Here is a 144179-nt window from a genome sequence, read left to right as displayed (position 1 = left end):
AAGTGTTTTGTCTACCAGGGTATCTAACTTTGAGTAAAATATTTTTGTCCATACAGATTTTATTGAATTACATTAAATTTACTGTGCATTCTCAACCTGAGTTTATTTGTCTATTTCAGTCACACCTAATCAAGAGAATATTGAATTATCACCAGACTGTCTCATTTAAATGGCTGTTGAAGTGCACCAAACATTAATCAGTTAGGAACAAGGACTAATGTTTATTTTCTACTTTTGAATAGTAAAGCAAAAAATAATCTGGATTTACAGATTGCAATAGCAAGGCCAGCAAAGATTAAGACAATTTCAGTGTTTATAGAATTATTAAAAGATAATGTGTTAATATGGGATGTAACAGAAGGAATGGGAACATGGAAAACTTGAAAGAAAGAAGGTGATATTAATCTAAAACATATCTTACGCAACTGACCAAATGTTGCAAGATTCCCCTATACAGAAATGCCATTCAGTTTGCTTAGACTAAGCACCTAAAATGTTTAACACCCACTGGTAGAGTTAGGGCAACTGTTGATCAACATAGAGAAAACTCATTAATTTTCACGTCACTGATTTGCCAAACTGTCACATTGCACTCTTGCAGAGATCTAATGGCAGATGAAGTCAGTAGGGGCATTCATATTCCTAATGCTTCATTATTTAAATCATATTTGTGAACATAATGAAACTATTATCTTTAACACTTAAATGTAGACTACAGATGGACTAAAACCAGTGCATTTTTCTTGCACTATTTCCCTGATTTGTTCTCTCCTCATGTCTGCATCTGGTTTCAAACTGGTTCTACCTATTTATTACACTCAAGCTTAAAGTTTTTCTCTTTAAATTAGATCCATCCTTTCACTCATAGTTGCTTTCCTCTTCTACCCCATAATGCCCATATGGAATTACACCAGTGTGAAATTTGAACTAAACAGCAGTCTTAGAGATGCTATAACTCCTTTACAAGAATGCTGTGTATGGAAAAGTTATACTGCAATTGTGCAGCTGTGGTAATCTGTAGAAGAACTGTATCTCACCAGAGGAAATCTGAACTCTTAATAGTGCATTGTACACCATAGCCAAACAGGTTTTTCGTTCCCAACTCTCCTTCTTTCTCTGCAGTGTTTCATATTCCTTTCTGTTTAAAACCTTCCTGTGATTTAAGCCTATTTTCATGTACTTCACTTAGATAAATCAAAAATTAATTCTTACTGGCTATTAGTTAAAATACTGAGGGAAAGATCCATGGTTTCAGTACTTCTTTTCTTGAATTTTAAACCTTCTAGTGCTAATTCTTATGATATTCAATGGGAATTGTTTTATAATTTTTTTGCTGACAGAGACAATTTATAACGGATAATTTACATAATTACAGGATGAATCAGATCAGGGTGTGCTTTTATTGTGTTAAGCAAAACTATATCAGATACATTATAAGGGAAGAAGAGTGGTTGTGTTACCTAGCTAGATTCAATTTAATATGCATTTTAATAAAAGCTAGTTGTGTTTACTCTTTTCAAAGTGTGGAAGCCACATTAACTCTAAAAAGAAAGCACTGATAGCAAATTGCTGCCAGGAAATCTTTGTAGCAATTCAGCAATTCAGGCCACTAAGGCTGAAGGTGACAGGTGATAACAAACCTGTTTTCTGTGTCATCTTGTACAATCCAATGTAATACTAACACTGCAAAGTAAAAACACCCCACTTTTATACCCAACACACAAAATAAAAATAAAAGTAAAAATAAGCAAATCCCATTCAAATAGAATGAAATTTCAGAGGAATTTTATATATGGCTTGAGAGAAAAAGTTTTTATGACATTTTCTGTCTGGTAACAGTCCTATTCTAACAGAGGGGAATCTTCCTTAAAGATAGGAAGAAAAGGAAGAGACTGACAAATTCACTGAGCATATTGCTGCAAAGGTCCCACTTATTATTTTTGTGGAGAATTATATAAAATATATGTTTTAATGTTTTAAAATATAGATGGATTCAAGAAGTCTACTCTGGACCTGAAGGCAAGGATGCATCATTGAGTTTGTTTGTTTATAGAATGAAACATGAAGCCTTAGAGAGCTTGATGCTGAAACTGTCAATGTACCATGAATCACTGGTGCATAGGATAATGCATTATTTTTATATGCTTCTCCCTGAATAAAAATGACAACAACTAAGGAGAACAACTTAGCAAAATATGGAGGACAAAATCCAAAGCTGAAACATTTCACTTCAATTCCTGAAGTCAGCTACTTTCCAAAATTCAGATTTGAAAGATACTGACTCACAAAAGTGCTGTCTTATGGTAGTGGATTGTTTGAATTTTTTGGCCAGAATTCCTTTGGACTGACACGGTGTGACAGTCTTTTAATTATGTGCTCAATTATTCAATCATAATGCATGAAGAATGCTGTTTCTCAGTCACAAAGAAGCTCAGTGATTTTTTAATCTATATAAACCAGGCTGCTGAAGAGGAACAAAGAGCTAGACTGCTAGCATGCACAACTGGGTAACATATTTCTTCCACTGGAGGATTCTTCTTTGAAATAGTAATAATAAAGATATTGCAGAAAGTAGAGGTATCATATTGCACTTTTCACTTTCCTGTGGGGTTTAGACCATTGCTGTTGCTGTGATGTTCTCTATTTCAACTGTGTAAGTGATAATCTTGAGATATTTATACCTCCCCTCTTATACCTTTGGTGTAACCTTGCAAGTGAGTAACTCATTATATCAAGTCCATTTGAGGTAATCTCTGAGCTGTCTAATTGTACTGTGTTCCATTGTTGGTACTCAGTGCCTCATTTGGTAGTTTTTCTCCATGGATTTGAAATACACAATGCAGAAATTACATGCATTATTTCTAAATATATCTTCTGTTTAGCTATAATCTTCTGAGTTAATATGATTATTAGTATTCTCATGAGTGAAAACAAAATGCTCCCCTAATCCTCATAAATTAAGAAACAGTATTTGTTTCACCATTTATTACAGTGTGTTTTTAGCCTAATAGCAATGTACTGTAGGAGGTACATACAATTTTTAGAGCATTTTGAGTAATTCAAGTAGTGCCCCTGTGACCTGGTGAGTGGCAGTTTCACTGCAGAAGATGCCTTTAGCTCTTTCTAATTTGCTTTTAAGAACAGCTCCCTTTTACAATATTAGCGTGTTTACAAGGCCAAAGCTCTTTAAGTTGTGGTAAATTGAGATACTCGCAGATGAACATAAGGAAAATATGAATTAATGTCAAAATTAGGTATGAGAAATTCCTGCCTCCCAGATTTCTGTCTGATCCATGAGAGCAGGTGTCCCTTTGGAGCACCACAATTCTGAAAAGGATTCAGTAACAGATGTCAGGAGCTTGTTGTTTTTCAGGAGAGCATTATGGAACAAGTGCGATAGACTGAAATGTTATGGTCAATGGTTTAAGCACTGTTATGAAGAACTTTCTGCCCATTATGGCAAAACTGCATAAAGAAGCTGTGACCACCTAAACCCACCCTTCCCTGAATATTCCTCCTGACTGAAACTTTGAACTGTGATCTAATCTGCCTAAGGGATCTTAAGATAAGATAAAGCTGACACTAGAGCCCAATCATCTCAAGTCTAGGGAGAAGTAAACAGGGCTGAGGGAGAAGAACGTATCCACAAGGAAAGCCAAACCCAGCAGCTGTCTTTAAAATCACTTCTGTCAGGGCTCAGGATGGAAATGAGCCCACAGGCTCATTTGCTGAGGCCAGGTTTGCACACACTGTCCCCCAGCCAAAGGGAAAGAGGAGAGTTTTGGGTGTGCGGTTTAACCTCTGGTCACAGGCAGTGAGCACTCACTCTCTCTCACACAAACTGGCTCAGGTTGAAACCCCCACCATGGCAAGGCCACATCCACAGGACATTCTTGTGGGAGGCAGCTGAGGAGGTGTCACAAAACACCAAAGACCCTCAAACCACCCCTGAGACTGATTCCTCACGCTTTCCACCTGGCTGGGGGTGGCTGCATGTGATGCAAAGGGATGCAGCAGATCCAGTCTGTTGAAAGAGATTGTGTCAAACTTGGCCTCTCAGGGGAGGTACCTGGGCATTCCCACATGCCCCAACATATATTAATCCATTGGACTCTATGCTCTGCAGGACTCTCACCACCAAGAAGAACAGAAACAGGATCAACAGGACACCATGGGGATCCATGGAACGGTGATATTTTCTACGTAATCTGTTTCTCTGTTACTCTCTTTCTCTCCCCACTCCCCCTTATCGTATTTTTTTTATCTCTCTCTCCTCGCATTTTCTGTTAAATAAAAGCCATACCATTTCCACTGACAAATGGTCTCCTTTGCACCTTAATTTGGGCAGAGGTATTGCTCTAATAATTTTAATAACCAGATCATAAGTCCAGTTTTTTTTAAAGGAGTCTACGCAGCAGTGGGGGAAGATGTTGGAAAATCCTTTTAGCTTAGTGCAATAGTGTTTGATCCCTATATCTGTGATAAATATTCTTGTGCCAGGAATTGCTTCCTTATTTACCTACATCAGTGATTAATATGTACTAGCAGATGTCTTAGGTTTGAGAACAAGGATTGTGTGTCAGAGCAAAGAACGATAAGGGAAGTACATTATGACCTGACCGCATATTTGAGACACTCCCATGGAGAAGAGATTTATTAGAAGATTCAGAACCATATCCAAATAAGTCCATAGAAATAATTAGCATAAATGCATGTGTTCAGGAAATGTAATGAATATGTAATACAAATGAGATGAATATGTATTAGTTTCAAGAATATAATTTGTTGTGTTAGGTTGATAAGTATGCATTGCTTTATGAGCAATCCCCATGCTTCCAGCACTGTTAATAAAGTAAAGTTGGCTTTCTAACATAGCAAACTGTTTGGAGATTTATTTCGTACTTTTCAGGGACAAGAGGAGGAAGGAGGCATTGAAATGTTTGAGATATTTGAGAACTAAGTATGAGGCTGGCAAGTGAGTTACATGGTAGTAAAGCAGTACTCAGTGTTATTGCTAGTTGGCTGTGTGGACTGTCTTCATAATCACCGGGTGAATTGCTTTGCTAGAAATTGCTGTCAGTGGGCATCAAAGAGTTTGGGACAACTGGCACTTTTAGACGAGATAGGTAATTGAATAGGCTGAGTAGTGTTATAGGAAAACAATTGGAAAGTTCCTAAAAATTCATGTCCTATTATATTCACATTGTACATTTAAATAAGATCTCTCCTTGCAGCTATGAAGGAGTAAGATTAAAACAAAGACTTTTCTCAGGTAGTATGAATGCATTGAATATTTAGTTCATGCTCACTTGATTTAACTGAGCATTAAAAAAGAAGTCTTTTGGTAATGAGAAGAAGCTGTTACTGCTCACAGTGAGTTGACAAGAAATGATCTGCAGAAGAACATTGTGCTGTTTGTTCATTTGTTATGTAACTAAGAATTTTTTTGAAACTTTGAAAAGGAGATGGCCTATAAGGCTTCAAAAATAATGCATTCAGGAATTGAAAATCTCCATTGATGCATTGGTGGGTATTTGTATCATAACAATCATTGTGACTATAGCAATGAAACTGGTTGTTATAACACATTTTTAGTTTCAAGGCTTTGTAATTTTTGCAGTTATATTGAAAGACAGCCTCAAGACAGCCTTACCCAACATGAGAAAGATTTCAAGTTTGTGTTTAGCCTTTCAAGACTGTGAGAGATTTACTAGAATGTTTAACTTTCAAAGAGAGTGCCCATTAAGAGCATTAGTGGGGGAGTACATTGATTTATCAGCTCAAATCCTAGGCTTAAGTGAACTCAGGGAAAAAAATGAAATAATTCAGATAGCAATCAAAATGTGAATAAGCTACACTTTTATGATTTTAAAGTGTAAAATCATCACTTTTTCATATATGATGACTTTTGTAAATTTAAGAGAACTTAAACATCACTCACTTTGGAGTTGATATCCACAGGATCAATTCATCAGCAGATAAAGAACAGCAGCCAGGAGCATGCTCTGATGATAGCTTTCAAATGAAATTATTGCTCAAATAGACATGGAAAGCAAAAAAGACCTCTCAAAGTTGGAAAATAAATAGGAAAGTTCACAATTATTAAGTAGATTAATCAGCTTTCTTAGTAAAACCGTTGTTTATAAAAATTAACTTCTGAAAGAAGTCATAGGGCAGACTTTTGCTTTTTCCAGCATTAGAAGTTTGATCTAAACATATCCAAAGGAAGCCTGCAATCTTAATTTCCACTTACATGCTGACTGATGAAATTTTTCCCCTTTATTCTATATCACACTTTGCGATTTGTGTTGTTTATGTTTCCCAATTTGTTATAAAACTTATTCCTTCCCCCTTTAACATCTATAATTTAATTTTGCTCATACATATTTCAGTCTCTCCCTTAGCCTAAATCTCATTATATTCCCCTTTCACCAGGGGATGGATGGTCCTACTTGTCCCTTTTCCACCCATGAAAGGTTTTACATTGAAAAATGTACTTTAGTCCATCCTTGTGACCGCATCCTTCCCTCTCCACTTTCCAGTAGGGGTTCACCATCTGTGGTTTCACCAAATTCAGTGCTGCTGCACTCTGCTATTCTGTTGTGATGACACTACCTGCCTTCAGTTCAACACCTGTATTTCCACCTAACTGTTTTTGTTTAGTAAATTCCTACAAAATATTTCCTTCTTCTCCTTATTTTCTGTAATGACGCTAAAGATTTATTTGACATGGACTGTTTCTAGTAACATGCATGCACAGTGCCCAGTTGAATAAGGTTCTTATTGCTGTGAGACCCTCTCTGCTTTATGCATGTGAGCCTGAATAACGTTTTGTAGAGGCACACTGGACAATCAAGCAAAACTACATAAAAGTATGGAGTGGCCAGCACCTGTGTTACTGACTTCCCCAAATACTGGAAATTTCAGTTGTATACTATTGAAATTCCATTGTGTATTATTATACAGATAAGCAGGTAGGCTATCATGGCTGAGCTGCCTGCTGGTGGTAATTGGCAGGACACCAGAGCAAGGCTTGAGCTCACTGCTGGATCTACTGCAAAGTTTCTTTTCAGCTCAGCTGACACCACTATCCATAAAGATGCTGTAAAACAAGTAAAAAATAACATATGCAATAATTAATTCTTCCTGGAATGAAACTGTATTATCTGTATAAGGATAATTCCTGGATTGATACTGTTGTGTAAATTGAACTTCACTCCACTTGCTGGCTGATGCAGAAAGGAGTCACCCCCAGACAAGGTCTTTCTATAAGTTTTGAGTTTCTGTCACTATGAAGACATCCTTTCTCCCTAAGTCTAGTGAGGGGAAGGGAAAGCACCTGAATACTCCTGCTGCTTTAGGAATGAAAGAAAGCAAAATAAGGAGAACTTTTTTATGCTTTTTGGCCCTACTTTGCAGCTGAGTTTATATGCATTTGAACTTGATATTTTGCTTTTCCCTACTGGGTGTGACAGCACCTCTTCCACAAATGTCCTAGAAGAGAAAGACAAAAAAATTCCCTATATCTGAATACTTATCTTAAGGAAAATTCTCAAGGTGTTGCTAAGGAAATGGATATGAAGATAAGTATCTCAGGCTATTTCTGCTCAGAGATGGTATTCACAGGTTCCTGCAACCATTTCCTCTCCACTCACTTGTGTTTTAAGAGATCTCCTTAATTCTTTTGAATTTAATGCATTTTTAAATCTTGGTAAAATAAAGCTAAAAATGGAATTTGTTAGCTAATAAAAGTACCTTAACTACTGTTAGTATCTTGGCACTCTCTTTAGGTTGTGAATCTGTTGGGACTAACTTACTGAAGCCCTATTATCGAGGAATTAATTATATCAGACTTCCAGCCATGTCTGTCAATTGCTCAAAATAAGTGTAACATTATCCTTTTTCACATACAATGTCTCCAACTTTCCAACTGTCAGATAAGAAAAGAAAAAATGATGTAGGACTCCTTTGGAATTCAAATGTAATACCACACTCATTCCCAATCTAGTACATTTAAGACATTGTGAGACTAATTCTCTGTGGGAGTATATTAATGCAGCTTCATTTATAGCAACAGCAGGCTCTGCTGATTGGCATCAGCTGAGAAACTCTGCAAGGTACACATGAGTAACAAGCACAAACCTCCAGAAAAGTGGGACCCTTTCACCTCTTTGTCTTCATTTGCAAGCTCGAGGTTAGGGGTCCTTGCTACTCCAACACTGACTCTTTTTTCAATGAGAATTTAACACCTTTCCTAGCCTAGGAGATTCTCTCTTTTCCTCCAAGGTGGAAGAAAATTGTACAGAAAACACTTCAGAACAGGAAAATTTCAGCTCTCAAGTCTGCAGATGGTAGGGATACGTTCAAACTAAAACATTTATAATTAAGTCGTTAGTGATCCTCAAACTTAGGAATATGCTAATTGATAAATAGTAATATTGTTTTAACTGGCAAAAGATTTTCCTCTCATTGACTCTTTCATTACTGGTGTTATCTGTGCCACAATATTTATTTCGCCATCTGTCATTTACACAAACTCTGACAAAGGACCACAACCCTTTTAACAAATAAATAAATTACTTTACCTACTAGCTTTACTTTCCCACAGATCACACTCATCTCTAATTCCCATGGTTTCTTTTTCCACTTTAGTCCACCCACATTCAACACAGCACTGACCTCGTGATATCTAACCCCTTAGGCTGTTCTGTCTGCTTATTTTGTTTATGAGGGTACAAAAGCCTGGAGTAGAATCTCCAGGCTTGCATGCTGTTGGTGCTGTTTGTGCAAGCTTGCTATTATGTGGTATATTCCTGGCCTCACACATTAAATTCTCAGGTACTAGAATGGGGCAATGCTCAGAACTTTTTCTCTTCATCAGACTGAGATCAAAACCCCTTTTTTTTTCTTCTGGGGAAAACTTGTCTCTTCCTCTGCTACCTTTGTTTCACCACAAGGCACAAAATTGATCTGTACATTTTAGTTCTTGAGACTTTACCTCAGCTCAGATTATTACATGCCAAGATGTTTTGCAACATGAGGTTGCTCTACTTCTACACTGTTAAAACTCATTTTTCTCACTAGTTATACAAAAGATAACATTTTTGTTTAAAGGTTTCTGCTAGAAGAAACCGACATTTTTAGTTCTGAAATTACCCTGGTGCCTTAGGTTTTGTCAGTGTCTGAAAAGGCCCCATCTTTCTGAGCCAAATACGTCAGCAGCAGCTACTTAGCTGGGATCCACACTTTTGACAGGTCTTTCTAGCAGGCAGACAGCTCCTCTCTGGGTCATCAGTACCCATCATCACATGTTACCACTATCCATGATTATATGGCAAAAGAGCATTCCTTTGTTACGCTTTTCCTGGCTATTCAGGGCCACAAATCACATTTGTATAGTGCTGCTCACCAAAAAGATTCTGTATCTGTGAAGCAGCTGTGCCTACGCACTGCATGCTGGTGAGGAACTCTGCATCACTCTGCAGGTGCAAATACAGAGAAAATAGTGCATTAGTGTAGACCCACTTGGCTTGTCCTTTCTGCAGACAGGAAGAGGAAAGAGAGTTCATATCAATACACATAAATGCTCAGCAAGACCCATCATCACATAAGTCCCAATTATATAGGCTGGACTTCCACTGCTATAAACCATTATACACTGCAGTTTCCTCATCCATATCCTACAATTACTTCTCCAATAGTCAACCACTCCTTTCTTTCCTCTTCCTCTTTTCATTCAACCAGTCGTTTTTCCACTTTTTTTCACCCTCCTGGCTCCCCTCCAACTTGTGCTAAGTCCTGTGGTACAGGGACTCTCATTTTTTGGGGCCAGGTTCATCACAGAGAATTGTTTTTTTCATCCTAAAAATAGTGTTCATCTTTTGTGTTACAGCTTTCTCCCAAGTCTTCCTTGTCTGACTACAGCATTCTGCTCTTCCTCCTTAGGGAACTGACAATGCTGCCATCCCAAAAACTTCAACAAGATGAAGATGCTCATCATTTTTGCAGAGACAATTCATAAAACCATGGATTAAGAAAATGCAGATGCTGCTGGTGCATCACACACCACTTGGAAAAGTCACAGAAACAAGATCCTGCTAATGCAGGTTGGTGAAGTCTGTAGGTGCATGAGCAAGTCCTGCTGTGCCAATCAACTGCTTGCTGCTTTCAGTCTGCAGAACTGGGACATAAAACAGGACAGTCCGTGCTGCTGGCCCCTGACCTCATACTTGTCTGAGGATACAGATGCTTTGTTCTGCACTTGAACAGAAGCGTGAACCAACACATTCATTCTGGACCTCTGAGAGGTTTGGGCTTGAGCATGAAAGCAAGGTAACAGGACAGCAGAAGACACTTGAGGAGGGAAATTTCTTACATGGCATATGTGTTGCCATTCTCTTCAGTTAATCTTGATGGGAGTGTTAGTGTAACTAGTCCAACTGTGAAAATGGTAACTACTGGAAATAATGGAAATGGAAATACTGGAAAGAGAAAATGGAAAATACAGGAAATTCAGGCATTTTCCTAAATACTGGAAAATATATCAAATGTCAAGCCAATACAAATGAATTATAGGCTAGGTGAGCTTGATATCCCTTTTCAATCAGAAAATTGTGTAACTGCCAAATGTTGTGTCATGACAACCCTCATTTCTATCTAAAAGCAAAATCATCTCTTAAGCTACGAATTTCTGAAATTTATGAAGTCACTGGAAATGAAAAATATTGACTATATAAACAAAAGCAAAAAAAAAAATCACTTTTTCATATTTTGACTGCCTTTCTTCACATTTCCTAAGTTTCTATTGAATATAGAATTTTGTCTTAGAACATTGTCTTAGAACATTTCCTGTATTAAAATTCTTTTCTTGAGAAACCACAGTAGTCAAAGTAGCATTTGACATCAATGAATAAAATTCATGCATGCTATAAGGGCAGCTTGACTGATAAGAGGGAAAAATATTATTTATTCTATGTTAAGATCTATAAAGTGGTGTTTATTTACTTTTTTGTTTTTCACTTCTACAACTAGCATATGTAGTATATAACTATATAATGTGTACAAATGGATTGGTGGTTTGTTAGTAATCCTCAATGGATACAATATGCATGCAGTGCTTCTGAAAGACCTCCACTGAAACCATCTCATTAAAATTTTTCTCTTCCATTTGCCTAGTTTTTATTAAACATACAAAAATACCTCTGTCATTCTCAATGCTCCTAGCTTTTAATCTAAATAGCTGAGTACATTGTTCATTTTTTCTGTTTCCTTTATACCTGCTAATCTGATTTTTACAAATCCCGCATGTTTTAATTAACGAAATATGTGCATATATGCAAGGGAAGATAATAATAACTGCATTACAGTAGAAACTTCTTAATTTGCATTAATGATAGGGAGAGCTATGGTGAATTACAGAATTTTGCAAATTAGCATCAAAGTGAATAAATAATGAAAACCAGAGGGTAGTTAATCCACAAAAGTTTCATTAATTCCTTTTATGGGTTGTAATTTGGCTATAATTATCTGCATTTTTGTTTTTCTTTTATTAAGAGCTAGTGGAATATCTAATGTGTTATGATGCTAAAAATTATTTCTGCTCCACAAAGTTTATGGTCAAGGGGACACCTGCAGAAAAACAAGTGACCATTCTGGAAAATAGCACAGGTCAGCATGACCTGTTCTTCCTCATCATCATCCATATCTATTGCTGAGGTGTTCCAGCAATGAGTATGTTTGTGTTTGTATGTATACTGGAACACAATCTATAGAAAGAAAGTCTTTAAAGTAGACACTGGAAGAAATTGAAGGGAATTTTGGGCTCTTTATACAGAATTGGAATGCAGACTAGTGAGGTTTTACCGTATGATGCAATTAAAGTGAAACTTATCAAAGTATAATTTCCTTTAAATTTAAAGTAATTCAAAGGTGAGTATGAAGATCCACATTTTCCTTAGTATTCCTTTTGTTATTATTTTAAATTATATTGAAATTTAATTATATTTAAATTAATTTTAAAAGTTCTTCTTGTTGTTCTTGACATCCTTAACATTATTTAATTCCAAATGGTTCTCATCCTTTCTCGTTTCATTTCTGTATACTCTGATAACTTTCCTATATTCATCCCAGGCATCCTGTCCCCTACACCTCATGTATCTCCTGCTTATGTGTGAATTTTCATAGGAGTTCCTTGTTCATCCATGCAGGTCTCACACCTCTTTTGCTAATTTCTCATTCATTCTGTAGGGCACATTCCTATATGAATATTCCAAGAAGATCCCTGAAGAGGGCTAAGTTAGCTGTGTAACCTTGTCTGGCTCCTTGCAGAATACCAAACTCCTTGATCTCGTGGTTGTTGTAGTCAAGGCGTCCCCCAGTTCTCACATCTTCAGACTTTCCTGGTTTGCTACCATAAGGTCCAGCAGCACACCTTTCTGCACTGGCTCCTCCATTACCTGTTATTGTCTTTTAAATTACAAGAATTGTGGAGCAAAGAAAGTGACAAGATTTATTTTGTTTTTACCAGAATGTAAAAATTAGGGCAGTAACACTGTAACAAATTCCATCTTATACTGCTTGTTACATTGGCAGTGGGCATTCAGTCCACTTGATTGTGTCTGCCCCAGAAATTATGGGTGCACAGTTGTCTGTGTGATGTGTCTGAATTAGAAGTGATTGTGGAGTTTTTTCACTTTTGGTGTAAATTTTGACCCAGATACTGTGCTGGGGCACAGCAGGTCACAGTAGTACAGATGGTGTTGGCCACACTGTCAGACAAATGGCTTTGTAATCCACCCTACCTTGCTTTCAGCTTGCCAAGCACTCAGGCTACCTCCAGCTTCCAACTGCCAACAGTTTCCTCAAACCTTATTCTGCCTGACTGTGGATTGTCAGGACAGAACCTAACTGAAAAAGAAGCATGGAGAATGTGAGGAAGGCACAGATATTTCTTCAGGTGAACCCCTGTTCTGCTAAACAATCTAGTTCTGGATTTGTTCCCAGGCAATCCCAGGTCATCTACTTTGCATATATGTTAGATATGACACAAGCTCTCCTGAACAACCTATGTTCTTCTGAGAAAAAAAAAAATTAAAAAAAAAACAAACCATGGAATAGTTCAAGGGATAGTTTGCTTGGGATTTCTGTTCCACTATGTAGGATGGACAGAAGCATTGGTAACCTTGTTTCTATGGAAACACTTTACCTAGTTACTGCACATCTATGAAGTATTAGTAACATCTGTAATTGATGAGGGCTGTTCCAGAAAAACATGGCACATGTTTGTGATTAAAGTCCTCAAGGTGTTCACATCTGCATTATCTAAATGCTAGCTACTATTTCAGCCAGCTTGGTCACATTTGAATAAACTGCACTGCTTACTGAAGCAGAAACTTTTACCACAGTGCTGTTGGGTACTTCACTGGTTGGCATCACACTGGTTACTTCATGCAGCTATGAAAATCCACTCTGATAACTTTTGAGTGATGATTATAGCACATTTCATTTGGATTTGGATATGTCTGTCCTAATCTGGGAGGTAGATGAACTTCTCCAGCAATTCTGTGACCACATTCTCCCACAAGTACAGGTTCTGTTGAAGCAATTTGCAGTTTGGATGGCAGTGTGCTTTTTCTTAAGTGCCATAAGTAGTGTGCACCCGAACTGCCAGTTGATGAAGGATGAATTTGTGAGACTGTGTGTGCTCTTGCAGCTTCTTCTCTGCCCTCTGCTACACAGAATGGTTCCACCCTGATCACCCCAATGCATGAATTCATGCAAGCAAGGGTGCACTGTGGAGCTGGAAAACAGACTATTAAAAAAACAGTTTCTAATATATTAATTTATTAACATAATTAATATTTTATTTATAATATATTAATATATTTATTAATTAATATAACAGTTTCTGCAATATTAATTTCAGACAGTATGGGCAGATAGTATATCTGACTTTGCAGTATGCTAGAACATTCTGGATAATCCAAGTCTATAGTCAAGATTATCCAAGTCTGCAGCAGCTGTTGAGAAAAGGCACCTGTGAAGAATTGGTACCTGCACTAATATTAGATTTATCTGAAAATGGATCACTTGAACAGCACAGATCAGGGAAATGAAATAGCGCAAAACTAAGTTCTTGGGAAGATGGGAAATAGGTGCAGTGCAGGAACAGATATTAGTTATACAAAGGGCCATTCAGGGTCCAGGTGTAGAGGAATGAAGGCAAAGCGTGATTGGATTTATTATAGTTAGATTTAGTTCAAGGAGAACACTCTCCAGTAAGATGTTAATTTCACAAAAATTTCATGAATGTCAGTCTCCCATTAAACAAAATAGCAGTCAGAAAATAGAGCAGATGCAGTAAACCATTAAAAATGGAGGCTCATTTGATATGGATTTTTCTTGCTACTTTAGTGTGCCACTTAATAAAAAACCTAATATGGAAAACACTATAAATATGTCACTCATCATAAAGCTGCTTTAAACAATGAGAATGTAGTGACATAGCAGGACGAGTGTAGGCACTAAAATAACATACACAGTAATTCTGCTCTCTCACCCAAGAGCTGAAGAAAATGAAGTGAGACTACAATGGCTGCAATCACTTTTATTTTATTCATGCTCCACTGAAGTTTGATGCACATGCTCCTGCCTGTACTACATATTTGTGTTAGATAACTGGCAGTATTTTAGTAATGGGGATACGTGTGAATGCAGGATTAAAACTTCCTTTCTTCTCTCAATGCTATTTATATTTCAAACCTTCTCGTGTCTACTCATGCCATTGCAAAATGTAGCTCTCATTTTAGTAATTGTGTTTTTCATTGTCATCCTTGCTTTCTCAGTCTACTTCCATAAGTTTTTGTCTTTGATATTTTATTTCAATGTTATTTATCACAACATTTCATCTCAGTTCTTTTCAGTCAAATATCTGACATGCAGCTGTTACCTTTCTTCAAATTTTTCACTTCATTCTTCCCTTTCTACTATTTGTTTATTCTTTACCTTTTTCTTCTTTCCAGTTGTTTTTCAGTCCTCTTTCATTTTTTTCCTTCCACTCAGCTCTTTATCTATACTTCTTTTTCTTACTGAATGCTCTATCTTTTTCCCTCTTGACTCCTCTCCTTTCTTTTCCCATTAGCTGCTCAGCCGGACATTTCATCATTTGTTTTCTTCCTGCACAACCATTTGTTTGAATTTATACCTATAGAAATATCCTCAAATATACCAAAATTGAGGGGAACTCATAAGCAAATGGTGGAGAACTGGATAACTGAGAAAGGGAAGAAGGGCAAACCATGAAATAAGAAAGTATGGCAGTTTACAGGCAAAGGTGGTCCATTTGGTGACTAAATGGCACTGTCCACCACATAACATTGAAATCACTGTAGCTTCCCTTCTGAGAATGAGGTCTGGGTCTAACGTTAGCTCAGTTGGTGGGAATGGGGTGCTAAAGACACCTGGACTGTGGGTTTGATACTCATATGGGCCATTCACTTCAGAGATGGACTTGATCCTTGTGGAACTCTTCCAACTCAGAATATATTGTAAAATCTGTGTGGTGAGGTGGATGGCTTTATCTCAGATGAGGGGCACAAGGTTACTGTGCCATGACAAAGTGGAGACATTTGATTTATTTTTTCCTTCTTAAGCTGCCTGCAATATCTCTGAATTTTCTTCTTAGATGTTTTCCTTCCTGCAGCTCAGTGTTGTGAACAAATGCAATATCTGTTGGTGTTTTGTCAAAATGTCATTCCGGAAACTACTTTGGTGGATAGTAAGTTTCTGTTAAACCTGGTATGTGGGATCATGCACGTTGTTTTATTAATAAACTTTTTTGCAAGATTTTCATAGAGCTGGCATGTAATACCTACTATATAATAATGATGTCATACAGCATGGCATTTCAGGAGCTGGTACAACAGCTGAGTATGCTCCAATTAGTGCAGTAACTGAATAGCAGCAGAAGCAATGTAGAAATCTCTGACGGAATTCCTGTGGGGGTAAGAAAGGGCAAGTAAGCAGGCATAATGTATTGCTATTAATCACTAAACATTTTGATGCTAGTGTAACATCTCCTCAAGTAGCCCTAGTACAACATATGCTGCATTAGTAGCAGATGTCACAAATTCTGAGGCCTTATATAACATGGGCGATATCTATAAAAAAAAACTAAAAATTGTTTCCATGTGAAAAGCATATCCATAGCTTAGTATTTTCTCTGCTCATGTTAGGAAACTTTGAATAGTAGTATTGTATTTTACTGGGGAGGCAGCCAAGAGTACTGGTCAAAAACACAGTATAAGTTTAAGGTTGAAAACAGATCCAATATGTTACATTGTGGAGGAAATACCTTTCTTCATGTATTAGTTTTACATTGTAAAGCAATGTATTTGGGTGGGAGCAAGAGGCACTATAGACAGGAGAGGACACTGTAGGGAGATGGAGGTTGCAATGACGGTGAGCAATATCTAATATAACATTCTTTTCACACTAGATGCTAGAACTGTATTTCTCTGGAAAAATACTGTTATTAAGATTGTGTCTGAAAAGAGTTTGCTTAGCATATGTAAATGAAATCTGGATAATGTCATCAAAGTCAGGTTTCTTTTGCTCTATGGCTTATTCAATGTCTAAGAAAAAAATTAATGAAAAGACATCAGTGTTTACATTGTGACTATTTAGTTGTTTGAAGTTGTATGCTTAAATTTTTTTTTTTAATTTTTTTTTGTTTGTTTTGGGTTGATTTCATATTAAGATCCTGATGATGTAATCAGCTGTAGATACTTACAATGTTCACATACTTTGTGACTATTTTTTAAAAATTATGTTCTAAATAAGGAGGGTAGCATGTGAAGATTTATTTATCTCAGAGAAATAAAAATCCACTGGATCATATTAGATAAAACTGGTATGAGGATATTATTTCTTTATATAGAACATTACTGAGATATGTACTGGAATGTACATGTTCAAGGCAAATATTTAGATTTTGAAAATATGTTTGGAAAAAAATTGAAGGAGAATTACAAGCATGAAATGAGCCGGGAAGCCTCCCACCCTTTCCATTCTGTAGTGAATTTTAGAGTTTAGAAGCTTAATGTATTCAGTAAAATTAAGGTGATAAGCACATGAAGTTGCTTCTTAATTTCTTCCCTGAAAGACAATAAATTTTTCTTTGTCTGACTGTAGGATAAAACTGTCAAGATGAATAGTTGCCATGCAAAAGTCTGTCCATAGCCTGAGCAAAACATAAAAAAGAGTCTGATCATAATTTATAAACATGCTCATGGCCAGTAAATTTCTGACACCAGAGAACTTTTGAGTCTGGTTTAGGAATGCAAAATGTAGAATTTTGTCCAAGTGAAAGAAATCCAGACAGAAAGTTAGCTTTAAAGGTTAAAATAATTTAATCATGTTCTCTTCCTAGGGAACAAAGATCACTTCTAACTGACTTTACTACCCTACATTGCAGTTATGTTTACCAATAGTTCTGTCTACTGAGATTTATGCATTTATCTGGAAATAGGTTTGAATAAGAAATTGGTGGTTATCTCTATGCTTATAGTAAAGCCATGGGTACTCTGAAGAATCTAAGGTTGTATGAGAGAGATCTTAAATTCATTAGTAGAATCATTTGAGCTGGGAGTGAAAGCAGAGGCTGAGTTGTAGCAGACAGAAGAGTTCAGACAGAGATGCCTGGACCTGCGCAAGGGTTCCATTTTCCTTCAGGATCTCCAGTGGAGAACTGAGCATTCTGTGTGGTGGGCAACAGATAGATCAGCAGCAGAAAACTGCTTCTGACTATCTGGAATGCTTACTGGATGAGAATCAGAGCAGTGAATGAAAACTTCAAGCCATTATCTGACTAGACAGCTCTTATTTGTAATTTCTTTAGAAAATTGCTATTCATATCAAGAGACATTTTCTCTTTATTTTTTTTTTTCTTTTTATTTAGGCAAAAATATATTTGGTGCTCACCGGACAGTGAATGATTTGACACAGACTTTCTGAATGTTGCTGAAGAAGAAAGAAGTTTTAGGAGGTATGATAATAATCTGAAGGAGGTATGTGATAATGGTCTGACCACAGTTATACTTATTTGCAAAAATTTGACTCTTTAACTAAAGAATTATATATAAATAATTATCCCAATTCTTCTTGCTATCAACATTAAGCAGATACTGCTGAAAAGATAAAGATTCAGCCATAACTCTTGAGAAATTTAAACATATGCCCCAAATTGAAATATTTCTTAAATGGAGGTGGAGGGGAGGGAAGTACATCAGAAATGTTTAAAAGTTCTTTTTAAAAAAAAAAGCCTTAAAAAAGTTTTTTAACGACCCCCCTGGGTCACTGTTTTCTACCCTTTCACTAGTTTTAGAATAAAAGAACATGTTGAGAAGATTAAAAAAATATTTTTTCCATATTGATAGGGGGAAAAATGCAAGATGAAACTACCAACAGGTCAGTGTCTCTGACATCACACCTGGATAGAGTATCTTATCGGGTTGTGCAGAATCCCCTTACCTAAATACAAAAAAGAGCTACAATGATCAATTAAATCTGGTCAAGTATTTATTGAATAATTGAACTTAAAACGAAAACTGACCAAAAAAGAAATTTCATTGGTAAAATATTTTCTTGAGAAATATGTGGCTCTGGAACAATATGATTCATGGTTAAAAATAAGGCTATACGAAATCAATGTAGTATGTACTTAATAAACTAAAGACAGGCTAAGTTACATGTGTCAAAGACTATGTCTAATGGAAAACCTTCTGAGCCAAATGAAAATTTTCTTCCTTATGGGCTAATGCATAATGGTTAATTTGATAATTAATTTGATAATAAATTTGTTAATTAATGGGTTAATTTGTCCTGGCACACTGCTACTCATTCTCCTTATCAGTGTTCTAGAGAAAAAGTGGAATATTTAAAACTGTCAAATCTTCCAACTGTGAGTTTTGAAAACAAAAATGCTCAAGGGTAGTTGCTGTAGAAAGCTTTGTACATTCAAACAATGTATATTTTAACACACTCAAATTCAAAGTCTTTGATCTTAATCCAAAGAAAACTCACTGTTGTAAAGCATACTGCTTTTCTTGCATGATTTTGTAAATATTCTGGAAAATTTGAGAATTTTCAAACACTCTAGAAAGATAAAATGAGTATATTCTTGCTCTGCACTCATCTCCCCTACCTTATTAAGTCATGAAAAGCATGTGGATTTCAAGCAGTATCTTTTGTTGACTGAGGTGAGGACAAGAAGAGTCTTTAGAGAAAGCTAGTAAGAAGCAAACACAAGCCTTATGGATCAGGAGGGATTTTGTCATACTCATTAATCTTGATTTTCCCATCTAATTGTGCATGTCCTTTTTGCCCTTTTCTCCTAAAATGCAAGAATTCTTTGTGTCTGAAGTGGACCAGTTTCTATCTAAATAAGTGTTTGAAAATCAACTTCCACAAATCCTTCACCTTCAAAGGAAATGTTACAATTAAATTATAAAGTGCTGAAATCGTGTTCTTCCCTGTGATAGAGACAGAAAAGAACAAGGTCCTGCCACCTGCATTGTACAGTCAAGAAACTGAATCCAACAATTCATTCGGCGCCTTCTGTGAGGTTTTGAACTTCCAGCTGTCAAAGGCTTCCATTAGTTATTTCACAGCATCCTGAAGTGAAGAGAACTTTAGGGGTGAAAACATTGTTTGTAATATATTTAGCTAAAGAACATAGGATGAATTTTATTAGGTAGTTTCTTTCTGCTTAAGGAATCAGTCAGTGTCTTCCCATATGATTCTGTAGAATTGAGATCCAATTAATAAAATATTCCACTTCATTGTAGAATATGATGTTTATTAAATGCACATTAAAAAAAGAAATACTGGATGCATGCAGAGCCTGAAGTGTTATTAAGTAGGACTGGATTAATCTGCCTGATTCTACTAGAGTTTATTTGTAAAACATATTATGCTGTTGTAAAATATGCTATTCTGATACTGCATCCCATGATTTTATTGTGATGGTTACAGCTTTCAGTAGTCAAGCAACTCTGTAAAAGTACTCTGAAATTACATTTTTGGAATTCCATCTCTACCTACAACTATAAACTCTGAAGAACTGAAATTTTAATAAAATAACTCAGGAGTATTTAATTTTCCTCTCCTCTGGATCTGCTACCTTATTACACCTATTCTGTAAGCTATTAAATGTTCATTCCTGTAATGCCTGCACTTGATCTTCAGAAAGTGCAGAGATGCCAAGGTATGACTGAAGAAAGCATGGAAAACCAGAGGTGTAAAATGCTATTGACTTTGTTGTGTTAGTTACAACTCCAAATGAGAATGCACAAACCTACTCTCTCTGTATCCACAGTAACAGGAGGGAGAGATGAAGGAATAGAGCTGATTTAATTGTGCAGACATAAATAAAATTTTCGGGCCAGCAAAAACGAAGCCATGGCATAAACACTAGACCATTTTCTAGTACATCCAGCCACCTAGAGAAGGAGCTCATCATTGCATTCTGACATAAAATCAATATCTTGAAAAAGTCAGAAATAAGATCATGAAAGAGCAATATGTTGTATCTACAAAGGTTGCATATATCCAGCTTGGTATTTAGAATATCAGAGCTAGCAAAGGGAAAAAAAAGGCAAAAATCTTTCTTATTCAGAAGTGTGCAACAATGTGAGACAAAACAGGCATTTAGCTGGCCTCTGTTTATGTTTTTATCGAGATGAATTTGGATTGAAGATCTCTACTTTCTGCAATAATCACTCTAATGATTTATTTGGTGCATTGGCTGGGAAACTCAAATTGGTGAATCTAAACCACTACAATGAAGTACTTAGAAAATCATGTTTTAGCAATATTTTTGTTATGAGAGTAATTGGTAAAAAAAAGCAAAACTGAAGAATGCATACAGATATTGATGGAGCAATATTTATTACATTTCAACATTTTCTAGGGTGCTACTTTCACAACCCTGACCCTGTTAAAGGAGAGAGGATGATGAGCTCCATTATACTAGGGAAAAAATCCTAATGATTATTTGTTTGTAGTAACTTTTGGAAGATTGATATCATTGTAAATTAAACTGGTAAACAAATATTGTTGGAACAGGAAAATTACTGCATTATTCCCTGGGACTGACATAATAAAACCCTCATTAGATCAAGTAATTGTACAGCATAGTGAATCCCTTTTCATACAGATTTTTATTGCATATGTCAAGCCTTTACTTAATGATATTAATGTAACCTATCTGCATTCAATTCATCTGCACTGGAGTATCTCAAGGTGAAATTTGACCACGCAGGACAGGTTGACATGGGAATTAGTTAATTTTTTAGCACTGAGTTTTGCAAACTGACTCAATTCCATTCTTCCAAATGGAACCTACTTCAGTGGTCATTCCACCCATGAGGCACTGCCATGGAATCACAGAATCTTCTGAGTTGGAAGACACCCACAAGGATAAATGAGTCCAACTCTTCAGTGGTGTGTACATGGATTGAACCCATGGTGCTGGCATTATTAGCACCATGGTTGACCAAGTGAGCTTATCATCCCACCCCTGAATTTCTGACTAACCACCTGACATAACATAACAATGTAAAAAATTAGCTCTTCCTTCCTTTTTTATTCCTCTTAAAACCTGCATTTTCATAGTTAAAGTGAAATCAGAACTTTTAAAAAGCAGAGAACTGTACCTGACTAACAGTTTCAAGGAGACTCATTTGGACCCTAGTCCAAGCTGATGGACCAAAGATTTGAACATGCTCCAAATGAGCATCATCATCACTGAAATATTGGCTATTCAGAGAGTGAGTGCAGAGCTTTGGTTCTCACTCTGGTTTGAACAATTCCTTCCTGAGCCTAAGAAACCTTTACTGTCAAAATTCCTTCTCTACAGGCGTTAGTATTTAGTATGAAAATTTCCTGATAAGTGCAAGTACATAGACAAAGGTATGCAGGATTACCTCAGTTCCAAATCTAGGAGCTACTGTATTATTTTCCTACTGTATTATTATTATTATTATTATTATTATTAATAATAATAATAATAATAATAATAATAATAATAATATTTATACTTCAGGATTACTTTAATAATTACTCTGTGTTGATTTGGACCATTAACTCTGAATTTAGCTTTACAATGAAAATGGGAGAAAAGATGCCTTCTTTAACATATTGATTTATAGTGGAAAATGTACATGGTATGCCTGTCTAATGCAATAAAGTTAACCACAAGGCAGAGTGCATGGTTACCTAAATATCTTATTTGTAACAAGAGAATTGTGATAGTGATTTCAAGCAAATGAAAATGTTTGTATGAAAGACACAGTAAGAAAAGGTGAAACTATGGCTTTTAATGAAACTGCTACCAAATATGTCATCTAAGATTTAAAACAAAAGGAAAAAGGAAAACAGAAGACAAAAAAAAAAAAAAAAAGAAGAAAGCACATTGCAGGAACAAATTTGGAGGCATCCACTTTGAATCACAATCTGTTGTTGTTGTTGTAAGTGTTGTAATTCAGCTGCTAGTCATCAACTGAGAATTCCCCTGGGAGAGAATGTCTCCTGTTGCTCCACTCAGTCTCAGCAGAAAACAGGTGTGTGTGTGTGTGTGTGTACTGAAAACACTGCTGCAATATACATATTTCCATCCAGTCTGGGATCTATTCAGAGATATGGCTGAACCAGATCTAAAATAAACACACAAGCTGCAGTGTGAATTTGTGCATGTCATATGATGCTGAAGAGTTATGTATAAGCAAAACAGTTGGAGGGGACAAAGAGTAGATAAAATTCCTATATCTCCATGGGGTACACAGACTTCTTCTTACAACACTCCAATACATTTTTATTAAAGTAATTTAAATCTATGTTGATGTCTGTCCTCCCAGCAACACATATTTCACTGAATGTTTCTGTCCAACTCAATTCTTTCTATTAACTTCCTTTTCACTACTCATATCACTAAGGATTTCAAAATCAGTGCCTGAAAATTGGGATCCAACTTATAAGATGAAAATAAGATGAGATGAAAAAAGTGATAATCGAGATAGGAAGCTGTCACCCTGAAAATTAAGCCTTGGTTTTCAAAGTTGCAGCTACTTTCTAAGGAAAGTAACTGTAAACATAGATGTTTATGCATTCCTTCTAAGAAACCTCTTTGGATGGACGTTTCACATAACCAGTGTGCTTGGGAAGGTGGTAATTTAATTATCCAATCCCTGGTCATTGTCAAGAATCTATAAATAGTGGAGTTAAGAAATAAAGTCACAGGTTTTTGTTCTAACACTGAAAGTAGTAGTGTGAATCATGTCCTCTAGTGACAGGAAGCTATAAAGCCAGAAAGCCTTTCTAAGATGAAGTTAAACTTTCTGTTACCAGACTGGTGATCTGGCAGTGGTGGACAATAGTGATCTCATAACAGCACTGCAATTGAAGCTGGGTGCAGCAGCAGTTCAGCCCTGCTGTACTGCACTGCACCCACAAATGCCTCTGCTCTGCTCACCACTCCACTGTGCCCCTGCCTGCCTCACACATTACCCACCACAGTTTCAATGAAAAGCTGTCCTGGGGCTGCTTAGGTTTTGGAACAGAGGTGATGTGGCTTTGACAGAAGCTATATATAATTTATTCCTAATTTGTTCTTGGTCTTGGGGTTTAAAGTTTTTTTCATTTAAATCTTGACTTGTAGATTTTATAATTGCCTCTGAATTGCTATATGATAATGAAAGGCTTGCAGAAGGAGCCCCTAATACCAGTAATGAGAGACCTACAAAATGTTTACCCAAGCTGAAACTGTCCTTTGCTGAAAAGGCTGGTAAAAGACTCACCTCCTTCACGCTTCCTGCACTTGGATGATGCCAGTGACAGATGAGTGCTTCTGCTGAAAGATGCTATTCCCAGGTGCATGACAGACAGTTCTCTTCATCTCAAATCTGTTATGCATAAGGTAGGGGAGAAAGGGAAAGTACAATCTGCATAGTTCTCCTGGAACAAAATCTAGAAATCTGCAAATCTGTGGCTTCCAATGTTTGGCAGAAGGGAGGTAGCACATTATTTTTTTTCCTCTTGCATAATATTAAAATCTGTAAGTATAATATGCCTTGCCTTTCCTTTAACATTTTTGCTTATTTTATAGGTGTGACCACTGAATGTGAATTACAGTTTGAAATTCATTAGTCTTTTATCTTAATTTTAAAGAAAAGTATCACAAGGAAACTAAAACCCCACAATGGAGAGCAGAAGACAGTCACAAGACATCCACAATTTTGTGAGAATGGCATCATGATAGTGAGAGCATATAATTTTATGTCTCCCTCATGTGGAGTCTTACCTAGTGCCAGTAACAGTATAATATTGGATTAGACAGATATCATCTCTGATCCTGAATAGTTGTACTTTTTTTGTCCTTACTTTATTAGTGATATGTTCTTGAAAAGTCGGTTATTGATGTTTGCCACTGAAAGCTCTGATTTCAGGATGTCTCCTCAGACTGTGACAGCAGGTAAGGATTAAGGATGTCAGAGTTCTGGATGACAGAAATCTCTCCCGACTTTCCAATTTAACTGTTTCTCACATCCCTCAGGCCCTCAAATGTATAAAATGTATAATGTATGTATAAAATATATAAAATACACAAAATATGTAATGTATATATAAAATAAAATGTGCACAGCTCTAAACAAGTGCTTGTAGTGAGGAGCATTTAACCTTTATGAAAAAAACAAAATGTCTAGGCCTATACACAACACTGCAATAATGTCTTCACACATCTCACCACTAGGATATATATGAATTATCCACTCAGAGATCAGCTTGTGTTTCTGACAATATGAAAGTGAAATACACAGCTGAAATAACCAGAACCATATTTGTTAAGTGATTACATGTTATTTTTGAAAAAAAAAATCAGTCAGGAGACAAGAGATTTGATAATATTCATACACATATATGCATTAATTTAATGTATATATATATATATATATATATATAAACAAACAAAAACACACACAGAGAGTATTTGTGAACTCTGAAATAAATGTTCTGAAATCAGGTAGACAGCTCCAGTATATCTGTCAGGTGTTTGAAGGAACCACAGTTGAAGTGTAGGGCACCTGACTACTGATACTTGCAAACAAACTTAATTCAACTGTTGTAATTTTGTACAAGTTCCAAGGGAGTTTGAGAGGTTGATTTTTATTATTAGTGTGTTTTAATTAATTCAACTGCTCTAAATAGATTATTTAAATGCAGATACTACTACAAGTAACACATAAGAAAATAAGATACAACCCAAATAAGTGTAAATCCACCTTCATAAAACTAATACAACTTTCTATCATTCTCGCTATAAAAAACAGTGTGGTTAATCATGTGAAAATATTGGTGCTTTCTCCTAGGAAATGTGACAAGAACCTTGATTGCATAGAAATTGGATAGGAAAAAATGCCATTTCTTCAGTGTCAGACTAACTGCTGCTGCAAGAAATATTGGATGTAGAATATGGTTTTTAGTTTGCTGTAAGGATGCTTTTCCCATAGTTCACTTCACTTTTCTAAAAATTGAGGAAGAGATTTAACTATGTAAACATTAAACATAATTTTCAGTCTGTCTTTATCTCTTTGATTCCTCTGTGTTGCCTTCCATCCTAATAACTATGCAGGACTGATTTTTGGAAAATACAACTGACAGTGAATTTAAGACAGACTATGGTTTCAACTTATATTTATCATGACTCTGTGTAGCCCTCATTTAAAGGTTTCCTTGAGATCTACAGTAGAGGCCAAGCTCAGTTCAAAACACTGTAGTTTTGAGTGTTTATAGCAGAAAACTTACTGTAGTCTGCCCAGTCTAAGACCTCCAGGTCTGCAAATGACTCTTCTGATATGCAGACAGAATTGTTTGAAAATACTTGCATTTAGTATCAGGAACTGGTAGCAGAACACAACACATTAGGGCTTTATGGGCTACTTCTTGAGCCAGAGGACCAGAGGAATACGGGGAATGACTGGTCAGAGAAAGGCAGTTGCAGGATGTTTCATCCCTTTTCTGTCTGAAGGAGTGGAAACCAAAAAAGGCAAAATGAATGTTGAGAGAATCTGGGTTGGAATCAGATACCCAGAGAGAGACAGATGACTATTGAGGTGAGTGCTGGACTATAGGAAGACCAGGACTGGCTAGATTATAGGAGAAAGAACTCATGAAAAGGTATAAGAAAATAAAGATGTGTGGCATGTAAAATTGGTGAAGAGCTAAAGTATGTGGAGAAGCAAAGTAGCCAGAGAAACGGACTGAGCCAAGGAACTGGGAAAGAAAGGTGAGAAGAACTCTGGATTGGGAGTGACACTAATTTCAAAGTGGGACTAACTTCAGCAGAAGCAAAGCAAAGGAATGTAGAATGTAAGATTGGCTGAAATGATTGACAAAAGACTGAATAAAAAGCTGATTGCAAGTGAGATGATTGGAGGGACTGTCAGAGATGAGGGAAAGGCAGGCTGGGACTGGAATTGGAGGCTTAACCAGAAAAAGATAGAATTTTCTGGGAAAATGTGCTTGATTTGTCACGAATAGGCTGTGAGAGCATGCTCATAGAACAGTAAAGTGAGCTGGCAGACCTTGGGGGGAAATAAAAGAGAATCAGAACTAAGAAATGTGTCAGGAGGACCCAACATGGCACCAAACCAAAGTGGAGTCCATGGCTTGGAGTGATTCAGTTCTCTGTCTATCAGCTACTCTTTGTGAAATCTGCCCATCATGTGTCCCATAGCTGATCAATATAGGACTTTACAGAGGTTAATAACCTACCCCTTTACTTATTCTATTAGAACAGGTGTCAAAAATGGGCATGGGTGAGCTATATTTCAATTTAAAATTGCAAATAGAATATACAGATGAGAAGGAAATGAATTTTAATTTTGTAAATAATATATTGCAAAGGTCTTTTTATTGTTAGATATAAGTTAATTTAAATTTAGGTTCAAAAAATAGTGAATAAAGCAAACTTTAGCTTGTAAAATTAAAAGAATGTTATAATGCATCACATTGTTAGTCAAGCTCAACCAGATTCCTTTTTTTTTTCCTTTAGTGTATGTATCAGATTCTTTCTCCTTTATATATAAGGTTATCTCTGTAGATGATCTGAGTACAAATGCATTGTTGCCAGGATGGTAAACAGAACATCAATCTCATCTGAAAATTCATATATACAGTGACAAATGTAATAGTGGGAAAGGCATGACAGCCATGGAAAATATTTTCATGGCCCTTGCCTTCCTATTTTACGGGGCAGTCACCTGTCTCTGTATTAGCTGGGTCCACCAACTTAGTTATTATCCTGTTTCCTGTAGTACCTTTCAATTTTTAGTTTGTCTTGTGAGAAGGATATCTGGAATGCTGGGTAGCCAAAAAGATGGTCTCTGTGGAAGGTCAGTAGTCCAGAAAGGTGTCCAGGAAGTGTCGTGGTTTTGAACCAGTAATTAACAAACAAGGGGGAAAAAAGAATTATTATTTTTTTGCTGTGAGATAGGGATTAAAATAAGAGCAAACCAGGCATAAAACTTAAATGGAATAAAGAGAAGTTTATTGACAAACTACAAGAACAAGAACACCAGAATAAACTTTTAGAAAAACCTTTTCATTTCTTACTGCTTACTATTCTTTTGTTTACATGACAACAGAGACAAAAACTTTATAATCTTGATGGTTTAAACAGTTTTAATTTTTTTCTATAGTCTTTTTCTCAGTTTCTGTAGAGAAACAGAAGTTTCTTTCTGTTAATTTATGGAGTTTTTCACAAGAAAACTATTTTGTTATAGCTTCTCGTTCCTCTGATATCAGCTGCTCAGAGCTGTTATTATCAGAGCCCACCCCTCTTATTTCACATCACTCTGAAATGTTATAGGTCATTAGTTTGGGGATAGCATTTTAAGGATAAGTTATTCAAAGGCAAAAAGTATTCTTTATCTGTTTTTGTGAGCTTCACTAGAAAACAGTTTTCTCATTGCCTCTCAAGGCTTCAAATCTCTCAGCACTTCACTATACCATAATTACTCTACTTTTTCTCAAATTTACACTTTGAACACTCTATTCCTCCCCATACTCCATCATGAATTAAAGGAGTTCTTTTCAGGACTTTATTGTCCATCCCCATAGTTTTAACAGAAAGATATTTCAGCTTAATTAAAGCATCTTCTTAATTCTCTACCTTTCTTGAAGTTTCTTTTCTTTCTTGCCACTAGTAGTTTATAAAGTCTCTTTTCATGTTGATCACTCTCCTTTTCTCTCTCTGGATAAAAAGATTAATCCGCAAGTCTCATCTGGATAAGAAAGAGTTAAAATCTTGCCCAAGCTTTTGTAGATGGTTCGGTGATCTCTGCTGAACAGGAGCTGGAGCCGTTTACGATGAAAAGTTCCTCATAGCTGCTTTTGAAGAGCGTGGTCTCCGTCTCTGCTTGCAGCAGGCTCAGAGCTCCTCTCTTTCTTCACTCGGCAGTTTTCTAGTGAATGTAGTTACAGCAAAACCTGCAGCTGAGCCAGAGATCGGGCCGGGCCCGGCCCAGCCCGACCTGGCTCGGGGCAAGCCTCATCTCCCGGCCGGGAGACGAGAGACGCGGCGGGCCTGGCCCGGCCCCCGCCCGGCCGCATGGCCTGGGCAGAGAACCGGAGGCCAGCCGGAGCTCCGCCACCTTTCACAGTCAAGAAAACAAAGAGCCACCACAGACTTCTGGGTGTACACTTTAAGGTGAGGTTCACAAGTTGATTCTACTTTTCAATGGCTAAAACTGCTGCCAATTCTCAGCAATGACCGATAATTGGTCAAGAGAAAAGACTCCCAAGAGCCCCCAGCAACTTTAACTTCCTTAAAGGTAAACTAACCTCATGACAGGAAGTCAAGGCAGCTGGACTATCCAAAGATAACCAGCATGGGGAAATGGGCATTTAACAGCTGGGCAGCCTGGGAAGGACAGGTACCAGGAGACTATCCAAGTAGGAAACAGGGGTGTTCTGCCAAAGTAGGGGCCTGTGAATGTGACAGCTTTGAGGAGTGGATGTGAGGAGGTACGTGATACCATGGCAGACAGCTTGATGATTTGGCTGCCACTCTTGGATTACTAATTTCTAGTGAAAACTGTGACCAGCCTTTGGGATTTGTTTATAATTATGTCATTGGAGGCCTAATAGACAGTCTTATCAGCCTCTCTAACATTTGCCAAAGCTGTGGCAAGATCAGAATGCTTAAGACAATATAGTTTTTGGCAATGTTACAAGTACACTTTCCTTGGCAAGCTAAACCAGAATTTTGTTAGTCAGAAGATACGATTAGCTTGACAGAAAAGTGGAGAAATGAGATAAAGAAAGAAAACAAATCAGGAAGGAAAGGTAATAATGGGAACCTAGTTAAAACAGGTGGTATTATACAAAAATCAGCTAAATCTTATCAAATGTTTTATTTTGCCAGCCTAGTCAACTCAGGATGCCTGATATGATATGGTGAGGAAAGTTCAAATACAGATATGCCCAACCCTAAAATCATAGGAAATGGTGGTCTGGAAAAAGGAGAAATGAAATTGAGCTATCAGCACTCCTTTGATCACTTTCCAATTAACACTGCCTGAAAAGTGACATTCCATTCTCATAAACATCAATAAATCTAATACTTTCTGGAAATATTACAATAAGTGTACCTTCCAGAGATATCTCAGTTTATTCCAGTACTATGTGGTATTCTGACAAGAGGCCTGCAAGTCTGTTTATTGCACTTCTTTAAATTTCAGCAACCTATTTTGCATGTTTGGGTTTTTTTTCCATAACACTCTTTTGCCTATCTGACACAAAATTTTATGTAACAGGCTGAACCAGCCCTGAAATTGTGAGCTGGCATTTGTTACCTTGGACTGCTTAGCACATAGACTTTTGCACATTCTATTTCTAGAAGGAGATGAACTTTTTAAGTGCATCAGCTCTAACAATTGAGATGTGGGCAAGTGATGAAGGGCTGTTACAGTTCACTGAGCATCTTTCATTCCTTCTGCAGATGCATCTAAGTCATCTCCTTCCCTATCACTCCCCCATAATGTCCCAGTCCCACAGATAATTTTATAGACAGGCTGCCCTTTCCAGCACTTGAAAAAAACAAAACATGGCAAACCAAACCTCCAAATCCACATTGGAAGCACTGGGGAGAAGAAATGGCTCATCTGAGATGGTTTTTGTTGTCATAGGTTAATTTCCATACTAGGGAACATCCAGACTGGAAGTTCAAAATGAAGGACATACTGTTTTAAATATTCTGACTAAATATGACTGAATTATTAACGCTGAAAAAAACCACTGTCCAGCACGAAACAGAATAACAAATATGTTTTCTTCCTCCATCTAACCTTTCTAGCTGTGATTTTTGTCTCTTAGCTAAGGTGGTATGTTTCTGAGGCTTGTAGCAGCCTCATTCTGCTCTGTCCATAGCTGTTTCGAAATGTTTTCTGCTCTAATGATTAGATTTTCCATTTCAGTACTATGTGTCTGCTTGTGCACTTGTCCCTTCTGTGCATGCCTTGTCAATGTAATTAAACATTACAAATGCCCATTACAATATACACTGGAGGAGAATACTCCCAGCAACACTGCCAGATGTGATCCTGCAGCTCATATCACTCTAGTTAATGCACAGACCTTTCAGCAACTGGCACAAGTGAATGCATCACTCCTCTCATCCACCATGCTGGATCCAAATGTTTTGTTTCCCTTGGCCAGCTTTAAGGCTCTTTCGTCTCACATGGGTTTTGTTTTTCAATAGCAAGTTCTAACCGGTTCTGTAGCCTTTCTGTCTCACAGAAGATCAGATGACCAGAAACAGTCTTCAGTAAAAGGCAGCTGGTAACTCATGGAAATGAATGAGGTAGACAATACAGACAGCAGGGAGACTGAGACGACAAGAAGGTGGAAAAAAGAAATGGTTACTTGTGTTGGATTAGACAGTAATTTCTCTTTGCTGATTTAAAACCTTGCTTGGATGATTTTCATAGCGTGGGGTAATTTTGTGTTTTCCTTTTGTAAGACTGAAGTAGTTTTAGTAGCTTTTAAGGAGTTCCTATGTATGCCCTAGTCTGCTCGTGAACATTAAAGATCTCCTCCCATGATAGAATAGCTGGCCTGAGCTCTTCATACACAGAGAGAGGAAACAAAAGTACTCTTCATAATCTGCCGGTAGCTGTGATACTTTTGGATTTTGAAATAAGATTGTAATTTGTATATCTGAGAGATGAGCTTACATCTAAACTCAGTGAAAAATTTCTGGGTTTTAATTCTCTTGCCATAAATGCTGCTTATCTGAAACAATCATGTTTAAGTGATGAGTCAGAAAAGAATTAATCAAGTACACCACTCAGTAGAGACATACGGTATTCTGGTCAAAACAACTGTAAAGAGAAAGCAGTGTTTGAAATGAATGCTTTTATGTAGTTAAAAAATAATATTGCTGGCATGAAGAAAAGAGAGAAGCAGAAAATGCAAAAGTTCTCCTGTTACAGTTCTTGTGTCTAATCTTGAGAAATGATAGGACTGGGTATTTTAATCTTTCTAATTTATGATCTATCTGTTCATTTTACTGCATTCAGTTGTCAAAGAGACCGTGCTCTTCTGCTACAAAAGACTGTGAAGTGTTGCTTTGTGAAATTGCTTTGGGTAAGAAGCGTACCCTTCCTGTGAGTAAGGCAGATTCTGACCAGCGTTTAATAGTTAGTGGTTCTCTTCTGATATGAGGAAGTTTTTTTCTGAGATAATTATTTTGAGAAGGGTATTCATTTTCCTAAAAACAGATAAAAAATTCACTGCAGGTGTCAGTTGCTTGTGAAGGATAACTTTACATCTGCAAACACAATGTCATGGGGTAGCTTTACCTTTAAGATAGTTTTGAGAGCTAAGGAAGTTAAAGCTGCTGGTGGCTGATGGGAGTCTTTTCTCCTGACCAATTATCAGTCATTTCTAAGAATTGACAGCAGTTTTGACCATTAAAAAGTTAAGTCAACCTGTGAACACCTCCTTAAGATGTTTTCTTTGTTTCCTGGCTGTGAAAGGTAACAGAGCTCCAGCTGGCCTCCCGTTCCCTGCCCAGGCCATGCGGCCGGGCAGGGGCTGGGCTGGGCCCAGCGGCTCCTGGCCGGGAGATGGGGCCTGTGGGGCTTGCCCCGGGCTCTGGCCGGGCCAGGCCGGTCCCTGGCTCGGCTGCAGTTTTTGCTGTGACTGAATTCACCAGAGACTGCCGAGTAAAGAAAGGAAAAAAGCTCTTGACCTGTGTCAGGCTGAGACAGTGACCACACTCTCCAGAGCAGCCATGAAGAATCTTCTATCGAAGACAGCTCCAGCTACTGCTCCGGCAGAGATCACAGAACCATCTACAAAAGCCTGGGCAAGATTTTAACCTTTTCATTACCCAGATGAGACTTGCAGATTAATCATTTTATCCAGAGAGAAAAAAAGAGAGTAATCAACATGTAAAGAGACTTTATAAACTATCAGAGACGGTAAAGAAAAGCTTCAGAAAAGGTAGAGAATAAGGAGGTGCTTTATAAGCTGAAATATTTTTCTGTTAAAGCTATGGAGATGGACAATAGGGTCTTGAAAAAACTCCTTTAATTCATGACAGAGGATATAGGGAGGAATGGAATGTTCAAAGTTTGGATTTTGAGCAAAAAGTAGAGTAATTGTGATACAGTGAAGTGCTGGAACAGAGTGAGGCGAAGATTTGAGGCAGCTTGAGGCAATGAGAAAACTTTCCAGGGAAGCTCACAGAGACAGATGAAGAAGACTTTTGCCTTTGGATAACATCCTTAAAATGACATCCCTAGACTCATGGCCCATACACACCTCAGAGTGATGGGAAATGGGAGAAGTGAACTGATGACAGGATTTCTGGGCAGCTGGCATCAGGGAAATAGAAAACTATAACAGAAATAGTTCTCTTGTAAGAAACTCCATAGATTAACAGAAGGAGACTTCTGTTTCTCTACAAAGACTGATGAAAAGACTGTGGCAGGAATTGGGACTGTTTTAACCACCAAAGTTCTAAAGTTTTTCTGTCTCTATGTTGTCACATGTACAAAGGAATGGTCAAGTAGTGGGGGATAAAAGAGTATTCTGGAAGTTTATTCTGGTGGGTTTTTTTTATTCTTGTAGTTTTGTTAATAAACTTTCTTTATTCCTTTTAAGTTTTAAGCCTGTTTTGCTCTTGCTCTAATCCATATCTCACAGCAAGAAATAAGTAATTTTTTAGTTACTGTTTTAAAACCACAACAAACACTTAGAAAGGGACTTGCCTAAGTCCAACCCAAAAAAGAGCAATTAAACTCCTTTTGAGTTCAAAAGCTTTACGTGTATAAAACCTTAAATGTATTAAAATAACATAGAGCAAGTAAGGAGGGAAGTAAGGCATATCCTGAATAAGTAAGGGGTCTCTTCTGAAAAGGCCGTCTCTGTCTTTTTGGAGTATGCATCTCAGTCAGTCAGTTAGTCAGTCAGTTACTCCTTAACAGGAATAATTTATGAGTGAGACCTGTAGATAAAAAGGTTTCCCCTCCACCCTAGTCATTCTATCATGTCATACTTTCACCAGGTTTCACCAAATAGCTTCTTCTACCACTACAGACATGGATGGTAAGAGGTAATTCACACTTTTGAATGAATGTTTCTTTGCCTAGGGTCTAAGAATTCATGTGGGCTTCCCTCTCATGCCTATCTGGTCACGGATTCTCCTTTACATTTTTCTTACAAGCTGTGACTCTAAATAATAAATTCAGGTTTGGGATAGACAGAGTCAGATTAGGGATAGTCCCAAGTTCAGGATGGCTCCATGTTTCTGTGAGGAGACCAGAGCTTGATTTTGCTCTATTTGCACCAGCTTGAAAGTTACAGCATCTGTGAGGAGTTGAGAGTGAAATACAATGCCCATGCTTTTGGCATAATATGCTTACCCCTAGGGGGTGAACTAAGTGGTAAGTGGATATACCAAGGCTGTGAGGGCCCTCTACGTTGGACAACATTCAGGGGAAGGTATGGCTCCATGCTGCCCATCTGTGAACCTGGAACATCCTGAAGGCAATGCATGTATAAGTGAAACTGCCCCAGAAAGTGCAATTTTCCAGTCCAACTAAGCTTCAACTTGATTTCTTAAATTTCAGTTTGCTTGTGAATTAGCGAGTTCCAATAAGCTGTTTCTAAACATGATACTTTCCTTGCACCGTTGCATGAAAATCTCCTTCATCCTATGCAGGAGAGTTGCAAAGATCACCAACTAATGAAATAGAAGTAATTAATTTAATCAGTTAAAGAATCTATTTCCCTTTTTTTTTCCCAGAAAGGTCTTGCAAGGATAACGCAGGGGAAAGAGGGCAGGGGAAAGAGAGATTTCCTGATGAGATTTGTATTTACCTCCTGGGGAAAATGTTCTTCTGAAATAACTTAAGGCAGCAAAATAAGCCAGTACATTTAAGCAAACTAGCAAGCCTTTTTTATAAGCAACATTGCATCATGAATCACAGTCTGTGTCACAAGTCAGGAGAGAGCAACATCCTGATGTATATTGTTTGCTGCCCCTCTCTTACCCAGTATTCATGCTACAAAGCTTTATGCTTGGATTTTGTTAAAATGAAATGTTAAGCATACTAAAATGTGTCTGATTAAAATAATTTTTGTAAAAATCTGTAAAAAGAAAATTTTATTTCTATGAAAAATTGGTAATGAATAGAAAGAAAGCAAAGTATATATTGACATAGTTTGAAGGATTTAGAAACCAATTTCTAACAATATTTAGAAGAATCTTATACACTCTGTTTTAAAAAAAAATCTGTCAATATCTAGGACATTGAAACAGTGAATGCTTCTGGCAAAGATATCATTTAAATTCAGATGAGGTTATGTACATGTGCATATTTAAATAGCTATGGTGCAATTTTCAACCAGCTTTGCAGATACCATGAAGGTTTATACTACCCCTCTCTGTTTCTGGCATTTTTAGGTAATTTCTTTCCTGTTTTCTGTAATTTGATTTTTCTCCATTTCTGTTTTCCTCTACACATCCATCTTTTCCTCCAAGCTTATCTTTAATGTCAGCTGAAGACCAGCATGGAACGATATGATTATATTAGAATAAGCTTATCTGATTTTTATTATGACGACAGATGTGAAACTTATTCATCCCTTGGAGATAATAATTAAATGTCTCCTTGCTTTTGCATTGAAGAAAAAAAATCTGAAGTTGAACAGTAATGTTGAATTTTTGCCCATGGGTCTATTTATCTTGACAATTTAAACTCACAACTGCACAAATTATCCGTATATACTAAAAATATTTCCTGTAAACCTTGTTTTTTTACATTTGACTCTATAAACATATGAAATTTAAGACAAAATTGAAACAGTCTTCCTTATTTAATTACAAAGTTGCTTTTTGATATTTCTCTCTGAAGAGATAATTTTTCACATAACTAATTGTTACTGTGGTGCATGACAGATTTCCTTTTGATATTTTCTAACAGCAAATGCATAAAGGCAAAACAAGTACATTTTTTCCAGTTTTCTAACCACAAATAGCACCTACCTCATGATCTCTGAACAGACTTGAAGTATCACCTGTCAGCAGCTAACATGCTGGGATAAATCGAGGAGCAGAGAGTACTAGATAGACACATCTATGCTGTGCCGGTTTAACCTAGAATCCAGGTCTTTTTTTCTTTTCCCAGCAGCTCATGCTAGAGTTCAGTGTTGATAAGGTGATACAAGGTGTTGGTAGGTGCTGTGAAAAAGCGTAGTTAAAGGGATTTTATAATGAAAGCTTCTCATGGCTCCTCAGGCGTGGTGCATGGTCTGAGGGTGCACTTACTCCTGCAGAAGTTCCTGAGCAGACAGCAGAGAAATTTTCCATGCTGTGCAGTCCTGAGAGAAGATAAAAGAGACAAATAATTGTTTTGAATCTTTTGTTAAATATTAAATCATATTTCTAAATTTTCATCCTGTAGCTTATTACTTCAGCAGAATTTGAATAACACCAGATACACATCATACCCTTTTCAGACAGTACTTATATGGGAAATTATATGAAAACTATTGCTTTTCCAGTTAGTCAGCATATTATAGCTCACAGAAGTGACAATCACCATAGCAATAAAACAGAAAGGAAACACAATTTTTCATCACAGATAAAAGATACAGTTCTAGAAATTACTTAAATATTTTATGTTTGTAATATTGAGATCACTAATACTTCTTGGAATTTAGAGACCTGTTATTTTATTGTATTAAATTATTTTTCATCATAGCCTTCTTGAGTTTTACAGGATGCAAGATGTTGTGAGTGATTTCAGTCTTCTATTTGTATTAGGAAGATACTCAGTTCTATCGATATAAACATTGATATTTTATTCAACACAAAAAGTCAGTTTGTTAATATGAAGTCTGAGACAATATGAATCTTGATGTTTTTTGAACATGTAGGTGGTGTATGTTGAATACTCATAGAAAATATTTTAATCCATCTATGATTCATGAATATTTTGAGAGGAAAACAACAAAGTTTTAATTCTGTCAGACTGTCTTCTAGACTTGATGTGCTTCAGAGCTGGGCAGCCTTGGGTGTTTCAGTGACAGAGGGTAACCAGCCTTGGGCAGTTCAGGTCTCTGTGCATCACCAACGTGCTCATTGCCATGATATCTGTTCCATCAGGGGGAAACAACTGGTTAAGAAAATTTGGACTGATGGAAAGTTACCCAAAAGTTCTGAGGATCAAAAAGTAGAAAGGCTGAAATGTAGCCTGTGCAAGTGAAAGCCATGATAGGTGTGTAAGAGGTAATTGACCAAAATAGTAGAGCTGGTACTTTTCATGTTTTTCTACTTGCCTTTATATTATGTTGTGTGTGTATATTTGCATTTAAAACCGGTTGTGGTACGAAATTATCTCTTTATTATTTTTAGTTTACTGCTAGCATAACTACTACATTAAAATTCTTTCCAAGTTATGCTGACAGCAGGTGCTGTGTTGTGGCCAGGTGTGATGACTGTATCTCTGCATTGGCACCGCAGAGGAGTCTTCTCATGCAGACCTTGCACCTGGCTTAAATTCCTGCAATCTACCATTTCTCATGGAAAAGTGTGGAGTTTGTCCTCAATGGGCCATGAGATGCCCCTGGCAGGAGATCTCTGGCTGTTGAGGCAGGTGTTTTGTAGTCATGGTCCATTCCACACCCATCATGGAGTTTCCAGGTGGAGGGGCACCACTCAGGCATGCTGGGCACTCAGCCTGGTGCAGTGACCTAGCAGCAGACAATGCTGCTGGGCAGGCACTGGGGCCAGGTTGGAGGTTTCTGAGCTGGTGGTGCCCAGGAGCATGCACTGTCCACACAGTGTGTCAGTGCCATGCCCTCCAGATGGCAAATCTTGCTGTGCCATCTGGGGTAATGCCATGCTCCACTGGGTGCTTAAACAGCTACACAACATTTGTGGCTGGGGAACGTGGTCCTGCAGTCTCCTCAGGTGCATCAACAATTCAGTGTAAATGCAGCTACAGGCAACTGTAGTGCAGGTATGTCCCCTGAGAACACCATTAACTTTATTGATGATTTAGCTACTTAACACACTGCATATCCTTAAAGAAGGAGTCAATGTTATACAGCACTGAATTATGCTGGCTTGGTGGATGGCTGTTTTTAAAAATCTGGGGCTTGATTTTATACACCAGTACTTATTGTTATGTTGGGTTTCATTGCTGCCAAGTGCTGTAGTCTTACAGTGAATAAGGAGCAATAGGCAGGCTATTTGGTGGCAAAATAAAATTTTGCTGATAAGCTGTGAGGCTGTATTTTTTGCTTGTTTGGCCAGAGTGGCTCTTGTTTCCATGGTCTGTGGAATCTGTCTCCTCTGTTTTTCAAAGACAATTATATTTAAAGTGTTTTCAAAGTAGTTCTCAGGAAACGTATGGGAAAGAAAGGAAGGACGAAAAGAAAAGAAAGAAGGAAACATGAAAATCTACTTCTGACAGCCTATAATTCAGTGCTAACAGTCAAGAGTGCTAGACAAAGTTAATAGAACTGGAAATTATATTAGCCATGCCTATATATTTCTCTCAGTTTCTGTCCATTTTTATTTTATAGTCATGTTATACAGCTTACTGAGATTATGATTGTGATGTTCTGTCTTTATTACTTCATGGCCTAACCTTTCAAGCCTGAGCTTTCACAGACTAAACAATAAATTTTGCTATAACAACCTCACTTAATTCCCCTATAAAACTGAAGTTTCCTGATGCTTGTTCACTGATGTGTACTATAAATATGGCATCCATAAATTTTAGAATTTAGTCTCATTTGGTCCATACAAAACAATAATAAAAGTCTATAAAGCAGGAGGCAGTAAGACAAGATTATTCAGTAGTAATTGCGTTTAATTCTATTCCCCAAATGAAAATTATAATTAAAAAATGCCTTGAAAGGCAACGTTTCCCAGAATTACATTTGCAATATGACTGATTGCTAAATTCCCTCTTTAGCTGTTACTTAAGGACTAAAGTGATACTGGGAGAACGTGTAGATGGAGGAAAGGGTAATGAGGAACAAGATCTCTGTCACATGTGAGAGCTGTGGAGCTGTGTGTGAAGCAGCAAACAATTAGTTACTCTCCTCTCTGAGAAAGTAGGGAGAGACAGGTGTGTCTTCCTCCACTGACAGTGAATGCAGTCCTGCCATGGGGATCTGTAGTTAATGGGTGACACTGCCTAGCATGAAGCAAGGAGAAAAAGGAAAGTTGTTTTTCCAAAAAAAATTTTTCTTTATTAAAAATTCTTTCCAGATTTTCTCATATATTGAATGTAAATAACAGCCTTAGATCAGCTTTCATTTTGTTATAGCCTGTTGCTCTCCTCTGGATTCCAGATGTGCACTTCTAATGGCAATAATGACAAAGCACAGCTTCTGATTAACACTAATGATGCGATTGTGAATTGGTACTGTGACAATACAAATGTTTTTTGGGCTGCTTCAGCTTTTTACATTAGACCTACACCAATCTGTCTCCACCTGAGACATTCAGATAGTGACTTTCCGAGACCAGACTCCTGGTGGGATTTATGTCGTTTTCCTCCCTTCCCTTATTTTGTATTTTTTGGGGCTCTCTTGAACCCTACTCTCTGTACAGTTAGATTGTTTTTTTGTACAATCAGTGGCTAGAATAAAGATGTCTTAAAAAGAAAGTGTGGAAAGGGAGAAACCAATTGCTGATGATTGATGAATGTATATAATAATATATATATATATATAACGAGATGATGTATAAAATAATTTCACTTTGAATATTATTCCAAATTTGATTAAATTAAAATAAATAAGTCCAAAAAGGCAAGAGAATCGTTATTTAAATTGAACTGAATCTTCTCCTATAAATATGTAAGTGCCTACATGATGTCATTGTATGAAATTATGTTGAAAATGTGAATCTCAGAGAGCTGTTTATAATCCTATTTAAAAAATGTAACCTTAAGGATTCAGGAAGTTAAATCAGCTAAAAATAGGCACACCTCAGAACTATTTTACATCAATTTTCTTTGCAATTTATGCTGGCTGCTCAAATATCATGGAAGTGAAAGGTACAAAAATGGGTGAGTGAACTGACAGATGGATATGAAAAATCAGAAAATTAGTTTAAATTTCAGGATTTGAATAAATTAAGCATGACAAGCATAACACAGGAAATCATTATTTATTTAGTTCATTTAGCTTAGTTTTTATTAAAAAAAAAATGTTAGCACATATTGAAAATCTCATTTATTGCAGAATAAAAGAACATGAAGTTGGTATCTGATGATGCCAAACCCAGAACTGCAAGAAAACACACATTCTGCTGGCAGGATTAGGGTGTGATTCAGAAAAATATGGTCATGATTTAAGAAAGTTTTGCACAATTTTGCCACTAAACTGACAAAATAAATTTTAACTGACAATGTTCCCTCCCCTTATTATTACATTATATGTAGATTAATTCAATTAAGCCAGTTCAAACTGATAATTTTCATACTGTTTTTTTTTAAGTGCTGGGTATCATTTGAACATTTTTGTTCTATTCAGGGATAACATATTATTGAGTATAAGCCAAAATATGAACTCCTGGAGATTTTGCATATTAGTCCACAGTGGAAAGAGTGTTGTGCATATCAGAATTTAGGAGAGAAGCTCTACATGTAATGATTTGTTCATTCTTTCCTAAATGAATACATCTATGACATTTGTTCCAAAATAAGAAGTCAATTTCTTTTGTTCTTGGATTGTATACTTTGATATATTGACATCAAAAATTTTTATAGCCTGTTTTGGCTTCCAGGAAAATCAAGTTCCAATAACTCTAACTATTCAATGATAGAACAATCTTACTAGCTTCCCAATTGCTGAAGAGCTAAGTAAATGCACAAATAATTTTCACTTCTTTGTTGATCTAGTTAATTATAGTGTAGTGAGAAAGACTAGCAGCTGTCCAGCATATGTTTCATTTTTGCCCTCTTTTTCCTCCCTCCTGATTTGAACCTCACATGCCTTCTTTTGGAGAACTCTTTTTATCCTTAGCAATCCATGGATATTATAACCCTCACAATGAAAACTGAAAAAATATGCTAGAAATATCTCTAGTATGAAAGTAAATCCCAAAAGTAAACAGATGCTGGGTAAATATCTTTTGGTAAACTATTTTTAAAGAGCTTAGACAATTAGCAGTAAAAATTTGGGCACCAAAATCTTTTAACTCATGCAGGCCAAACTTACACTGCAATAGTTCAGCGCATACAATGGTGTCAATTTTTAAACCAAGTTTGAAACACACAATTGATTGTTTTAATTTTTTATAACAGTCAGCAGAGCTCGAGAATGATATCTTTTTCTTAATGGCAATATAATAAAATTCCAGACAGGCCCACATATTGAGATTGCTGTTAAAAGACCCAACAGTTGCACAGAACAGGAAATATTCTGGAAACTAGCATTTGTTAGATAAGAGTGGGTTCTTCCTGATAATTAATGAACATGACCGTTCTTTTTAAAAGTGAAGGAAAAAAAAAAGGAAAAATACAGATCTTTCAAAATGAAGATTAAAAATAATTATATGTATATATAGGATTTGGCCTAAATATACTGACAGTCAGGCTTCAAGTTCTGTACAGACTTGAGAGTGGAACATAATTTGTGAAAGTTCCTATTTATGTCGTGTTATCTGTTGGGTTGCATTTTACTGATCTAAAGACTACTTTCCTTTTTGATCTGCTGCAAATCTTTACAAGACTTCATAATTTGATAAGTCACTTTTACAGCACTACAAAAGAAATGGTTTTTATTAAAGAACTCAACAGCTGACAAAAAGTCATAATGCAAACTTAGGTCATTGAGGGGAAAGTAAAAACAAATCCAAATATATCCATGAAGAAATCTGCAAAGAGAAGTTAAATAATTCTTGTTGCTGGGAATTCACCTGCCAAGTTTTAGCCATGAGCAAGTTTGGCGTGTAGAATTTTTTGGTTGTCTAGACTACTTCTCTAGCAACTGGAAAAAGACAAGTACTTCTGGTTAATATTTAATTGTGACTAGTTTAAACTATGTCACCTCTAATGAATATTTGGCATATTTAATCAGCTTCTAAAATGCTTCAAATAAAAAAAAAAAACCAACCAAAAAGCATTCTGAGTAAATACATATAATATAATATATATATATAAATATAAATATTGAGTAAATATACCAAATCACTTATTTCCACTGCTGTGAAAATTAATAAATGGTGTTTTTATAAATGCATCAACAACAAAAGGAGGCTCAAGGAAACTCTCCAGTCTTCACTGGACGCAAAGTGGGGAACATTGTCACTAAGGATGTAGAAAAAGTTGTATTATTTAATGTCTTCTTTACCTCTATCTTTGATAGTAAGGTTATCTTCAAGGCAGCCAGTCCCCTGGGCTGGTAGACAGGGACAGGGAGCAGAACAGACTCCCTGGAATCTGGGAGGAAGCAGCTTGTGACCTGTTGTGACATCTAGATTCTCACAAGTCTATGGAACTGGATGGGATTTGTCCAAAGTCACTGAGGGAGCTGGCAGAGGAGCTTGCCAAGATGATCTCTTTCATTTATCATCTATTCTGGCTAACCAAGTAGATCCCAGATGACTGGAGCTAGGACAATGTGACACCCATCCACAAAGAGGCCTGGAAGAAGGATCTGGGTAACGGCAAGCATATTTGTCTTAATTTTTAGACTCATAGAACAGTGCAGGTAAAGAAAGACCTCAAAAGATTGCCTGGTCCAACCTTTTGTTGGAAAGGAAGCCTAGATCACAGAATCAGGATCACAGAATCATGGAATATTCTGAGTTGGAAGGAACCCACTCTAGGACCTTGTCCAATTGTATCTTGAAAACCTCCAGTGAAGAATGCTCTACCATATACCAGTGGATGAATATTCTGACTGTAAAATGTTTCTTTCTTGTTACAGTCCAGTTATTAAAATTATTGAGGAATTCCTCAGCCTGAATTAAGGTGCAAATGAGACCATATGCCAGTGACAATAGTATGGATTTTATTTGATAGTAACTATGAGGGAAAGAAAAGGGGAGAGAAAGAAATAGAGAAAGAGGAGCATGGGGGATGGGGTGGAGGGGGGCAGAGAGTGAGGTGGAGACAGACTAGGTAGAAAGTATCACCACTCCATAAATCCCAATGGCATCCCACTGGTCCTCATCTTCTGGTCTTCTTGACAATGACGGTCCCCTGAAAAGCACAGAATCTGATGGGTTAATATATGCTCAGGACAGGTGGCAATGTCCAGGTATGTCTGCCCTGGAGTGGGGAGAGGGGGACAGTCTTTTGCAACTGACTTGATCTGTTACATCATGTGCAGTCCTGTGGTGCAAGGCCTGTGGGGAGCACTTTGGGGGGGTCTTTGATGGATTATAACAGCCCCTCAGCTGCCTCTCACATGAACGTCCTGTGGATTTGGCCTGTGGGGCTGGGGGTTCCACAGCTGGGCCAGTTTGTGAAAGGGAGGATGAGTGTTCAGTGCCCCTGACTAGAGGTCACACTTGAAACCTCCTCACCCTTGCCATCATTTCGGAAGGGGTCTGTGCAAACCTGTCTTCTGCGGGCTGTGGTCTCTGCCACCCCAAATCCAGCCAGAGGTGACTCTTAGCATGGATGCTGTGTTTGGCTCTTTTCTGGATGGTTTTTCCTCAGCCTTCCTTGTTTTATCATAGGCTGGTGACTGAAGAATGAGTTTCTGTTTATCTAATCAGTAGTCTGATTTTTAGTCCAAAGTTCTAGTCAGGCGTCCTTTAGGGAGGGATGGTCTTCCTTACACAGTTTAAAACTTCATATCAATGCTTGAGGCATTAGCTATTTCAGTCCCTTGACACTTCTATGAAGCTGAAACCCTTCACAGTGCAACTGGTACCCATTGGCCCTCAGCTCCTCCATGTGGATCCTTGAGAATTGAAAGGACAACATTTTTCCTCTTCAAGTACTGGAATACTTAATAAATTGAAAACTTAATAAATACTTAATAAAATGAGGTTATTCCTGAGCTTTCTCTTCTCTAGGGAGAAGAGCCCTAACTTCTTCAGTATTTCCTCAAAGGGCAGGTTCTCCATCCTGAAAAATGGCAAATTTATTTTCAAATGAATTTGAAAATAGCGTCACAGTCATACTGTAGTTGCCTAGACAGCTGCTTTTACAGTGACCTTGCAGGCAGAAGTCTTAATTCTTCAGGATTGTTTTCAGACAAACCAAAATATCTTTGAAAAATATCCAATTACTTTCAGTGTGAAGTGTGCTGCTTTATTCTCTTTGGTACAATAAGGTCATAATGGCTAGGTCACTACTGTCCATCAATGGCTACATGAACATGAAATAACATCTGGTGGTGGAATGGGATATTTAAACCTTAAAATATTAATTTTAAACTTTACAAAAGAGTGATCAAAATTATCTTAAGAATAAAAAAACAGTGACTGAAATTTGAAATTTATTTTCCTCAGTTTTGTTTCAATGACTGTAATATTTATATCATATCGTCAAATGTGCAAACTTCAGTTACCAACTTCTGTGAATTGAAAACTTCTTTTTACTTGTTAAAAAAAAACTAAAGGGGGATTTTTGCAAAGAAGCACTCTTTGTTTACTGCTCAAGAAACAGCATGAAATATTATTTGTTAGATTTCATTAAAATCTCCTAAATATAATGGAAGACTAAAGTTGGCCGACAAGTCAGCTGGAGGGGGACTTTATACAAGGGAATGTAGTGATAGGACAAGAGGAAATGGCCTTAAGCTAAAGAAGTATAGGTTTAGATTATATATTAGGAAGAAATTTTTTACTGGAAAAGGTTGCGTAGAGAAGTTGTGAATTCCCCTTCCCTGGAAGTGTTCAGAGCCAGGGTGGATGGGGCCCTGAGCAACTTGGTTTAGTGGAAGGTGTCCCTGCCCATGGCAGGGGGCTTGGAGCTGAAGTATCTTTAAGGACCCTTCCAAGTCAAGTCATTCTATGGCTGTGTTGCAGATGTGAACGCGTTCATTCCTGTGTCAGTGACTGCAGTAAACCATCACTATGCATCAGTCTATCTCCTGCCATAAGTCTATCCCAGGCTACCCAGAGATATCCCAGTCCTGCAATAATTGAAAAAAATATGTAATTATGGTATTTTACATCATGTACAACAAGCAGTAATTAGTCTTAATCACTTGATAGACATAGTCATCTATATTCATATACCTCACATATTGGGGAAGGAGAGGCTGCATTACGATGCAAAAATTGTCATAATGTACACATGCCATGCCCTTTTCTAAATTGCAAGGCAATTGACTCACAGTAATACGGCAATCTTTGGTTTGGTATAACTTGCTCCTTAGCAAAAAGTTCACAGCTCCAAAAAACACCCATTAAATTCAGGAAGCCCTGCTGATAAGCTATATATATCTATATATCAATATCTATCTATGTATATATATATATAAACTTTCAAAATAAGCAAAGGGAAAATTTTGTTTTCATATGGAATTTTAATTACAAACTGAGCTTTGTATGTTGTGAGCAGTATTTGGAAATAGTAACAGCTTAACTGAATGATACACAGTGAGAAATGTTTGTACTGGCTCTTACCAAAATAATAAGAACAAAATGACCCTGGTAAATTAATTGAATTTTCATTTTTTCGCTTTTCACTAAAATGTCCATTGTTCTTTTACTTTCCATTGAACTCTGCAAAATAAGAAAAGTTTGAGTAATCATCATACATTCTTAATCAAATTATGATGAAACAGTATTGGGATAGTTTCTAAGACTGGATTCAAGTTAATGTGTAAGGGATAGGTAGCCATAATAACCTTTCTAGAATTTAGAATTTTCTGTAGTATTAATAACATATTGCTACAGTTAATTGTTAGTCCTGCTTTGAAGGCTACAGACTTCAAAAGGCCAGATGGCCTGAGGACTAAGAAAATATCTCCTTAATTTGAAAATGAATGTTCATATCTTGAAATGACTCAAATGCATTTATCCAGGTAATTAAAGAGGGAATTCAGACTGGATTTAAGTCCCCTGAATTAGAGTCAATAATACGTATTTGTGTTTCAAAAGACTTTAAATGCAAATATCAACCATTTGATGGGATATCGCTATTGTCAACTTTTGTTCTGCATGATGTAATTTACTCAGTAATCTGATTCAACAAGTGTGTAATAAGGTCACTTGGCCTGACCAAAAAAATATTAAAAGACACCAATAAAGATTACATTCTAAACTGAAGTAAAAAGAAAGAGGAAGAAGAAAATGACCTTCAACATTTTTCTAGTGAAATTGCCTGTCTGGTAACTATGTAATTAAACATATTGAAAGCATTCTTCTCTCAGTATACTAATAATAAACTGCTTGCTTCATGTCTTCTCTTCTATGGATTTATGTAGGCACAATACTCTTACTCATGGAGATATATTTATGAAGCAGTACAGTTTTGCATGGCACTTCTGTGCATAAAACTAAAAAGCACTCTGCTGCATTCTCATATAATTTTTTCTCAAATATGGACTAGAAAGTAAAACATATCAATCACTTTGCCCCTGTAGGTGGTTAGTACTCTGAAATCTTTCTCATTGTTATACATTATAAAAATAAACATTATTTAGTGTGCTAATAGTAAAGGAAATATTGGTGAACATGAAGTCAAGAGTTGCAGCAGATAGTGAAAGTTGGATTACACCAATAAGTCATTCTATTCTGAAAATGTTCTACTCAATACTTGTGATAATAATTGAATGCTATTATAATTCATCCCATACCTCATATGTTATCATATTTGCTTCTTTGCAAAAGAAGCAAATATTAAAGTATTAAAATCTGAAGTTCACATTTTGACAACTTTTCTTCTGAAAGTTAAATTCACAAATCTTCTTAAGCCCACAGCACAACAATACCACTTTCTGGCTTTTACTTTACCTTCTCAAAGAAATGACATTTTGTGAGTCAGCGTGAGCATTTTCGGTCAATTCTGCTAGAGTTGCTGCCTTGAAAATGTTATCTTATTATTACTTTTTGTAAAAATATTTTTCAATAAAGGTAGAAAGATTGTACTAAAATAAGATACAGAAGCGTAACATTTCCTGCCTTTTACCATTTTGATCAGGCGCCAGGATGGTTGGAACTCATTAGGGAAGAAAAATATGAAATGCTGCTGGTATTGATATCTACAGACTACAGATCTACAGAAGGTGCACATACATCTAGGAATATTTTCTTTTTTAATCTTCAGTATTTCATTAAGGGAAAGTAATGTTCCTTCTGAAAGAAAAAGAAAGCAAACAAGATGAACTTAACAAACTTATTATGGCAATATTGCAAGTAAGCAGCAGGAATAATGAGCAAAAAGAGAAGTAAAAAGTGCCCCAAGAGACTAAATTAGAGCCAAAAAGGTGTAATCTCATTTTCATTTATTTGCAGGTCTCATTTTAATGAGTTGCCAAGAGTGCTGGTATGGTCTGAGTATGAAGTCCTCAGACATAACTATATCCATAAATAGAGTGAAGAAATGGCCCAGAATTCCCACATTTAAAAAAAAAAAAATCTCTATATTTAGAGCTTTTCTGATCCCTGATATTGTACAGTTATCCAGCTCTCCAGCAGCCTGACATCAAGCCCTGAGTCACAGAATGGTGATGAGAAATGAACTCCTTTGGGTTGCAACAGACCTGGAAGTGACTTCTTTCAGTAGATCTCTTTGTGATTGTGGCTAGGATTTCATCACAAGTCCTTCTTGTTTCTGTTTGCTGAATCCTTCATGGTTTGTAACACAACAGAAGAGAGGTGTGAGACTCACACTGTCATTGAACCTCTGGGAGAAAAATGGAGGGATTTATCTTGCAGAAGGTCTTCAGGAGAGCACTCTCCTTTGTAGAGTTAATTTGTGTAGAAAAAGAAAGGGGGGAAAAAAGGATAACATTCTTGTAACAATAGTCATGTGAAAATAGCTACAGAGAGCCCAGAGGGAATAAAGCATTCAGTTCTCCAAAGGATCAGGAGCTATTAAGCCATTGCCATTACTTATCTAAGAAATATAGGTGTAAGGTTAGAACAATACACCTTATATTTCCTTTTCAGCACAGGACATGGTACATTGAAGAAAATAATATAGGTCAGTATGCCAACAAAACATCACACTCCATAAAATAGGATCTGTCATCTATGCAATATGTCACTATATTTCAAAGCTCTGTTCACATGGAAGATGGGATGTTATTCATCATTAGATAAAGCTGCCTCCTTTACTTATGAATTCTGATACCTTAAGCTGTTTGTGTTTCCTTTAAATTTAATATATGACATTAGTTTCCTGTAATTATAATGACCAATTAATGTACTCCTGTATAGATTTTCACTTTTAAACAGGCAAAATTTATTTCTACATCCTTTATTTTAACTTAACAATAATGCATAGGGGTGATTTGTCTCACTAATCTTTGAACAATAGAAGCTAGAATAGAAAAGTTTTTTTTAATCCTTTACTGAATTCTGAAATATTTACTTGAAAATTCAAAGGCGAAAATATCTGAAACTATTCATATTAATTATGGGCTAAATTAATTATAGAATTAATTTTTTCAGGTTCAGATATAGAGTCTGTGAGTTCTGCTGAAACTTAAATAGGCAATTATTAAACTCTGCCATTTTTTTAAATAATTTCCTTTAGTGTTGGGATATTTATTCTAAATAAATGGCAATTGAAGAGGAAGACCAGTTTCTTTGAGACATGGTTTCTAAATCAGGAAATAATAGCAGATTATTGTTCTAAATGTTAAGAAATTTAAGAGTCAAAATATTTTTACATCACTGTCTTTTCTGCATGAGGACCATGTGTAACAATGATTGACCTCAGTTTTTGCAAAACTGGTCAGTATTTCTGCAGATGCTGGCAAACACAAGGTTGAGACTTGAACAAAAATAGAACACCAGAAAGAAAGAAACTATTTCCCAACTTGTACAAAATAAGTTAATTCACAAAAATCATCAGAAATTTTTAATTCTAACAATTTGAATTTCAAATTTATATTTTTTTCCTTCTATCACTTTTATATCATTAATATTACTGTATTAATTATCTAATTTCAAGTTAAATGTAATGTTATACTATCTAAAAATATCAGTAGCTTCATGGAAATGGCTTATTTTTTTTAATTTCACTGATGAAAATTAGATATTAAACTGCATTTTAGAATCTGAATAAATGATATAAATTTAAAGTAATCATACAAACAATCATATATGTACTGAAAGTCATTGAATAATCTTACATGTAAATTACAGTCTGAATCTCTTGTCTCACAGGCTTGGCAAGAAGTATTCTAGTTTTAAAATACCTGATAAACTTGCTACAAAACTTATTTACAACCACATTGCACAGAACACTAGAAATACATATTTAGAAATAATCTAGAATTTTTTGAGATGTATGCAATAATTACAGAAATCTACTTTTTCTCAGGTTTAAGATTAAATACTGCGTTACATTGATTGTCCCAATTAGGAAAATAATTCAACAGTTAAATCAGAGACTTTGCACTAATTGTTACTGCTCAGGTAGTTCATCCAACATTACAACAGATTTCCCAACTGAAATGGAATCAGTGTGAGGACATAGCCTTTTAAAATATTCATGGTTTAATGCAAACCCTTAAAATTTCCCATATTAATAATAAGGCTAATTTTAAAAAAATAGAGAAAAATTGAAAATTAAGAACTCAAAATTTGACATTGATCTTTTTCTTTATAAAGATTTTAGTGCTCCTCTAACTTAGTGACTTACCTAACACAAATTAAGATTCCTTACAGGAGTACATAGAAAGTGTTTTCATTGAATGCCATCAAGCAGTCTTTTAGAAAAACTATTCATTTCAGCAGCCTTACTGAGTGCAAGTGAGATGCTAAAAATATTTGGAAATGCTCATGAAGTGTTCAGCCAGATGATGTTACCACTCTGAGCCTTTTAATTTCTTTACTGACATTGTTTAAAAGGAGGGAAGAGTAGAGTCATCCCATTAGAATCAAGGGTAGTAAATCACATGTTTACAAATTTTACACACAATGTGCTCACTTGAATACCTAGAATGAGTTGTTGGACATCTGTGCTGTATTCCAAAGATTAATTTCACTATCCACTGGGATAAGTGAAGCCATTCTTTAAAGTTGCCACTAGCAGCACCATCAAGTCTGTTAAGTTTATCATTAGTTTTGAGTAATTTGGCTTCTGTTTTAAACCAAAACTTTTAAAATATTTTCACTTGGGCATGGTCATATTTCATTGTGAGATTTCAGTCTTGTAAGGATTATTTTCCTGTTTAATCTCTCAGCATCACATGCAATATACTAGTTGTGATTCATTGTCTATGAGCTTCCAAGATTACACTATATGAGGTCATTTTGAAAAGGTGCTGGAAACTGACCTTGATTTTTTTCCCTTGTTCTGTCAGCATTTCTGTTCTTTTTAAAAATTCACCTTGCAAAAAAGCCACATCATATTTTTGTGCAAAGTGTGATATCCTTTGCCACATACACACAACAATCCATGGTAATTATAGAGTATTTATTCTAGACATTAGAATAACCAAAGAGTGCTGGCCCTTCTGTTAACAATAGAAAGCAAATGATATTTGAAGTTTATAGAGGCAAAATCTCGTAAAAGTATTAGTTTTACTTCTTAAGGGTGTTATTTTTCTAAAGATTTATGACTACATTTTGGAGAAGACTTACTCACGTTGGCTTTTTTATCACTTCATTTCAAGGACAGCCACCATGTGTATTCTTTTAAAAGCAGCAACCTAAGTTGCATTGGTGGAGCTGAGCTGTTCAAAGCCAAGAGTGGCTGTTTCAAAGCACACCAGGCATATTGACTACTTGAAAAACTTTATGCCTCAGATTTATGCCTTATAATAGGCACAGATATTAGACAAGACATTAAAGAGAATCAACCAATTTTAAACCATAAATCTAGAGCACCATCCTATGTGCACTTGTCATTTATTTATTTTGCTGTAAGGCTCACTGTAATGAAATGTGAAATTGATGGCTAGACACTTTTCTTTCTTTCTGCAGACTCTGAAATGTGATTGCCAAAATCTATTGCAGACTAATCCCATCCTGTATTTATAAAAGGTTTCTAGTTTTGGGGAGCCTGTTTCTCTCCATTAATCACACAGCATTAGCCCAAGTGCCATCTAGGAGCCTCCGTAATTGACTTGATCAAGAGAATCAGGTGCTGTACAAATAACAACAGGGATGCAACAACATAGCTCAGGCAAGGGGAGGGGACTGTGAATAATACATCTCCTAATCTAGTGAGCTGGGGCTCCTCAAGAATTTATACAGTTCTTTTCCATAATCTTGCTGATTTTCACAAGAATCTGATCCCAGGTTACAATGCTATCCCATTCCATTAATGATCTTGTCAGTCAAATCCCTGGGTAAGGGAAGAGATTGCACATACTGAGCGCCTTCACAAAATATTTCTCAGTATCTTAGAACTTCAATTTTCAGTCATTCTGTTCAGTATATTAAACTATTATCATCTTCATGTGTTTCTTTTATGTAAAGTCTATATCACATTTTGTTTATATAATGTATTTTATATTAATATTTTCCAGCAATTTTTTCCTTAATTCAGTGCTTTGCATCTTTTGGGGAAACAGACTGTAGTTGAATTTTTCTTGGTTAAACATCTCTGAGGATTAAGAATCAGGAGTGAAGGCCCTTGAGTTAAATCCTTGTCATCAGTCATGGAAAGGTAGTACTTTTTTTATACCAGCTATTATTGCTGAGAATAACACAAAATGTCAGAATCGTGAGTTCTGCTTTAGAGCTGAAGTAGAAATTTGTATGAAACCCTGCATTGTGACTGAATGAGATTAAAGAAATCTTTTTTTTGAAGATCTATTGCCAGCAACTGTTGCTCTCCATTCTGTTAAAATACAGAGCAATAATACTGATAACCAAATCCAAGGCTCAAATACTGCTTGAATGTTCCAGGAGAAACATAGGGTCCACATGCTGCTTTATAACTTCACTGCAACAGATTGAAAATCTTCAGTATGTCACACCTAGAGCAGACGGTGATAGTGTGACAATCAAAACCCATCCTCAGACAGGGAAGTGTAGATCGGTGCCACCTGATAAATAAATGTGTTACTTCCAATTCTATTACAGAAGAAGTGAAAATGTGTCACGTTAGCTTAACATTGATTCATTGAATGCCTAAGAGGAACACTGGCAGATTGCTTTAATTAACAGATGTATGAGGACTGCTGATGTTTTTCAAAGTGAAATTTCCTTGCCTCTTGCTGCAACCTATCAGGCTGTCATTCTCAGGTGACAGAATGGCAAGATATCAGACCAACTGCTATAAAAGCTTTTCATTCTCAGTACTATGTCTAAATATCTAGGTTAAAAATACATTATTTTTCACAACCATATTTCAGTCTTTAGTCTTAAAGAAAAAAAAGGCAGTGACTTTCTGTCAAAAAAGTCAGCAGTTGGATCTCTTGACTTTTCCCACAAGATGAAATAGACTGATTATAATATTCTTTTGATCAAACACTTATTTAATTTAAACAACAAACCATTTACATGTATGCATTAGAAACCTTGCTGCTGGCCTGTTTCCTGATTTCCACTCCACCTCGTAAAAAACAAAAGGTTTTTTGGTGTCATGGTATCATCCAATCTAACATAGACATCCACCTTAAACTCAAATCATAGGTGTCTAGTAAGAGTTCCTTTAATGCTCTACCTTCATAGGCAATTCAAGTATTCTCAAAAAAATCTAGTTCATTTAAGTGCTTACATTAGGCAGATGTTTTTGTGCATGTGACATTGTTGAGGCTGAAAGAGCTGGCCTCAGATATGTGTAGACAGGGTGCTGTTCATACAGAGCTGTGTCCCAGACCATGTCATGCATGAGAAGAATGCCTTGGAGCAGATTGAGCAAAACTTAAAACAAACATCCTATTTCATTCTGCATGTTGGGACTGTTTACAAGCCCAAGGCCTTGAAAAAGATAGTTTTAGACCTTCATGTTTCTCTCTCTCCCCATCTATCTATTTATCTAGCAAAGACTTGAAGTCTGCAAACAAATATGATTGCTGATGAGGGCACAGCTTACAGGGGCAGGATGCCGAGCAAACAATGAACAAGAGGGAAATCTAGTCCACTAGTCACAATAATTTGGATATTGTTCACTAAGTACTTGCCTTAAGTCAGTTAAATTTGAGAGGTGATATGTATGGCCATAGACATATTCAATTTAATTTCTCTTTGTGGTGCTGATGAAAAGCCAAGGCTGAAAATAATTTCTTATTGGGAAAATTCTCAGTATACAAATGAAACGTTCTGTTTTGGTAAACAGCCAAGAATAATAGCAAAATTGTTTGCATTGTCCCATAGGCTTTGAGCCATTCCAGTTACACCACACAGGAAGGTTACCTTGAAACTTAGAGGTAATTCTTGGCAGTTTTCCTGAACTCTATTAACACTTTCATATGGAAAATGGCTGCAGCAAAAGAGCAGGTATGGTATGGAAACATATCTGAATGGAAATAATTTGTTAAAGAATTCAATGTTACACCAATAAACACAGATTCTGGAAGATATGTATTTGATTTGCATTGCTATAACCTCTCCAGTGACTGATGTATCATTGAATTATATGGAAATATGTATTCAGTGGAAAAATGCATAATAGCAACATAAAATGGATTGACTTTCTCTCTAGCTAATGAAAGACTTGTGTTTAAAAAAAAAAAAATCAAAGAAAATTTGTGGAAGCGACAGTAACTTCCAGGAAAATTAAAGCTGTATGCACATAAACCTAAGTAATTCCTGAGAAAGCCAGACTCTCATACAACAGAAATAGTTTCGTCGATAAGAAAATGGATCTGAAGACCATTTACCTGCTTTATTGACCAATGATGAAGTATAGATAAGAAATTAAAACTATAATAAATTGAAAGATTTTTAGCTGAGTACCATCACATAACACATACACCAGATTTAATTTTCTTAAGGTGGCATGTCTTAAGTAATTTTTCTCATGACACCAAAGTTAACACATTCTGTGATGCTCTGAAAGAGGACATCCAAGAAGTATTTTAAAATACAGAAAACTGAGGGTTCTTTTTATTTCAAATATTTTCACAGGTAACTGCCAAAGAATTCTTACCTTCAAATTAGTTTTTATATTTTCTTTTCAAATCTTTTTTGTCATCAAATCATGAAATTCAATATTTTAGGCTATGCATATGTTAATCTGTTTTAACATATTTGGTGTTATAGAAAAATACATAGTTTGGGTAAACTGTCATACAACTTAAAATGAGGAGAAAAGCAAGAGATTTGGGTGCTTTTTTTTTTTTTTTTTTTTGTTGCTAATGATAAAATTTATAGATTTTTTTAAATATAGGATTTGTATTTCAGGAAAGAATTCCAGAAAGAAACAGATAAGGAAAAAAAAAAAAGGAAAAGAGGAAGAAGGGAAAGTTGGAGGAAAGAAAATAAAATAACGAGACTTAATTTCACTCCAAGACTGCAGTGTGGATAACATTTCTCCAAACTTAAGATCCTAGATGGTCTGTGATGTGGTATTAGTACCCTAAAATGGCAAGTGATATATCTGGATTCCTGAGTTCTCCACAGTATTGCACACAGTTAAATATAACTTGACCTATTTATTGGCCTCATTTATTTGAAAAATTAATAAGCTAACCAAAAAAGAAAAATATTTTTGTTGTTTAATTTTATTAATTACTCCACAATGCAAGATAAAAAAAAATTCTAATTGCTTGTCAGAACAAAGAAAAATATATTTGGGTTCTGTTAATGAGTTAATCTTCTCTTGCACTTGATCACACTGTTCAACTCCTTCATTAAGTCCAACCAGAGACAACACCAAAGTGCCTCACCGAGTAAAACAGATCAACGACTCAAGGTCCCATACTGGGAGAGACCTGACCCCAAACACTTTCATTTGGTATCCTGCTGAAATCTTTATGATTTTTCTTTGCCTTTTCTTTTCCCTTCACTTAATTACTGGCTTGTTTCTGCATTATTTATTCTTCTAGATTATGTGAACATGTGAAATGGGGCATGTCTCATTGTAGCACTAAAAAAGAATGTTTTTTAGAAAGAACTTTATAAAGACAGAAGTGTCATAACTGTATTCTTGTTAGTAAAAGAAAAAATTTCTTTGTGTTATTTCGCAAATAACTGGTTTGTAGCCCATAGGTATCAAGCTGGGATTCATATAATTTACTTTTCTGGATGAAATCATGATTTATTTTAATGAGTAATCATCCTGGCAGGTCTCATCTACTCATATTTACATACATTACATCATGCCCTAATTTAAATAATTTCACCTACTCCCCTTGTTTTTATAGGAATTAGAAGCCTTCCAGCATGATTTTAAGGACCTTCTATAATTGCATTTCTACCTAATTTTGGAACCTTGTTTTCTATTTTGCTATTCACTGGTCACAGACTTTCCCCTAAAGTCACTCTGTACTTATTATGCATTAAATTTTTGGGAGGCAATATTGTCTTAAAACTGTCACTTTATAGATTTAAAGAATTTATCTCTAAATCCTTAAAAGAGTTAGGGATTTGCACATTTTCTGTCAAGACCTATTCAAATATCTTCAAAGAATACTTCTGTTAATGCTGCTCAATAGTGAGTAAACTATAATTGATGTGGGATCTTATTCCCAGATATTCTCCAGCTGAACAGTGCTGTCATCACAGACCAGTCAACGCACACTTTCATGTGATTTGAAAGACTTTTTTTTTTTAAAAAAAAAACATGAATAGCATAATTTTGCTTTTGTAGAGAGAAGACTACAGGAAGGCATGGGGAAATTTCACTATATGTTCTGTCAGCACAGTTACACTGCAGTGAGGTACAGGAGTTTAGTATAAAATAGCTGTAAGCTATTTTATGAGGAAATAAACCATGCATCATTCTATGATTAAAGAGATATAAGCATTGCTTTTGTGCAATGTTAGTTCCTCATGTTCCCAGATACAGATTAGAAAATCTTTGAGGATATAGGATAAAATTTCGTTTCATGGCTGCTTCTATTATGTTCAGATCATCAAATGATTGCATTAATATGTAGTAAATGAATGTCTTAAGAAGAGAAAGTGAAAAAAAAAAAATAGATCTGAAAGAGTGTATTATTTCTCCAAAGTAAAGGTGGACTCTCCAAGCTTCTTAAAGGCACATAGAGAGTAAATCCAAGTGTCATTTTGCTGAAATCAGCAGCTGTTGTCATAATGTATGTAGATGACATACACATCCTAGCTGGCCATTGCAATATATGAACCAGATTAAATGCCAGAAAGATGGTCTCTTTAACATTCAGGGGGAACTGAACACTCTCCAATAGTGATGTAACCGATTCAGAGGAGAAGAAGAAAACGAAAGGTTGAAAAGCCTCATTCCCTGCTCCTCCTCTAACAAACTGGGTGCATAACCATACCCATGAATCCTTTATATTTGGAACAGACTCCAGCACCTGAATAAACTTCTTGTAAATCATAATCACTAGGCCCAGTCCAATAGCTATTCTAATCCGTGCCCCTCTACTGTAAAAGCTATGTGTTAGGGACAACACCGGGGCTAGTTGTGGATAAGAAAATAAACCAAGGGACCATAAAGGTATTAAAACCTCAAAAAAGCCTAGCGACCAGAAACACATGAAGGCCTGCACCCCAAAAGACATTATTAATTCAAGCAGCATGGCTGGATGGCTAGGGACTGCTTTATCTTATCCCAATACAAAGTAATTGCCACTTCAGTACAATCAGTACAGGGTTTTTCCACTCTCTCGTGCCACGCGCTGGGCGCCAATGAATGTATTTGTCCTGGTTTAGGGCAAATTTGGGAGAAAACCTCCAGTGGGGCTCCCCCCGGGAAGCAAACCCACGTGGCCCTTTTCTCCCACCCCCAACGGATTCAGGAAGAGATTTCTCTGAGAGAAGTGGAAAAAACCTGTTTATTTCACAGGCACAGCACTACCCAGCACAAAAATGAACGATATCAAATTACAAAACCTCTCGCCCTTCAGGAGAGATGACAAACTTCAGAGGGTCTCTTTCCTGTGGGTGTTCGCTCTGTTATCAGTCCCTCTGGCGCTGGAAAATGCCACTGTCCAGGCTGAACTCCTGGTAGTCCACGGGTGCAAGCTCCCGGTGCTCCCCCGAGTCCCCAGTCCAGAGCAGGTTCGATTTGTTTCAGAAAAAGGGAAAGAAAACAGTCCAGGAAGACCTGTCTGCTCCGGCTAGTTGGAAAGCCAAGGCGATCTGTGTCTTGTTGTCTGTCTGTGCTGTAGTCAAAACTCCTGATGTGGGGGGAGCAAATACAGTCTCTGATAACAGACTCGGTGCTTCTTTTCCACTCACTTTTACTCTTAGATGAAATTTTAGGAATACAAAACCTGTGTCTGAGTTAGGTGGACGAATGGGGATACAATTTAACATCATAATCAACCCAGGACAACTAGTCAGAGACTGAAATATTTAAGGGCTTAAATATTTTAAGATCACCAGAAGACTTGTCTACAGTAGCAAACTGCAAAGAAACAGCTGCTCATCTACTGAAGCCCACCCCTCCCTGTGTACCAACTGATTTGGACTGCAAAAGGACCCTGAGATAGATAAGGTGGTTCTATTGTTCAGCTATCCCAGGTTAACGAGAATGTATCCCTAAGTGTAAGAGATTGAACTGTGAACCTTTGATCACTGCAGTAACCCCCAGGTGCTTTAGGACACTGCTGCTAATGGCTTAAGCCATTGGCTGGCTGCTTTGCTAGTGATGCCCAGTGGCCTCCCAAGTGCAGAAGGGTGTGCCTACCTGAAGTGACAAACTGGGATTCCAGATAAGGGAAAAGGTGATAAACGGCATGATAAGACATCATCCAGTGCTACAGGGGACATTTCCACCTAGACTGTACAATGTAAACCCGATCAAAGAGCAGTTTTGTGGACTCTTCCCCCAGTCCCATCCCATCCTGCATCATGGATATAGCCTGTAGCCACCAAGAAGACCAGAAGAAAAAGGCTCATTGGGATGCCATCAGAATCTAGGGAGTGGTGGTATCTTTTTTCTACTTAATCTGTTTCTCTGACAGTTTCTTTCCTCTTCCCCCCACCCCCTTTCCCCATCTCTCTCTCTCTCTACCTCTCATTTACTGTTAAATAAAATCTGTGCTATTGACTTCAGCAAATGGTCTCTTTTGCACCTTAAATCAGGCACAAGAATCTCTCTCTAATATTAATAATCGGACCTTAACAACACCATCTTTATTTCATATCTACTTCCCTCTGCTGACAAAGATAATCTTAGGAAGGTCTTTGCAATAGAACACGGGTGCACACAATTTACATCACTTGTTAAAATATGTGCAAGAGAGTAATGAAAGCATCCAAACCAAATGAGAATATCCACAGTATCAGGTCATAAGATTAGTAAAAAAATGTTATAAAAAAAAGAATAAAGCTGTAAAGTTCTGTATTTTGGGACTTTCACTGAGTCTCTAAAGTATTGACTATTCCCTTATAAATTGATCATGCCTTAACCTCTTCCCCTATCTTTCGTTTTCCCTCACTCTTGTTATTCAATACACTGAAGAAGCACAATGGATATTTTCATCAAAAGATAAGAGCTCTTCTCTGAAGAGATGAAAATAACCCTACCATCTCATAAAAATGTTTTGTTTACTTGTACTCTTATTTTTAATCACTAATAGTTTTAAATTACATGGAGATATCCAATTATGAATAGTAATAGACATAATGACATCCCTGGGCCTTTACAGAAAGTCTCCTAAGTTGTCCTCCTTTTGTAAACAACAAAAAAAAGAGAAAACAATTAGAGGAAATGATCCATTATTCCATAAAGTTCACAGGGGCAAAAATTTCAGCCCTTTCTGCATCCCTAAAATAAACAAATAAAAGTGAATTGAACACAGGGGAGGAACTTCATTACATTTCCTAATAACAGCATATTTGAGAGCCCATTAAGAGCAATACCCAAATAGTCTCCCCTGTCAAAATGTCATTTCAGAGAAAAGACAGAGGAATGAAAAAAGGATAAAGCTTTTGGAAAGATGGCATTTTCCTTTTTTATTGTTATGACTCCTTTTTTTTCACGTGTATTAATATTGTCCAAGAGGATATTATCCATCAGTTCTTTTACTTAAAGAACCATGACCATTCTTAAATACATCGACATGCCCATAATATAATGGGCTTTGATTCCACACATACTTACGCCAGTGCTTATTTTTTACGAAATGTAAAACTTTATGCTTTCAGAACACAGGGGCAGACATGGATTCTGATCAGAAATCCTTGTTTAGATGTACTGAGGGAATGAAACAGGATGCAAGCTGAGGCAGGCAACTCTGTACAGCATCTTTCTCGGCTGCTACTAACTCTGTAGGAGCCTGCATTTGGGTATCTTACTGTTATCATACTCAACAGTGCTGTGATTATTTCATATGTAAGTCTCACCTAAATGCAGAAATTGCAATTCTGTCACATATCTTTCACAAGAGATCTTGTCTGTGATCAGATGATGCAGAAAAAAAATCAGTGTTATACTTTCTTTCAGAGCATGTCAACAGTGGAAGGAGCCATCAACTCTCCTATGTGTATCTCAGTAGTTCAGTATTTTGGTACTCTGACACAGATCTGATTACTATTTACTCATTTAGGCACTGTGAGCATTAGACTGGTCTCGTGGATGCTGTGGTTCCCTCCCATCAAAGTTATATCAGTGCATCTAAATATTTCTTGGGTATGAGCAAACCTCTTTATCCTCTCTATCTATGGGGCATTCATTTGGAATGAGACACACTTGTGTTCCAGTTTGTGGGGATGGTTTATACATTAAACTGCCTTCCCCTGTCACTCTCACAAGCACCAGTTTTTCTGACCACCTCCCCCACCATGTTGCATTACTTTTGTGAATGGTACAAATTCTGACATATGCATTTGTGTACCACATATCCTTTAAAATATGAAGAACTGCTTGTAAAACTTCTTAATGCGGTAATGTTGATGTTGACCAGATGTTTCTAAAATTCACTGCATTGGAGGGTACTCCAAGAATAAAATAGTTTCGTTATTGTTGGGATTGTTGTATTCTGCATTTCAGGGAAGATAAGTTGTATTCAACTTTGACTTCTCCATTTGTTCTTACATTATTTATTCTAAAAACTGACTGTATTTTGTAATATTTTCAAATTAACAGTAAGTTTAAGCAAACCACATTTAAATTACCAACTTTTATTTTTTTCATATAATGAAAGAAAGCAATTCCTCTGGGTGATATAATTTATAAGGTCTTGAGGATACATTTGGTAACAGTCTATGGGGAGGAATTGCTATGTAGATTTATAGAACTTTACTCATAGACAGAAATTCAAATATTCCTCCCACGAGTCATAACTTATTTCATTCAAAACTGTGAGAAGGTGATAGAGTTGGGTCAAACTTATTGCAGATTTGCTCAAAATCCTCATGGGAAACTAAAGAAATAATGGTTTCTATAGCAACTAAATGCATCAACATTATGTTTATTAATTACAGATATGAACGGCAGAAACTGGAAGAAAAAACCCCATGATGAGTCAGGACCTCACACTAGGACCAAGAAGCTATTACTATAATGAGAATTGTGAGTTCTGTCTTAGTTCTGTCTTAGTCAGTATCAAACAATAGCAGTAAAAGAGAAGCACCTAATCAGATACCTGCTGTCTGTCTGTATGACTTTATGTCATAGCTGGAGGATTAGATAGATAACATATGAGTAGATTAGATTAGATAGATAACATATGAATGCTGTCCTCTGGGTTGCTTTATATGGTTTGTTTCCCCCCGCTCTTAATTATCTTCCTGTTAGGTAGATTTCATCATAATCTTTGGGACCATGGATGTGCCTTCACTGTCCATAGGGCATGATTTGGTATTATAGGACTCAGTCTTTACCTCAGGTATTTTGCTTTTTTTTTAATGGGAGCTATTGACCATGAAACCTCAGAAATATTAGCACTATACAATGAATAATAACTTCCAGTACCTGTCTTCGTAGGTCAATTGTCTTTTGCCAGTGATATTAAATGTTTTCTGCAGTATATCATATTTACTATTTCCTATTTGCTCTTACCTATTACTTCTATAATTTTGTCTCTATTACAGAACAAGCAATCAATTTTTCTGGTAACACCAAGTCTTTGTATACTTGATCTTTCTACTTGTATAATCATGCTCTCTTATAAGACTTTTCCCATCCAACCTTACCCTTTCTATTAATTTTTTAATATTGCCTCTTAAATCACAAGAAAAATCTTTCAGGAAATGGTAGAGATGGAGCTAGTATGAAAGAGCAATAATTTCTTTGCTGGCTTTTTTAATTTTTTGGGAGATTGGGATAAAGTAAATGCTTGGAACTTTAAAGATCTTAATGACAGATTTCAGCACAACCAAATTGCATGAGTAGAATTAAGTGGCAGATGACACTAGAGATAATAATTACAGCAAAGAAAGCCAAACTGCAGCATGCCTATGAACTGAACGACCTGTTGCTGCGAGTAGTGGTTTTCCCAAGGAAGAAAGATGAGGTACATACAGCAGGGTGAATTCTAATAGGAGTAGGAGCCCTGCCAGAGTGATTCCTGTGTTAAGCTTCTCTTCCGCCCTCTTGATTTGGAGCTGTTCTGTTTGACAGACTGCAATTTCAATTTCTCAGTGCTGGGGTTGCGGCAGGCCAGTCCCCTACCCTTTACCTGTTCCATCCTTGGTAATTGCCTTCACCAGGATCCTCGCCAGCAAGGCTGTCTGCAACCATTTGCAGGAGAAATCTGGGGCTGGCTCAGGCGTGTTTATGGCTCATTTGAAGACAGATGTAAGCTCATACTGACCATAAATCAAGCTCACCTTCCAAACCAGGGCAAATCTGTAGCCGCAGTCAGCCTCACGCCAAAGCCAAGGTAATATTCCCTGCTTGCAGTGCTTTATGTTGTGCCAGCCTGCTGATCCAGGGGATGGAGTACAAACACAACCAGTTTGATTTCTTGCACAAGACTGTTTAGAGGCACATACATGAGTCCAGGTACTACTTTAAAATCATCTAAAACTGTAATGGGACCAAAATGGAGGTGAAAATTTTTCTTGGTACGCCTCCAAGTTTTGAACTGTTTCTGTTGCCAACAAAACTGTCATGCAACTAGAACCCATCACATTTGCTACAGCTGTGTGGGTGTTAAGAGTCAAAGAAAAAGCTCTGACAGAGCCTCATGATGTTATTGCCAGCTTTTGAGGAAAACTAATAAAAACAACAGCTGGGGCTGGCAAACAAAAAAAACCCAAACCTAGAATCTAGTATCGAATAACATTGGAAAAAGGAAAAAGTTATGTTTTTTTTCCCAATTTCTTTTTTTTTTTTTCACAGACTTTGCAGCCTGCTTCTGGTAGAGAAAATCCTCAGCATTACGGTGTTTAGAGTGGCAGCAATGGGTAGATGATGTATGTACCAGTTCTTTACCGCACTGTTGCTGTCAATGAACTTCAAACAGCCTTCAGCTTAGCCTAGCACACCATATTCTACCTGGAATAATGATGCTCTAGAAATGCACAGAAATAAATTGTAAGATTTATCCCTGTTGAAAACTCATACACTTGGCTACCTGATCAGCTCATAATATTTGTTTAAGAAACTTATCTGTACAAGAACTCTGTGGAAACAAGATGAGAAAAACCCTGTCTCGTGCTCACAGCCTGACTCTTCAGACAAGTGTAGATTGCTTGCCTCAAAAAAATGTGCATCAGTTTGCAGAGAATGTCTTTTAAAAACTCACACAGAAGAGCAGAGAATAAATAATATAACTATTATATAACTATAATAGTATATAACTCAAAGATCTTTACATCTCAAAATGCTTTATGTAGCTATCTTCATGACAAAGAGACATCGGGACAAAGAGAGGTGGAGCAATTTAGCCCGTGTCACACAGCAGATCATTAGCAAGACCAGGAACAGTAGCAGGTATCCTGAGACCAAATTCACTGCCCTATCTCCAGGGCCCATTGTGCCTTTCATTATTGGCAGATAATGAATGTGAGGGAGATGAAGCACTGACAGGCCTAAGCTACAGGTAGTCAAATATAGCCTAGTTGTTTTGCATCTAAGGTCTAGAGAAAAGCATGCTTGATAAATTCCAATATTTTCTAGTCGATCCTTTATTTGTTTAGTTTGACAAAAAAATCGCCAAAAATAAAACTGGTGTTCAGAGCTAGGTTATTAAGTTTTCAAATTTCTTTCAAAAATTGTCATCTCTTTAAAATTTTGAAAAAATCAAACCATTTGGAGAAACTTATGCCAATAGATATGTGTAAACAAATATGACTTAGTGACAAATATGACTTCATATGATGAGGATCTAACAGGCAAGCATTATTGAATTTAAGAGTTGCTGTTCCCATAAGTCTGGGAGATATTTTATATTTTAGAAGATATCTATTTTTTAAAAAATACATCTTCTTAAGGAGGCTACATTACAGAGGACAGCTAAATTTGTTTTTCATGGCAGAAGTGACCCAATGGCGCCAAAGAATATTATACTAGTAGATGTTGCATAAATGAACCAAAAGAATACATAGGACAGTGGAAAAATTCTGGAGATCTTCAGTACCGTTCACATAAGACCTATGTAGAAGTGCTAATATAGACATTGTCCCCACACAGTCTTATTAAAACCATCCTAGAGATACAAAGAAGCAGACTGTGACCATGACTAGATAACTATCTGTAAGAGTAAAGGGAAATGTCACTAAATGTCATTAGAGCCTGACATAACCTAAATGATGGCAGTATGTTTAGTATAATGGAAGGATATAATGAGAATGTGGCATTTCCTTTAAGGACAGTAGCAGATTCAGACCAGTAAATTAGTTCAGTAGTAATGGCCAGCTGAGTAGGAAAGTAACTGGTTGTGCTGCCAAAACCCTTTTAGATTCATAGCAAACCTACAAACACAGAACCTTTAAAGGAAAAGAAAAGCAATCACCTTTATGAGGTGCAACAAGAGGTTGAAGCACAGATGGTGAGAAAAGCATTCTAATAAAGCCCGTTTCTTTCACAGTTTCCCAACAGGTACATAACTAAGGTTCTTAGCAAATAGAGTGAATTTTAATTTCTTCAGAAGAGCCACAGAAACCCCAGTAATTACATAAATCTCATGAAAGTCTTCTATTTCAAATGGAAAAACATAGAATCCATTTTATTCCAGAAATTCCTTTATTCTGCTGAGTTCATTGTCTGAATAGGGAAATCAAGACTACCCAGCAGGGTCTAAAGACTATCTGTATCCCACCTTTAAAGTAGAAGCCTTATGTTTGAAGTGATAGATGTGAAAGATGCCCTTACCATTAGGAAATTTATAGTTTTCTGTGGATTTATTTTTTGCTTGACTGGTTGGTTTGTTTTCTAACTTTAAAAGCTGTGATAAAGGGGGAGTGTTTCTGAATAAAATAAGTGACAAAAACAATTATAGTAAAAATAAAAAGAATGAAAATGTAAAGAATAATTTAAGCAATGGGGAGGCTTTTCACTAGTTCTGCTGTTTGCTCCTAATAATCAAATTATAAATAAATAGATTTGCAAATGTCCTTAGAATAGTTCAGTATTTATCAGGGATAATAACCAAAAGAAATCACTAGTATTCACAGTTCCCTATCTTAAATTTACTTTTCAATAGTCATGATGATATTAGAAACAATAGAGACTGTTTTACCAAACTGCATTTATGAAGTGGTGGTCCAAATGTGTTCTTAGAGCAACTCTTCTGAAATCACTGACTAAACACCAGGAACAACTTTAGCTTTATATGCTCAGCCTTTGTAGGGACAGAGAAAGATTCCAGTGGGTTAATGACCCATAGAGCCGGAATAAAACCATTTAATCTATGCTTTTAGGGAGACAGAAATTGAAAATTTTGGGGAAATTGGAAACCTGTCAGGTTTCTGATATGCTTTAGCTATGTTAGCTGTTAGTGTTGAAAATCTTGATCTGTTAAAAAGATGAAGGCAGACAATAAAATATTAAAAATTAAGAAAAAAAAATTAGGTTTTTAAATTCCTCATGTATTTGCATATTCTAGGCTGTATGGCTACTGGGCAGAATACAGTTACAGCATATTCCTGCCCTTCACCCAGGTCTCTAGAACTTGCAGTGATTTTAATAAGAGTGGGAACAAGCACTATTAAAGCAGCTGAGACCATTTCTAATATAAAACCTGTGATTTCCCTTCAGCTCTTGAAAGGTGTTTGGCAACTGGGAATGTGAAGCTTTTGTGGTGATTTTTTACACAGAAGGTTTCTTTATCCCCTTACTCTGTAAAATAAATGATAATTATAACAAATTCCATTAAAATATATATCTAACAGGAAGGAAAACCCAGTGCCTTTTGGTATCTGTTCTCCCAACTTAGAACAAATCCAAGCTCCTTTTAAAGTTGCTAAGAAAGATGTTTGGGATAGATGGTTGATGTTTTGGAAAAGACAGTGTTCGGCTGTTGTGCTTTTCAGAGGATGATGACATGGCAAGCAACACACAAAATTCTTAACAGTATTTATTTAGAAGCAAATGCATGGGTCCAGAGATTCAGGGATCATCTCTATTGTTTCCTAGGCAGGAGACACTGGAAAAATGATCTTGCTTCCAAAATATACATTTATCCAGGGCTGAATAAAAACAGAAGATAGTGCCTAAATTGAGTGACCTTTAACCTATGGTAACCGGAATATGCATGTGAAAACTGCAAAATCTTTTGTTTGTCATGATTTTGTCACTTGCCTAGATTGCAACACATACAGACAAGTTTTATCCTTGGTCAGACACCACTTTGAGAGTTTGTAATTGCAATGATACCAGAGAAAAACAGGGGATTTAATACAACAGGTATTTTTCATGTTTTCTGCAGTCTTTGCTGAAGGTGTTGTGGTAAATATATCTTTTAAGATAAAATAAATAAAATAATTATTTCACTGATCAAAAGAAAAGAAAGCAAGAATTCAGCTTAATGCAAAGAACCACACAGCACCTTTGTTGTAGTACACAAGGGAAGCTCATTCAGTGAGATTTTCTCTGGAGGTCAATAGTATGTAACTGTTGTCTGTACACTCCTTGTTATCACAGCTTTGGAAGTAACCTTCTGAAACCCAGTAATTCAGAGCCTTCTCCATCCACTGGACACAACAGTTAGTGCCACCCTGAGATAAAGGATAAAAGAGAGACCTAGATTTGTTATGATCAATTTAGGTACCTTAGGACATAGGAAATATTAAAATTAAGCATTTGGGTTTGTGTGGGATATCTAAAAACCTTGCAGAAGAAAAGGTGATCCTTAAGTGTAATGCCTCAACTCCTCCAGCTGCTGGGATGGTATAGTGTCACTCCACAGGGTCATCTAACCCACAGAGTTAGGCTTGGATTTTATTTGACTAAATATGGAGTTTATAAAAAGTAGCTACCCAGAGTCATCAAAGCTTTCTGATACTGAAGATGAGCACTGTCAGCTCAGGTGCATCTCTCTGGATATTGACAGTTACCCAGGCTAAAGACGGAAGATCCAGATGAGAGATGGGCTACTATCATCACAGGTTAGGGTCCCTCTGGGTGCATGAAAGCAAATTAAATCAGGTATCATGAGAAGCTTTTGAACAGATGACACGATATCTAGTACTTTTAGATACCTGCAGCATTAGATGATGACAGGATGTAAACAATCCAGCTCTTGTGCAGAGTCTAGCAGAATTTAAGGGGACAGGGTCCCAGTGTAGGTCAGGTTAGTCAGAGTAACCTGTGTAGAAACAACATTCAGCATTCTGAGTATCATCAAGCCAGATTATGAATCATTGCAAAGATTGCAATTGCCAAATTTCTACAGAACAGATTATTTTTGGGACCTCTAAAATAGATATTTAGGACATACTTAATATAGTATTCTAGACTGAAAGACAACAACAAAAAAAGGACATCTTTTTGTCACCTAAAACATATCTACTGATGTTTAAAAAATTAATCCTTGTTATTGTTATTAGTGTTTTTTTCTCACTTAAACTGAGACAGCTAGGTCTGATTATTCACCTGCCTTTAAAAATATGGGTTTCAGACTAGTTTTACTTAATAGCTCATATGTTAAGTATTAAAGAAAAAACAGCTTTGTAAATGACTGTCACTTTCCTGTTGTAGTGTCACTGACCCATATCTGATTAAAGAGCATATTTGTCACAGTGGTTTGAAAGGTCAAGAACAATTTTTTGCTTTACAAAAACAAGTCACTAGGCAAAACTAAGTTTAGATACATAGAAAACAAAACAAGCTGCTAACATTTCCTTCCAACAAAGGGAAGGAAGTCTTTTCATCATTATGTCTACTCTCATGTTTGTCTTAGGTGTACTGGTTGACTAAAAAAGGTCAATATTTATCCAGTCTAACTACAGAGTGATATTAGAAATGACAGTGCTTTCCTGTGTTTAGCAAAAGAAATATCCAGTCATAAATAAAGATGCCATTAATTTACACCAATCTTGAAGTTTTTAACAGAGACTATTCCAAAGACTTACAAGAATGCATATACACTTATACATAAAAGATCTGTTTCATAACACAATACTTGCCCAGCTTAATTTGCTCTTCATCATTGAGTTTATCTACTTGCATGTACTTCCTATCATTATACCATAAATAAGCTCAAGTGCACTGTGGTCTAGAGGAGGTTTCCTTAGAAATTCACCATTTAATATTACTGGTGTTTTTTCTCAAAGTGTGATTATTTACTATTTACTATTTACTATTTACTGTTTACTTTGAATCACTGCTATATCTATATTTTCCGCTTGAATTTTGTTATAACCATTTGAAAATTACACTATCTTTAGAAATGGTTATTTGATGTGCAGAAAGTCTTTGTATTTTATCTGTCGTGACAGAAAACTTTTAGTAGAATAATTTTCCTTCCCATTTGATAGAATTAAAGACCAACAGCAAAAGTTTCATCCTGTAGAACTTTCAGAGGAGGCAGTATGTTAAATGATGTTTGCGTACATCACTGTGAGAAATTAATATCTATTACTATCAGTTTTCAAACCAGCAGATTTCTCACATATTTAATGTGTGAGTAGTCATAGATAATTCCATAAAAAGTCCCACCTGCCTAGAAACAACTGTGTACTTCAGGGCTTTACTGATGGCAATGAGGAATCATGTTGTATCGCATCATCTGCCATCCATCTTAAGAGAGGAAACATGGACATCTCTTTCCATCTCTTCCAATCTTTTACATTACATTTTCCTTATTTTTTTGGGTTTTTTTAACAGTTCACCCAGGGATCTCATTATTCAGAAAAATCTCCACTCTTTCCTATCTCGGCATTTTCTGAAATGTGATTATTTTAATCCTGTATTTTTCAGTACCATTGGAAGAAAAAATCTCAGAAGGGACTAAGTATTTATTTTTCTGCACCTTATTTTCTGTGCACACTATTTTATGGCATTCTTAGCCACAAGCCCTATCAAAGAACAGTAAGTCACAGAAATGCAGCATAGTTAGTGAAATTTTATGAGACTGTTCAACATTTTGAGTAACAGGAGCCACAATCTTGAAGTTTTGTTTCCTTAGTGTTTGGGTTTTATTTTTTTTCATACTGGGAATAATAAAAGTGACATGAGTGGACTTCAGTGCTGTTTCAAGTCATATACATGATGAAGTGTTCCACTGAATTGGCAATGGATTAATTTGAATTATTTTAAAATGTTCATAGGTTAAAAACAAAGGTAGTCTGGATCTTTGTACAGTGAAGTACCAAATTTCAATACTGCAATTTATACTCCAGAGGAGCTGATAACTCTGAGATTACTTACAATAATTTTGTTCCTTTTCTTTTGTAAATCCTGTTGCTTCTCTCTAGTTCTTTCTTCTCTAGTATCATTTGCAGACTAGTTTGAGACCTTGATATCAGTTGGGTCAGCTTCACTTTACAGTACATCTGTAAGATCAAGGCACAACCCAATGCAGACGTCTCTACTTCCCCCACATGAATTAATCAAAACAACTGTGATATGAAAAATGTTGTGCTGTTTTTTGGTTTTTCTCCTCTACAGCTGCATGTACCTACAGCAACTTGTTAGTGGACCTTAGGGATCTGAATACTGCATAGCAGAGCTGGTTCACGCCAATTATTATGTTGAGTGATGAAACTGCCTTGTATCATTTCATTTGTGGATATGAACAGCAGGTGAATGTTATAGTTTCTGCTTTCCAATTATAAATCACACAGACTGAAATATCAGTTCTCTGAGTAAGGGCTGTAAAAACAGTGGACTGTAAGGAGACTACTGTTTCTTGTGAAAAGGAGTCTGAAACTAGAGTTTATTGATGTGGGTTTTTTTTCCCCACCTCCTGTCATAGTTAGCTTTTGAGACCAAAATTGAAAAATTATTGGATAAAGGTACTGAATGGAAAGCAAATAAAACATCTAACTACAAAAACTGTATTTAGGACTATAAACCATAGATATGATATACTGATACATTCAAGTGATTAATATGAGGTTCACTTAGGGTTTTCTATAGGTGGGCTTTCAAGAAAAACATGTGAAAGAATGTGGTAATGGTAAAAGGACTCTTTCGTATCCAGTTTCTGGCATAGACACAGCATGTCTTTAAATATTTGTAATTTTGAGATCCTCTGTGAAGTGTATCTATGAAGACCTGTGTGACACTTGAATCTGCAGTCTAGACTACAGTGGATGGACAAAGGCTAAGATTCTTTACAGACAAAACAGAAAGTGTTTGGTGGTAACAGTATGAAACTAACAACATCAAAAGGACTGGATTCAGTTACTGAAAATATATATTTTTTAAAATAGGTATTCTGCAAGCCATATTTATAGTCTTGCATTAGGCTCCCCGATGCAAGACTGTACCTACTGAAGTAAGGATCCCACATACCACAAGGTGGTTGGGGGATGGAATGCACAGCACAGAAGCTGAAGTTCACTTATTTAGGTAAACTGGAACAATAAAAGACTGAAGGTGGACATGCTGTTCTCTACAGTGGCTTAAAGGAAGGCTATAGAGGAGATGAGGCATCTTGCATATGTACAGAGAAAGGATGGAAAAAGCCATGGTGACCAGTTGCAAAAAAAGGAAATTCTGTAAATATTAAGAAAAAAAAAGGTCACCATTAAGGGCCCAAACATAGAAACAGTTGCACAGAGATTCTGCATTCTTAGACACACTCAGATGACTGGGAAAAGTCTGGCTATGTGATCTAAATTGTCTTTTAAATTTGGGAGCAGGGGTGAGGAAAGACAGGATTTGAGATCTCCAGAAGTGTCTTCTGACCTAAATCAATCTGTTAGTCTGTAATTCTCACTCCGTTAGTTTATGATTATATTCTTCAAGTTCACAATTTGTGTTTCTCCCATTTGTGAAATCTGGGGGAGGGACTGGGAAGGGGTAACTTATTCTAGTCATGAACACATATGATAATTTCTCCTAATGATATAGTATCTTACTCTTCTTGTCCATGCAGTTTTCTCTAGTCAAGGCTATGAAAACTGTCACTGAGTAGGTGTAAGTCACATCATATTAGTTACCTTATGTATATGCATCTCATAGGAAACTATTTTTAGAAGTCTTTTTAATCCTATCGACAAGGACCAATTTGAATTTATCTCTATTTCCACCAAGTATGATAAAAGAAAGAACAATATTCAGCTCTTACCTAGTTTTTCAGTTATAACAATCTGAGGTACACATTCACTGACTGCAAAAGAGTCACATACTAATGAAGTCCCAAGATAGATCTACCAACTAAGGCATACGGTAGTAGAATACTGTGCTTCATTATGTCTCATACTTATCTGTGGTGCATTATGCAGGTTCAAAAAAAGACGTGCAAATTTTTGAAGCAAGCAGCATAAGACTGTTTGTCTTCCACTTTGACTAACCTTTTGTTTACAATAATAAATGTGCAGAACAGTTCAAAGGTCAGAACTGACTGGAAAAAATCTCTGTAGAAGATTTGGTGCCATTAAAAAACAAACAGAGGAAGTATATAATAGAATTCTGAAATTTTTAAGTCTTATTTGCTCACAGAATTTTTAACCAACTTGCTCAAAGCAGTGAAATTACACATGACAAAATGTGGGACTTATTTATAAGAGAGAATTAGTAATACACTGTAAAGTTTCTATCAAAATTTTGTAACTACATAATTGATACCATCTGGTGTTTCAGAAAAAACTGATCTGATTTGGGATGAACTATGGGAAATCACAGGTCAGTATCAAGAAAACATATTTCTAGGTTATCAAAACCATAAATAAGATACTGAATTTTTCAGCTCACTATGTGAAGTCTTGTGCATGTAATTGCTTGATTTAATAGTTCTGTGTACATTGGAATATCAGAAAATTACATTTCTAATTTCTTTTTTTACATATAGTCACACACCTTCTTAAATCCTTTTTCTTTCATATTCATCTGTTTTAGCTCAGTAAATATTTTTGGTCCATCTCATTTCCTTCTGTATAAGTCAGGAAATATGAATTGTTATACAGCATGAAGCTCCATTTTTTAATTTTTTTTTTGCAAGGAGATAAAATGTTTACAATTACTCCACTGACGGGACTCCACATTGCTTGGCTATCTGGTCTCTCTGCAACTATGATTCAATGATTCTAGTTCCAGGTATAAAAACTTTTGCTGCTCTAGTTTTTAAATTCATATTTAGATTACAAACTTATGCAGGTTGTTACCAAAAATCTCTGAATTCTGTGCCCCTTTCTGGCAGGAAGGAATCTCAAATGAATTAGGAAATGGCCCTTTGTCATGTTTTGGTAGGCCATTGCCAACACCCAGTTCTACACTCACTCTCCACTGCAATTAGTAGCTTTCTGCTCTTCAGCACCTGAATGAGAGCTAGATGAATGAAATTACATGAAACATAGGGAAAAACTTGGGCCTTTTAGTAGTGTTACTAGTTAATTGGCCTGTATCACTGTAGTCAAAGCTTGGGAAACTGGGAAAGAAGCGAAGTTTTTGGTTCACTTCCAACATTGTGTGTATCATACTAGAGTTTGCAAAAACTATCAGATCAGAAAGATCATATTTTGGAATCTCTTTGTATGGGTCTAAATAAGTATACTGTGCAAAAAAGAAGCCCTCGGCATCACAGTCATTTTTAGAGAAGCCCCAAATGCTTTGTACTTTGATACTGTCCTATTCTAACTGGATGAGTTTACCCATCACTAGACAGACAAAAGAGTCATCTGCTTTTGATAATGTCAGTTGGGATTTTCCAGTCAGGCATCTTACTAGAAATGTGGGTTGTTCAGCTCACAAAGTGCAAGGAGAACGGATCCATTTCAGAGAAACCTACAAGGTCCAGGAGATGAGAATAGGCTTTATTCAGACAAATTTGATAAGTCTAATTCCCTAGACATGTCAAAGAGCTGGAAAGCAGACAGCAGTGAACAGATCCAGGAACTGGGAACGGCAAAAGGCAAGTGCCAGGTGTTTTCTAGACATAGTGCTCATTTTTACTGTTCTTGTAATCAAATTTAAGTCCACAAGTTTTTGAAGAAAATACTGAGTGCTCTTACGCCACTGAAGAGATTAAAAAGGTAGGAGGGAAAGGTGTTGCCAAATTAAGGATGTAAAATGTGGGCACATATGTAAAATTTTCCATTGAAAACATAATAGTACAGTTGAAAGAAATTACTTTCTAGTTACCCTGGTACAAAAATAAGTAAGGTTTGATGCCATACTCATGGATGGTATTTTATTAAAGCCACTGGAAGGTGAGAATCAAATAGGGAATAAAAAGTTCCCTTTATGACAACAAAGAAATAGAGAGTAACAAAGAAAAACAAAGGTCAGTGGTTCTTTTTTTACCTACATTTGCTGTTTGCTTTTCTTTTTCTATTTAATTTTGGTTTTGTGTTTTATTTTTAACTCAACATATTTATTTCTAAGCGGTTTCAAATGTATTAATTTATATGAAAGCTTTTTATTAGCATCAAGCTGATTTTTGATTTTGTATCTAGTCTTTTTTGTGGAAGGGAGTTAAATGGGAGAAATATTTAATTAAATGTATATTGTCAGGATTCAAATGAGCTGTAATTAATTTCTGGTCATGAAAATTTTATATTCTCTATAATAACCAAGGGAAAAATTATTACTGTATTTGCTGAAACATTTGTAACATGTTTGAGGAAAAAAAAAATCTCAGATTTCAGCTGAAGAGCCTAATCCTTGATACACAAAAATACCTGTGCTTGAGTGACCTAGCTGATGATGAATACAAGGAAAAATTCTCAATGTCCCCAAACATAACTGCTAAGCTAATATGTGTCTTCAAGCTTTTTATCACACCTCCCTTGAAAATGGAACAAACGGTTATGTAGCTGGATGAAACTGTTTCACTGCTCCACTGCTCTTATCTGAGATATGACCTCTATTCTTGAGTGGACACAAAAAATCTTTAAAAATTCCCAGGGATAAAAGAGAGCATTTTAATTGGTGAACTTTGTGTTTTGTTGCACTTTTCTCCTGTGTATATTATGAAATATGTTGCAATATATAGAGATAACAAGTACCATGTCTTGACTATGGGCAACCACAAGAATTGTCAGCATCCTGGGCTATTTTATTGTTAATGACAAATATGATTTTAACAGTAAGTTCCTTCGCAAGTCTAGGATGTCTAACTAACATTTGAGTAGCTGCTTCCATTTGAATTACACTACCATTAATCATATCTACTAACTCAATAAAAACAATGTCAATACCATAAAACACTTTTTCTATTGAATTAATGAGGGTAGTTGGTTACTAACAGGTTATGACTGCATCAGGAAAATGCTTAAATTAACAAGAGAGATTAACAAGGAAACATTTAATAAAGATACCATATAATTTTTAACTCATTCCAAACCCTATGAAGAAGGAAGGATTCGTATTATGAAGATAGCCACTGCATAAACTTGCTGAATATGATCACTTTACTATTTCCCCTGACTGTGTAAACTAAGACATATGACTGGCCTTTTCTTGATTTTCTGTTTTCTTTTCTATAGATTGTGAGGAATTGCATACACCCTTTGTTCAGTGCTGTAAGATTTCCCAATAGAAATCCTGAACATGAGCCATAGATTATTCATACATAGAGAGGTTTTATCTTTCTGTGAGAAAAGATGCTCTAAAAAGATTCTCTAAATCCACCTCAAAAATGATTGTTTGTGTGGCTTTAAGCAACTCACTTATGGCCTTTCAGAAGTTGCTTACATCTAAATTTTCCATTGGTTTTGGTTAATGGAATATCTGAGTAGCAGGATCTCTGCAATTCAGGCTGTTCACCTTAAACTGAGCCTTAAGCTCAGTTTCTTCAGCTGCAGAGTAGTTGCAATAATACTTGTTTTTGTCCACACTGACTTCAAGAATTCATGACCTAATGGCCAGAAATGAATTTCACTATGAGAATGAGTTAAAAATAATAAGCTCATTTGTTTATTGGAAGGAAAAATGGAAACGTCCTGAGGATCTTTAGACACGGCAAAGTAACATAATTATTGTAACATGAGAGCAAAGTAATATAGTTAACTGTCTATGTAATATAGAAGAGCTTTACCTCTCCTTTTGTGCCTTTTGTATCAGTCAAGTCAAGGAGGAGGTGCTGAAGGGACAGCAATTCCAGCCATAGAACACTGAATGCATTTAACTTTGGCCATGGACTAATACCAGCCATGATGGAGGAAGTAAGATCTCTCTGGCATTACATCTTGAGAAAAACCTTCATCCATGCAAGTGGTTCTCTTCACCTGAGTTTGACTTCAGTTTTGCTGTATGTAATAAATGTGATAATGTGATAAATCCTGGTTTAATGTGGTATGAAGTTCACAGTGGTGCTAAATAGAATTATATTCTTTTTGGAGAGAAATTAAAACATGTATAATTTTGTAATGCGTGACTCAAATTTTTTATCCATCTCTGGCCTCAGCCTGCCTATGGCACAAAAAGCACACCATGTTGTGATGACATACCATGTACCTATGAAAACAGATATATGAAACAGGTAATTTTCTTCAAATTAATACATCATAGGGTGTTTGACACATGAATACTACAAAATAAAGTACTTTACAGTTTTTCACTTATGGTCCTTCCTAAAAATGTGGAAATAGTGAAATGAAAATATCTCAATTTTGTATTTTTTTCAGGATTTTGGTGAAGCAAGAGGTTTTTTGACTCCTTTTCATTTAAACAGAAAACAACAAGAAAGTTACTAAATTTTTACAGTATCTCAGTCCAGTACTGCAGGTTGATTTACTTTATTATTTTGAGCCCTGATAAATCTCATAAAGCAATGTTATTATAAGAAGCATCAAATCTGAACAGCATTTTAGCTTAATAAGAAGTTGGATGTTAAAGAAGGAAACAGCACTTATTATAATGATGTGCAATAGAATGTTGCTCTTATACAGAAGCCAATTCTACTGTTTTGGAAGCTTAGTAGAATTCCAAATGCAAAAGACGCGAAGCAATTAAGACAGTGCTATTGAATTGTATTGCTTCTGTCATAGTAATACCAGTAAAATATTTAACTGTTGTCATCATTTATAGTTGTTCTAGAAGACTGACATTGTGGTCTCACACTTTGACTTTTGAGGGAGAACGATATTCAGGGTTTTCTTTTGCTAAATAAATATAAAGAGATGAGCAGTCAGGGCTTTAGAGTGTGAAATTGTAATATAATGCCTTTGTAGTGATCTGAATTCTATTTTAAAAACAATGTTTTGATATGGCCAAGCATGATGTTTTATGTTTTTTAAGATACGTTTGTGCAAGTCCTCCTACTAAAAACTTCTAAAAATAACCAGAAAATAATTATATTTCTCAACAATTGAATTCACCTTTTACTCAACTTTTTTGTTTCTTTTTTTTTTCTTAACATATAGGCATATATTAAAAAATTTTAACAGTCAGCATTTTTAAGCCCGATAGGTCATATTATGTGCACAAATTTTCTCAGGCTTTATTCCCATTGGTAGTATCACAATGGAAAAATACCCTTTCAAGTCAGTGTTAAATATTTGTTATATACACAATGATTTGTGTTTTTATTAAACAAATCACAAGTGAAGGATAATATTAAAGGCATACATTTATCTGTAATTATTACTCTTCCACGAAAATATTCATGCTAAAGAATTCTAGTGGTTTAGGTTCACCAATTTGAGTTTCCCAGCCAACACATCACATAATATAAGTGCTGGCTAAAATCATCAGTGCACCTACTCGGATTATTTATTCATTTCCTGTTGTGAGATATAAGTCAGGAGGAGGGCATAGCAGGCTCAAAACTTAAAAGGTATAAAGAAAACTTTATTAACAGAACTAAAAGAATAATAAGAATCAGAATAAAACCTTCAGAACACTTCTCTTCCCCTCCCCACTACTTTTCCCTGACATAGCGACAAAACCTGTGATTTTCAATCAGTTATGACATCTACAATAGCCTTTCATTAGTTCTTGTAGGAAGAGGAATTTCTCTCACCATGCCATGGAGACTTCTCCACAAGAAACAGTTCTCTTGTGGCTTTTTAATTTCCATGGATAACAGCCACCCAGAAAATCTGCAATCATGAAGTTCCTCCCGTTTTCACAGCCTTCCCACTGTTCATGTTGACTGGCCATTGATGGGGTATTATTTTAAGGATGAGCTGTTCAAAAGCAAAGGTTCTCTTCATCTATTTCTGAGATCATCTGCATCTCTGGGAACAGAGGTCTTCTTTCCTTGTGGCCAAAAGGTCTTCATCACTCTCATCTCTCTCTGTTCAAACTTCTCATGGGATCACAGCTACTTCAGCATCTGCTCTGCTTCATTATGGATACCTCTGCTCATGTGTACAGTTTGAACACTTCACCCCCCCTCCCCCCACTTTTTCATGAATTAAAGGAGATATTCTAGTGCATCACAGTCTATCTCTATGGCTTTACCAAAAGAATTCCAGCCCAAGACTAAGGCATCTCCTCATTCCTCTTCCATCTGGGACTTGATTCCTTTACTGACCTTGGTGTCTTCATTTTGTCCTCTACCTGTCTTCACTCTACCCTTTTCTCTCACTTGAGAGAGGATCAATGTTTTTCAAGTTACATCTGTCTGTGGAAGAGACCGGCCAGGCCTGCGGATGGTCATGACGGTTTCTGCCGGGCAGTGGCTGAAGCAGACACGGTGATGGATTTCAGGCTGTGCTGGTGTCGTGCCAAGATCTCAGGGGGCCCGGCCAGAACAGTGGCAGCCGCTCTGGCCACATGGTTGCTCCCTGGCCCTGCTTCCTTCAATTTCACCTGTGGGCCGATGGCTTCTCCTCCCTCTGCCCGGCAGCCGCTGGGGCTGCTCGGGCCATAGCGGGAGAGGCCTGGCCCGGCCTGGAGCCGCTCCCGGGGCCCAGCGGACCCCGGCTCGGCCCGGGCCGGCAGCGGGGCAGGGTTTAATGTCAGCAAAGTGCTGCAGCCGTGGCCTGGCCCAGCCTCGCCCGGGCCCCGCAGCCTCCCGTCCCCGCCCGGCCAGCGCCGGGGTCAGGCCCGGCCCCACCAGGCTGCGCGGGCCGCGGCGGAGAGGGGCCGGCCCGAGCGGTGCCCAGTTACCTCTCCAAGGCCAGAAACAAGAGAGAGATTACCCGGGCTTTAAAATGGGAATCGCACAGAGGCGGACCTAGCTTCCTAATGGTTTCGTAGGTTGTCAGTTCTCAGAGCTAGCCGGCCCTGGTATCTGACAGGCACAGAGGAAGCTCTTAGCAGCTTCTCTCAGAAAAATAATTTCCATGGGTGTCTTTTTCCTTCCTCACCAAATGTCAATTAATGCAAAACTAGCACAAGAATCAATGTATGTGCATTACTATCAAGTTATAAACTTCATTCCCCATGCTTTGCAAAAGATTCATTGGAGTCTTAGCAAAATACTTCCTTTCATAGCATGTATGAAGATCTACAAGTTTTTTGAGAACTCCTAGTAATCAGCTGTTTTCAACATTTATCAAGGCTCCAGCAACTATTACTTCTCTTCTGGTGCTTTTTTGCCACTCTACTACTCTCATCTTGTTAGAATTTGCCAATTAAAGCTGGACAACTGTAAATTGTGTTCAATAAAAGGAATACCTTCTTTCTAAAATTTAAATAATCTGGAGACCCCGGTTAGAAAATGAGATCAGTACTTAAACATGTATGTTCCTCTGTTTAGTGCCACTTCGAGAGCTTTAAAACATCTTGATAACACTTAAAGGCAGAATGATCTTGAATGTTTTACAACACAACTGATATTTAATTAGCCTCAAATCTGTGCTAGAAAGACATGTTTGTATACCCAGAGCACTACTCTATCCAAGAGTGAGCATATTAGGGTTTATATTGCCATTTCATTTCTCAGTGGTACATCTTACAGAATGCTGTGTTTGGGGCAGGGGGAAGGCAATCAACTGGAAAGGACTCTGGTGAGTGCACAGTATGAAAATGTAATTCAAGGACAGCAGGTAAAAATGTTAAGATGACACTTTGCTATTGCTGCTCTTTGAAATACTATTGTTTAGATTTTAACACTCATATTTGTATGCATGTCAACATCTGTGTCTAGATATTTTCAAACTGTTGATGACTTATGTAAATGTCCACTTTCATGCCACAAAGATGCAAGTACCAGACAAATGGGAATATGTATTACCTGCCTGCCCTAAAATTTCACACAATAGCATGCTCATAGGTACAAAGTTGTGATAGATAAAACTTCTACTTCCAAAATACAAAGGGATTTTAGTATTTAAATATGCCCCAAAGACCAACACAGTGAAGAGTGCACTCTTTGCACTCCAGTTTTTCAGCTTAAGAATCAGGAATGTGAACTTAGTTGTTTGATATGTACTGGGAGAACAATCTAGTGGGTTACATCCCTGACTTTTACCACCAAAACCGTAATTTAAAGAAGTTACATAGTTCTCAGAAGGAGCTGGGTTTCCCCTCACCCTTTAGGATGATTCTACTACTGTTATCTCTGTGAAAACAATTCATTTATACTGGGTGAATCTGATTCAGTAAATTGGAGTTTAATCCTACTAGGATTGCTTTATTTTTCTATGGCTCTTAAAGTCATCACATGTGCTAACAATATGTAAGGAAGAACCCAGAAAGAAGAAAGAGGAAATAACAGATGTGGAATTTCATTCTATAGTGGCACTATTGTAATTAAAATAATAAACACTTAATTTCTATAAAGATATGTAAAGTGGGTGTGGGTAATAATGTAATGTTACTCCAAAATTAAAGCAAGTCTGGATTATCCTCATTAATATTTCTATCCTCCAACAAACTGAATTGGGCATTTCTGCATCTCTGACTTTGTCATCTGTTGTCAAATCTCTGAGTGTGTGGCAAGGCAGGACATCAGAATAAAAAAAAGACAGCTTTTTTTTCTCCAGACAAAATTAACTTTTCTTTATATTCTAAAAACTGCTAGACTTTTAGAAAGAGATTGCAAAATGAAAAAAAAATTAAAAAATTAATTTGGGTCAAAAGGATAGGAGTCCTTATCCTCTGTTTCTCCAACCCAAAGTCTTAAACTAAGATTTTATTTTTCCTCAAAGAATCACAGAATCAATTAGTTTAAGATCTCTGAGATCATTGAGTCTGACCTATGACCTGACACCACCTTGTCAAAAATACCATGAGTGCCGGCAAAGTCTGTTCTTAAACTCTTCCAAGGACAATAACTGTACAATTTCCCTGGGCAGTTCATTCCAATGTTTAATTACCCTACCTGTGAAAAAAGTCTTCTAATGTCCAATCAAAATCTCCCCTGGCACACTTTTAACACTGTGTCCTCTTGTCCTGTAATTTGTTGCCTCGGGGAAGAGGCTGACCCCCACCTGGCTACAACCTCCTTTCAGGCAGTTGTAGTGAGTGATAAGGTCCCCCCATGAGCATTCTTTTCCTCCAGGCTAAAGATTTCTCCTTTAAACCTTAGATTTTATTGCATGGAGCTTGTAATATACAAAATCATTCCTCTAGAATATGCTCTGTCTTTTTTCAGCTGAGTAACATGCCTTTTTTTCCCTGTTAAATTGCCTAGGAACATTTATTATCTCCAAAAAGGACTTAATATATGATATTAATTACAAAATTGTCTTAGATAAAACCTGTCAAGCTCAATAAATGGATGTAACTCCCAATGTCTCTGATCAGCAAAGTAAATATAATTAAAATTACTATAGTCCCTAAATTTAATTACCTATTCATGAACATTCCTTTATTTCTTTCAACATAATTTAAAAAAAACCCCACAACTTTAATATATCTTTACAAGATTCTTCTGACTATATAAAATGCCAGATTAGGTAATAAAAGCATTGACTTTGCCTCTTAAAAGTAAACTACTTTCATCAGACTTTTACTGAATTCCAGGCTCAATAAATATATATATATAGACAGAATTCAACAAAGTTCTACTTAGAGCTGAAGCTGGGGAGACAGTGAAGACTAATTTAAAGTACTTCTGGAGAAGTTATTCACCCATTTAATTTATCCTTGAAGTTTCCCAATACATTTTTGGCCTTGGCTGATTAACAGGATTGGAGAACAAACAAAAAAACCTTGTGTAATACTATGACTGCATGAGGAAGATCTAAATGTAACTTAACACAGTAAGATTAAGTAGGTAGGGTTTGGGGCACTTTGTAGGAGAATGTAAATGTCTTTCTTTGCAAACAGCTAATAAAAAGACTCACTGTGATATTTCACAAATGTTCTTTCTAGAAGAAAGATCCCATTCAGCACTTTCCATTGACTATGGACTATTGACTGTGTCTGAGGGCCAGGATCTGGCTTTCACTCCCCATCTTCCTGTGACTGAATTTCTCGGGGCTCTTCATTTGGCAAAACTATTTGCTTAGTCTCAGCTAATGTTTCTGGTCCTCCTTGCCACAAAAATACTTCCTTTTTGGGGTGCATATAAACAGTTGTACACACTGAACTTTAGACACATACATTAAAGTACTCACATGCTTATAAAAATAGCAAAGTACAGAGATTTTGAAATCTCTTATGCTATGCAAGTGTCAAATAATGTTCACCATGTTTTTAGATGGACAGATTAGAAGTAAAATATCCTTTTTGCATCATGAATTAAAAGAACACGAATTATAAGCACTAGGCTATCTCTCACGACTCTTCCTGTTTACTTTGTGTCTGCCTGTCTTATCATCTTACCTGCTCCCTGAACAGGAAGATAAAAATAATAGTATCTTCCAAGAAGAAGAAGATGTTTTCTAAGACAAAGAGTTCCTGCCATACTTGACTCCTGAGTTTAACCTTTTGGGTGGGGCCCACTTAAGGCTTTTTGAGGGCAGTCTACAAGATGTTTGTGTTGTTCTGTTCTTCAGACTCAGTGAGAGTTCTCTGAATAGTTCTCTTTGCATCATACCTTACGGCAGCACACAGGACTGTTTCTCCATCTGTGAGCATGTCACTCTGACTCTACAGATATTTGACTTTTTTCAGAATCCTTCTGTGAAAATACATTTCAGGTGTCAGCAAGTATTTTGCTATAGTAAAGCTATTCAGCATGTAAACATTTCAAGGATGTCTGATCTAGCAGTGTGTAGTTACTTTCTCCAGATCTGAGAGATCTGGTTTAAATCTTTTCTATGCAGTATGCATAGCAGATTGCCCTTGACCTGAGCTTGATAGGGCTCAGATGAGAATTGCCATGTTCATCACCAAAATTCAATTCAGTTGTCACTTCAGTTGAGTGAATAAAATTGTCTTAGTGCCTGGTGGCGTTTTCCAGACTATGGCTGTGATCATCCATCTTTGGAGATGTTAACACCTATGACCCTTAAACTTTGGTGGGACTGTAACATAGGTATTTTTCTGTCTCTTCCAAGCAAGAGATAAACAAGTACTCGTCTTTAAGGTACTTCTAATTGAGTTGGCACCACAAACTGTAACAGATCAGTATCCACATTTTATACAGTGCTTCAGTGTTTGGCTGCACATCCAAGATACCAGAGCGCTGTGACAAATCTCTCACTCCGATGCAACTCTCAAGATGGTATGGATTTCAGTTGTTTCCAGTTTGTAAGAGACATTTGTGCTGTGAACAGTGAATACCACCACTCATAAATGCTTTAATGGGACAGCAGACCACAGGGCCTCATTGTATTCTAGCTCCTGAACAACAAAATACTGAAGCAGAATTTTGTTAATTTATGAGTGGTGAGGATGCATCACTTTGCACTGTTAAGATATTTAGGCAATGCTAATAAATTACCTCTACAAAACCCAAGTTATTTGCTTGAATATTTTTGTCACTGGTGGTTGAGTGTGCAATGCCTTTGTTTTCAGATGCATTTTTCCATCTAGAAGACAAGCTACTGATGTTGAGGGAGGTTATTGGCATTCTCAGTATTTTGTCCCTGAACTTTGAGGCACTCGGAAAAAAAAAAGTCTATTTCAGCTGTGTTACTTACATCTTCTTGGTTATGTCTCATCCCATGGAGTGTTTCTATGTAAAAAAAGGCACTTCCAGGAATTTCATTAAGGTATTGGGAAGTTCAGTGTACTGATGCTGAACTCTATTCCCAGAACTATCAGCTGAATCTGTCAGTGGTAAGCTTTCCTGGAATAACATCAGAACCCCTGATTGTTATAGCCAAAGAAATGGTGTTAGTCTTTCTCTAGCAAATTGTATTTAAGTGTAGTTTTCTGTGAAGAGACAATTGTTTTGAAACCCCAGAGGCATAGGCACATTACTAAATCTTAGGCAGCTAGACTGATCCTAATGTTGGGACTGCTGAATAAGAAGACTTTCTGGTACATCTGTAAATTTACACAGTGGTGAAATTTGTGTACAGGGAAGGGTGAAATGAAAATTAAGGGAAGGCTACATCTGTCCCAGCTGCCATGAACAAAAAATTGCAATTTTTATTTTTCCAAGTATTTTTCTATGCATTAATTGATTATAAATAAAGCAAGTAAAAAAATCAAGGCTTTGTATCTTTTATTGAAAATTAGGATGAGCAGCTGAAACTGGATTTTTTTGTAGAATATTTGCAACAAAAAGGATCTGTGCAGAAAAAATTAATTTAAAAGAATTTGAAAACATGTTCATGAATATGAAATAATAAATGTGAAACAAAATATTTTGACGTTAGTGAAGTTAAATTTTTTAACACTAGTGATATGAATGAGAAAGTCATAAGACTTCCCTTTGACACTAATTTAGTCATCAATATGATACATTTCTGCAAAACAATTTGATTACAAAAAAAGCAGAATTTTCTGCAGCATTTTTTTTCTTCTGTCATATTGGGCTTAATATAAAAAAGTCTGGAAAACTGTTTCAGCCTTGAGAAAACTAGGGAAGCTTTTTCAGAAAAGTAAAAGATAAGAATAACTGAGGGGATGACAGTGGAAAAAAACCCAGATGGATCCATGCTCCAGTAGCTTTAGAGGGGCTCATTTCTCAGTCTTAGTCTCAGCCTTTTCACATTTTTTGCTGTCCTTGGCAATAAGCTGTCAAAGAAGGGATTTGCATCTAAGTAATAGTCTTGACTGTTACCAATTGATCCAAATTTATATATTGAGTAACTGAATGTCTTTTCACACTCTACTCAGAATGGTTTTTAATTAGCACTTAGTGGGCATCATATCAAGAATAAAGGCTAAAATAAAAGTAATAATTTTGATTTTTCTCTTTTATGTTGTAGCAAATGAACATTGCTTGAGAGATCTTTGTGTCTAAACAGTAAGAAGTACACTGTGATTTATTCCAAGTAGAACACAGTTTGAAGGATAAGGGATCTGTTACCTCTGTGATTGCCTTTGTTTTGCATAATGCAATTAAATAGATGCATGCCAAAATATAGATGATGTGCAATGAGAACACTAATTGTACTTTCATTCTTTTACAGTATGAATTAATTTTTGAATGTAGAGTCTTTACACCTTTAACTGTGGTGATGACTCTCACATGGCAGAGTATAATCATGCAGAATAAACACAATCTGTGCACTAGTTGTCTTCACTTTTATTCCCCTTACAACATCTTAAAGAAGTGACACTTTGACTGTTTAGGTATACCTTCATATTCCCAGTTTTCTATGACTAGTGACAGTCTGTAGGAGTGAAGTATTACCCACTTCAGAGGAAGATCAAGTTAAGAATCTCTTAAGCAAGATGACTGTACACAAGTGGATGTGACCAGATAAGATGAATCCAAGGGTGTTGAAGGGATTGCTTGACACCATTGTGAGCCTAACTTTTCATCATTTTCAAGAATTTAAGATCATTGGAAAGGTTCCTAATGGACAAAAAAGGGAAGACATCATGCTTACTATAAAGGTAATAAAATAGATATCTGATATCGATCAGACTATCTTCAGTCTCTAGGAATGATAACCAAATCTTTCCAGAAGTTGTGGCCAAGCTATTGACAGACTATCAAAATGGGAACAGCCAGCATGATCAAGAGTGAGTCATAGCTGAACAACCTGACCATCTTCTTTCATGGGATGACCATGATGAGGGGCAGCAGCGGATGAGATTTAACACAAATTTAGCAAGACTTTTGGCACATTCTCCCATGGTATCATTACTGTAAAATTGGAGAGACAAAGCTCCTGATTACTTATGTCCTGCTGTGTTGTCAATCTTTCCAGCAGAAAGAAAAAAAAAAAAACTCTTTCAACTGGAGTAGTTGAAGTCCTCTATGAGAACAAGGGCAGAGAACATGAAGGTACTCTTATTTGTGGTGGGCCTTGTCCATTTCTTCTTCCTGGTCAGCTGGCCTGATTCCCATTCCAGTGTCACTCTTGTTAATCTCTATCCATAAACTCAGCTAGCTCATCATCCATCTGCAGGCAGGAGAATGAATCCTATGAGTCTACATTTCTCTATATGATAGTACACAATCTGTTCCTTTTAAACTTTAGGCTGTGCAACTCTTTTTTTCACACTGATATGTGATGAGGAGTAAAACCTCATTCTCTTTCTTCTCTATGTGTCAAAGCTTTCTTTGTTATTTTTTTTTCTAAATCTCTTTTACTGCAATGGTTAATTTTTGTCATGGCTTTATCTTAGAACTTAACTGTTATAAATCTTCCTTGACAATTATATTACCTACTAGTCAATGGAAGGCAGAACTGCTGTAGGCCCTCAGGAAACCTGCATATGTGTGTGTTTGACCATCCCATGCAGCCTGCTAGGGTCTTCAACCATTTGGCTACCATGTGTGCCTTGGAATCCTTATGTCCACTCAGAATGCAGGTGTTTCAGGTAAAAATATCTCTAAAATAAAAAGAGTCTTCTGTAGTTCATATGACCTTTGAAGTGTTATAAAGCAAGAATCTCAGGCCCAGCTAGCTATAGTTAATTTTTAAACTACTGACTGATTACTTGAAATAAATGTATATTTATTCATTAGTGTATCTGACAAAGTTTCTCCAACGAGAAGTGTAATAGATAATGTCCCCCTATTCTCTGAGAATAACAGTTTTCATTCAGCATACTTACCTGACTGCTGAAATATAAGCATCTATTTGAGGACTATGTTGAGGCAAAGTATGTTATTTTAATTTCATTAGAGTTTTAGTACTGTAGAAGAAGAATAAAGTAGCAGCAAATAAAGTTTTAAATGACAAACACATGTCTCTGCGATATGAAAAGATAAAATATATGGGGGTTTTATGATTGCAAGTATTGGGAATATGATTATAATTAAGTTAGTGCTTTCCAAATTGTGCAATAATGGATGATTATCAGACAAATTAATCTGAAATATTCCAGTTCCTGCATTTTTTGCAATAAATTGAGCTAATTTCAATCCTTAATTGAACAGTAAGAGGCTTATTTTATTTGACCTTCATTAGATTTGACAAAGGTGTATCCGTCATGGGGTACAAAAAGTATGATGTGTTCAAGGTGTCATCATAATTCTGCCGACTTTCTGAAAGTTTTAAAAAATATGATAAAAACATTGGTTAAGTATTCTGGTAATATAGCTCTTGACAAATTCTAGTCTGCTGTTCTATCTGTTCCTCACGTAAAATACATGAGATAGTGCTGGATATTAAAGAATCTAACCATAAAGTATTGAAAAAAGCCTTGTACCTGGATTCTATAATATGAAATCTTGAGGTAATAGAGGACTATTAATAATCTCTACTAGTAGAGATTATAGGCTTTGTATAGTTTATTGACTGGTTTGATGGAAGGCAGTTTGTATTATTGCTATTTGTACTGCTGGTTTAGTAAATAAATTAATAACAGTGTTAACATGTTAGTGTATTTTAACAAAATAATTTAATTTTATTACTTTAGTTATTATAGCTTCTGTTATTATTGCATTTTCATAATATAGAAAGTCATAGTTTCAATGCTTTAAGTCATCTGCTTCTTGAAGCTGTTATTTTCAAGCTGTATTAATATTTTTTTCTGTTTAACATTTGTATTATGAAACATTCCTGATGAGAAACTCATATTCATTCATATAGCTCTTTCTCATAACTGTTAATAGTTATCACATACCTCTGATGTGATAATGCTTTAAATATACAAAGCTTTTTCAAATTTAAAGGTTAGCATAGATCATTATAGTCAGCTTTAACTCAGGTATGGTCTGAAGGTCATCAAATCAAGAAAGAGAGAGATACAGAAAGGGGACATGATAGTAAAGGCCTGAAATAATAAAACATGCAATGGGATCTGAGAAACAGAAGACACTGGTAGGCAAATGCTGTCTTGGTTATAATTTCTGGCTGCTTGAGTAAGTCTCTTTTTATTTTAATGCTAAAATATGCGCTGTAATATCCATAATCCTTTTTATATTCATAGATAACATCCAAAACAGGAAAATCTCGCTAAACTTATCCATAGCTTCTTCCTCTTCTAGCTAATTAAAATATGTGTTTTTTTTAAAGTAAGTAAAATAGATGAAAAGCAGTTTTCAAAATAAAATTTGAATCCAGGAACCATTATGGGAATGTTTGACGTCTGGGTAGGTTTTGCAAAATTGGAGGAAAAGAGCAAACAAAAATTTTCAGATCTTACAGAAAAGTATTTTCTATTTCTTCAGTGAGTTGCAGTACTGAAATGGGTGATTTCACTAACTTTTCTTGAGTCCTATGAAATACAAGAACATTCAGTTGTGAGGACCATTACAGGAGAAGATACCAAAACTGGAATCAGAGGAAAAACCAAAAGTAAAAACGGTGATGTAAAGACAGAAAGGGGAGACACTGAAAAACTTCAACTTTTTGCCTTGAAGAAGATGAAGTGGAAAGGTGCAATGAACCTGATGTGGTGAGATCAAGGGCTGGAACAGCACCTGGAGTACTGAGTAACTTTATTTGATTTGAGCTGCTGAGTTGTGGAGGCCTTGGGGTCTGCCACCTGATGGTCATACCTCAGCCCTGGAGGGGCAGAGGCAAAATGAGAGAGATGCACCTCTAGAATAGAGTAAGAAAAAGTATCCTTCCCATGGGCCTTTTGCAGCCACCTGTTGGTGCCTTTTGGGTTCTGGTGTTCTAATAGTGTGTGGGGATTGATGTCACCCTTGTTCAGCCCCCCTTTACCACTCATGTATCCTTCCTGGAACGTTCTTCCTTCCTTTAGCTCCCATTGGCTCTATTTTGCTGCATTGTTCCACCCCTGCTATCCCCTTGGTTCTCCCAACCCTTATCCACTCCCCTGCACCACTTTTCCTTGTCCCTATTGGACCTCAACCGTCAGATCTGCTCCCTTTGCCCCTCATTGAACCCTGTGCCCTTAGCCCAATCCTTGGTTCTCATATTTGAGGCTGTGTTCAATAAACCTGTTGTTGGATTACCCAACAAGAACCTTCGTCTTAAATTGTCAGCATTTTCTATGGTCTGCTCTGGGCCCCGAGAACACTGGTTGCTCTCTGGGATCTCATTGAGGCACGCACTGTAACACTGAGTATTGGATGAAGAATATTTTTCTAAGAGAGATGAATGAAACCTTATTTTCAAATCAAAGAGAAGAAGGTTGGTCTTAAAAGTATTGTGAAATGGGAAGCAAAAGACTAGTGGTCTAGATATACACAGTGTGCAAGAGCTCAAAAATTTTCTGAGATTACAGGTCACTATTTTCAGAATCTTACAGTTCAGTACTATTACAAAAGTAAGGTCAGACTCTCTATGTCTAATATGTTAGTGACATTTCTTGCTTTGTCATAACAAACACTGAAGGCATCTTTAACACAGAAATCTATATCTGAGTGGGCCAACCTAGTTAATATAGTCGATGGAGTTTGAGATGATACATCTCTTAATAAGCTGACATTTAAATATATTTGATGAATCATAAACCACACAAAATATTTTCTTCACCAACTACAAAGACACCAAAGAGTAGCCATTTAGAACGACTAAGGGATTAATAGATTTGGAGTAGCTTTTGAATCATTCAACTCAGTAAACTTTAATTATACATCTCAGTAAAATGATGAAATTAATCTAAATATGGGAAACTGATTTAAAACTGCATTTATTTTTAGTGCATTTAATCAAAGAAAAAAGGAAAATAATTCCGTTACCAAGCATATATTTGGAAATATATACCAAAATCCCTTTGTCAAAAAAATAGCTGAAAAGATTTAAATCCCCATGAAGAATGGAAGAATAAAGAATTTTGAATTTCCTAAAATTATAAATACCTAAATTAAAAAAAAACAAACAAACAACACTATAAATTCTATGATACTCTAACTAGTCTGTTTCCCGCAAATGTATTGCTTCTCATTATTCCTATATGTTTTAATAGCCCTATATGTTTTAATAACATGGCCCTAAGAAAACAACTACAACTTACCATTTAATATGCTTAACAAGCAAGCTCTGGTTACATGGTACTTGTCACTACCTTTTTTAGTTTAGCGTAGATATCAAATGCAAAGAACATATCAGAAGAACATTTTTGACAGCAGATTTTGAATAACACATTCTTTTGCAATGCAGACATATAACATAACTGAGTAGCCCTCTGCTTAGCTGTGATCATACTACAGTTCCCAGAAAAAGAAGCAAAACATTATAAAAGCATAATATGTCAGTGAGCACTTGAAAAGAATGACATGTGAAATATATTTTCATCACCTAGAGAATAAATACCCTTGAATGAAAGAGTAAGTTAAAGAGCTAGTTTTAAAGCACTAGCTAAACATCTAGTCTAAGCTATGGTTATCCACCTTCTCTCCACTGACTCTACTATAACCTACCTGTCTTGATAGTGGTAAATAGATTGATAGATATAGTGAGTGGGTGAGTAGTAAGTAGAAAAAGTAACCAAGACGAATCTGTCTTGAAATGGCAAGTCTAAGAGGCTAGAATTACTAATGAAATAAATAATCCCAAATGAAGTAACTGTCATTAGATATCAGTTTCTTGCTTTTGCCTCCACATCATTTAGAAAATATGTCTGCAATTCCAAAATATCTTATTCATGTGCTTTCTCAAACTGGTCAGAATTAGAAATGCTAAATACTCAAAATTTCAGCAATTACACGTGGATTTTGTCCAGACTAATGTTTTTAGCAAGACATAGAGAGACTACCAAAATCATGGGTTTATTTGTACCCTGTGGGATGCTTGCTTAAGACTTGTTACAGACTAATACTAGTAAGAGAATCAGACTGAAATATTCTGTAAATTAAGCATTTGTATTTCCTTTTTTCAAATGCAGATAACAACTTCATACCTATTTGCTGAAAAGATACAAAATAAACCCAGGGTATTATCATGCTCACTTGCTAACACCCCTCTGTGAAAATTGAGATGATATTTTTTGGTTGAAATGCATTTGAATGACTAATAAGGACTCATACCTTGCTCTGTGTCCTTTGTGGTCTAAGAATGTCATTTGCTGGGCCAGTGAAATCTGACTGCCTGGATCAAGGTGACTCATTTTGTGACACTCACTGGCTGAACAGAAAGTGGAAGCAACATAAGCTGCTCTTAGAAAAAGATCTATTCATGAGAGCATTTTTCTCTTCCAGAAAAGGTCTTATTGCAGTCTTCAACAAGATCTTTATCCAAATGTTATCATACTCATAGGAGTGAGGCTGCCTTAAGTGAAAATGATGAGAGACACAGAAAATACTTATGTCAAATGCTATGATATTTGCTTTGCTACTTTCACTGTATACAATGTGTGTTCAAGACAATATTGAGGCCCATGACTAGATTCTATCTTGCAGCACTTTTCCCTTTTAAAAACCATATTGCAAGAATTTTATCTACATCTCAAATCTTCAACAAATGTCTGTCTTCTAAAGCTTAGAGATACATACCAAAAAATTCACAGAAAAAAATATTGTATGGCAACTCATGGTTATGCGCAAAATACGTCTACACTCTCTGCCCTATAGAATTACTGAATATCTGTCCTTTTTTCCAGTGCCAGCACTGCAAACAAGGAACTGACCTATTAAAGTCAACAGAGTCAAACATGGTAAGAGATGATGTGACAGGAGAATCACATCCTTGATCATTCTTTTCCTCCTTCACAAAAGAAAGACCATTTTCAGTTTTAATCTAAATTCATTAATGCCCCTGGATTTTTGGATGTTGTGCACAGAGTCAGATCAAGTGCACTAATAATTAGTGATCTTCCAGTGGGACACACCTCTTGTATTGTATTCATGAAAAAAATACTGCTGAGAGCACTGATTATGTTTCATTCCCCTCCTGTCAACTTAATGTTATTTATTGGCATTCACTTGCAATGGTACTATTGTTCTCAAAATATCATGTCCTTTTCCATCCAGTGTGTGTTATTTTCCTACTTACGAAGATGTTCCTTTCTAGAAAATCTTTCCTATTATATTGTTTAGAGTTCTGTAAAGGCCCATTTCTGTCCCTGCTGTTGAGCACTTTCACTAGTAGCTGAGATTAACAAGAGCACTCAACATCTTCAGCAAAAGCTCTTCACCTTGCAGGATTGATCCTTTTGTTGTTTCCTTGCAGGAGTGATCCTTTTGTTTCCATTCTTCTTCATCCTGTCATTTCTGTACTTCTATAGAACAGAGAAGGGTCAACTCCTCCTCCATCTCCTTTTCACTACTTCATTTGTGGAGGAAAGAAAATTTTGCAAAAGGCAGAAAAATACCTGTAAGATGCAGGAGTAATGCTCTCCTACTGTATATGACCCAGGACTTCCCTGCCTCCAGGTTCTAGTGTAAAGGGGATCATGGCATATTACCATTTTGAAAAATGTTCTGGAGATCAATGCAGACCAGTTAATGGTACTGAGCAGATATTGTGCTAATCTGAGTTGGGGAGGGACAATATATTTTTGAAAGACAGCATACCAAAACTTTGCTCTTGTCCTTCTGTGATCATAGGCATGTGCTTACGTACCTACTCACTTCTGAGAGATTGACCAAAGAGCCTTCTGATTTGCTTCACTTATGAAATTTATGAAAATTCACTTTTTGGAGAAAAAATTCTGATTACAAATAGAGATTTGATGTTATTTATTGCAAAGTAAATAGGCTCATACAACTGGAGTTTGAGGGGGAAAAAAATCCCTCCACCCCCAAAAAACCCAAAAGATTCTGAAATGTATCAGGGATTAATAAGTTGTGACATTATATATAAAATGGGATTTCGTGTCTCTCATGTTCTGTATTCAACATATCTCATATTTATTTAGAAAATCTTAATCAAGCCTGAGGGTTTCTTTATTTCTCTCTAGAAAAATTTATCTTTGGTATGTAAGGAATGTGTGCTCCACAGAGGCAATGAAAATTTAAATTATTTTGTTGTGTACTCAAACAAGTGAATATGTTATGTTTTCACTGAATTTCCAAAATGTTCTCCACAGTTTTATCATCCATATAAAATGCCTGGTGCTATACATTGTATGTAAAATTTCCATATGGAGGAGTACTAAGTGAAAGATTATGAGTGTTTTAGTAATCCTGGTTCTGGAAGGCAGATTTGAAGAAGTGTGGTTTTGCATTACAGGAAACCAGTACAACATTTTGAAACTGAATCAGGTGCATACTAATCAGGACTCTTTCAAATAAATCGTACCAGGCTTATGTCACAAATCTACAAACTTCACCATATCATTGTATGCACTGTGCTGTTAAACTAATGGATCAATTTTTAAAGTAGAAGGGTGTCAGGGCAATGTCTTGGCAAATATTTGAATTGCTTACAACTGTCTTACAAAGGTAGAAGAGAACCCAAGGTTATATGGTACTTCCAGTCTCTTTACTAGATGTTCAGATGATTGTGTTTGCTTTTATTGGAGACGTACTTCTTTATGTGTAGTAGCTCAAGCCAAAGGAGTGGATTGTCAGTGTCAACTGTTTTTCTTTGCTGTTTTAACTACTTTCATCTGAGTGGTGCAGAAAATCTATTTTAAATGTACTAATTTATTTAATCTATTTTAAAATCTACAGTGATTGCAGTTAGGTATTTCCACAGTAAAATGCTCTGCATATTTATCTTTGACCTTCTGCAGTTACCAAGTACATAATTCTCCATCTCACTTAAAATTAAACAGACAGAGTAAAGGGGGTTTCAGTAAGTCTAAGTCACATGCATAATCTAGTCATAGACGCTGTGAGGGACAGAATGGCCTTTCTTTGTGGAAGCATTCTCATTTCTGATTTGTTTCAGTTAATATTTATCTGAAAATTGTAAAAGTGAAGTCTTGCTGCTTATAGTCAAAGCATAGTACAAGGCCATAGATATAGCAGAGAACTAAGTATTTTTAAAAATCCCCCTCAGCTTTTGAAGATATTCTTTCAAAAAATAAGGATATTCATGTTTCTTTTTAAATTTCTGGAGGATGGGTCAAGTGCAAAATCATAATTTTATTTCTACTATATATACATATATATATATATATACAGCAGTGAAGGAACTCATATGTTATTGAATTAAAACTCATCTTTTGCCTTCTCTGGTCCCTTTTAATTCAGTTACCATGCATCACACACAGTAAAACATTTGGCAGTGTATTTTTAAGGGTCTTAAGATGGGAATTTTCTCAGAGCAGAGTAAATTGAGCATCATTCATTTTATTTCTTTGTCATAAAAGGGTATGACAGTTTCTCTTGGGTGGCCAGGCCTCACCTTTTTATCATCACCTTGAAAATCAACTGGCAATCAATGCAGATATAAATCACAGGTATATTATAATTAAAAAAGAAGCTGTCCCGAATTCAAACCATCATCAATGTCATACAGTTATATAATAGGGAGAAGCTTTTCCATTTTATGAAGTAGATAGACATTTAGAAGTTTGAAAGCATGTTTGCTATTCTTGCAACAAATGTATTTCTATAGACACAGCATAAATGAAGATCTCTATGCTAACTATTAAGGGAAAAAAAAATAAAAATATTCCTTACCAAAACCACCAAAGAATTATCGAATGGTTGAGGCTGGAATGGGACCTCTGAAGATCGTCTGGTCCAACCAGGGCCACCTAAAGCACCTCCTCCAGACCCATGGGCAGATGGCTTTTTAAAATGTCAAAGGATGGAGACCCTAGGGTTGAATTTTACTTCAAAATTGTACATGATTATCCAAAACCTACTTGTATTTGTCCACAAGTTCTACCCAGCAATGGTAATATTTGTTATACCATTATGTAAATTGTCCTTTCAGGAAGTTCAAGGATGTATAAAAATTAATATTTTTATTTGAAACTTCCCTTAGATTTTAATGGATGTTTCAGTGAAAGAAAGATTTTGTTTTATCTATACCTATATGAACATCCTTAATACTTATTATGGATTTTCATCCTGAAGCTCACTGTGAATTGCTGAATATCACCCATTTTGCATGCTAAACACAATATAAAAGTTTTGAATTCTCCTCTTTGTAAAGATGTGCTGGTGTTCTTGATTCAATAATTTTTAGTGCTATACTGAGCTACTTTGAACCAGCCCTCTAAGCTGAAGGATGGTGGGAACACCGGAGTAGACCGTACTAAATTTTTGTAATGAGGAAAGCAGTGGTTTCTTACTACATCTGTCCAATTGCCCAAATGTCTGGTTGTTACTTTAGATTGTAAACATTTGTGGACATGAACATATTCACATATATATTAAATCTGAAATGGGCCTTTTGAAAACTACAATAATAAACGTAATAATAGAACTGATAATTTTCATGCCTATTAAATTATGGTAGCTGTGATGATAAAGAGGATTAAATTTCATACTAAAATTATGCAATTATACTGAAGAGAGACAAGAGGATTTCTGTGGTCTGACTATAATGAATTGAAACTTCAATATATGAAAGAATTGTGATTGGAGGTCAGAAAAAGCGTTTGACAACATTCCAGGGAATTAAGTGCTTTCCATTTTTTAAGAACAGATTGTGGAATTGGATTTCTGTAGATATAAAATTTTAAGATTAATTCAAAACTCTTTTTTCCAGTTTTGTATCCCAACAAACACATTGATTTTAATGTTCTATTGTTGGAGATAATGAAAATTAAATTGTTTTTATAAAATATGATGCTTAGATCTTCTGTAAGAGAAGTGGGAAACATCTAAAATTATTTTAGTGCATTTACCACAGTAGGACTTTTAAAACACAGAAAATGTGTGAAAATGAAAGAGTTAAGTACAATGTAGTAAATTTAATATGCCTTATGTGTTATTTTAAAAAAGTGTCAGAAAAAGTATTGGTCTACCAGTGCAATGCATCATTTAGTGTTTGGATTTTTAAAATACATTTGAATATTCTTTTTACTCGATCCTTTGAATATTGATAAATTTGGAATAGATATCAAGTTATTTAACCAAAGGAAACCTTAAAATGTTAGAATTTATTTTTCTTTGTTGTTACTAATATTACTGTCTAATTGTGTTGTGTCAAATCACCAAAAGAATATTTAATGAACATGACTTAGTTTTCTGGATGATATATAAACACTGGGAAACTTGGCATTTTCCATACTCGTGTTGGAAGGCAAAGAAAATGATATGTAGGTCAGTGATCTTTGCTGGGGGAGTGGGAGAATTCTGAGCTTCTGAAACATACAGCACAAGATTCCTGTGAGTCACAAACAATTCATTCAGTCAAAGACAGGCTTCAATTAAAGAAAAATGAGTTGACATGTGTGCTCATTCATATCATAATGATATGAAATTATTTCCATTCCTTTAAGGCAGAGGTAAACAATAGGACTGAGCAGGCTGTGAGGACAATTGCTGTAGTCCAGGCATCAGTTAAAGCATAAGAACTATTTTGTGGTGTATTTAGAGGAGAAATTGTATGATAAACATTTTTGTCTGAATATCAAAAAGGGCTGGAACATCAACCCAAGGCCCCACAGCTCATAAGCTAGTCCAGGCTGAGTTTTCCCAGATAATACACATTCACACACACCCACACCCACACCCACACACCAACCTGGTCTGAGAAAGATACAGGCACTCATTTTCCCCAGTAGCTGGCCCCTAGAATACGGTCTTTATCCTCAGGTCTTGCTTTAGCCACTGGCATTGCTCCCATCATCTGCTCACACCTGTCCCCCAGGAGCTGGTTTTGACCTGTGTTTTTCTCCATCCACAGTTGGAGGTTAAAGAACCCACTCATTCCAGTCATTGACACTGAGACCCCACTTGCTCCCACAGATTACACCACAGGTCAGGGACACCCACATCCTGCTCTGGCTCCAGGATCTGGCAGCAATTTTCACTTGGTCACATTTTCACTGTTAGCTGGCAGTGAATCTGCAACATGCACACACAGCGGATAGAGTAGGATTATGCTGACATTACAGATATTACAAAAAACAATTTCAAAAGAAGCTAGGACAGACAGCAGTGATCAGTGATCATAAGACAGGCACACTGACTGACTCTGTTTTACATAGAACTGTACCTTTTGTACCTCTATGTCTACCCCCCTATTTGTTCCTCCAGGCTCCCTCTTCTCCCTGTGACTTCCTTATAGATTTGTACGGCTGTATATAAATCCCCATATTTCTCCAAGTCTGGGATGCTCCTGGTTTACAGTCTTACCAGTTACAAAGCTCAGGCTGAGCTTCCCGAAAGCTGCACCCTTAATTTCTTGATAGCCCATCAATTAATATGAGTTGTGGCCCTCTATGTCCTTGTTTATAGCTTTTTATTCTACTTCTCTCTTGATACACTGGAAAATGTCCTTGATCAAGTACTTTAAAAGAGCAGACTCTTTCCTTCCATATACCCTTGCTGAAAATTCTATGAAAGAAAATATTTGTCTGCTGGGTCGCAATGGGACTCAGCATTGAGATTCAGCAAAAGAACTTGTACCTTTCTTGGCCAAAATCAAGTCAGGTCTCCCAAAACACTTCCATGCCCCTTGAGAGTCTGAAACTTCATAGGTAGTTGACAAACATCTATGTTTGTGTGCACCTCTGTGCACCATTTTGAAAAATTTCACATATTTTAAAAATCTGGTTAATAACTTGGAACAAAATAATATCCCATTACAGTAATACCTAGATGATATAAAAAGTCTGTAAAGTGAACCTGAAGTTATAGTGACAGTATATATGACAAATTGAAGACATCATATACAAACATACAAATTCCAGCTGACCCTTTCTCATAGATTCAAGAAGTCTTTTTGCCTTTTCCATAGGGCCCATATTCAGATGTCTATCCTATCTTTGCAATGAAGGTGCTGTAGATTGAAACCAAGAAGACAGTTGCCTCTAGCACAAAGGTATTCCAAACCATACATCGATATTACCACAAGCAAAAATTAACACAGATTTCATCACTGCTTTGCAGATATGGACAGAATCAATATTGCTATCCATTTGCTTCTTCATTTTAGTGCTTTATGTTTTTTGACAGGCAGGAGGGAAAAACAGAGAGTTAGAACAAAAATTAGAGAACAATTTACATTTTCCCAAACACTTCCCCAGTCTGAAGCATGGTATTAAAACTACCACAATATGGTACTACCATGCAAGGTATTGTTGATGGCATTGTTAATAATTTTGGTTTAAAGTAGGTTCTGCAAGAGGTAGTAAGTATCATGCATAACTTGCCACTCCCTGATGTTAAAAAAAATATTATTTTTTTGCTAAGAAATATTAGTATGTATGAACTGCATTGTGGTAATGCTTTTCTTACTGTGAAGAGCTATTTTGTTATCACTACTGAATTCTCTTCCAGGTGTAGGTAAATTTAAAACCATGGAAGTAATTGTTATGTCATCTTCTAATCTTCCCTCAAGTCTCCATAATTACATGGCCTGCTGCCTCAGATGAGCCAAAAATGTCAGTTTTTAGTTTCAAGCTTATTTTCACAAATCTGCAATTTTTGAAAAAAATATCTGGGAATCAAATATTGAAATTGTATAGTTCCTTCACTCTGGAATGAATAGGTCCTTCACTCTAAAATGTAAAACAGATAACAGGCCAGCCTCTCATCACTCTATTCAAAGTATAAATTATGGGTATTGCCCCCCTTCAGCACCCATTTTACACCATCTCATTTCTATTTGATCAAACGGAAGGATTTTAAATAAGAGAGATTTTTATGGTTCAGTTTGTTGTCTTTCTGTTCACAAAAGAAGGGGACTGGGTCATAGTTGCATGGGAGTTTCCAGCGGGTCAGAGCTTAGACAACAGCTGATGCTGGAGGATTCAACAAGCCCTTTTCACACGAAGTGTAAAGCTGTAGTTTTTCATGCAGACTTACACTTAATTAAACAAACATTCAGCTCAGATTCAGAGGGCTAAAATAGCTAAGGCTGATTCTCATGGAAACATCTAATCTAGTCAGAATTAAAAGTGTGTACTATGGCACTCGACAGGTGGAAACAACTGCAAGGGAACATATGGGATGCAATGAATCTAATAAAAATAAAAACACTTCCTAGAGTGATATTGACTTGTAACAGCATCAGGCAACATGAATAATTTGTAAGGGTTTGAGAGAGAATGGGAAAATACACCAGATCTAATTTGGTTTATAATTTGCAGAACCAGGTTAGGTTTCCATTTAAAATAAATAATCCACTATTAAATTCTCAGGAATTACATATGCAGCCAGACCCACTGCTTAACTTGGGGGCTTTAGCATCTGCTGAGCATATTCCACACATTTGGTCATCAGAAGGGAATGATTTGTAGAATGTTTGACTATTAAACACCTACCCTCCCCCCAAAGAAGGCTACAACAAGAATACCTTGAAAGATATAGTAGACACTGTAGCTGCAGCATATACAGTCCAACTTCCAGGTTTTTATTGCATGCAACAGGATCTTTTTTTTATGCAACAAAATGAACAAATCCAGTCCATTATATGTGCATTATGTAATACATGAAAACTTCAGGATGACAGCTGGTACTGCTAAAATAAAATAAGTTCTTTACAGAAGACAGATAGGGGTTTTAAAAATTAAAGCAGTCAAAAATGAGGAGTGTTATTCTTCATAATTTCTCAAAAATGCAAAAATTATGTCTATCAAGAGCTGGGAAAAAAACCTTTCCTGAATATAAGAGATCTCTCTTACAGATAATCACTGTGCTATATCAGTTGTATCTGGCACAGGTCAAATACTTCGCATGGATGTCCTCCTTCAGCTTTTGTTTTATTACACTTCTGCTCTCACAAGTAAAGAATAGTGCCCACTCTTCAGTTAGTGTCTCTTGGTCTCAAGTCACACTTAATTCTCTGATAACAGGGTTCCCTTGCTTTACATTTGCACATACACAATATAATAGAAAGACCAGCCCTTATCAGCCCTGAAAAGCTGGTGAGCTGTGCTTCTCACCCTCAGGTACCACATCCCATCATGTGACTTCCTAGCTGTTCATGCATCTTCTTGCAGAACACTGTCAGGAGCCACAGAACACACTACCCAGACAAGTTAGAAATTAACCCCTCTGTTGACAATAAGAATAAATAAAACTCTGGGGACATAGTGAAAACCTAGACTTATGGAAAAGCAGTTCAGATTCTATAGTCAGGGTGATTCTGGTCTGCTTTCTCCTTCTGGACCTTCTGTTTTACAACTGCATGAATTGTTTCTGCAAAAGACAGCTGAGTACTCATATTAAAATCATTTCCGTGAGGAGACTGCTGCTACCTTCAGACCTGTCAGGTGTGGTCGGTATCCCTATGACTCTTCACAGTTAGGTTCTGCAAGGTTTGTATTGTATTGTTCAACAAGAGACAGGGAACTAGTACAAAATGATTCCTCCTGGGAATCTGAGACATCTGAGATGTGTAAAAGAAGAATTTACTTGCAGGTCAAATCTGGGTTACAGTTTTCCATAATCCACAGTTCTTGAGAGTGTGGCTAAGGGCTTGTGTGTTTCTGGACACACAAAATATTAGTGCAGTTTGCACAGTCCTCCTAACTGCATTCAGAAATGACTGTCAAACTCTTTTGTGATGGAGTTTTGGGGATTATCTTAAGAGGAAGAGAAGTACATTAAATGTGTAGTCACAAAGTGAAATAAAGGGCAGATACACAGCTAGTTTAATATTAATTAGGCCAGCTCTCTCTTGTAGCTATGTTGCTTGGCTTAGGAATCACACTAAGTATAAGACATGTCAGTGCAGCAGCACACCACAGTAGTGTCACTTGTGCCCAAGGAGCAATCCTGTAAGGTACTAAAGAAGTGCCTGCCATTTTAAAAGAAATGGCATTTGGAAATTAAATAAAATGTATACCATAAAGATCAAGTTGAAGAACATTTTAAAGTGCTGTTTTATACAGAAGAAACCATAGAGGAAGCCACGGGTCAAAATCAATCAGCTTTAAAAAGATTGCTACTGGCGTATTTGAGGGATTACATAACCACAAGTCATTAAATTCAGAAAATTATTATGATGTATTTTTGGTGGCTACATGCCACAAATTCTCAACCATTTCAAAGCTGAAATACAAGGGAAACATCGTGTTTTATTACTTCCAGTGATCCACACCTTTAAACCATCAATTTGATCATTACAGAGGCTACTGAGAATTGGTTCCAGAAGACAAATATAGGTCACTGCAATCTGCTATGCAGGGAATGCCAGGATGTATTTCTGCTCTTATTGTGCTGCTTATTTGAGAAAGTCATACCTCTGATGTAAGGCAAAAAATGCTAGTCCTGCAGAATTTGCAGAAGTGCCTTTTTAGCTTAAACCAATAGTTCAGTTGGTCCAGTCTGATATTCTGAAAAATGAGTAACATCCAATGCTTTTGAGAAAGGTCAAGAAAATTCTGTAATGCACAACTGACCAGAGGGAAAATATATTCCTGACCTTGGGAAGCCTAGTGTTTGACTTATGCCCTAAAACATAAATATCTTCATGCTCTGTATTTTTTTACGTTATTTTTAAGCACCAATGGGTAAATTTTACACCTTTATTTATACTTTTCAAAGGCATTTTTGAATAAACAAGTTTTTACATCCTAATTTTTTTTTGCCTGGGCACTGGTCAAGATTTTGTTCAGGAAAAGTCAGTTTTTTTATTCTAGATTCTATTTACAGAGAAGAGTACCTTAAAATCTTGAGCATAACAAAAATATATGTATCTTCATGTAAGTTTAGTTTCCCATGCAGGCTGGAGTATGAGGATGTGTAATGTCCTTTTTTAATACTAACATCCTCTGTGATACTAATTTAAGTTTCTGTTTCAAATTTCATAGTGTGATCTGGCAGACAGATTGGAGCAGGCAATATCCAGATCATAAAGCTGCCAAAACACTCTTCAGTTGAGTGAAAGAAGCCACTTTTCAGGCAAAGTCAGCCCTTCACAGGAAACACATTGAGCAAGATAGTCCAAGAACAAAATTGTATTTCTTTTTTATGTTGGAGACAATATTTTGTCTTAATTTAGGTGTTTGCTCATTATTTAATTCATCAAAAAGTGTCATAGTTTAAACTTCTCACTCTCTAAAGGATTTTTAGTACCTATCTAAAGATCATAGGATAAAGTACCCCATGACTGCCATATTAAGATGAACCTTTGTAATGCTGCACAGAAGCAGGGAGAAGAACATAGGGAGCAGAAAGAAGCTTTTCATCCACTCATCCTCAAGGGAAGTCCCAGAATCTACAGAGGCTTTACATCCTGTGGAAAAACACACATCCAGACTACAATAAAGAGAGAGGCAGAGATTTTGTCTATGTTCATCCCCAGCAGGGCTCCAGACTGAGAGAAGATCCTTGAAGAGGCAGTGTCCTTCCCCTGTCCCTTTCCATGGTTCCTCAGCTGACACAGAACTCTGCTAAATAGCACATGGAAAAATTATGCAAAGTGGAAAGAGTCTAATCCTGTAGTAGTTTAGGGGAACTATTAGGGGAACAGGAAATAAAGAAAGAAAACCTATTTCCCAAGTCAGAGAAACAGAAAGATTTTGGTAAATATATGTGTTTATCTGTTCAGAAGAATGTGCTTCAGGAGTGCTGACATAGAACATTAAAGACAGACACAAATTTGTCCAGTAATTTTTTTAACATGTTGTGGTAGTTTGGGCTGGTGTAGAGTTAATTTTCTCTATAGTAGCTATGGGGGCATGTTTTGGATTTGTGCTGGCAATGGTGTTGATAATACAGGGGTGTTTTAGCTAATTCTGAGCAGTGCTTACAGAGAATCAAAGACTTTCATGCTGCTTGCCCTGACACACCAGCAAGGAGGCTGGGGATGCACAAGGATTTGGGAGGGGAAAGAGCCAGAATAGTTGACACAGGCAGTATTCCAGACTATGTGGTGTCATGCTCAGAACTGGGGGAAGGAGAGAAAAGTGGAGGATGTTCCTAGCATGCATGATGGAGCCCTGCTTTCCTGGGGATGGCTGAACAACTGCCTGCCCAGTTGGGATGGGAAGGGATGAATTAATTCCCAGTTTTGTTGTGGTTGTATACACAGCTTTGCATTACCTATTAAACTGTCTTTATCTCAACCCACAACTTTTCTCAGCTTTACCTTTCCAACTACCAGGGGCTAAACCATGGCATTTATGAGGGTTATAAATTTGTCAGTAAAGTAATGAGAATACTGAGGACAGTTTTAAACCTATGAGTTTTAAAATCTCATTGAAGAAACTTGAAGGAACCTTTTGAAAATTGTGTGTAAATTCAGTTACCATCTATGTCTGTAAGCCAGTGTCTGTAAGCCAGAGAGTTCACTGGAGAAGTGAATGGAAATATTTGAAAAATAATGATGAATTATATAGTATTAGTTTTTTTCTACTAAACTGATATGTTATGTGTAGCTTCTCTGATATTGTACGTGTGTATACGTGAACAATTCATACTAGGAGTATTTGACTGAGCTACATGCACAGTGGCTTACTTCTCAAAATAATAAAGAGCAGCCTTTTCCCTTAATTATTTTGTCCCTAAATTATGTGAAATGGGTATGATATAATAACAAAGATGATTGTATGCCCAAACCCAAACAAACAATCCCATCTCATCCCAAAAAAAAATCATCAGATTTTCCCTTAATATATATTTGATGGACAAAGTTACTCAAAAAGTACACAGTCTGAAATAAAGAGAATTTTAGTTTAAAGATTCAGAGTATTTCAAATTCCTTTGATCAAAGGGAAAAAAGGTCATTTGTGATTCTAAAATACTGGTGATAGCAATTACAGGAAAATTAATATATGCTTCTTCCTCTCCTCAGAAAATTATAGCTTCTTTCAAAAGTATTAGAGTAAAATAGAAAACAGTCAGGTAATTCTGTACACAGTGTTCCTACCAAATAATATATTGTATAGGAGCAACTGAGATGCACTCCTGGATAAATTCAAGCAGATGGAGAGATGTTTTAGCCACTGATTGGATGACCCTTATTAACTTTGTTCAATAAATCCTGCTAAGGGGTCTTTTCATTTTCTCTGCAATACCACAAAAAATATGAACCTACTTAAATAAAACCTACACTTAAAGAAGCTGTATGTCTTTTGTAAATTAGAGTTGGAAACACATTCATTTTATATTTGACACTTAGTTTCACATGTACATAACTGTGGTAATAGCTCACCTACATGAACATCCTACCCATAGGAAGAGCTTTGCTTTTGAATTCCATGCATATATTATACATATATATGTATGTATATGGATGCAAGAAACCACTTGTAAACAATTTTTTTTTGGGGGGGGGGGGGTTGGGGAGGGAAGTGGTGGTGAAATAAATGTGCCGTTTGTATACAGATTTAGTTAGTTTAAGAAAATAGTTGCTAGTTTACAGCTAATTAACAAAAGAAACAGAGGCTGTGTGCTTCTAAGACAGGACAATGGCATTAAACCTCTCATTCTGTATTATCCTCATAGAACAGCTGCATTGTCGCACAACAGCATCCTAAGTCAATCATTTATCTAGGCCATGGGATGAAAGCCAGGGTGTAAAGAGCAAAATGGTGAATGAAAGCATCATGGCCAGATATGCAGGTCTTACAGCACAAGCTTCTGTAACAGAGAAAGCCATTTCAGTCCCCCTTATACCAGCTGAAACATGATCAAAGTAGTTATTGTGACCAAGACATGACTTATGACAACACTTTCTTGTCTTTCTATCAAATTAGCAATTTATAATTTCCTACCTTGGCATATAGGCTTATATTACAAGGAATTGCAAAAATCAACAACAATGATTCAATACCTCAAAACCAAACTAAACCAAACCAAATAAAAAAAGAAAACCACAAAGAAATTTGCTAGATATCATTATACTACATGATTTACAAATCTGTAAATTCTCACTTCTAGTTTTTGGAAGGAACATATTTTGAAAGGTCAGCTTCACTGAGTTATTTTAAGACCTTGTGTCCTTGTTGCATTTCTTCTAATGTGGTGCAAAATATGCACTATACCACAAGAAGTAAAAAAAGGCATGGGCATACAGCTGCTATTATGGGCAATAATTATTGTCATTCCTGTACTTTCTCAGTCAGGCAAGGAATATAGGGATTAACTTTACAGGTTGTTAACATTCAATTAGAGAAAGTACAGTTCTGGGTTTGAACTTGGCAGTATGTGTTTTATACTTCTTCACTACATAAAATTTGTTGGTATATAAAAACTTTAAGTTTAGTTTAATAATTACCTGCCACATATTTTCAAAGCTAAATAAGTTCTTATCTTAATGTGGAACATTGCAAGGAAATAATGTACAATGCAGAAACAGGAAAAATACATGCATATATATTTTTATTGTATTCTAGGTTATATATGCATCATCTTCTTGTAGACCTGCACATAAATTAGTTCAATTTCTATTGAAGTATTGCTTCATCAATCAGTAATGCCCCAGGGGCCAGTTATTACTGTTATAGAAATTCATCTTTAAAGTAGAGTAATGTTTCATCATTATATTTGTGTCATGATTACTCTGGCAGGTTAATTTCAAAGATAAGTTATTGAGCATTCAGAAATATTTGTCAAACAGACAAATGAAAACATTGTGTATATTCATTTTCTGAAACGAGATGCCAGAATTATTAAAGAGTTGACAAGGACTGAAGTTGAAAACATTTGCTACATTCTGTGTCAGGAATTTCTTAACATTCAACAATGGAAAGAAATAAAAAGCAAAAGTGAGTCTTCCAAAATTCTGTGTAATTCTCACAGCCCAAATAATACTTGTGCAGTTCTGGCTCCCTGAGTTGTAGAAGTATTGCCAAAACCAGAACATATCTACTTTTTGCTTTTGAAACATTCAGAAATACATTTTTCTTCTGCACTGGTCACATAAGCAGAATGGTCTTTAAACACTTTACCTAGAGGATTTCTACATAAAATCTTACAAATATAACATCCAACATGTCATTGAAGTGTACTGTCATCAAGCTCAGTTAAATGCAGTGATTCTGTGAAGCAGACATCAGGATGGGAGGAAATAAATACCCAGGGACATTGTTGGTTACCAACCCCAGAGGTACTTAGAAGACGTAGATGTGGATCTCAGATACATGATTTAGTGGTGGACTTGGTAGTGCTGCATTAATAGCAGCATTAACAATGATCTTAAAGGTCTTTTCCAATCTGTATGATTCCATGGTTCTATTCTGTGATTGTTCAGTTTCCAAGAATTCAGATAATACCCTCTGAATATGTCAGCTCAAAACTACTTATAAGAGCAAATTTTCTATGAAATGCCAAAAGCTTATGCCATAAAAACCAGGCTTTGTCCCAGACATGTCATAATGGAAGCATGTAAACTCTTGAACTGGATTTGAAAACGTTTGGTCAATATTAATACTGCTTATGGTTATGAATGATTGCATGGGAAAAAAAATACAATTACTGAAAATAAGTTACTCCTCGCCATAAATTTATGAGGGTACATATTTATTCTTTAACACTACTATCTAGCTTGCAATTCAACAGGCTTTCCATAAAATTCAACAGGAATTCCATAAGATTTATCACGAATTAATTTTTCATTTATGGTGTGTAACATACCTGTTAAACTTCCACTTACTTAAGCTAGTTACCCACTGCAAATGAAAGACAAGAAAAGGCACCAAGAAGATGTCATTAGGAACTGTTCTTTGTGTAGTGTTGCAAGTTTTCTTGTAATTGAACAGCTTCCAAAATGAACAAGTCTGTAAATCTTAAGGAACATGTTTGTCATCACTAGGTACAACTTTCAAAAACAGAACTGCTACATGCATTCCCAAATAAAGCATTACATCTTTTGAATCAACTTGCTTGCCTTTGTGGTTTAGAACATAACCATATGTCTTGCTATCTTAATTAAAATGAGTCTGTCTAGAAGCTTGAGGTTGCACATGACAACAAAGATGACAGAAAAAAGTTGTGTATAGAAAATAAATATAGATGATTAAATGCAGACTACATCTATCCCCCAGCAGTTACAGCTTTAGCTTTTATTCCCTCATTCTGAAGTCCTGATTCCACTGACTGCAGTGAAGGCTATTTCTCCCAGCTGGTGTCTCTGAAGCAGTTACTGACTTAAAATATACAAACAAACATTCACTAAACACACCTGGAATAACAATTTTTTTTTTTTTTTTCTCTAAGACTGTGTCAATAAACATCTCTTTTAAAAGGATTTTGGAAAGTGTTTGTGCATGACTGCATGCTTCAAATTCAGGATTTTTCCTTGGTTGGATAGTCAGGGCAATTTTGTGAAAGAAAACAGAGGAAAGCTTAGCAGAGATATATCAACTCCTTCATATGCATTTGATGTGTAGGACTTTTTTCTTTATTCATTTCAAAGCTTTTAGCTTCTGTTAATCTTTATATTACTGCATTTTCAATTTCCCTTCCTGCAGACAATATGAAATACAGGGATTCTGCCATTTTGATCTGATGTTTTAGTTACATTACTTGCTTTAAACTAGATCAAGCAGGACTGTCAATACAGTGCCAGGACAGCAAGATCTGTTGGTTTCTACACCTAAATAGGTTGTCCTTTCAGTCATCCATGACTCATGCAAAGGGAGAGGCAGAGGCTTCTGCTGTGAACTACAAATGAATTTGTAAAAATTCACTTATTTTACCAATATTTTTGACATGTGATAAAAACAACAATAAGCCCTTTAAAATGTCCTTTCTCAAATTAATCAAACATGATATAACAATGTCTTGTATTCTGTTCCACCGATGCTGTGATGAAGACAGGAAAACATTTATCAGTGTCATATCTTTCTTCACAAAAAAAGACATAAGGAAAAAAAAATGCTCTACTTGTGAAATGAGGCCTTAAGCAGTACAGTGTCTCGATACAGGATGTATTTTATGCTCTGTGCCCGTCACTTACCTTCTCTATGTGCTGTAATCAGCAAAAGATGTAACAATACATTTTTTTCCTGCTTGGAAGAGCAGAAAAGTGGCCCACATAGCATATTACTGCAGGATGCCCTGAACAGTCTTACAGGAGGAAACAGCTATTTTTATTGTGAAAGTGGTGTGTCCATTCCTTTGTTCTTTATTATTACTTGTGTCTATAAGAGAAGACCTAATAAGGAACTGGGTCCTCTTATCCCTAGCATTACATATACAGTGAGAAAAGAGGCCTGCCCTGTAACAGAAAGGTCAGCATTTAATAATATAACTGTTGCAATAATTTTGTCCTAATTCCATGGTAACAAGATTGTCAACTGCTTTTTGTGTTTGCTGCACCATCACAGAAAGCAAGATGATTGACTTTAGCAAAGAATAATTGGAAGATGAGTGCTTCTTTTTTCATGTAATGTGGTACAGTCCTTTCTTATTTGGATCAACATTCAATTTAAAATAGATTTTTCTGTAGCATTTGCAGGTCAGTGAGCAAAAGCTTTCCTCCTTGAAATACAGGAGCAACTTCTCAATTTCCTGTGATGTATATAGATCTACATGGCAAAACAACTACTTTGACAGCACAGAAAAATTGCGTTTGAGGCAATTTTTTGGCAGAGTAATAAAAGAAAAGTGAAGTGGTTTAAATTCAGGAAAGCTGATGGAAAAGTTTAGAAGGATACAAATGTGAGTTTTAAGGTGATTTTCTGAATATAATATTGCTATATAACATTGTTTAAATATTATAAAGGCTTTTGTCCTGTATAGGGCAATGTTGAATGATATCTTGCACAGAATTAATTCAGTGAAAGTCTGCACACATGCAGGAGGGTAAGCAGACAGTAGACTACATAGCATCCTCTTTGCAAGCAGAACCTTTAGAAGCTTTAGTGCCATGGGTTCCCCCAAGTTATTTGTAAAAGTCTAATCAGGCTCATAAAAACGTGAGGATTTAGGTCAACAACAGCATATTCTCTGCGGGAGGAGAATAAAAGTGATGCCATTGGTCAGGCATTGGGGAAAATGCAGAAAATCAGACTTTTGTTAGCGCACGAATATTATAAAACTATTAAAGATCAAATCTGAGCTACTGAACAGAAGAAGCAGAAGAAATAGGAGACTACTGAGTAAGACATAGCAGGAGGTAGGATTTCTTTACTCTTTCTCTCTGTGCCTCCAAACACATATATTTAAGTAAAAAAAACAGGCTATGATAAGTCTTACTTGTATCCTCCTTACAGTATTGGCTCAGGATCTGACAGCACACTCCATCCACAAACACAGAGGATGAACTGTACCAAGACGTGTTTCTTTGTCAACATTTCTTTCACCTCTCATCTCATATACTTACTCCTTTAGCAATACAGCAGTGGTCTGACTATGCTAAAAACTTCCTGCCAACTTGCTTCCTTTTGTTCTTCTCATAGTGGAACAAGGAAGCTCTCATTCAGTTTTGCAGAGGGAAAAAAAATACATTCAGCCAGTATCTGCTTCACAAATAACCTGTCTGTCTCCTCTTGCTCACCAGATTGAGTGTCATCTTAAAAGTTCAACGTGACCCAGCAATGTGTACTCACAGCCCAGAAAGCCGACTGTATCCTCTGCGTGTCAAAAGAAATGTGAGAGGAAAGTAAAATGAGCTGATTCTCCTCCTCTGCTCATTTCTCAAGAGACCCCATCTGGAATACCATGGACAGCTCTGGTGCCCCCAACATAAGCACTTGGATCTGGTGAAGTCCAGAGGAGGAACAGGAACATGATCAGAGGGCGGGAGCACCTCTCCTATGAAGACAGGCTGAGAGAGTCAGTTCTGTTCAGCCTGAAGAAGGCTCTGGGCAGATTTTACAGCATCTTCCAGTATCTGGAGTGGCCCAACAGGAAAGCCAGAGAGGGACTTTGTACAAGGACTTGTAGTGACAGGACAAGAGGAAATGGCTTCAATTTGAGAGAGGGTAGATTTAGATGAGATTATAAGGAAGAAATTCTTTACTCTGAGGGAAAAGCAGGAGCAGGTTACCCAGAGAAGTTGTGGATTCCTCATCCCTGGAAGTGAGCAAGGCCAGGTTGGATGGGGCTTTGAACAAACTGTGGAAGGTGTCACTAACAGTGGTGCCTTGAAACTAAATGATCTTTAAATTCCCTTCCAACTCAAACTTTATATTTTTTTACATTTTCTTTTTAGTTTTAAGGGCTATTGTATTCATACAGTCATTAAATGGTTACCGTTACATAGTTGAATTTGTCCCACCTACTGAGGAAAATGCATTTATTCTGCCTTCCGACTGAGAATGGAAAACTCACAGGAAAGTTCTAGGAAATATAAAATCTTATCAAACATGTTTATTTCTTTATAGGAATAAGGAGAAGGTAGATTCACTGAAATAGAGAAGAAATGCCTCAGAGGAACAATGGCCTTATGCCAATGTCCTGTCTCAGAGTATTAAAGGTTTTGATTAAAAAAATTATTTTAATTTTTACACAATTAGGACATCTCGTTCCTCATATTTTCCAAATGGTTGTGAGCTCACTTTTTATGCAATATAAAATAAATAATATAAAATATAATGAATCTTTATTATGTGTAAATTAATCAATAATGCATATCATATAGATGTCTTCTCTGTGCCTCATTTAAGCAACTGCAGTGTGTGGAATAGATCATTACCTGAGGTAAACAGCAAGTCACCTTGATTTACACTAGCTGAAAATATGACTTGGTAACTGTAAATCAGACACTTATATAATTAGGTCAAATAAAATCTGAGGTGGATTTAGGATACTTAAACAACTTTCTACCTTCAGTTTCAGCCAAACAGAAGCTCTGGTATTTCAGCTACTGTGAAACTAACCACAGGGAAACTTCAGGATGATTATTAATCAATAATGACATTTTGTCTTGGAAACTAGTGATTCATAGAAGGATTTAGGGGTCATTGTAGCTAATGAGCATGACCTTTTAGCACAATACTGTAGTGAAAGGGCCAAAGTAAATCTTTGTAGAGACATATATATATATAGTGGATAAAACAAAGGAAAATAAAGCAATTTGGCGTCTTCACATTCCACAGGCAAAATTTCTGCTGGAATACTGTCTCCCAGTTCAGTGTCCTCGCAGCAAGCAAGATATGGGCAGATTGAACACAGTTTAAACAAGAGGTACATGGAGATCAAGCATTGGCCATAAACCCTATGATGTAAAATTGAGGTTACTGATATCCAAGAAGTCCCATCATTACTCCATCTGTACCATTGGGCACTACTGTTAAAGGAAGAATGTGCTGGGGTATGACAGAGTGGCAGTCCTGGCACCAGCAACCACAAAACACTGGAAATCAGGATCTTGAGGCATAGAAGAAAGAGAGCAGTAGATCACAGAGTCTGGGATTATGGTTGTACAAGGATCTCAAAAACAGGAGAAAGTTACAGTGACCCAATGAGCATGATTTGTGTTCAAACCTGAGATGAGCCATCTAGCCACACAGTGGAACTAAATGTTTAAACATGTGATTATATCAGTTCAGGTGCATCCCAGAAAAAAACAAAAAACAAAAACAACAAAAAATACTCCTTCCTAGAAAATAGTGTCAAACTTAAAGTGAAACTAATGATTTCATAATCTAGTTTCATAGCAGTCAGGAAGCATTCCAAAATAAAATATATACATTAACAAAGAAATTTTTAATATTTTCAGGGCATATAAAATTATTTTATATACATTTATGAAGGAAATTATGCAATATTTTAATATAGTTTATTTCCTTAATGATTAGAAACATTTTAGTTTAATTTAAGAGTGAAGGCACGGAGTCCTTGGCCCAATTGGAAACATTCCTTTTTCCAGTCTTGATATGATGTTTTTAAAATCATACTTAAAAGATTTGAATTTCTTCCTATGTGAAGTTTCTAGGTTTCTCTGTTGCGTATTAAAGCAGTTACAACAGAATGGATGATAATTTCTTCCTTCTAGCCAAGGAGGTTGTATCAGTTTTTGAAAATATATTATGAATGCAAATAGATTGCAATGATTGTAGAAAACAAGCATAGAACTTTCATATTCAGCGCAGCAATTCTGAAAAACAGCAGCAGCAAAGAAAAAAAAGTGGTAATATACCACATAGTATGTGTGAAAAATTTCTACATAGTATTTGTGGACAAAAACAGTAAAAATTTAAATATTTTCCTAATATAGAAACATCTAATCACAAACAGGCTTTCAAATATTTTCTCCAATTACTTGAGCTTCTTTCAGAACAGAGAGCTAGAGCCCATAATCATCCCTCACTCAGGGAATTATGATATTATTCTCTTAGTGTTATTATTCAGACAGGTTACCAAAGACAAAAGCCTGTCTGGGCAGCTGGAGTGTCAGTGAATGGACCACACTCAGTCAGGATGAATGCAGTCTTTGATCTAGAGGAAGGTGTCCCTGCCCATGGCAGGGGGATTGGGACTAGATGATCGTTAAAATCCCTTCCAACCCAAATTATTCTATGATTCTATGATCTTGGACTTCTGTGCCAACAGTTGTCCACTTCTAAAATAAATTAGAAATTGCTTGTTCTTACACAATTTATTTTTTTTGATGACAAGCTATTACTGTGAAACATTTAAAGTGAGTTTTAACTGACAGGAGCAAAACTTAAAATAAATTCATCTTTCTGTTTGACCTCAAGATAATGCTTAAACAATGAGAGATGACAGAGTGTGAGTAATGAAGCTATAATTCACACTTTGTGCATGAGTAGGTACAACAGTGGAGCCTGAGTGTTGTTAAATTCACAAAGTGTAAAACATTATGCCATAACTCAACAACAAGTCAACTCTTAATTTAAACAAATAAATAGAATTGGAACAAGGTAAAGAAATGCCAAGCAGCAAAACTGATACTACAGCTTGGTAATTTTGTGCAATATTACATCTAAAAAGAAGTGTTTCTAGTTATTCTTTACTCATATGGAAAAGATAAACAACGTTTTCCTGTAGGTTTTCAGAGGATTCAGAAGTGCTTATCTACAAGCTGCCAGACCAGGTGGGCTCTGAGTGACGTGTGCTGTGTTTGTGCTCAGATGTTTGCCAGCTGCTGTGAGGTGCATGGATAAGTGTTCCAGCAGCAGCAGAGGTACCCCAACCAGGAGAGCTAAAACATTTCTGTAGAGACAGGAAAACAAAGAAGACATTTTAAAACTCTCAGTTCTGAAAATGTAATGTACATAACACAGGGTTGTACCTTAAAATGACCTTCTTCTGTTTTTATATATAGCTTCCAAGTTACTTACTGCTGCTTGAAACTCAGTAGAGTAGGCAGTGTCTATGGATCTTTTCAAAAGATTATTTAACTCTTTCTGCATTTGCCCTTCAGCACAAAGGGAAGATAAAAGTTGTAGGAATTCCATGTTTGTCTGGGGTTTTTAACATTATCTTCACAGTCTGTTAAACTACTGCTTTTTCATTAGTCCAGTCAGAATAATAATATTTTTATTGAAAGTTTTGTGTAAGAATCGTTGTTTTCTGGTAATGCTTATTTATTATTTCAATTAGCTTTTAATGGACTTTTCCTTAAAATAATTGAAATGTAAGATTTAAGAAACTTATTTTGCTTTTTCATCCTTGTAATAATGAAGAAACAGCAAAGGAAGTCAGATCTGATTCAGAATAATAAATAAAGGCCCTCAAACACAGGCAAATTTAGTCAATCAATTAGGCAGTCCTACCATTATTTTCTCCAACTGCAGTGAAAGCAGTTAGGGGTAACTAGTCTGGACCTGACAGATTCTGTCATTATCTTTTTTCAATCTCTACAAAGTTCATAATTAGGAAGATTATGATAATGATTTAGATTTTAATAAAAGTTTCTGTGAGGAGTTAAAATATTTAGTTTGTATATAGATGTTGAAATAATTATCTCTTATTTCCTTTCCTGGGTACCCAAACTAAATCTAGTGTCAGTTATATCAAAGATGTTTTTCATTGTCACCTTTGAAAAATCATAAATTCTGATTTAATTGAATTTCTTTTTCTATCTTCATTGCATATATGTTGGACTTTTTATAAGGAAAAGACTTTTCAACTGTCCCAAAATGTTAACTTAAAAATTAAAATGAATTTTAAAGGTATTTAATTTGTGTTGCTCATGACATAAACCTGCAAAAATCTTCACTAAAGAGCAAGATTAGCATCAAACTTGTTACAGCTATACAAAAAACAAAGTATTCAAAAGCAACACTGATAGGACTCTTAGGAGTCCTAATGCAGCTAGAATTCAAATGATAGAATGTGAAAATTATTAATCTTTCAATAAATATGTCTGTTAAAATTTTAAACATTCGTAGTATTTCTGAGCAGTGAAAGAACTAAATGGAAAGGTTCTGGTGAAGAGTAGAGGGTGTTTCTGTTTTTCATAGAAAGCAAGTTCAGAAAAGATGTATTTCTAAATGAAAAACTAATAATTGAATATCATTATGCAAGCAGAAGAATTATGGTCTGTGTTCCTTCTTCAACTTAAATAAGCAAATTGTTATATATAAATAATAATAAGCCACTGACAAATACTGAATATGTTACTTAGTATGCAACTAAGCAATTAAATAGGTGGAATTTCTCTATTATATTAGAACACATTGCTCATAACTGTAACATACTTAGGAGATTCATTGTTTATCAACTTTTATATAATAATCATTAATGTATGTTTGTTTAAAATGTCACTAATACAACTTTTAGGTTTGGCAAAAATGGCCTAGAGATAATTATTTGACCTCCTTTCTTTTTTGTAAAATACTTTTGGAAACAAATACCTCAACTTGAAAAAGACTTCAGTGCTTCGAACACTTCAGACTGCTTAAAACAATTTTATGCAATATTATCAGTTAAAATCTGCATAATTGAACACTTAGATCAAGTGTTACAAGACAAGAGCTGAAACTTTACTCATGTCTTCAGAAGAACATGTGTCTTGGTTCTAGAAGACAGGTGTCTGCTAGGGAGAGCAGGAGCCTCCCTTGGGATGAAAGAATGTAGACCCCCTCCCTCCAAATTATTATAATTTTGAAATCAAGGGGGATTCAGGCAGAGATCTGGGGATAGGAATAACAGTTCTTTACTAGTATAACCAGTAAACAAACAAACAATAACTACAGCAATAACAAGAAAACAGAACCAGGGACCCCAGGACAGCTTTCTCGGCTGAGACGGGATGGAGGAGAGGCTTTGTTTTCACAAACCCCCCTCGGGCAGTCAGTCCCGGTGCTCCTGCAGGGCTCTGAGGAACAGTCGGCTGGAACGGCAGGAATGAGCTGAGATCCTGGGCTGGTGGATGAGGTGGATCAGCAGGGATGAGCTGAGATCCTGGGCTGGTGGATGAGGTGGATCAGCAGGGATGAGCTGAGATCCTGGGCTGGTGGATGAGGTGTATCAGCAGCTCCGTGGCGGTGCCTGGCACTGCCACACGTCCCGGCAGGACAGGGGGTGCGAGGCCACCAACAAAGAGGGGAGAAGGAGAAGAAGCAGCAGCTCTGTCTGGGTGATGGTGAAATTCCCTTCTCTCCACCACTGCAGCTCCGCGACCCAGCACACAAACGTCCTTCCCCGAAGCCGAGGGAAAAGCCAGCTAAAAACTGTCCCCACCCTCCTTTTTCTGCCCCCTTCCCCCCCCACCCTGGGCCCGGCCACTCTTTGTCCTTTGTGAGCACCCCTAAGTACCGGTAGTTAGGTTGTCCCAGCACATAATGGGTAAAAATTCCCTGGGCAGGCCAGAACACAAAAATAAAACAAAAAAAAAAGAACACCTAACCCTCAACAACATGACAATTGAATAGTTGTGGAAATTAAGTACTTTCCGTTGCAACAAGAACACAATATAAAGAATGACCGATAAGAAGCAAAATGCTTAGTCTTCAGTCTAATAATAAGTAACTCAGTCTCTGATCTGAAATAAGAGCTTGAATAAGAAAACTTAAAAAAAAAAAAAGGAGCAATTTTTCCCTATTCTTAAACTGTAGTACAATGTTTGGAATAAACTCTTTGGATTGCCTTAGTGTTTCTTGTTATTTACATTAAGAAGAGCTACTGGATCTTTGGGTACCAAGAATGGAATGCATCACTGAAAAGTACATGACACATCAATGACTATATATTCTTAAATTTAATATAAATTTGAGAACCATGGAATCATTTAGGTTGGAAAAAACTTTTGAGTTCATCCATTAATCCAGTACTGCCTAGTTCAGCACTAAACCATGTCCAGGGACACATCTACACATCTTTTAAATATCTCTTTGGATGGCGAATCAATCACCTGGGCAGCTTGTTTCAGTGTTTGACAACCTTTATAATGAAGAAATTCTTTCCTAATAATCAATTTAAATCTCTCTTGATTCAACCTAAGGCCATCTCCTCTGGTCCTGTCATCTCTTACTTGGGAGAACTAACCAACTCACAACAATGTTCTTTCAGGCAGTTGTAGAGAGCAATATGGTCACCCCTGAGCCTCCTTTTGTCCGAACTAAACACCCCCAGCTCCCTCAGCTGCTCTTCAAAAGTCTGTTCTCCAAATCCTTCATGAGCTTCTTTGCCTTTCTCTGGCTGCCCTTGCCCTTCTTTGAACATTAAATTTGGATTTTAAGTCTAAACATTTGAATAACGTATTTGCTTTCTCTTTGTGTTTTCCTCCCAGTCTCTATTTCTTGTCTTTTCAAGTACATTTCCTAAATTCCATGTTTTATCTTTCACAAAACATCATCACAGGGATAGTGAAGGTATTTTTCCTGATTTATTAGAAATATTAAAAAGTTATTACATGCATGCATTAGTACATCCCTTTTAATTTATAGAATTATGGGCAAATTCATTCAATGGCTATCATAAGAGTCTACTTTATATCTTATTCTCTCATACACAAAAGACCCCCAGAGAAATATTAATAGGGTTTGGTTTGTAGTGCAATACATGAATATGTAGAATCCACCTATTAATAATTAGAAATTTCCAATATTTTAAGGCCTTCCATCCTCTCACATGAACAAAAGAGCAGCTTTCCAGCAAGGACAACAGGATTGGTATATGAAAATAACACAGAAGAGTGCACTGACTCACAAAAGCTTGCTATGGGAATTAGCAGACTGCCCCTAGACAATAGGAACCATTTTTAGCTGATGATAATTCTAGAGAAAAAGTGGCAAGTGCATGCATACAACAGATTAGGTAAATAATCGACAAAGATTATAATGTCGCTGTGGTAACAAATTTTAGAAAATATTAATTTAGCAGAATTTAAAAATGAAGATTAGATTATCTGTTAGATACTTATAGTCTTTTTCTTCTTGAAGTATTATTGGTTTTTGCATATATTGGGTTTTACAAAAAGACACTGTGTTCTGAAGTTTTTTTCAATTTTATTAAAACTTTTGCTATTTGATGTTATCTTTAAATGGCTCCATGAAATGGATATGCCTTAGAGATAATTATGAAATTACTCTGTTTAATATTTTAACATAGATCTTTAATAGCTAGTTAGAAGTTTTAGATGCATTGTTTGTAACTAACATTGTTAATTGTTTTCACTCCAGCCAGTGATTTCTGATAGCCTTCTTTGCCACAAGGGTGCACTGCTGGCTCGTGGCCATCTTGCTGCCCACCAGGACTTCCAGGCTCTCTCCACAGAGCTGCTTTCTAGCCTCTGGAAATCCAAATGTGAATTGGTGCTTGGGGTTATTCCTCCCAAGTACAGGAGATCCATGTGTCTTTTCCACGTAAGAAACATACTTCTGCAGCTTTTTAATGTATAACCAATAGGCTGTTCATTCAAGTATGTTTTTGAGAATCAAGAAATGCAACTTAATTCCTACAGAGAGAAAATGAAGCTATCTTTAAGAATTCAAAATTCCACTTTTCTTGAGCTTTGTGAGGTTCCTGTTTTTCCGTTTCTCCAACCTATTGAGACTTCTCTGGATGGCACATCTATCTAGTCTATCTGCCCCTCCTTCCATTTTGTTTGCAAAGCTCCTGAGAGTGTAAACGGTCCCTTTATCCTGATTATTGATGAAGACATTAATCAGTACTTGGCCCTAGGGTACACTAATGGTGACTGGTTTCCAGATGAAGTTCATGCTGCTAACTACAACCATTTAAGCCCAGCAGTGCAGCCAGTTTTCAATTTGCCTCACTGCCCACTTGTCCAGCCTGTATTTCATCAGTTTATCAACACAGATATGAGAGTAGACAGTGATGAAAGCCTTGCTAAAGTCAAGATAAATATCTCCTTATCCACCAAGTCAGTCATTTAATTGTAAAAGGCTATCAGCTTGGTAAGGCAGTATTTTGCTTTCAGAAAGTCTATGCTGTTGCCCAGCTTCCAGTCATTTTCTTGTCCTTCTCAAACTTGAGTTTTGTCATGTTCATCTGCAGGTCTCCTGTCTCCTTGGCTTTATTTTCTGCTCATAGGGATGGAATATTCTTGAGCTTGAAGAACGTGATATTGGGAAGGATGAGGTGATCCCTCCTCTCTACAGGATGATCTTCCATGGTTTTCTGCAAGAGGAACCTTGACCAGATCAAAGTCTGCTGCCCTGTTGTCCAGAACAGTGATTCTACCGTTTTCTTTGTTCCTTCGTTTGCCTTATTCCTTTCTCTCGGGATCCTGGATTCCACCATCTCACAATTACAGCAGCCAAAGCTGCCTTCAAACTTTTACATTCCTCAAAAGATTTTTTTTTGCATGTAAATATATCCAACGGAATACTTCTCCTATATCCATATCCAAATCCACACCTGTAACCCTTCACTGCAGTACTCCAGGTGTGTGAGTATCCCAACAAATCTCTGTAATCCTAACTGTATCTGCCCTGAACTGTTATGTGGACTTCTAGTTCTGTGTATCCCATTCTCTGTGTATTAGTGTACAGGCATGGAAGAGAAGCACTGAGTGATGCTGGTTTTCCAGGAAAATACTAACAGCTTCCCCTTAGGCTGTTCTCTTAGCATCTCTTCATTTGTCTGAGTAGGGCTTGGAGTGGGACTCCTTCCCTGTTTTGTAGGCTATAAGGCATCTCACATCATCTTTCTGCCTGTGCTTGAAAACCCAGTTCACTATTTCTTCACTTGTTTATGAGTTCTCAGCTCCCTTCACCCTTGTGTTAAAGGCTTCCTGACCAGATTGGCCAGTCTTGGCACTGCTGTTCTTAAACACATGGCCCATGCAAACAGTAAACAGTAATAGTGGCCATAAATGACATAATTATTGTATCCTAGAGAACATTCAACTTATTTCTGATCTTTTCCTAATCATTACTGACATCTTAGCCTTATCAGAGTAGTAGATAAGAAGTAAATATCAGATGAGGATACAAAACAAATGAAGCTAAATGTCTCTGTTGACTTAAACTGCGTCAGCCATTGGCAATTTTTAGTTTTTCCAGTAGAACATATTTTAATAACAGATGTAAGAGAAGATCCTGAGGTTACATTACAGTCATGTATAGAGAGTTCTTTCTAGGTTTTTTTTGGCTTGGAATATTAACTACCAGTTTCACTCCTCAAAATGTTGGCAAGTCTTAGCCAGCCGGGTTTCAATTATTATTGCTAAATATGTCTAAATGTTGTTATTTTTTTCCTCCTGGCCTGGCAGTCCTTAATACAAATATGGTTTAAACTTCCCCAAGTGGAATCACAGTACAAAACTCCCCATATTTAAATCAAGACAAATTCTACCTTCCTTCAAATTAGGGAAGGCTTCATGTTTTGTATCTTTTGTCATTCAGGGAAAAATACAAGTTGCAGTGCAGGTCTCTAGTCCAACCTCCAGTCCAAAGCAGGGTCAGACATAGTTTCTCAGATTTGTATCCAGTCAAATTTTGACAACGCCCAAGGACAGAGATTGCAGAGTCTTCCTGGAACACCTCTTGCAATGATTTGCTGTCCTCATGATGAAAAGGTTTCTCCTGTATCTGTGTGGGTGCTCTTGTTTTAGCCTATAAAATTTTCTCTTCTCACAGTGCAGTGCACCATTGTAAAGAGCCTGGCTCCATCTACTTTATGTCTTCAGAATTACCAGGGCTGCTGTAAACATCTGCACAACATCTGACTGTTGAAGACTAGCTCTTCTGCACTCTCTTTCCAGGAGAAGTACTCCAGGCCCTGACCATCATGGTTACTTTGTGCTGAATGTACTCAACTCTGTTAAAAACCTTCCACTACTAGGGGCCAAAACTGGGAACTATATCATTCCAATAATGAATTTCAGCTAAATAATAGATATTCCATTAAACGACCGGCCATAGTGCTTTCAATTAGAATTACAAGTATTTTCAACTACAATTTTTCTTCACATATTTCAAAGATGATGCAGAAGAAAGAATCTTAAGCTGATGGAACTGAAGAACAATGCTTCCTAAGAAACAAGGGTACCAGGAAATGAATAAAACTAACATCAGTGTCAAAATGAAATAATGAAAAGTTCCCTGTGTAAAACAGTAAAAAAAAGTACAAGAGAAAACCACAAGAAAATAAAATCCATCACACTATATTCAACAAGAATTTGAAATCTCTTTTAAGAAATCCTTAAGGAAAATATCTGTGGAAGTAATAAGGAAATACCAGTGCCTTGTGCTTTAACTATTCTATACTCTTTCCATTGTATCAGTTTTAAATATGATAAATTGCCATAGAAAATTTATCCTGACTTGATGTTGGTTTGTCCTTCTGAATTGAAAGAGAAAACTCAGTATTGTAACTGTTCTGAAAGCCAGTGCCTTCTTTTTCAAGACAAGTGCTTATCTGTATCCAAGGGTGAAGGCATCTAAGACAGCATCTAATGACAGGACAAGAGGGAATGACTTCAAATGGAAAGAGGGCAGGTTTAGATTAGATATTAGGAAAAAAAATATTTACTGTGAGGGTGATGTGACATTGGAACAAGTTACCCAGAGAAACTGTGGATGCCTCGTTCCTGGCAGTGTTCAAGGCCAAGTTGGATGGAGCTCTGAGCAACCTGTTCTAGTGAGAAGAGCCCCCGTCCATGGCAGAGGGGTTGAAGCTGGATGATCTTTGAGGTCCTTTCCAACCCAAATCATTCTGTGATTCTATGAAGTATTCTCTTGTTTTAAATGAGTGGTCTGGGAGAAGTCAGATCACTGCAAGGTTGTGAAAAAAGAGTGATTTACTGTGCAGGTTGCTAGTTAAAAATGTATTATCAGTGCCAAATGACAAAATTGCTGTGCAGCCTTCATATGTGATATTAAAAACTACTTTAAAAATAGTTTCCTTCTGTCATGTGCCTTGTTTTTTTCCTTAGGTGGCCTTTAAGGACTGTTGACAAATTTGAGAACTATACGTAGCATCCAAAAAAGGGGTCACCTCAGTAATAACTTCTTGAGAGAATACAGATTTCTACATCAAATTCTGTCTAATTTTGTTATATACCTAGAATCTTACTCAAATGACAGCATAAACAGTAGCATATGCTAGATTTTGTAGTCTATTAACATAATACACTGATTTTAGCAATAATCATATCCTTTTTCAAGTCATGATAATCAGTGTTTGGAAGACTGTAAAATATTGAAGTTTGTTTAATTGGCAAACAAAAAAAAATCTGAAATACCAAAGATAACTCATGAAAGCATAAGTAGTTTTCTGTTTTGACAATTAGATTTCTACCATTTTTTATATTTCTTAACATGAAACAGACTGTAATGTTTTTTCTTTTTTTTCAAATGATAATTTAATAATTTGAGCTCTCACTAAAATATTGTCATATTTAAGCTTTGTTGAGACATGCAATAATTGCCAAATTTTAGTGTGAATTACAGAATATGTAATTGCTGGAATGAGAAAGGTTATGCTGTATTTCAAACAATCATTTTGCCAGTATTTATTTAGAAATCGATTTCTGATATTAATCTTTCCATTTACATCACAAAGGGAAGTCTGATCTGGGTTCTTTCTTTTCTCCCCTCAGGAGTTTGCTCTTAGGAGTCACTTACTTGATCAGAGTGGGGTATAATGATGAAAAAGTCTCTTGGCCACAGCTGTTTTATCTGTGGGTAAGACTTATCCCATCATTAATCTCTAGAGCTGCTTTTTCCTCCTGTTTCTTCTCAAAAAGAAAGTGCAGACATAGGAGTGGGAAACTCAGAGCACCAGGGAGAGGTCAGTGAGAAGGACTCAGTCTTCTCTTTGAAAAATGAAGATTTCTTCTGGCTGTGATCACAAACTGGGATCCATGCTTTTGTAATCTCAGATTGTTGCAGTGTACATTACATGGACTATATTTGCAGCCTGTTTGGAAACTAAACTTGGACCAAAATATAGAAGCTCCTTCACTACAGAAGAGATTCAGAGATAACTGGTGACAGTGTGACTGGAGATAAGAGCCAGGTCCCCAGACAAAAAGGAAGCTAAGAACAAGAAGTGCTTATTTTAAAGCTCTAGCAAATAAAAAGAGAAACAGTCAATATGGAGAAAATAGCAGACTGTATATAAAAAGTATATAAGAAATTCCTTAAAATCTTTTACTATAAAATGATATGGAAAATTATATATCAGGGAGTAAATGTACCACCAACTGAACTGGGAAAATGTACTACTATGATCAGGCTGTTTGTAATCACTTCTTGTGCCTGAATCTTTACCATCTGCTACTAGCCATTGGCTCAGTGGCAGGAGAGTGAGCTGACAAGATAATTGCTCTTGTCTACAGCCACAAGAGTTGAACAATGACCCTCTACACATGACACTGGTGAGGAGCTGTTAAGTACATGCCTCTAAGCCTGCTTGCTTTGTTTTGCTCTAAAATTTCAGGGCTCTAAAATTAAATGAGACGAGTTAGATTTGTCTAAGCCATAATTTTTTGTGTTTTTTCAGTTTGTGGGTTTTTTCAGACTATTGAGTAACTTTTTACCCAATTCCAGGTTACATGTTTGTCCTCTGGAGCTTTATCTGTCTCTGTGAAAGAGAAAAGCTTAAAAAAAAATGAGTTCTTGAAGGCATGTGTTAGAGGATACAAAAAAGTCTTGCTTTAAGGTTGTTTATTCCTACTTATTTTCCAAACAAAAGTAAAATCACAAATCTGTTCTACACTGCTCTGTGAAAGGCATAGCAGTATGAAATTTAGTTGGAAGTTTTAAGCTGTATGAAATTATTTTAAAATTTTTGAGATGTGCATGTATAAAAAACAGAGAAATCAATTAACATAATTATTTAGGGTATTGTTGCTGAAAAATAAACAGCTTGGAAATGCTGTTTATTTTTTGGAAGTATATGTATTACTTTCTGTCAGCTAATACTTTAAAAATAAGAAGAAAGGACTTTTTACCACCACAAGAGCCTGAATTGCACTTGACAAATTGTCTCCAGTCAAATATTCTTTATAGGAGATAATTGGAAGAAGTCATTTTAAGTCCCAGTAGCTGTATCAAACTGAGGGCTACTTACAAAAATATCCTTACCCTGTAGCTGAAGGAATGAACAGTGGTTTATATGTGACAGTTGGAGCTAAGATGAAGTGTGCTTCTACTTCAACTATAACACAAATGGGAATAGCAGGTACAAGCTCTGTACTATATGCCAAAAGTAAAATAACTTGAAGAGCTATGCTGAATACTGATAAAACATATCCTTAGTACAAAAATAAGATGCAAAGCAAGCAGGAGGAGGCTTGCTGTTGCAAAAATAATAGTAGAAAGAAGAAAATATATTCCTGTTTATCATCTAATGAATTAAGATTCTAGTAAAGAGGTTAATTGAGCACACCCTATTGATGTTCAGATTTTAAACTTTAGGAGCTTTAACTTAGGCATGTAACTTATGGATAAATTTTAGGATATAATTGAAAATATCATCTTTAATTCCCTGAATAACAAGAAGAGACAGATGCCTTTGAAGACCTTTACAGGGACAGTCTTCCTGTCTGTGTTCAATCACACGCAAGCACAACCTTTTTTTGAACCTTTTAATGCCTTAGATTTTCAAAGGCATCTTCTTCTCTCCAGTGACTATTGACATTTTATTCGAGTGCATTGCTTTTCTCTACTACCATCTACATTTTAGACATAAGAGCATTGACAGAGACATGCATGTTTGTCAAGAAAACTCACCATGCATTGTTAGTGGAACTGGAGCAAATACACTGGTGCAGAGGCATACAATTTGTACCTATTCCAAGAATTAACAAAATCATATGTTTATTAAGTGAATAGTATTATTAGTTTCAAACACTTTGGAACTAAATATGTCAGACTCAAATGAAACATGACAATGAACTTGTTCAGTGTTCTTTTGTGATGCTCCAAATACATAAATGGCTATTGTTGTTATATTCCTAGGTACTAGCCTGTGAGGTAAATTTTTTCTCTCATGGCTTAAGTGCTGCAACGAAAGAAATTACAAAAGGACTAATCAAACTAATTTATTCTCTAGAACTGCACAAGAAGAAGGCATTACTGCATACAAAAGTACAGGACTCAGGGTTGCAGACATTTTCTCAGTTGGTATATTGGGCTTGTCTCCTTGGATTAAAATGTCCAAATAAGATTTTTTCTGATAATGTTTTTAGTTGATTTGAAACATATGACCTATAATAAAGATTAGGTTTTACTCTTCTCAGGAAACATACAGATGTAGAAGCACACTGGCCTAAAGGCATCCCTCACTGGGATATTTTTCTTTTTTATATGAGGAAAGGATTCTCCAAGAGTTTATGTTATTGAGACAGGATACCTCCTCGCTTAAAGATGTTTTAGTGAGACAGAAGTTTCCGAACAGAAATTAGAAGTGAGAGAACATTAATTATTTTCAGAACAGAAATTAATGAGAGTAATGAGCTGTACAGGCTGAAGTGAATTTTTGAGCATTGGTACAGACCGCTCTGTGAATAAATGCTGGGTTTAGCCTCAAGTTGCATCAGATCAACGCAACTTATAAACACTACATTCATTACTAAAATTTCATGTAGTTGTGCAGCCTGGGGAAAAAATACACAGGATAAAACTTGTACATAGAATCACATAGCTTATGTAAGTTTTCTATCCTATAAAAAATGTTTCAGGAGGGTTAATTCTTCAACTTTAGTTTTTGCTTGAAACATTTTCTGTGTTCTTGTCTATATGGTATTTAACACAACTCTTAAGCAAGCACCTAGTTGGCAATTATTTCTTTGTTCTGAAACAGTTGCTTTGGATTTAAATATACTTAAACTGTTAATTGCTAGGATCACTTTTATTACACCCTCCATGTTAATGGCAAAATAGATAGTATAATTATTTTAGAAATGGACTGTATAATAAATCAAAGGTAGCTGTTAAGGTGCGGGAAATGGAAAAATAGAAACTTGCACAGGTGCTGAAGGGTTCAATCTGCAGCCTTAGGAAGAGCTTGGGTTAACATAATGATAAAGGTACACAAACATTGAGTAGAAAAATTATAAACTTAGGTCCCTATAGTTACAAGTAAGACTATGTCTTGAGCAAGTAAGAAATTTATATAAGGTAAAATAGTTTGAGGTTTGAGCTGTAATATGATTTATAGAGTAAGCTAGGGATCTAGAAACTATAATAGAGGTGTGTGTATGAGTACGTGACCTGTCAGTTTATTGGCTAAGAGACAGATGCAGCGTAGCAAAATTAAGCAGAGGTGATAGGTTAATAAATAGAAATAAGTTTTGTGTCAACTGTCTATTGGACCAAAATGTTATATATTGCTGTGTGAAGAAAAAGCCCGTGACTACCTTGAGCTGTGGCTGACTTGTTGCTCCTCTCTAAATCTCACGCCTTCAGACTGATCTTATCTGGCTTACTGGAGCAATAAATCATCTCCAAGCAAGGTGGTCCCATCCCTCGTTTCTCATCTCGACAACAGTTATTTAAATCCATGAAGATGCTTTCTCCAGTTGTGCCATCTCTTTCAAAGTTCGCAGAGGAATTGTGTTTGGAAAATTAATGTGGTGAGCTCTTTGAGTAGAAAGGTATTTGTCTGGCTTAGATGCCTTTCACCAAGATTTCAACTGCTTAGGACTTGGTTAAAAGCCTAGGTTATTAAGTTGTTAACCTAACAACAGGTTAAGTACTTTTCAAGACAAAAATTCCATATGTTTATGAGTACAGGAAACAAGGTGAAATATGAATGTCTCCATTCTCTTGGAGTTTAGTCTGCCTATATTTCGAGGAACAATCTTATAAAGAGAAGTACTGCTGTTTCAGGGATGTTGCCTGTCTTCTGCTCTCTAGGTACAGAGTGAAATCATCCAAGGGTAGTGCAGCCAGAAGGACATGAGATATCTTCACTGAAAGCCACTTTTTAGCCCAAAACGAAAGGATTATATTGACAGCAGAGACTCATCTTTCACTCGAAAGATGATTGCACATTATATCACATGACCAACTTTATATATATACAGTGAAATTTATATGGTGAAAAGCACAAATAGAACCCCAAGTTGTTATAAACAAATAACTGAATGAATCTGACTTTGTGTTCTTTGAAAAAATAACATAGAACAAAAACTAACTCAGGCAAAAAAAAACCAAAACCAAATCCAAATCCCCAAAACATGAAAACCCCAAAGAAAAATAATAAAAACCCCAAACCCACCCTTTAAACAACCATGTCACCACCACAAAACCATGTGTGCCTCTTTTAATATGTAGATTACATCTCATAAAAGCACAGTATTGGTGCATAATGTGTTTATTTTTTCCAGTATTTTTATGTCCTGAGGTGATACTACTAGCATATTAACAAGTAGACTTAGTGGGGGGCTATTACAAGAAGCATTCTCTAAAACCTTCAGATTTGGTTTCAATTATAGACAATCCTTAAGGTAACCTACCAGGAGACTTTCAAGAGCAGTTAAGAATTTTTTAAGGCTGATTGAGTTGAAGAGTAAACTTTTCACTACTCCTAATGAAAGCACAGATAAGCCAACACGGACTCTGTAAAATCCCATCCTGAATTAATAGCATAGGCTTTTTTTGAGACAATCCCAAACTGAAAGAAAAAATAAATTCACTGTGAAGAACTGGAAGTGGAGAATATATTTTTCTTACCTTATTTTCCATTTGTGAAGCCAATGGTTTTCTTCTGTAACTGATTTATGTGGGGAATTAATGAATTATATTAATTATATTTTAATTATAATTTAATATTATATTATTATATTTATATAGATATTTATATTTTTATATTTACTATTATTGTATATATAATATTATATTTAAGTTAATATTGTATGCAAAAATATATGTTACATAATGACAAAACAGATTTGTTTCTTTGTTTGTGGGCTGTAATATAGCTCTGAAAAGCAAGATTATTATTCACTCTGGTTTTGTCACTCTAATTTTGTCTCCATTATTTTGCTTACTTGAAAGTTTTAACTTCCACTACCCTGTTTGCTGCTCATATTGTACCTATGTGCCACTCCTGGCACCTATGAAGTAGATCGCTGATAGCAAATCTTCTGAAACAAAGATATTGGTTTTAACTTGTGGGGGAAAGGAGAAAAAGTAAATTTTAACATTAAGCTAAAGAACTATGACTTACTCTATTCACTAATATCATCTTTACCATACAAAAAATATTAAGGGTATTATGCAGAATAATATAATCTGCAAAGAAGAGTCTTGTGACAGTATTGGCTGGGCACAGATAACTAATTGCCCAAGCCCTGAAAAGAGAGGCACTTCAATGTTTTGTTTACATATGTAAATTGGCTTTAAAGTTCCAGATGTCTAGATTCGCTGTAGAAAGGAAAAAAAAGAGGATGAATTTGTAGAAGAGAATATAAGGAGCAGCCAGTACAGAAATGCCTTTTCCTGAATATTATGTTGTAAGACATTATTACAGTCATATGATTTCAGAGGGAATAGATTCCTTTCACATGCTGTTTAGGCATCACAAAAATGTGGACCCTTAATTTTTGTAAAACCTATCCCTGACCTCTTGAAGTTTTATTTGGCTTGTTAGAATGCAATCAAGAAAATTAATTCATTCCCATGCCAGTTCCATTGTACAAGAAATGTTGTTTATCACAGGTCTTCTGGGTGACAAAAACATAGACTGGGAATATGTACCAGTGGAATGTAAGATACCCCTTGGTACTGTATATTTTTTGTCAAGCCTCAGCAGATCAATAGCTGTCCACAGTGTACATGAACCTATTTCCAGTTCACTGGAACCAGAATTCTATGCTTGAGAAATACCTCAGTGGTAACTCTGCATGAGCACATCAAAAGACAGATACTGACAAAGTTGCCCTGGCGTAGCTTTTACTCATCAAAGCTTAATCGTTCCTTTGCCTGCAGTCAGGCACTGCCCTGACTTCTCTGACTGCTGCTTGTCTGCAGTGTAGCCATGAAACTTGAATGGAAGATTCTAAAGCAAAAGTCAGAAGCTTTTGCTGATGAGCTAGCAAACAAACAACAGAGTTTTCTGAGAGTTCCTTAGTCACTAGCTGGGGTTAAACCATGACATCCTGTCTATGAAATATTGCTGCCCTATGTTTTAAATACAATTTGCTTATTTTGTGGTTATAAATACCTTGTTATATGACCTTTTACTCTTTTTTTTACTGAAGCTCTTTATTTAGATAATCTAATTATAAGACTCTGACAGGAGTTCTACTTAGCAAAAGAGTTATCAAATATGATACACCATAACTTGCCAGAATCAAAGAGGAACTTGTATTTGACTTTTCAACCCTTCAAATATCAGTCTCATTATATCATTACGGGTTTTTAAAAATGTTACATCACAAATATGCTGGATTTAATATGTTTAAAGTCATAGCATTTTGATGTATTTTTAATTTCCTACCAATAAAATGTCGACAATCTGTTAAAACTGAAGTCAGTGTCATATCTGCTAAATATTGTTTCTTTGCTTACAATTCCATATTTCAAATTTATCTTTTTTTTTTACCTGAATTTAGAAATAATGAGAATAAAACTGCAGTATGTAGTTGCTTCCTGAAAGTTGTATTCCATAAAAAGATTTCATACCAATTATTGCATATAGGCTTACAATACCTGCATACATTGTTCCAAGATCATTTGCTAGAGCAGTTCTTCATTTCAACAGGTTTCATTCTTTTCCTCCTTCTTCTACATTCAGTTGGGGAAAAAAAGGTTGCAGTACTGGCTTAAGTTTTTTAGTTTTAGTCCTAGTATTTGCCATATAAAAATGGCTTTTTTTCCAATGTAATGCATTACAGAAAGATGGCATCTGCAATGAGAAGTTCACCTAATTACGAAGACTAAATCTGTAGTGTGCAAACTAACAAAGGCCCTTGTTGCTTTTGCAAATAGATCTTATGCTTTCCATATTAACAGAACACCTCTTGTCAGAGGCTGAACATGCTTTTGAATACTTTTTGCTTGCCCAGAATTGGATTTCAGTACTTTTACTTCCCAGCATGGAAGACTCCAGGCAGGTTATCTGGTACCACACGAATTTTTCAGAATTATATTCAAGTTTTTAAATCATATATCTAGAGCAGTCTCCTCAGTCTCTTTCCTAACTTCTTTTCTATAATTGTCACTTTTACCTGAGGTTATCCTTTTATGGTGATCCCTGACAATATTGGTCACATATATAGAAACAAAGCATTTGGCAATTATGCATTAGCGTCGCTGTGAATACAGACAGTAAATTGAGATTAAGATTTAGAGAGAGAGAGTAGCAGAGGTCCTCAGTAATTACAGAGTGGCCTCAAGGACTTGTTTACAAGCATAAGTTAGAAACATCCATTATCTGATGCCTAAAATGTGGATGTCAGTCTTTATCTGAAAGATTTCTAGATATGCTATTTCTTATCTTGTACTAGACTATATCCTCAAGTGTAAGATAATGAAAAATGTGAGCCAGGGTTTACAATTAAATTTACTGAGCCCTCATAACTGACTTCTTATAATAAAAAAAATAAAGTAATAAATACTAGCAGCCAGAAAGAGAACAAAGATCTGAATCTGTGAGGGAAGTTATGAACACTCTTTGTATTCACCATTACTTTTATATTTGGAGGAGTGATCTTTAGAAATTTCTCTTGCTTCATGTACAGATTTAATTCTCATGGAAACCAGAACACTCATGGGAAAACATAATCTGAGTGTTAGCCATGGTATTCAGGCAGACATGGGAGATTGAAAGTGGTCCTTGCTATCCTAGCATATGTTCCCATTATTTTAGCTGAGACTTAATGTTTATTTCAGAAAGCTAGCAACAACTCATGCAAATAAGCAATTCTGAAGTAAAACTAAAATGTTCCAGAAAGCATGACGCTTTCATGTGACCATCTAAAATATCCAGTTACCTGAGTTAGTCAGATGATGTAAAGCCTACCTTCTTCTAAAACATATTGAATTCCACACTCATACTGGATCATATTCATATTGAGACAGGCTTGCAGAAGGCAAAGTGCTAACATAAATGCTACTTACAGATTTAACAGTGTGGCATAATCACATGAATATGAAACATCAAATTATGCAAGCATTTTTGACAGGGACCTTAAACATCTGTGAGATCCAGTAATAATATCTACCTATCTAACTATCTAATCAATCTATCTAATTAGCTAGCTAGCTATGTATTGGAAAATGCTCAAAGGAAATGGACAATGATTCCAAATCAGAGAAGTTTTCATTGGCTTAACATTTCCTTTCTTACCCTTCATATACCCTAAGAAAATATAAGACAAACTCAGCAAACTGAAATGCTTCTTTAGAAGTGGCTGATAGTCCAGTTCTACAATTCAAGACCCCAATAACTTAAAGAAATGGACTGGTAGGAAAATCATGGAGTTCAGCAAAAGGAATTGTGAAGTCCTGCATCTCAAGATTGATCTAAGAGTAATGATCCTGATGCACCTGATAATGCATCTGGTAACAGCCGCAGGCTGAGGAAGCCTTTCCTTTGTCAGAAAGGACCAGGGATTTGTGTGGAAAACAAGTTGACCACAAGTCACAAATATGCTCCTGTGGCAAAGATTAGCTACTGCCTGTTAGGCTACAATAGGTTGCCAGCAGGTTGAAGAAGATGATCCTTCCCCTCAGTCCTGATGAGAAACATCTGGAGTGGTACAAGCAGTTTGGGCCCTGAGTACAAGAGAGACCTGGATGCACTAAAGCAAGTCCTGTGAAAGGCCATGAAGAGAGAGAGCTGAAGGAGATAAGACTCTGGGCAGTTTTATCCATGTATATAAAAGCTTCATGTGGGACTAAAAGTTAAAGAGCCAGAGTCCTCTCAGTAGTACTCAGTGAAAAAAAAACCAAGTATTATACACAAAATGAAATTTAAAAAAATCCACTCTTTTAGTGTGAATCAAACCCTGGAATAAGATGCCAAAGGAAGTTGTGAGTTATACAGTAAGTTTTGAAAGTTACAAGTGCTATTCCTAAACATGCAGGTTTCATATGATGTTTGTATTTCCTAAAAGATAAGTGAATCACTTGAGAGAAATTATTTGCATATTTGAAGTAACATTTCATTATACACCATCTGAAAAGCACAATATATTTTTAATACATTGATAATCATGATCCAAAGAGATTAAACTTAGTTTATATATAGTGGTAAATCCCCATATGTTTATCTAGAAATAATTTATGTCTATGATTAAGAAAGATTGAGTTCTATTTTCAAGGCAGACAGAGGGATGCGATCCTTTCCCATTACTCATCTAAAACTGTAGAGGCATTCTGTATATATACATTAAGACCTAGAAGAGACTAGCTAAACTGGAAACCACAGTTATACATATTTAACAGATGTCAAAATGGAGAAGTGACTTACGAAACTGAACAATAAATCTATGCTAAACCAGGTTATCAGCCTCCAGGATGAGTTCAAAGCTCCATTTCAAACATATCTCAGAAGCAATTTACAAATATGACCTCTTTTATGACCAATTGTCTCACATTTATTCTTATATACCAAGAAAATACCCCAAATACCCAAAATTTCTTACATTTGTTATATGAAAGGATTAGGTAGTGAGATCATTGTTTGGTTTGCTTTCCATCTGAACCAAAAAAACCATATGAATTCAGTTCAAAATTCTCCATAAAACTGTATGTAGGATCATAGTTCAAGCATTTTGCTATCTACACACATAGAGAAATCTGCCTTCAGTTAAATTAAATAAAATTTCAGAATTATACAGATATTCAAGGGTATAATATTAAACTCATTTAATAGATTCAGTTTTTTTTTCTTGTTAACTACAAATATTGTATGAAAATAGATGCCCTCCATGAAATAGAATATGAATAGAAATGAAATAGATCCACTCCAGTGGATGAAGATTATTTATTTTTGTAATTTTAAAATTTTAACAGGATTAAAGAAGAAATGAATAGAAATAACAGTAGTAGGTTATACATGAAGAAAAATAAGTCTGTTGATTATATATGTTAGAATAGAATAATATTTCCTCATAATAAAAATTACTCATAGGACAGTACATTATTTAAATTAGCATTACTTTTTTGTAATATTCACCACTTCTTAATGCATGTTTGAAAAAAATTTCAGTTTTAATATTACAGATTGTTTCCTACGCAGCTCTACATGTAATCTCTGAAATGTCCCTTCTCACCTTGTTCCAATTTTACCTACAGGTAAAACTGGAAGATTTTTTTTCCTGGGATCAGCTGATGTCCATGCATCTTCTTGGGGTCCAAATTCACCATGTTATACTGCAAGTTTTAGAATTATTTCCTCTGAACTACTCTTTAAGTAAATTGAATTTATGAGTATTAGTCTTCAGTTAATACAATTTGGGAAGAGTGTGTTCTTCCACATCTAAAACATATTTAAACATACATCTCCAGAAATTGTCATTTGTTTTTATCAGCTAAATTTTTTGAACTACCACCTAGAACTCAAGGTAAGATTGGACCTGATCTAGTGGAACGGTGGTTGAAACAAGATGATCTTTATGGTCCCTTCCAACCCAAACCCTTCTGAGATTCTATGATTTTCTTGCTTACTACAAATCTATTGCATTTCTTCTGGTGAACTCCTTTATAAATTCTTCATATAAGTCTGAAGAAGCATTATTGAAGGAGAAAATAACCAAAAGAATCCTGCTTGCTTAACTTTAGCAGCTCTCTCTAGAGGGTTACCTCTGCTCCCTCTCCCCCATTTTAATTTGTTTGTTTCTTTCTTGAGCTCTACTGACCTAGAAATCTGGGGCATAAGCAGAAGAACATAGTGGGTAAAACACTCATTTAATCTGTGCAGACAAGGATAAGTGTTGTGCACAGGCTGCAGAAGCTGAGTCAAATCAGAGTTCAAGTCTGAATAGAGAGAATATCGCAGTGTGAAAAGCCTGAGTTATAAAGGTAAATTTCATTTCCCCCGGACTTGTCATTCTTTATCAAAGCTTACAAGTTAGAGTGTCCCTTGATACAGAGAGACATTCTGAGAAGTTCTTAATGTGAAACAGCTGCTTTTGAATCTTTTACACATTCTTCATAGTGAAAGTAGTATTTTGAATACCTAGCTACTAAATGTCAAGTCTTTGTGAGAAAATGGAAGGATCATAATTCTTCCCGAAAGTCATTTCAGTTCTCCCTATGGATGGAAGAGTATGAAAAGTTGCTCCTGGAAACTATATTATCTAATTTGTCTAGAAACAGGTAAAAATGGCAAAGGAAGTATCACCCAATTGGGTAAGAAAAACCTGTGTTGAAAAGAAGTGCATTTCTCTTACAAATTCCAAGCTACAAAAACAACCTGTGGACACAGGAAACAAACAAGGTTTTAAAGTGTCTTTATGAATCTCAGGACACTGGGGAAGACAAATTCTTAAGTTTTTCATCCATGTATTTTATCCTAATTTCTAGCACTAATTCAGAACTACTATGTATCCTCTGAAGTCTTCCCAGTGCAGAGAAAATAGGTAGTGTTCTCTCTATCAGTACATTAAAATTATTCATTTAAACAAGTGGTACCATCTTCTACTAATTTTTCTTAATCCAGTTTGCTTCCCTTCTGTTTTAATGAGCAATTCCTTCCTGATTAAAAAAAAAAAAAAAAAGGCTCTTGGTGTTTTAAGGTTCAGAGTATTTTAACATATTTGGTCAAAACCAGAATTTTAATATTGCTTTAGAAGGAAAGTTAAATGAGACTCAGATTTGAGTCTGCTCTTTGGTATTTCTGGCATCAGGAATTTATGGATCTGGGAGATGTCAAAAACAGCCAGTTAGCTCTGAATGGGTGTGTAGGTCTGAGGCAATTGATCCATGAAAAGTTTGTGCAGGAGTTATTAGATGGAACAGAAATGAACTCAAAATGCATGAGTTGATCATTCAAAGAGAAGGTCAGAGGTGATTGGTGTATTTCTTATCTAGTTAAATGTATAGATCTCTTCTATTTTTGCTGCTCTAGGTATAAATTACGTTCCTGTGTCTTGATATTGCAAGGAAGCATGCAAAGGAGTAGCAATTATATTTCCTTTCTATAAAGAAAAAAGAATAAAATTTTAATAAATCTGAACAGCATGTCATAAAATTCAGGTTCAGATAACCTACATAATTGGTATAACCCAGTTCTTGTGAGCTGTACTTAGAAAGCTGGTAGGTGCTTCCAGTGTTAGCTATTCATACAAAGTGTTTTAGTGATCAATTTTTAATAATTATTACTGATTTTAATAAATCTATTAATGGAATTAGAGCTTTCAGATCCCATTTTCCATAAAATTCTTCAATGTATGAAAAACATGGAAATGGTTGAGCTCAAATTTCTCCAGGAGCGATTTCTGTCTTTTCCAGATACAAAAGTAAGAAAAACATTTTGCTATTAAATAGTATCATGTATATAATGTTCATTAAGACAATTCTCTCCCAATAAACTTGCAATTACTTCTAAATAATACATGAGAAATAAACAAAGGTGAAGTTTTCCAAAGGGATTTTGAAACAGCTGTGAGTATTGAATTAAATATAGGAAAGAAGCAGTTGGAAGAGGGGAGGTTTAGATTAGATATTAGGAAGAAATTCTTTATTGTGAGAGTCGTGTGGCACTGGCATGAGCTGCCCAGAGCAGTTAGGGATACCCCGCCCCTGGAAGTGCTCAAGGCCAGGTTGGATGAGGCTCTGAGCAACCAGGTGTAGTGGGGGTGTGTTGCTGCCCATGACAGGGGGGTTTGAAATAGGTGAACTTTATTGTCCCTTCCCATCCAAACCATTGTATGATTCCATGATGTTCATTATTATTTGATTTACCTTCTGAATGTATAGACTAGGATGCTAATTTCTATCTTTAAAAAATAACTTAGTTCAAAATTTAAAAGCTTCTTGGTTTTCAGTTATCCACTTTTTCCAAGACACAGAAAGCATCCACTACTAGCAACCAGGTAATTCCCCAGCATATTGAAAAAGATGTATTTCTTTTCACATTACTTTTGAAATCTCTCAGCTGTGTCATCTCTGGTACTATTATGCTTTTGGTTAATGCAAAATTGAAATATTTTGTTCCTGAAAAGTGTTAGGACAGTGAGCAGTGAGGAAGAAATCACATTGATCTCTATTTTACTATGAAGCATGGGAGCAGTCCTCCAAAAACAGATAAAAAAGTTTATATTATCCTAACCTAGATAAATTCCATAGATCCTATGTCTACCTATGGATTCAGGCGATCCACATGCCTACAGTCTTCCACATAAGAAACAAACATACTACCACAGCTTCTTCATGTATAAACTATTGACTGAGAGTCATATGTATCCAAGTACATTTATGATAATTAAGAAATGCAGGTTTAATTACTACAGAGAGAAGAGGAAGCTATCTTTAAGAATAGGATATATAATTCTTTATGTCTTTTGACTTTAGCTCCTTTTGACTCAATTCTACCTCCTTCAAATGTTGTGAGAATGATTACAATAAATATAAGCAGTTACTCAGGTGCTGTTAAGAGGGTGCCTTGTATACAGCATACTAAAATGGATAGGTTAAGATTAAAGATTCCTCTACTTCCTAATGATATAATTAGAAAGCTTTTAAATTTAAATAAAACACCACTAAAAGCCTATCTCTGGCTTTGTGTATGACCTAAAAGACAGTTAACTGTAGATCATTAAGAACCCATTGAATAAAAATGCAAGTAATAAGAAAACATGTAAATATGAATGTATATTCCTCTGCCACTTGTCTTCATTTGAAAAAATTTGTGTTTCTCCCATAGCAGTAAGAAACTGTTGTCTGTGTTATGCTAATAGCTGCTAAATCCTCAACAAGTGAAATCATCTGTTATCTCAATCCATATCACAAACTGTGATAATTATGGCCTGTAAGTAACTGTTCTTTCATTATGGCAGTAGACACTGGTGCAGATCCAGGCAATTTAATCACCTGCATTTAAAAAAAAGACAAAACATATATATATATATATATATATATATATATATATATATATATAAACCCTCAGAGTATCAACAGCTGTGCTTTTGTTACCTATATGGCTGAAAAAAAAAAATAAATTACATGGTAGAAGTTTCACTGCCTGGGCTTTCAATAATGCTGTTTTGAACTCAAAGACAACCACTGCAAATGTATCACATCTCATTCACTTAGTCTCATTGAGCTGTAATATAAACATAAAATGCATAAAATCTTCATGTCACAGTGGATCGTACAGAACCATGATTTCCAGCTTTCAAGCTTTTTCTTTCTTGTAAGGTAGTTATAAAACACATTTGTTCTGAAAAATAAGGTGGCTGTGGGAAGGACATCTTTCCTATAACTGAGCAAAAATGCAGGGAGCAAAATCTACTGGCAGACTGTGTATCAGGGATTTCCAAGTTCAAAGTTAGTGCCTCATTATTGGCCTGATTTTGTAGATACTTTGGGAGTAAGGGGTTGTAGTGGGTTTTCTTGGGTTGGTTTAATTTTCTTCATAGCAGCTCCTATGGTTCTGTGCTTTGTTACTGAAGCAGTGTGGATAACAAACAAATGTTTTTACTGAACAGTGCACAGCATCAAGGCTTTCTCTGTTTCATACTCTACACATTTCACCCTCTCTCCCTGTGAGTGGTCTTGGGGTGGGCAAGAGCTTGGAGGGGGCACAGAATTAGAGGTATTTTTAACATAGGACAGTTAAGACACAGCAGCATTCTGGATCCTGGCCAACAAATTCATTTTGATGTGGGTTAAAGGGGGAAAGTCTAGACCAGGAATGAATGCCACACGTACAGAATGAAAACTGCAACATATGTACCAGAGTCCAGAGAGGATTTAGCAGGAAAAGAGATGAGAACAGACTAATCATACACAATGGTATTGCAAAAAAGGCTAGTACCATTTACAGAAGGTTAAATGAGGGAAGTAAGGTGACTGGATTTAGCATGTGTGACACAACTACTGGAATCATTTATACAGCTGTGCTGTTGACATTCCTAAAAAGAAAAATATTGTCATTATTAAAAGAGAATTTTATTATTAAATCTGTAATAAAACAACCAGACACAGTAACTCAATTAGGTGCATAAGCATTTTCACAAGAAAGAGTAACCATGTACTACAAGAGTTTTTTATCCAACCAAGATACATAGACAAGAACTATTATATATATAACATTAACTAGGGAAAAAAAAAAAACAGATAAATTCAAGGAACACTCAGAACAGTTGCTTGTTAGAATACATCACAAGGAAAAAGCACAATTTTTATATCTTGGTGTCTTCAGGTCAAAACTGGATTTCTCTCTGGAAGATGTAATTCCATCTAACACATATTACTTAGTTAAGACAGGAGTAAGTGAAATTTTATATTCTGTGACCTAGTTGCATTTCCCATTCTAAAATCAAGTAAGCACCAAAATTGTCCTGCTAGATATAGACTGAGAAAAGACTGTCACATCAGTTCTGAATAACGAAACTATTTTTGCTTTTTGTATTGCAAAGCTACTCACCAGCCTTCCCAAGACTATTTTCAGTGTCATCTCTGAAACTTGCAATAGAATCTATTTGAGATAGTATGACATTTTTTCTTTTCTATTTGTATATACTGAAAAGATTTTTTTTTAAAGAAACTGCTCCATAAATGTTGGATTTTTACTGACCTGTATGGTACATTTAGAATTCCTTCTTTGAATGTTTGACCATAACTACACCTTATGCAGCATGAACTGATCTTGGCTTTCAGATTTAGTCAAATGTCGCTCTGTTTTTTCTACTACAATAAATCTGGTGCTGGTAAGACTCAGGAGCCATAAAGATAAAATCTTATTAAATTCCTTGCTTTTGTCTCTTGTCCTAATATATGTGTGTCCTCTAAATGATATGATAATTCACTGTAGCTGCAATTCATTAGTACTCAAAAATTTGAGTTTTTTAAATTCTTTCACACTGAAATGAGAAAGTCTGTTTGAAAATTGCTAGGGCTTAGTGCATTCCTAATGAGAGACTTAAGCAAATCTTTCCCTAAATGACAAAATCTTCTAAGTAAGTTGTTTCAGTGTCATAACTATCACAGGTGGAATTCAAATGTGGATAAACATGTATGTTTATCAGTACAGCACCATGTACCTGGAGTATCTGTCACTGCAAAGTCCATGCATCTCCTGTAGATCTTCTGTTAAGTCTGACGTGACAGTAAATGCATGTGCTTATGTACCTGAATCACTCATAGTGCTTTAATTCATAATTTCTTTTTATGTATACTGGCTCAGCCTGGCTTGGTGTGTTAGCATTTGAGAACACACATAATCACAGAATGATTATATGCAGGTGCTTTTATTAAAGCACGTGGGAACTAAGGATATCAGCAGCCCAAATCTAGCTCCATCATCTTTGTCCAAAGTTCACATATTTCTACAATTTCATCTGTAATACTCATCACCAATCACTATAACAACCTTATTGATATTGCTTCATTAAGCATAACCTGAGCTTGTACGAACATGTATGAATCTTATCTATAGGTATCTTAGAAACCCCAAATGCTGATCTCCGTTACTATAAACATTCTAGCTTGCTGAATCTATCCTGATAATCTATCCCGATAATCTATCTTTTGGCCTAGTTATACTAGGCTGACCCGCCTGCTCCCACACACATGCCTCCCAAAATGTCTTGAGACATCAATTTTTCCGATCTCTGTCACCCACTTACCTCCATGGCAGGAAAAAAGGCAACTACAGCAGCACATGTTGTTACCTGGAAGCTGCCAAAAAGCCAGATAAAGTAGTTACTAGGGAAGAACAATTATCACTTCTACGTCTCTATGAAAAACTCAGTAAAAACTTAAATGTGATTCTGACTTGGTGATAATCTGTCAAACACGGGTGATGGAACAAAATATTTTTAGGTAAAATACCAGTATTTTCCACCACTGTTAAAAGTGCTCAGAGTGGAGTTTTATCTAAAGTTTGTCATTAACTCCATTGACTTCCAACTAGAATGAACCTGTGTGGAATGGAAACCTGAGGACCTAAAAATATCATATATATATATATATAAATATCATATAAAGACATCAAAATCCTAAAGCTTGATAAAATAAATCCCATCCAAAATCTAAGCTTATTTATCTTCATTACCTGACAAAATTAATGGAACCTGTGTGACTCTTGGGTGCCCAAAATCAAGTGAGAGAAATCTCTCAATTTCTAAAGCAAGAGCACAGAAATATTCTTTCATATTACAGTGATATGGTACAAACCCCAAAATGTTTGTATTGACTATCAATACAAAATGATGAAAAAATATACAATTTGCATGGCATATATACTACATATAGACATACACACTGCCTGGTACAGAGAAAGGCCAAAGAGCACCAGTCTAGCAAGACTTTTTGACATTTTGAGCTGAGAGTCAAAATATTCCTGTCCTTCTCTTTAATCATCTTTTGTTTTTGCCTGGAAGGTCTCTCTATTATCTATAGATGAAAACTGAGCACTAAATCAATGAAAGCATAAATGCAATTCCTTAGGAATTCTGATTTTATACTGTGTCTAGTTAAAATTCATAGTTCAACACTATACTTAATTATAAAGAGACAAAAAAGAGAATGTGTGCCAAAAATCAGTTTCACATTAGCAAAATACTCAAAAGATCCTAATATGACTTCATTATCATAGTTTCTTAAAGCTCAAATCACATGAGTCTATGAGATCAGTCACAAAAGCCAAATAGGAAAAGCAGTCTGGGGTAGTCTAATTTGAATTTACTTTCTGATGCAAAGGTTATCTTAAAAATAAAAAATCTTGTAATGTCTACTACTTTTTAAAGTTTTGCTTTAAATATAAAACTATCCTTGAACACTACGTTATCAGGTATTTTAAGAAATTTCTCATCATTTCAAAGGTTTTAATGAATAAACTTTAAAGATCTAATCCTGATAATAGCCATATTCCCTTAAATCATTCTGTTAATGTTGTTCCCATTTTAACTAACAGCAGTTTATGAGTAACCACCACTAGGCATATCCATATCTGAATTGCTTAATGAAAAACAGAACTTAACTATACAAATATTTATAATTGCATGTGTCAATAAAATGGGAATCAATAGCAAATTTTATTTTTCCCAAAAATGTTGGTAAATAATTCAGTGTAACATGAAAGCAGTCTTTACACAGATATTTTAGTTGTCACTGCCCTTAAACAGAGCAGTATCTGCTGAGTCAAACTCTCAGCAGTCCCACAGATATGAATGACCCCAAACTCCTACCCTTCTGCAGAACAAATCTGTGGGTCTTCTAACTTATTCATACATGTAAAATTAAAACAGGTAAAATGACATTTATTAACCATCATTTGATATCTTTGTAGGCATGTAGATAAGTGTTCCCTTCAAATGTCAGTGAACAGTTCACATTTTTCTACAAATATCACCCTGTCAACACCTTATACCCCACCTCCCATGTGTCCTTTCCCACCTATTTAAGGTCCAGCAGTCCAAGTTTTGGCATGGCCCAACTCAGTATCCTCAGTTTATACCTCTGAAGCAATTGTTAAGTTGTGAAAAAGACTAATGAGAAAGTTTATACAGTGGCTTCACACAAGGGAAGAAAGGTAAAGATTACAAGAGAGCATTGAAGTAGAGATCATTAGTGTTTCAAGGACTAAAGAAGAAAAACACCACCATGGAAAGGTACAAAATTATAAAGGAAAACAAACCTGGAGAACTGAATAACGAACTGCAACTCAGCAACTTGAATATCTGCAATGGAGGATGGCCGTTTTAATTCCTGACCAAAGCTTAACTAACTAGCAAAGACCTTTAAGATCTTTTTGGGAAAAGGATCATAATACTGCTTATACTAGCCACTCCTTCCATCCTGGCTATCTTTGTGTAAACCAGCTAATAGATATGCTTTCCACTTTCAAAATACACATCTTCTGAAGAGTATCCGTTTACATGGCTAAAAAAAGGACCTGAAGAAAATAATCTTGATAAGAAGGGCTAACAAAGTACCTTTTTAGGGTATTTAGTGATAAAAGTTCTGTGAGTCCTTAAATCAAACTTTAGATGTCTGTAATATAACCATCTTTATTAGACAAACCTGAGATAATTGTTTCCTTTTGAGTCAAAGAAGAAAAATAAGCAATTTCAAGGTAAAATTCAACTGACCTATTTTAAACATTAGTCTTAGGTGAAATCAATACTGCCTTAGTAATACCTCCTTTTCTCACTATTGACAAAATAGAGGGCCCTAGAGGATTAGCATGGATGTAGATGTACCCTTTGAAGACATGTTTTGGGTTAGATGATCTTCACTTAGTATATGAGAATCTGTCTAAATGGTTTGTTAAAATCAGCACATGGTTAGTTCAACTCTCTGTAAGGGCAGAGAGTTTCAGTGTGAAGCTCAGACAGATAATCTTCATTTTAATAGATGGTTCCTTATCTTAAAGGTTCCTTAAACAACCAAGTTTAGTAATAGGCTCAGTAGTTGGAGAAACATCTTTTTACCTATTAGTACATCAGGAAATTACATATTTTCAATCAACCCATACCAAGAAGGCATGATGTATTTTTTTAGTTCCAGTGCTCTCTTTCATTTTATCTTATCACCCTTTCATTTCATGACAGCACCTAATTTTTCAGGCTTTGCTTCCTCACTTACCATCCCTTTACTGCTGCTGGAGTATTGAACAATGTGATCTCAACAATTACCAGATAAGGGGATGAATCATGTAGCAGGTTTTCTGATCAAGTAGCTGTACACTGAAGGCAATCATAATCTGGCTAAATACATAATGTATCACAGAGACCTTGAATAAATATGTACTGCAGCACTATAAATCTTACCCACATGTTTAGACATACTCAAGAGTTTCCTTGATCACTTAACTCTGACTCTGGTAAACAACATATGGTAACAGTGATAGAGTATTTTTTTTGTAATTGGATCATTTAATGTTATTTCCTATGGGATCAGACACTTCAGGTCAACTTTGGAGGTGACACACACACAGAATGTTGTAAATTACACACTCAAATCAATGTAAAGAAAAGGCCTACAAAGTAAAAGACCTCAGAATTTGGTCCCATGGTTATGGTCCTCTGATTATTTTAAGCACGTGTTGTAAAACAGTGAATGCAGCTCACATGAAGGATGTGGGCTTCTTTGATGTTATTACCCTGGGGAAGATTTTCAGAGAAGGTTTTTACTGCGCAGCTATTGTTTCTAGCTGATGACCTTTTTTGATGGCTCAGTGCATGGGCTAGAGGGAAAAGAACAGGATTACAATGGCCATGCATGGTTTTTCCCTGCATCTACCTTTTTTCTGCTGCACAGGGAGAAACACTTAGTGTTTCAAGTCCAAACTTTGCACACTTAAATACTGTCTTTGCCAAAATATTTTATGAAAATTGAGTCTGATTTTTTTGTTGTTGTTGTTTTGGAGCATTTTCATATAGTTTAGGCTGAAGGTAGTATAACTTGGCCCTGGCCTCATTCTGAGTAATATCCTATGGGGTATGACATGAGAAGACTCTGGTCATAAAAAATAACACAGAAAGTTATAGATCACACCTCAAGACTTGGTTGGGTTTCACCGGTAGTGAAGGTGGAGTTACATAGGAGACCATGGAACTGCAAACTGCAAAGAAACATGGAGGAGGGCATCAGGGACCCTTTGTGCAGTAAAGTCTGGCAACGTCAACAGCAGCTAGGTAACTATGTGAATAATGTGAGAAGAACAAGTTCAAGAAGAACTTAACCAAGACTTTCTGTGGGAACCTTGGAGGCAGCCTAGTAAGGACAGTAACCCAAATCTGTCATTCACACATGTAAAACCTCCTGAGATTTTCTCTGAAAAAAGAGGTCGCTTTCGTAACAGTAAAACTCAGATGAACAGATTAGGCATCCTGTGAATACGTTACTCAGTGGTAACTGTGTCATGGCCATTCCAGGCCCAAAGGCGTCCTCATCTACTCATCACTTCCTGACACAGACTTCTTGACGGAATACTAATGATAGTGCTTTGATAACACTAGTATTAATACTAGCACCTTACTCCTCTACTACAATGAATGTCATTTTCCTGCTCAACAGCTCTGTGTTCCTGTTTTTTTGCTATGCCACAATCAAAGATTCACTGAGGTTGACAGGAACCTTAGGAGATCATCTAGGCAAGCCCTGCTGGTAAGAGCAGGGTCACCTAGAGCAGACTTCTCAGGGCCTTGTTGTTCTCTCTTCCACTCATTATCTCCTCATTTTTTAGTGAGGATGTCATGGAGGATGATTTCAAAAACCCTGCTAAGGTCAAAGCAGTCTACATAGACTGCTCTTCCATTGTCCACCAAGCCACTCATTTCATCACAGAAGGCTATCAGGTTTGTCAGGCAGGATTTCCCATTCAGAAATCAATGCTGACAATTTACAGTCACTTCCAGGCCTGTAAGTGGTTTGCAGGGTTATATGCTCCTTCACTCTCTCAGGGATCAAAATCAACTGGCCTGTAGTTCATCTATTCCTCCTTCTTGATTTCTTCCAGTCCTTGGGGAGCTTCCTCAGCCTTCCCAAGACAAGAAAGTGGTTTTACATGATATTGGCCATCTCCATTTGCACCTATGGATGAATTCCATCAGGTCCTTTGACTTCCATCTGTAAAATTTGTTTAAATATTTCTTTTCTTGATCCTCCTCTATTGAAAGCAGTGCTTTATTTCTCCAGAAAGTGTCTTCTTTTTACTATTTTTCTTCATGCACTTTGTGAAAAGATTCTTTTATAACAAAATTGGATTGTAAATAAAGGCAAGTATGGGCCTTCCTCATTTCTTAACTGGAATTTGTTTTTCCTCAGAAACAATAAATTCCACCTGAATTCATATGTCTGTCAGACAGAAATAGAAGACAGTACTGAACTGACATGAAGAAACAACATGATTACAAAGTTTGCTTCCTCTTTCATTTCTTTTACAGCTTTTGGCTTTGCTGTGTTATGCTTCTGTTGAATTAATGTTTTTGAATAACTGCTTGATAATTTGGTTAAGGTCCACAGCCTTTGAGGCAGCTCTTTTCTTGGACTTTCAGTTGAGGGTACTAACACTCAGAAAAGATCAATTTTTTTCAGTCTGCAATATATATATGTATACACACATATATATTTTATATATATAAAAGCATTTAATAAGCATAGGCAGTATTCATTTGCTAAATGAGGTGCATATTTTTTATTTTTTTCTTTGTTTGTTTTTCAGTAGAAGCTACAAACACTAAATTAAATTTAGACTGAAAGAGAAATCATCAATGGTTTTTCTCCTTGAGCTTAGGTCATTCTGATCTTGAATTCATTTGGCTAAATGATCTAACCAATTTTATAAGAATGTCCTACAGATGCTGCAATATAGTTTACTGCTTCACAATAAAATGAAATAAAAAATTAATTCTTTTTGATTCATTATCTCTTGAGAACAGGTTTCACGAGGCTATGATGAAAATTCTTCCTTTTCTATTCTGTCTGAAGAAAATTTGGAGCTGGAACAGATAAAAGCTTTTGTTCTCTATTTAATTTGACTACTTTGGAATGCTTTATTTCAGAAAAAATATGTTCAGAGCCCAAAGTTCTTCTTTTAAACACCTTGAAATATTGTGAACTGTTTCAAGATACTAAATAACAGCGACTATAGAGCTAAAATTTAATATAACACATTGCATAAGATAGTGAGTTTTCCTTTGAAGCAAAATTCATCACCAGTTCTGGAATAACTACATTGAGAGATATGAAGTGGGAAAGTAGAAAGGAAGAAAACAGCTAGATCAGCTAAAGTGTTTTACTTTACTGATGTTTTAAAATTTTACTAGCTCTTCCAACAAATCAAAACTTACTGTTAAACATCTGCATCATATTTTGATATCCTAATGTGATTTAATTACAAAAGAGGTATAACCTCCTGCAGGAGTGCTGCTTGTAAGTGCTAATGAGCAAGAGGCAATAAACTATCCTTTATAAATCAATATGTGAGAAATTAAATATGAGTGCTTGGACTTGGTTGGCCCCATATCTAATGGAACTATGAAAGACATGATTAATTAGAAAGGTGTTTTAGAAAGGTTAATTAGTTTACTTTTTAAATTATCTGCTGAGATAATGTGTTGGCTAAGGAAAAAATTCTGCATCACAAATTAGCCAATGATTTTTTTGAAGATTCAGAATAAACATATTTTGGGCAGCAGGTAAATCTGTTTTTCTCTGGCAGTGTTTTTCATTGGTGACACAATACATCTCTTGTCTTTAGTTATCATTGTA

Source organism: Poecile atricapillus, chromosome Z (assembly GCF_030490865.1).
Source record: "Poecile atricapillus isolate bPoeAtr1 chromosome Z, bPoeAtr1.hap1, whole genome shotgun sequence".
Lineage (NCBI taxonomy): Eukaryota > Metazoa > Chordata > Aves > Passeriformes > Paridae > Poecile > Poecile atricapillus.
This window is presented reverse-complemented; position numbering follows the sequence as displayed.